At 39.7% G+C, this 144179-nt stretch overlaps 1 protein-coding gene and 2 long non-coding RNA genes across 3 annotated transcripts; 1 reads left to right on the forward strand and 2 right to left on the reverse strand.

The window, feature by feature from the left end:
* The first annotated feature begins 22611 nt into the window (after positions 1-22611).
* On the forward strand, positions 22612-40295 carry LOC110016883. Its single transcript, XR_002292181.2, has 3 exons — positions 22612-24057; positions 24143-24214; positions 39352-40295. It is a non-coding gene; the product is annotated as an uncharacterized LOC110016883 (long non-coding RNA).
* Positions 40296-46758: 6463 nt separating this feature from the next.
* LOC111949040 (E3 ubiquitin-protein ligase Rnf220-like) lies at positions 46759-67984 on the reverse strand. Its single transcript, XM_023964950.1, has 2 exons — positions 67558-67984; positions 46759-47828 (listed from the first exon to the last, which is right to left on the reverse strand). Exon 2 carries the CDS (start codon positions 47419-47421, stop codon positions 46759-46761), a length of 663 nt encoding a protein of 220 aa, XP_023820718.1. The 5' UTR covers positions 47422-47828; positions 67558-67984.
* Positions 67985-110924: 42940 nt separating this feature from the next.
* On the reverse strand, positions 110925-111356 carry LOC105356206. Its single transcript, XR_910426.2, has 2 exons — positions 111190-111356; positions 110925-111109 (listed from the first exon to the last, which is right to left on the reverse strand). It is a non-coding gene; the product is annotated as an uncharacterized LOC105356206 (long non-coding RNA).
* Positions 111357-144179: the final 32823 nt, after the last annotated feature.

Genomic DNA, 144179 nt, shown 5'->3' on the forward strand with positions numbered 1-144179 from the left:
CAAACTTTTAAGATTTAATTTTAATTTTATTTATTTTATCTCAAGCATTGTTATCCAAAAACAAGTATCAAGAAAAAACTGGCCAACTAACTCAACAACTTTAATTTGCTAGGATAAAAATACAAAACCGTTCTTTCTAAAATCGCCGATTCATGCCATGCTGGGTTGTTGCTAAGGGGAACTAGCAACCTTTCTAGTCATGTGACTAATGGAGCAGCTCATTAAGCTGTGGGCTGTGGGGGGTTCCGCTCAAAACCTTGAACCAAAAATATCTAGAAAGGACACATCCACTTTTATTTTCTCAGTTATTAATTTGTAATTGAAGCTTCAAAAGAGTAGTCGATATGAGAAATTGATATTTTGGTATATTTTAACATCTTGGTATCAATACTCCCATCACTACTCCAGAGCGACTTTAAAGTCCGAAAAACATGGTCATTTCTTGAACTTCAAAAATAGAAAATAAGAGAGCCCCAGCTTCAGTAAACGAGGACAAAAATGGAGACATGTTCTGACTGAGCTGACTTACAACTGTGGTGTGAGAAAAAAACTGTTTAACATGTGTGCTGGTTAAAGAGACGGTCCCACCACTTGCTAACTGCCCCTTGTAGACCAATAAAGAGCGATGGCTGGGTGGAGAGGTATATAAAGTCAAAAAGCAAGTAAAAACAAGAAAAGCCAACCACTCTTTAGGAACCTGACTCTATGGACCGTGATCCTGTGGTGAAAGCAGGAAGGAAGCTGTGATGCTCCTCAGCGGGTAACAGCAGGTGAGAGTGTGTTCTATCAAGTGTAATGTGTTGGTAATAATCTGGTGCTTTTTCTTTTTCTGCTTTAGGGACAAAGCCTTGTTGTGGTTTGAGCAGCAGAGGCCACCTCAAGCTAACAGCTCCTTGTAGAGCCATAAATTTCCCATCATAAACAGGACGCACTGGGGGAGACGGGTAGAGCAAGAAGGTAGAACAGGGTGAGGATAGAGGGGGAGGAGGTGAAAAGAGGTAAAGACAAAGGAAAATAAGGAAGAGGAATGTTTAGACATTAAATCAGAAATATGTAATACCAAGAGACATAAGTGGCTTAATACATATAATCACGGAAAGAATCTAACCATTTTTGTAGTCCTCTATCATCTGTACTCCGTCATCAATGCATGTTTGAATTCTTTCACTACTCACTATAGATTGTACTAAGTAGTGAGTAGTGAAAGAATTCAAACCCAATCTTAAGTGTCAAATTGGAGGTACTTTGAATCATTTGCATCTTTGTGTAGCGCATCAAGTATCCACTAGGGGCATATTGCAAAAGCATAATATATAGCAGTCACTGTTCAATTAGGGGTGAAGTAAATCAACTTTAAACAGAAAAAAAAATAGAAAAATCTGTGGCTGTGTTTCATGATCTTTTTATATTTAATTTTAAAATAGTACACTGGTGGGACAAGATGGCGTCTGAAATCATCAGCCGGAAACCGAAATGATACAATTTACCCTAATCCTAACCCAAAACTGTTCAGAATTGTAGAAAAAAACTTTAATTAAAGCTTAAAATGGGAAAAAAAACGTAACTATTTTAAAATCAATCACATAAAGACAAAAAGGTTTTATTATTGTTATTGTTATAATTAATATTAAAACAGCAGTTCCTCTAGCTGAAATGCTAATATTAATGCTTAAAAGAGCTTGTACTGATTTTTTTTTTATGTGTCTAAAATGAAACTAATATTGACACAAAAATTGCCCCCTTTTCCACCTATAGCTCTGCCCTGAGACAAAATAAAAAATGTGACCACATTTACCCCAATTTACAGTTTAAATGTCTTATATAAAACAGCATTTGTCATCTTTTGTTGTGGATCTTAAAGTTCAATTAAATTTGAATGAAATCTAACAAGCAGAAATTGTAAAGTTGATGATATCAAAGGTAGAGTTACTGCTTGACATTTTAGTCCAAGGTCTGGACCCACATTATAGTTTCCAAGTCTCCAAAAGATTGTATAAAAATGCATTACTAATAGATTTGCTTTTAGTACTAGATTACCGTGGGGTCTATCTAACCCCTGGTAAAAAAAAAAAAAAAAAATAACTTCTATCCTCTTTGTTTTAAATGCTGATATTGTCTTCTTTACTCTCTTGAATTGTTTTTTTCCCATGTTGTCCTTTTCTCTCTTTTCCTCCTCCTTTTTTAAAACACACTGATTAAACATGGTGGCGTATACTTATAGTTCTATTTTACCTTCCGTAAAGGCCAAAGCGCTTTAGTCACTGATGGTGGCAAGGCACTAGCCAGAACACCAGGACCCATCTAGAACTTTTGGATAAACAAAGTGGGAAAAACAAATGCGCTCTTCCTATCAGAGGTTGATCGCTTTACCTATTTGCTAAAAGTACACTGTGCTCATTTTGTTTTACCGTTGCCATTTACTCAATTTCATCTGTTTTTTTCTAATCCAAGACTGACAGATTATAAAAATTTTAAATGTCCAAAGTTGAAACCGTTTGGCTGGTTTGATCATCAACGGCGGCTCTTCGACTCATTTGAATGACATGCCTCAAAGGGGCAACCTTCTTGGCAGCTTGTCAGCCAATCACTTTCCCAGATGGCGACCGGTCATTCAGGAAGTAGGAAGTAGAGGTTTGACCAATGAAAAGGCAAGCCTGGCCCCTTTCGATGACCCGTGACACCCCTTCCTCCCACAAAAATAGACTGTCCATCTGTGGTATCTCTGTGTGCTGAATGACTTTGACTCAGACGAAGTGTCGTAAAAAATTCAGAGACAGCGCCAGACCCTTCCAAACTTAGCAAACGATGCCAATATGTATGTATGTATATCTATATATCTATATATCTATATATCTATATATCTATATATATATATATCTATATCTATATATATATATATCTATATCTATATATATATATATATATATATATATATCTATATATATATATATATCTATATCTATATATATATATATATATATATCTATATCTATATATACACTTGTGTACTTTTTGTTGACAATGACAGCAGGCAAATGTTTTTTGTAAGTCTTCACAAGGTTTTCATAAAGTCTTGCAGGTATTTTGGCCCATTCCTCCATGCAGATCTCCTCTACAGCAGTGGTGTTTTGGGGCTGTCGTTGGGCAATACGGACTTTCAACTCCCTCCAAAGATTTTCTGGGGTTGAGATCTGGAGACTAGCTAGGCCACTCCAGGACCTTGAAATGCTTCTTACAAAGTCACCTCTTTGTTACCTGGGCAGTGTTTTTAGGATTGTCGTCATGCTGAAAGACCCAGCCACAGTTCATCTTCAATGCCTGCCTATTCATTCTTTCCTTTACAGGGATCAGTCATCCGGCTCCTTTTGCTGAAAAACAGCGTTCTTTGGACGCAACACAGCGTCCAAAGAACACAATTAATCTTATAATTGCTCCCACAGTTGATTTCTTCACACCAACCTGCTTACCTATTGCAGATTCAGTCTTCCCAGCCTGGAGCAGCTCAACAATTTGGTCTCTAGTGTCCTTAGACAGCTCTTTGGTCTTGGCCAAAGTGGAGTTTGAGGTGTGGCTGTTTGAGGTTGTAGACAGGTGTCTTTTAAATAGACAACATGATCAAACAGGTGGCATCACTACAGATAACAAGGCGAGGACAGGACATACTGTATGTAAATAAAAACAAATTACATCCTGACACAAAGTTGCAATTGCTGGAATCCTTACATATAAGTTAGCCTCAACTTAAGTTAGTTCTTCACTATTAGTTTTCCTGGTGATTTTTTTCTGTCTTCCTCTTTGCCTTTTTTTTATTCTCACCCACACAACACATAGGAGAACAGCAGGGTGATAGACTTGTTTCAGAACTTCAACAGAAAAGTTCAGTTTTCTTCATACAAATGGAAGCAACTTTATCTTCATCCATTGCAATTTTTACTGTTATAACGTTGCATTTCTTATTATTCTTTCAGATTGTTTTCTAGTAAAATCTAATTTAATGTTAAAGTTTTAATTTTTTTTATTGTATAATCTTATTTACTTTAAAGAAAAGTTAATTTGCTAATGTTTTGAAATGTTAGAGGCCCATAGAATTGAACTAAAACTGCATTATTCAAGTCTGAGATGTAACATCCTCTTAAAGGGACTAAAACAGGCTTTTGAACCCACATATCCATCTGCGCTCTGAATGATTTGTCACCCCAGGGGAGTCTTTACTGCATCTCTTCCCTTCTCTTCTTGACTTTTTTTCTTCATGCGTCATTGCTCATTCTTTCTTTTACTCCTGTCCCTCATCTCTCCTCTGGACCCAGAATGCTTTGAGTTGCTTCCCTGCTGCCTTTGAACTCAGATCAGACGGAGCGTTTTGGCTCGCACACCGCGCGGCCGCCGGTTCAGGTGGAAGAGTTCGTCTGCTGTTTTGATTTCGAGCGCCTCCCGGCATTTCTCTGTCTCTCGCTGCTCTGCTTCTGCAAATGAGACCTGCAAAGGCGCACGCATTTTTTCGACTTCTGCTGACCCCCCGGTAAGATCCTCCCAGCATGGTGAAAAAAATGTGCAGGAAGAAGAAAGAAGAACTAAAATCAGATATTGACATATGTCAAAAGTGAAATGTTTTGACATTGATATATTCAATTTAATTTTGTTCTGGAAGTAAGGCAAAGGCACAGATTTCTCAAATTTTTGCATTTTTCCTTTTTTTCTTTTCTTTTTGCTAAAAAAGCCATAAATGATACTTAATTTCACTTTTTAATGTTTAAAGACCCACTCTGATCATCTTTTGAACCATTTTGAAAACGTTCCCAGTGGTCTTTCAATTACGATTATGCCATTTTTAGCCAATATCAAAAAACATGTAATTTTCTAGGACATAGTTTCTGCAGGGCGGCACAAACTGAAAACTCCACAGTCCATAGTACAAAATAACCCCAGTTTTTTTTTCTTTTCTTGAGGTTAAAAGGTTTTAGCTGGATTGTTGACTCAGGAAAAAAAACAATAGTAATAATAAATTGGGTTAAAATAAAACCACTATAACCCAGAAAATTTGTATTGCATCAAAAACAACCTAAACATATGCATTACCCAAGAATAAGGTTAAAAAAATAACCCTAGGGTTTTAAATGTGCATTCATTCATTAAAAATTCGCCTCAGCGTTGTAGGCGGGACTGTTACTGCGGAACAACCCCACCCCCCTTTCCCCTCTCCATTGCTAAGAGCTTAGAGCAGGGAGCTTGTGGCTCGCCTAGTGTACTTTCTATGTCACAAATACGAAATTTTTCAAACTTCATTTTTTCGTCTGCTCCTGATTTCACTAAATAAATGCTCAGAAATGCTATTTTAATCCTAACTTTCTTTATATATGCCCACTGTCATCAGAAAAATGCTACAAGAACATGTTAAAATACCAAAAAGACAGTTTTCTTCAGTGTGGGTCTTCGTAAAAGAAAGAAAAAATATCAGTTTGTTTTGGGTCATCTGAAAATAAAAGAATAAATAATAAAGAAAGCAGGAGGGAGGAAAACAGGCCTAACTGCTACCTTTTACACCTGTCAGGGGCCGAGTCAACTGTGTTTATGCACACACAAAGAGATCGACAGAGAAAAACAGGCAGCCCCAACAAACAAGCGCTTCAACATCCCAACTGCAATTTTGTGTAAATTTCTCCCAATAAAGAAGCACACACACACGCATGAATTGTAGGCTGTGTATATTGTGCAACTATCATATAGTTGCTGTCAAAGCCAGCTCCAATTATGACCATTAGGAGTCCCATCAAGTCACTAGCTGTCCCTACGCTGCCACCGCCTGCATCTCCCTCCACCTCTCACTCACAGAGCAGACCCTATAATCACACCTCACTTTGTTACTATCAAACACACACACACATGCGGGCACAAGCAAACAGATTGAAAAATGTGTGCACTTTTATCTTATCGTCTTTCTTCTCTCCTTGTGGACAAATGGGTCTTTGAGGGACAAGAAAAAGGAGCATTTTCTCTTTTGCACACAAATAACCGCCACCATGGTGGTAGAAAAAAATCTAAATGTCTCCTGAAAATACCAGCAAATCTACATTTTTACTTTTTTGACAAATTATCCCTCTACATTTCCTGATAGTCAAATCTGCTCAGGTACCTGAGTTTTAATTTTTTCTTGAAAATAAACAAAAACAAATGGTCTTTAGATTTGGGAAGGCAGAAAAACTCCAGAACGCTGAAAGCTGTCTTTCAGGAGGACCACTTCCTGTCAGACAGAGCATGTGTTTAGACAGAAGGATACTACACGTTTGCATGCAGGAAGCTGTAAGCCCAGTAGCCAGAGGCTAGACAGTTCTTCAGCCACCTGTTTCAGTTAAGTGGTAGCTTTTATTTTATGAGTCTGAAATAGCCCGTTACCTTCTAGAGAGACAGGGAGCACCACTAACTTTACTTCTAAGGACTTCCTTTGAGGGTGGGAGTGTTTGGGTTTTAAAGGTGACAGTTAAGAAATTAAATTTTTTACATTTTGGGGGTTAAAAGGTGGTGGGAATAGAGTTCTGGAAATGTTGTTGCTGCAGCTGCAAAACAAGGTGTTGACACATTTTGTTCCCTCAAGAAAAGTAAAAAATAATAATAATCCCACTGGGACCCTTCACGGAGCCCTCCAATTTTTTTCTTTCTTTTTTCCACTGGGCTGTTAGTGGGGGATCCAATTTAATTCACGATTCAAGATAAAATATTCTCAGGCTACGATTCTAAATATGTCTGAATGGTTGCTATACTGTATGTACAATATGTATTTTTACTGGATGTATGAAATTCTAAATAATATTCAGTTACCATCATTTATACCTTTTAGAACAAGAGATCAGGTTCAACAAATCATAGATAAAAACACAAAGATTAAAAAAAAAGAAATGTTATGTGTCACTTCAAACAATGTCACTTCAAAAAAACAAAAGTTTTTCTGTCAACTTCCTGGTTAACTCCAACAGTGAAAAGAATATAAACATCACTGTTGCTTTGTATCATTTCATAACAAATACTGAAAATGTTCTCTGCAGTTTTTCCATCCTCAAAGTTAAGCTGACTATAATTACAGGCGATGACAAGAAGATGGTAAATGAAGACACACCTAAAAAGAGATAAGATAAGATGAACTTTATTAATCCCCGAAGGGAAATTTATGAAATTAAAGAAATGACTAAAGGACTAAAAAAACACTCACATTAAATGAATGCAAACAGTGTTTCTTTTTTTCTATCTTCAAATACCGAAAACTCCAAAACAACCTGGCTGCAAACAACAAGATGACAACCAGACATCATTATTCGGAACAGAAAGTTCACGTTGTACCCAAAGACCCAATATCGGTTGAAAAAGACTTGGGGATGAAAGAGATGACTTTAACTGGCGACCCTAACAGTTACATTTTTTTCTCTTTTTTAAACAATAAACCTTTAACATCAGATATGTCTCCGTCCAAACCTACAATGTCCTTTAACTCACCATAACTTTTTTTTTAACTTTTATAATTAAACTGAACTTTAGTTTCACTTTTCTTCATCTACGAAAAACACTTGATGGCTTCGCTGACACTTTGATAATATATATGTATGTCTGGCGACATTAGCACTTTTGGTTTGTTTCATTAATGCACAAGTCCAACATTATTATGTGGTAATTGAATTGCCTGAATTGTATTTTTATTTTTCCTACACTCTACTTAAAGGCTGCAAATCAGCAATCCCGAATGTGGCAAATACATACTTGGTTACAGATCGCGGAGATCTGAGTGTTTGGATAGTCGCTACAGCCCTTTTTAGCACCCAGAAATTGTTGCTGTATGGAAAAAAAATTAAAAAAAAAGATAAAAGACAAGGGAAGTGAAAAACTAAACTCCAGGAAAGAAAAAGTACCATGCCGAAGCATCGCAGCAAGTGGTAATAGAGCCAACACAAATGCACATCCACTGACACATACAGGTGCAGCCCCCTGTAGAGTCCCTGTGTGTGTCATTAGGGCTATCAGGGCCACTCTAGAAGGATTAGAGGACTGTTAGAAGAACAAGGCTTCAAGCACACACAGTGACAGCTCACCACTGAGTTGTCTACACACTGCTGGACACCAAATCCCAGCTCATAGATGTGTGTCCGTGTTTTTGTGTGTGAAAGAGAAGCGAAGCACGTGCCAGCCTCTAGTATGTCATGCTGTGAGTACTGAGCAAAGATATCAGTGTACTGCTGAGCTGCTCACACAACTAAGCCATCTCACACACTCACACATGCGGAGTAAAAAAGGACCGTGAATTCCCGCTTTATCCATTTCTGTTTAACTCTTGGATTTCATAACGGATTTATAGTTTTAATGCAAATTTTGACGAAAAGTGAAATTTCGGGTAAAACAGAGGCTTGTTGTTGTCGAGGGAAAAAGAAAAAAGTCCAATAACAGCCATATAAGAAAGGATTTCCTCTTCTTTTGATGCAATCAAACTGTTCATGAAAAAAATAGCACGGATCTTTTCTTTTTTTTTAATTACAACAAAGTGGACTCAACCAATCAGCACCATGTATCAGCATCCAGCAGCTCTTTGTTTGACTCTTCTTTTACCCTTAAGCTGCTTAAAAGGGTAACCCAACCACTTTAACGCTACATTAACACCAGGGATGTGACCTGCGTTCAAGAATGGTGTTCTTGAACATACGCTGTTCACATCGGACTGTTGTTAGCAGTCCCCCACCTACAGCTGGAAGAGGCTTCATGAGAAAGTTCAAAAGTCTTTCTCCAGCCTTTTTCTTTCATAGCTCTATTCCGAAATATGAAAGAATTGGTGTCTTATGGCCAGGCACAACCCTAAATTATTTTTTCCTCCTCCATGATCAATTTTGAAACGTTTTGCACTTCTATGAATTAGAAGGGACGCCATTGATATGTCACTACAAGGGGCGTGTATTGGCAAGAGTCTGGCAATACAATATGTATCCTGATACATAGCTCATGATACGATACGTATCGCGATATTGAACCGGAACACAATTTCATTATTTTTAGGGAGTATGACTTAGAAAAAACCTCTTCCTGAATATTAATACGCCTTTCATTGTAATAAGAAAGAGATCTGCCAACTAGCAGTTGGGGGTTTAAGTGGAAAACAAGAGTCAGACACTGAAGGACGCTCATAAACAATTAAATAAATATTGTTTTGACAGCATTTTGAAATGATACAAATATTGCCAATTGAAATATCGCGATACATCACAGAAACAAATTTTCTCTACACTACCAATTCTGAGTCTGATTGGTCAAATTTTAAACTGGTTTAACTTTCAACGCACGTTCAATGTACACATAAACATGATAGTTTCTAACGCGGAAACCTGAATCACGCATTAATGCGCGTCTATATAACCTTTTTTCATTGAAAGTGGTCACTTGAACGTTTGTTGTCTAGGCCGCAATGAAGGTAGCCTAAGAGGTGTAAAAATAGGTAGTAGAGGAGTCAAAGGATCCTGAAATCAAGAATGAAGGGAAAGACAACACAATAAGGAGGAGTAGCGGGGGGGGGATGTGGAGGGGATGGAGCCAATAGCAGCAGCAGAGTCAATGGGTTGAAGTCTGGACAAAAGGAGTTGATGTGTGTAGCTCTTTTCAATAATACTGTTTGTGTGTGTGTGTGTGGGATGTACTACACCTCTTTGAGGGGTAGTTTAGGGTGGGGTGAAGGTTTCGGGTGCATTAAGCCCCCTTATACGAAGCTGAGGGCAGCCACATGAGCCAAGGGGATGGCCATTTCGCAGCTTTCACTGAGAGAGGGCAGTGGGAGGCGGGGTCGAGGATCTCTCACTGGTGACTATTTCCACCTCTCCTTTTTTTTTTTGGACCATTCTTTGGCTCCTTTAGTAGCCTTTCTTTAGAGTTAATACAGCCTGCAGCTGAGGGGTAGGATGCTTTAGCGTTGGTGGTGGGGAGCACTTTAATGCCAAACTAAAACCCCTTCATCCCCAAAGGATTTTAATACTTTCCAAAACTGCCGGAGCACTTCAACTTCAAAAACCCAACTGAGAGACACAGAAAAAAGGAGGATGATGTGTTTTGTCTGATAAATGAGTATTTAGTAAAGATGCAAACTGATGAGTTCATGTCAAACGCTTTCCAATTAAAAGTCAGTTTTCTAATGTTTTTTTTTTTTTTTTAACTTGTCCCGTCCAACAGCTAGGCAGACAGATGAGAGCTGAGGGCCTCTTGTGTTGGACATATTTTACTTTAACAAGAGGGGTTATTAATCTTCAGACAAACCAAAGGTATGTCTGAATAAACCCCTTTTGTAATTGAGGCCAAACTTTATTAATTTCAATCATGTTTGAAAATCTTTGGTGTTGGACCGGACGGAAAAGGAAAGAGGGGAAGAAGAGAGAGGGACGTTAGAGAGAGGGGGGGGTAGGAGGGTGATAATAGGAGGGGAAGGGGGGTAAGACCATGAAGCAGCATAAAGCAACAAGTTTACTGGTTGTTTATCATTATGGTAAGGTTCAAATGTAGCACAAAAAGGGCGGGGCCTATCCACACACACACTCAAATGTTATAAACACACCTGCTAGCTGCAAAAATGTCCACCTGTCGACATGTACACAAAACAGATAGTGTTCACACGCATACTTATGCCTTAAAACCAACTAGTGTGAAATATTTCAGTCATTCAATCATGCAAACTGTTAGTGCAAAGGTGAGCTAACACCCGTGCTCAGGTGAGTGTTTATGTTCTTCTAAAATGGATGGTGGAACGTGACAAGAAGGAGGGAGAGTGCCCAGCCATCCCCACCCCAAGACCCCCACCGCAGCAGCAGCGGCAGCCGAAATCCCCCCAACGCCACACGGGAACCGGCAGGGAACAACCGCCGCCCGGGCGACCAAGCCCGCCACCCAGGCCAGGGCCAGCAGGACCGCCGCAAGGCCCCCAGAGCCAGAGAGTAGGGAGGCACGGAGGGAAAGAGAGGGCCGCCCCAGCCCAACCAGGAGAGCAGCCCCCCCGCCGCGCCGGGAGCGCCCAACGCAGGGCCCCACCGGAGAAGGACGCCCACAGCCCCAGACGAGCACCCCACCACCACCCAGGAGTTCCGGGCATCCCCCCGCCCCCACCCCAGGTACGAGCCAGGACCCCCCCAAGGGAGACCCGCTCCGCACTCCAGGCAGCCATCCGCCCGGCCCACGGTTGGTCCAGGGAGGAGCAAGGCAGGGGCCCGCCGCCCCCGCCCAGGAGGGGGAACCCCGGGGAAAAAAGAGGGCCCACAAGGGGTGTTATAAATATGGCCCGACCAGGCTCGGCCATGTTGGAAGTTTGGCGGGGCCCAGCGCTCAGGGGCAAGGACCAGGACCCACCCCCCAGGGACACGAACACCCCCGGCTCAGGTGTAATATGAACCCCCCCACCGTGCGGAGAGAGCACCGCCGGGCCCAGGGAGCCAGCACCCAAGGGACACGGCTGCCTTCGCCAAGGGGCCCGCACCCCCCACCAGGGAAGGGGTAGGGGACAGATGGACCCAGGTCCCACCTTCCTTGCAAAATGTGTGTGCGTGTATGTGTGTTTGAAAGGGTGTGTGTGTGCATGTGTGTGTGTTTATGTTGGAATGTATATGTTGAAGGGGGAGGGGTGTGTGTACTAAGGGGGGTGCAGTTAAAATTGGCGAGTAGGGCACTAAGGGGACATCTCCTGATTACTCACAGTGATGTCCCCTCACCCTCCCCACCAAGGGGCCCTAAATGTTTAAGGTGCGGTTAAAATTGGCGGGTAGGGTGCCAGGAGGACATCTGCTGCTTGCTGGCAGTGATGTCCAAGCACCCCCCCTACCAAGGACCCTACATGTCCTTGTTTTTTTTGCTTAGTTTAGATGTGTGGAGGCAGGGGTGTCAAACCCCTTTTACCGAGGGCCACATCAGCAAAGAGGCTGTCCTCAAAGGGCCAGAAATAACTTATACATGTGACTAATTGTAATGAAAAATAAACGTAACTACTCTTTGTCTAGTTGCCCAATCCGACATTTCAAGTCCGATTCCCCCTAGATATGAATAAATACATACCAATTTTTGTTTTTTATTTTAAGAAATTAAAAACTTGTATGCTCTCGCGGGCCACATAAAATGACATGGAGGGCCACATTTATTATTTTTGTTCTTTCCTCCTCTAAGGTTAGATCAATTGGGGCAAAGCGTGACTGTTGCAGGGACACAAAAAAGGAAGGCAAGCCGGAGGATTCAAGTTCAGAACATGCACAGTAACTTAAAAGCACAAGGGACAGCAGGGAAGCAGGAAACAACACCAACAACTGGAAAAACAGACTAGAAACAACAAGGACAGACCAAGCTTGACAGTTCAACGCAAGCGTTTTGTGCCAACCGCACGACATCATTTATGGCATCTGATGTTTTGTAGCCTCACCTGACTAAAGAGGCCTTTGAAGCTGGAGAGTCAAAGGCAAAAAAAAACGGGATGAAGCCGGAGCAAAGAGCGGAAAAAAGGGGAACAGATGAGAAAAGAGCACACAGAGGCGAAGCAGCTTGTCTTAGCTGGTGAATGGCGATTTGTATCCCTCACATTGAGTCAACAGATTAGCAGCAGAGGAAGCTTAGTTATTCCTGGCCTCCCTCATTTGATGTTTCTGGAGGCCTAATTTGATTTTTCACCTCCCATTGTTTCAGCACTGTGTGCCCCTAATCCACTTTAAAGTGGGGACGGTTTTTCTCCTTTCTTGTCTTTCTCTCACTGTTTCATGTTTCATCTTTTCTTTTGGGACTCTCTTCCTGTCCAAGAATGCTCCTTTTGACCAGTCCCTGGAAAGTTGACTTCATTGGCAACATTTCACGTTTGTTCGACCTTATAAAGTCCACTACATCAAAGAATTGACTTACAATTCAAAATTTCTTTTGGAACTACGATGTTTTAAAAAAATAATCCACAAAAAGTATCAACGAGATATAGATCGTATCAATTGTTGAATTATTTAGTATGTTTTTGCTCACAAGAATGTTTATTCAATATGCAAAAACATGAACGAGTGTTCAGAAAAAAAGAACCTTAACTACCCACTGTCTCAAATTTTATACAGATATTTTTAGCGTGGTGTTAAGAGTATTATCAAAATGTTAATTATCAAACTGTTTTTGCATTGTCTCAAAACTTCAATTAGTCATTTAAAATACAGAATGATATAAGTTATTCTTACCATAAAGTTTAAAAAATTAGCTAATCTTTTCCCGCCAAAAGTGTCATGGAAGCACCCGTGTTAAAATAAGCAGGAAAAGCCCTTCTACTGCCCCTAGTGGGATGATGATGAACTACAGGGCAATTTTGATCGTGCTAATGGGATGGGGGTCTCAGAAAAACATGTATCAGGGATAAAGCAGATACTAAGTGGTCCACATGATGTTTTTCTGTTACACTGATGGGTCACCATGGGTTCTTATGGGTTAATACCAAGAATTCGGCTTGCTTTACTAGATATATTTTCATTAGTCAAAAATTTGTTTTCACCTAAAACAGCACATTTTCTAATAAATATAAGCTTGCTATTAGTTAGATTATACATTTAAAAAAGTTTAAATGTGAAAAACCCTTTGAATCAAAGTCTAACATCTGTGACACTGAAGTTTCCTTAAAAAAATGACTTTCTCCCTGTCTTCCCTCCTCCACCCCTCCCAGAGTTCCCAGTAAAGAAGAGGAAGAATGCCCCAGCAGCGATGCATGTTCCATTGTTCACGCTCTGCCTCCAATTTGCTCTCCACATTCTGCGGCCTCTGCCGAGACGTTACGCCGGCTTAAGGAACAAATCGCACACACAAAAAAAAGAGGATGGGGGGGGGGGGGGGGGGCGTGAAAGAGGGGTGGGGGTAGCCGGGAAAGGATAGCGAGAGCGGAGAAGAGGGATAGGAGGGAGGAGGAGAGTGGCTCTTCATGGCAATGCAATTACATTCTGTGTTGGGAGCCGTCGGGGTTTTGTGGCCGCCTCGCCGGCTTTTTCTCTGTCCGTCACCCTCTGTACTTTAGCGGTGGGGCTAATAGCCATAGCCACGGCGATTTCTACGGTACATGACATTAACATGGTAGCGTGTCGCCGACAAAAGGATTCAAAGGGACTTAGAAAAAGAGCAGCGGTTTCGCCTGGTTAAGTAGGCCTCAACCTGCCAAGACTGCAAGACAGACAGACAGCTAGTGTGTTTATTACCCAAACCACCTAGGGAGACAGCAAGAGAAGACAGCAGAGGAGGTCCGTCAGACAGCGGCAAGTTACGAGTAACTTTACACATGCACAGCTGAAAGCTGAGAGAATGAAACCTCTTCCTTCCCATCTCCCAAAAACAATATAGACACCTGCATTGACGCCATGAAATGACACAACACTAGCTGGCCAAATGGGTTGGGTTTCATTTGACATACAAGTAAATATTTCCACACACGATCAAGGACACCAACTGGGACAGCTGTCTGCTCCCAGTGTTGCTCTTCAGAGGGCCAGAAAGTATTAGATATGGCTGTGCAGCGATGAGAAACAGGTGACTGCTTTAATAAAACTGCACAGTAGCCGTGAGACAGTTTATACAGCAGGAGATAGAAAGAAAAAAAAACTGCTGTGTTACTTTATTGTGTTTTTTTTAACTGAGCTCTAGATATAACATCAAAAAAAAAATTTAGAAACTGTTCCATAAAATTAAATATTTGTGGCCAACGGTGTTCACCAAAATTTGCATTTTGTGCACAAAAATTAGTATTTTAGTACCATCAACTCCTACAACTAATAATGTGGCCGAATAACAATTGTATTTTGTCGGCACATATTTGCATTTTGTGCCCACAACATACTAATTTGTCCTCAAAAAATGCTAATATATGTACATAAAATGCTCATTTCTGCCCAAAAATACTAGGCAAATTTGTGCACGTAAAATACTAATTTGTTACTACAAAATGCTCATTTGGGTGCATAAAATACCAATTTGTACCCACAAAAGGCTTATTTGTTACTGCAAATCCTACAAATCCTAATTAGTGGGAACAAAACCCTAAATTGTGAGCACAAAATGCTAATTTGTGCCAATAAAATACAATCATGTGTGTACAAACTACAAAATTGTGGCCACCAATTACTAATCTGATGGACATATTTGTTTTGTATTTGTTCTTTGAATGTCATGTCCAGGGCTCCGTAGTTTTCCTACATTAAGAAAGGTAAACTCAGGCTAAATGGGTATTTCTTGTTTGTTCTGAGCAGTAACTGAGACCAATGCCTAATCGTCTTACATTTTTTAATGAAAATGACAAAAACAAAAGGTTTCATCCGTCTTTCTAAAAGATCCTACTATAATAAAACTATATCACAGCTTTTCCTGTACTTTGAGGAGAATATGTCCAAAAGAATAATAACAAGATTAGTATGCTCCTGCTTGGATATAGATAGGAGTGATGCTTTTTGTCACGGGAGCGTACAACCTCGTTGACGGATGTGCAAGGTGAAAGCGGGGGCAGAGGAGCAGAAGGCAGAGTTAGTCAGTGACTGTGGGTTTGATACAAAAGACTTTTCCAAGGGAGAGACTTTTGAGGCACAAAGAGGGAAAGAAATGGCACCCCAAAACGGCCGCCTGAACACAGAGGAGGAGGAGGTGGAGGAGGTGGAAGAGGGGGCCAAAGGCGAGGGTAAACTCCCACATTCACACACACACAAACACCAAGGGATCCCCTGGTCCATTGAAAAAGCCATCTGTGGCTTGGAATGGGTGTCCGTGTGTACAAAAAGATTTCAGTTTTAATTCTTGCACCTCCCAAGTGGGCGGAGCAAAGAGGATAGCGAGAGGAGAGGGGCTCAGAGTGAATGGTTCTACTTCTGGGTCCTATTGGTTTCTTTAAAAAAAAAAGAGAGACTAATGGAAGGGGTTAGGGACCGTAAACAAATAGATGAGATATACGAAGGGTGTGTAGGGCCCCTGGATTGCTACACAGACCAAATTACACGGGCCGAAGAGGAACGGACACACCTATTTGGATGACAAAAAACTCTCTGAAATCTGGCTTTAGGACCAGCTTAGGAAATCCACCATGTCCCACTTGTAAGACAAATACAAGACCAATGACTTTAATGCCCCAATTGCAGCTTTACAATGTGCTTTTATTTTGAAAGTCATTTTTGATTTCTCTAAAATCATTAAAACGTTTGTTTTTTAGACTTCAATGATAGTATCTTCAAATTTTGCCCTCTTCACCCCCTCCCCTTCTGCTGCCCCCCCCCCCCCCCATCTCTTTTTTTTTGTCCCCCTCTCTCCAGATTGAGTGCTTCCATTTCATTTGCTCCCCCCTCCGTGTCAATTAATTAAGTGCAGGCCTTTCTTTGGCTGTGCATGCCAATTAGCATGAGATAAATATGCATTAGTCAAATTATCTCTTCTTGTCTTCCAATCCCCCCCCCTCCCCAACGCTCTGACCCCTATCACCTCTGTACCCATGTTAACATTCATTTGCATCATGAGCATCTTTAAATGCGTGTTAATTAGACTCAGGTATTAAGGTTTACCTTGATACACGACCCGAACGACGTGCTCAAGTGCTTTTTCCTTCCACGGGTGGAAGCCTGGCATTCTTTAATTGCATTAAGGCTTGAAAAAAGAAGAAAAGTTTGCCAAAGTGCACAGGGAAACATTCTGATAGACGTGAGGCAAGCTCGACTTGAAATTCTTTTTTTCTTTTTAATATCAAATAGAAAAGCATAAGTGCTGTTAAACTGGGACTGAAAAAAAAGTGATCCTTTCCAATAACATCATGGCAGTGGCCTTCTCCAAACTTCCTGCAAGATAATCAAATAATGGGCCCAGAAGTCGATTTTCTCTAATAGGCGTGGGGGCAATTCAAACGATAGACTTCATAGCATTACATCACTCACAGAGCACTCTGACAAGCCATTTACTGACAATGAATTACCTCACTGCCCATAAAAACGAAACTAATGTGAAATATCACATATTTTAATCAACTTGGAGGAGGGGAAAAAAGTATTGCTCTTCTCAAATATTTGGACCCAGGCCGAACATTTTTGGAAACAAACCTTAATTAAATTAACATGGGGCTATATTTGATTTGTGCCTATTAAAAACTCTGAGCTTTATGGTGTAATTCCTAAAAAGCCTTGCAGGGGGGTTAATGACTCACAAGAGAGGACGGCGTGGGTTCTTTAATTACATTTGGACGCTGTTTTATTGTCGAAAACTAAATTCAGGAAAGTGACTCTTCAACAGGTTGCAGGTGGCCTTAAATCAAAAGAGGATCCTGGGTAAAAAAAAGGACACGCACGCTTTCATTTACTGGTTCTGTAAAGCTAAATGAGGAGAGGAGCAGGATGGATAGTGGGGCTGCGCCTAATGCGTTCCCCTCCAGCGCATATATCTTATGGTGTGGAGAGTTATTCCAATGTGGACTTACTCTTAAAGAAATCAGTTATTTCAAAAAGAAGCTGATGTCATTTTACAGCTGAAATTAACGCTCAGACTAAAGCTACGCTCACATCACCCTCAGCAACGCACGTTCAAGCGGCCACTTTCAATGAAATGTCAATGTAGACGTTAAGAAATGCAGGTATTGGGCTTCCGTGTTCAAAACTCTTGCGTACACGAGTAGCAACACCAGTTTTTATGACTATTTTCGGATTCACATTTGAAATGCAAGATCTAATCAAGATTTTAATTTGCCTTCCGAGTAAACTATTTAGGAAAGACCCCTCCTGAACTCTAGTTGGGGGGGGTCCAATGGCTAAAATAAAAGGGGGAGGCCCTGATGGAGAATGAATGCCACCACCCAGTAGGCCGTGAAATCAGAAACCTTTGCCAACAAGACAGCCACCCGCGCACCAGCGGGTGCGTTTGTAAGAGTTTGTGTGTGTGGTAGGGCTCCTCCAGGGAAAGCGCAGTCATGCAAAGTATCACCCTGCTCCTCCTCCTGCTGCCTCCTGTCACTCCCTGTCCTCCCTTGCTCTCAGACTTCATCCTCCATGAGCGTCTGACTGCTTCTCAGTAGAGGAATCACACACAGACCGGTTGTTTATATGTCTAATAAGTTGCATAGCAGCAACCCAAAAAAAAAAGAAAAAAGCTTAGATGGGTGAAAAGTAATTTATTGCAGCAATTTTTTTCATTTTCCCAAAGTAACACTCTTTTTGAAAGTTTTAGAATAGACATTGTTTTGCTGTATAAAAGTTCTAAACTAAAAGCAGCTTTTTGGACCTATAGTAAGACGAACTTAAGACTTTGCAAAGTTTTTGCTTATTAAGTGAAGAAATATATAGTTTCAGAATAGACATTGTTTTGCTGTATAAAAGTTCTAAACTAAAAGCAGCTTTTTGGACCTATAGTAAGACGAACTTAAGACTTTGCAAAGTTTTTGCTTATTAAGTGAAGAAATATATAGTTTCACTTGAAAAAATGTTTCAAAAGAATTTAAAAAATACAGAATACAGGATGTTTTTCTTGTGTAATAAGTAAAAATCTGCCAATAGAACAAATAGAATTTGTCTTGGTAAGATTTCCTAAAATAAATTGGGAATTCCTGACCTTTTTAAGCAAAATAAATCTTGAAATCAGAAATAAACACTCAGATTTATATATATTTCTCTGATAATTGGAAATGTTAACCCCATGGTGCCTGAAGTATTTCTAGCTATGGAAATAAAAAAATAAAAAAATAAAAAACTGATTTTACTTTGAAGTTGATGCAAAATTAAGGTAATTTTGGAGCCGATGCATATCTGTGTCAATAGGCATCTAAGCGTTAAGTCTTTAAATAAGCGTATGTTGTAAAAATAACGTTTTTTTTTTCAAAGTAGGTACATTTAAACACATATATACATATATGCTTATACTTACTTTTCTTTGAATGGAAAACACTTTCCTGCACTGCAAAAACTGAATCCTAAGAAAGTGAAAGTAAACAAATCATCTTATTTTGTGTTTTGCAAGAAAAATAAACTTATCAGGTAAATTTTTCAAAAGCAAAAATAGTTTGATTAACATGTTTTATGGTGTAGATTTTTCTTCTTAAAATAAAACTACTTGGTATTTATTTTTAACTCATAGGGAGATATTTTATTCTTGCTTATTAACAAATATTTGCAAATGGGGGGTAAAAAATTGTACTTTCTCCTAAGGAACCTGTTTTTGCTGTGAACGCCAGCTCCTCCATCTTTCCCAAACTCTTTTCTTCCCAAACTTCTTTTTCCTTTCTCGGCTCATTCTCTTTCTCACTCTCACTCTCACTCTCAAAGGGGTACTTAATAAAACTCTGAGTCTGGTCTCAGAGCATTTGGTGTGTTTGGATCTGTGTGGGACACAGAAAAAGCCTTTTTTTTTCTTGTTTTGTTTCTCGCTTTTTCTAAAGGGTACTTAATAAAATCTTAAGCACTGCAACACAGAGTCACAATAGAAGCGCACAATCGGGCCTTCAGTTCATTTGACAGGAAAGGAACTGGAAGTTTTTACCAGTTTAGCATTCAACAGGTTGGATAAATAAGTAATTAAGTATTGTTTTTCCTTCGAATTTCTTGAACGGATTATAAAAAAGTTGGTCCCAGATAGAAGTTGAGTTACAAAAGCTTGCACTTTAATTTTAGAGATCTAAAAATTAAATACATTAGAAAAATGTCCTTCTCTAAACAGGTTAAAAATTTAGCAAAACATTGGTTTTTCCTAGTTATAAGTGAAAAAAAAAAACATTTAAATAAATTGGGGTGTTTGACATTAGCTAAGAAGACTCATATTTAGTTATATTATTCTAGTAATTGTAAATATTGTATTGTAAAATAAGCAAAAGGAGGCATTAACCAAACAAGAATATTCTGCATGGGGTGCTGGGAGAGGGGTAGAAGTCTTAGGAGAGTGACAAATGGAGAGTGGACGACCATTATAAAAGAAGGGATCAAAAATATGTATTAGTGTTATTATTAATAATAAAACCATTTTTTTTAGCTGTTGTGCTATTACTAATGCTTAAAAGAGCTTATATTCTTGATTTAAAAAGAAATCTTAATTATTTTAATAATTTATTTTTTTGACATATTTATCCTAAAGTGGTTGAGTCACATAAAACTTTCCAGTTTCTATTCAGTCAAGTCTTTTTCTTGAAATAAGTACATGTCCTAATATAACAGGATGTTTTGGTCACTTTATTCAAGATTTATTATCTTAAAACAAGTCCTCTCAATGTAAAGTTATTAAAGTTCGTTTTGTTTTATATTGAGTAAAATTAGATCTTTACACCTGTAACTAGACACAAAAAAAGACTGAGACTAAGTTTTTGCAATATACAATCTGGGGACCTTTTCAAAATAAAAGTCTATTTTGTACAATAATATAAGCTCATGATTGAATTAGCAGCATGCCCGTTTTGTATGTGGGCAAAAATGTTATTTTACTTCTCTCCCACTTCTTTATCTTTTTTAAAATCTTGTGAAAATCTTTTTTATTAATAAAGAAAAAGATAAAAAAACATGTTTTTGTTGACATTTAATACATTTTGTGGAATTTTTAAAGACAAGAGAAAACTAAACCTTTTAATATGCCCATCTGAGTAAGTAGATTCAAACAAGTAAAATTAGAAGTAAAATTAAAATGAGTTAGGGTTTCATCCTTTGAGAAGGATTTGGTGACTGAGCAAACAGAAAATAAAATGTTTATTCTGAATCTCCTAATCATTCTTGGGGGTTCAGGGGTTCATCTGTCAAAGCCAAATCTGGGCTTCCTTCCTGTAAGAAGATGAATGACTTTGCTATTAATGAAACTCCTCCCCAGGATGAGAAATTAATCAAAGATAAAGTGGGAGGAAGAGGATATTAAAAGTTTAAGTAGGGCGAAGTAATTAATTATCCACATATCTCAGAAAGCAATTGACAAAGATAAACTCACTGAAATTAAGATTTGTTTCTCCTGTCCTGGTGTGTGTGTGTCTGTGGGGGGTGGGGGGGGTGGGTCTGCCGGGGTTGTGGGTCCACTATCGGAGATTTGGCAGGTTGGGGTGTCCACCGAGGCAATCGGTGGTTGCCCTAATTGGGCGGCTGCCTCAGTCCCCTCAGTGCCTGACCAGAGCTCTCCCAGGGGCGACACTTGGGGGCGGGGCCTGGGCTTGTTCCTGGGGGGTGTGGGGCCTGGGGGGTCGGCTCTTTGAGCGATGGGATCCCTGGGTTGGGGGAACCTGTGTGCTTGGACATCACTGCCAGCAAGAAGAAAATGTCCTCTCACTGCCCCACCAATCAGTTTTCACTGCACCTTAGACATTTAGGGCCCCTTAGTGGAGAGGGTGCTTCGTTATCACTGTGAGCAGTCAGAAGATGTCCTCTCAGTGTGCCACCCGCCAATTTTAACTGCACACTTTAGTACACACACACTTTGCCCCACAATATACACTCCATACAAGGAGTGTATTAGCATAAAAGGAAGGCGGGACCTCTGATCTCCTGTACCCTACCCCATCCCTGGCAGGGAGAACCGGTCGCTCTGCAATGGCGGCCATGTCCATTGGGTGCTGGCTTTCTAGGCCCTGCGACCCTCTCTTCACACAGGGAGAGGGATCCCTCAGTCCTCTGGCAAGACCATGAGCCGGGGATCACATGGCATCTGAGCCTGGGGGTGTCCGTATCCCTGTGGTGTGGGTAATAGTCCTTGCCCTTGAGCACCGGCAGTCCCCAAAACTCCTGGGTGGTGGTGGTGGACTGCTCATCTGGGGGTAGGGCTGCTCTCCCAGGGCGGGGCCCCGCGTTGGGTCCCCCGGGCGCGGCGTTGGGGCTATTTTTCTTTTCGGGCTGAAGCGCGCACTTTCTGTTCCCCTGTGCCTCCCTGCTCTCTGTCATTGGGGGCCCCTGTGGCGGTCCTGCTGCCCCTGGCCTGGGTGGCGGACGTGATTGTCCGGTGGGCGGTTTTCCTCTATCTACTTTTAGATTCCGTCATGCTCCCCAGAAGAACATAAACACTCACTCGTGCACAGGTAGCTAGCTCACCTTTGCACAAATAGATTGCGTGACTAAATGAAATGTTTGACATGTATTAGTCTGAATGTATAAGTATGCATGAGTAAACCGTTGTTGAATTATGTCCATGTTTACCTGTTTGTATATGAACATTATTAGAGCCAACAGGTATGTTTGTTACATTTGAGTGTGTGTGTGGACAGCCCCCGCCCCTTTGGGATTTATTATACATCTAAGCCTGACAGTAATGATTATAAACTTCCAGTAACTACTTGCTTTATGATTCTTTAAGATTTTACCCCCTCCAACATCCCTCTCTCTTCTACCCTGCTCTTCTTTTCTGTGCGGTCCAACAAAAAACGGTTACAAATATAATTAACATAAATTAAGTTTAGTCTAAATTAGAAAAGGGGTTTATTCAAATATACACCTTGTGTGTCAATTTTATAACCCCATATTGTAACACTAAAATATGTCCAACACAAATATGCGTTTCTCCATATGCACTGTCGAAAAAAAAAAAAAAAGGGAAAAACACCAGGACTATGTGAAGGAAGACCACAAATAGAAAAAGAATAGAAAAATGAAGGAAATAAAAAGGGAAATTAAGAAAATTGAAGGTAAAAGGGACGTTCATTTCCTAATTTTTTTAAAAGATGCTAAATTAGATTTCAAATAAAAGAATAATTGCGAAAAGGTATGGAATTAGAAAATTAGAAAATTAAAATATATATACATACATACATACAATCTTCTCCAGCTTCTCTGACTGCTTGCTTTCCCCTCACTGTTGTATTATTCAGGACCCCTTCTGCAGCACGCTTGATTAAGTTTTTATTTCTGCAAATTACCATTCTCGGAAATGCACCACGCTACTGAATCACAAGCTACAAGGCGGAATACCTGCTATCGAATGCAAAGAAACAAAATGTGCAGGAGTCGGCACAAATGATGATGTTACGGCCTAATCATCTCTTTGTATTGTTGCCGTCATTATGCATTGGAAAACTCTTTGTCAACACTGTTAGCTCCTCAACATCCATGTCAGTAAAACATTGTGCAATTGAAATGCAAATTAGAAACTAATGTCAACACAGTCACAAACACGGGAAGAGATGAAGGGATAGACTGTGAGGAGGAGTAAAGATTGTTTTTTGTGTTTTATTTCTTTGTCTCTAATAGTTATTGGCCATCGATACCATTTAAGAGGACAATGGGCAAAAGACCAAATAATTTGCACCCTTTCAAAGTGCAATTAACATAAAAGCACTCAAGTCACTTTGAAGGCATTGGGAGTCTCGACTGTAACCAAATTTTGCAGTAAAAAAAAAAAAGAAAAAAATTTCTGAAAGAAAATGAAAAAAATAAAAAATTTGAAACAGGAAATAAAGATTGGGCAACCTTAAAAGGCACGGTGTAATACATATGTCCGGATTATGTTTTTAAAGAAAAGGAAACGAGGACAAATACATTTGTGTGGTTTTGTAAGAATGTTTGAGTTAGAGCATCACTTAAAGAACATCTGTATTAATCGTTTCTAAAGAGAAAATTATAAAACGGCTTTTACATAACTGAAAAATAACTGGATTTAGCTGTATTGTAATTAATTTTGCTTAAAGCAGTTTCCTTCTTTTACCCCACTGCATTTACTTTCATTACTAGTTTCCAAAAAATGTTTTGGGTTAATTGTGTTGACCTGGCTCCAGTTACTTTGTTCTCAAAGCTGTCCTAAAGTGAGTTAAATGAAAAAAATGTTTTTCTATTCCAAGACTGTTGTATCTTTTTTTATATATATTAAAACCTTTCAGTGTTTTGTGTAATTGCTGAATAAATCTTTCTGAATAAAGAAAACATAACTTCAGATTTTTTTTCCTTTTTCCCCATTAAAAAATAAAAATAAATCTTGACTGAGAAAGATGCCTATAAACCTCCACTTGATGACCCTATTGGAACATTTCTTTTAAGTTTGTGGAACAGGTGGTCAAACATGAGGATTCTGGAGTGCTTAGTGGGACATCCTGCCTGCAGCCCATCATGACAGTGATCAGCGTCCAGGCGTGTTTCTCCTGAGGCGACGCAGGCAGCAGTTAGGGAAATAATGGTGGTTAAAATGAAAGAACATGTACGTTTTGACCTGGAAGAGGTAGTCAGAGGTGTACACACTGCTTTTGTCTTTGTGTCTGCAGATGGACTGGACAGTGGGAACCTCAGATCTGACGGCATGCTATCATTATGGAAAGGCAATGTCTTCTCCGGGGGTGAGAACTGCAGCTGTGCATAATTTGTATGTTTGTTGTGCGAAAAGTCTAAAGCATTCACACAAGTACAGAGGTTTTTTAGACTAATGTGGCATTTAGCATATATTTTAGCAATATGCTATCTGATTTTACTAGATTAGGCTATGTCCGAATTCCTTCACTACTCACTATATAGTGCACTATATGTTGCGTTTGCCATTTTTTTTAGTGCTGTTCGAATCTACAATTCCAAAATCAAGTGCCCTAGTTTATAGAAATTTCTATAGTTTTTTAAATAAATTTAGCATTAAAACATTAGGTTTGCCTGACGCTAGCTCCTTTTGCTAATTTTGCTCTCCTAAGGTTTTTTTAAGCTAATTTGAAGTTTAGCTAATATTTTAGCAATGTGCTAGGTGTTTTGGCTATATTATATACTTTTGATAGTTTTTTTTAAGGAAGTTTTGATACTTACATTGTGTACGAATTCCTTCCCTACACACTATACAGTGCATTATATAGTGCATTCGCCATTTTTTTTTGCTGTCGAAATCTACAATTCCAAAATGGAGTTCCCTAGAAATTTTCCAGAAGTCTCTGCTAAAAACTAGTGTGCATCGATGCTCACTGGATTGGCGAATATACACCACAATGCATTGCGTCGAAACAATTTTTGCCACAAAAAGTGCATTTAAATGTATTTTTTAAAGCTAATATCAACACTTTTTTTTTCAGAAGACAGTAGATTCATAAATGACTGACGCAAAACGCTCATATCAATTCGATTTTAACTTCGTAAAATCAATGGCGTTATATTCGCCGTTTAAAAAAATAAAAGTCATAAGCACGCATTGCTTTTAAAATCCAGTTTAGTTTTTTAGTGGTTCGGGCTTTATCTGGGAATTCTGACACAGCCTGTAACTTATTTTAAGCAAGTTCCTTTAGCATTTTAAGCAAACATTTTCATTTCTTTACTAAAGATTTTTGCTTTTGCAAACTTCAACTTCTACAACTACTTTAGCATTAATAACCCACAGTGAACCTCTAGAAATGACAATGTGTGTTCGAACCCAGCACACACTTCCTTTTTTTAAGCCACATTTCTGCTTAAATTAGTTGACGTAGAGATTGGGCAGATTTATGGTTGGCCATGAATGCAGACAGCTAATCAGCAACAGACCACAAAGAACCCTATGTGGTTACAAGATAAAGATAACCATCAGATCATATACACGCATGAACACACCTGTTGCTGGCAGATAAGCGTTGGCCTTTTCATGACGGCGGCAACAGGTTCTGATTTACTGCTTTTCTGCAAAATACCTACTGATTATGCTCCCATCAGCGTGTAAGAAAGATGGGCACCCAGTTGATTTGTGTCGCCTCTCTGATGAAAGCCATTCCTCACCATGCTGGTGTCAGCGCTATCGTGTACCACAACCGTCAGCATCTGTATTGTATTGTGGGTAAAGGTTGACTCGCAGATTTACAGCCGTCTCCCTGGGTAAAACATCCAGCCCCGTCCCTCCTGTACCCACTCACAATAGACTAGGGAATAATGGTCAACCTTCAGTCTTCCTCCTGCCTCTTCTCCACTCCTCATCCTCCCACTCCCCCCCACTGTTGGGTCGTTTCCCTCTCCTTGTAAAACTCCGGCCACTAATTAGAGGTGGTGGAGTGGAGTGATGTACTGTCTGCTATCTCTGTCGCGGATGCTGAAGAATAGGACACATTTGCTTTATTGGTTCTTTTGTTTTTTGTTTTTTGAGCGTGGCAAATGGACAGAGTGGGATTCCTTATCTGCTCTTTTGGGTCTTTTCTCTTTCGTTTAGTTTAATGGCTCCATTTTTTTTTCATTCTGCTGTCGAGTCAAAAGACGCAGGTCCAAATATCACTGTGTGACAAAAAAAAGCTTTATGTTTATTTTCATTAAATCAAGGCTACTGCCAAAATGTCAATGGAAGATAAATCCAGTTTTTAACTAATTAACAAAAACATCTACAAGATTTGGTTTAAACGCAGAGACTTGAGAACTTGACGTTCATTTTTACCCTTATTTTTGGCATAGAGCATGCCTTTTACATGCTTCTTATTGCACCTTTACTTTTTCTGTTTTAAAGGGATAGTTTTACAATGAAAGTAACCAGGGTCAGATCGGTTGACTGGGAAGCCACTTGCTGTGGCTTGCTTGCGGTCGGCTGTGGTGCAGAAATAGAGTGGTCGACCTATGATTGGAAGATCGTAGCTTTGGTTCTCGCCTTGCCTGCCCATGTATTAAAGTGTCCTTGGGCAAGACCCCACATTGCTTCTGGCGGTCAGAGGTTGGCACTACTATTAGGCTACATCCCCTTGGGTCATGTACTCAAGCGACCACTTTCAAGAAAAAGTCTGTGTATGTGTACATACATATACTTAAACTCTCACGTTTACACATCACTACGTGGATCTCTACAACCGTTTTCAGGCTCTACGTACAAATCCACATTCACTAAACGCGTGTTGCAAGTTAAACCAGGTCAAACTTTGACCAATTAGACACTCGAATTTGGTAGCGATATATGAATGGCATCCCTTTTCATTCACGGAGGTACTAACCATTTGAAAATTGATCTTGGAGGAGAAATTAATAATTGCAATTTGTGCCTGACCAGAATTCTATGACACCAAGTCTTTCATATATTGGAATAGAGCTGGGAAAGAAAAAGCCTGGAGCAAGATTTGCAAGATTTACACTGCTATGTCATTTCACACCAAGCCTCTTCCAACTTTAGTTACATGCACTAGTATCAACAGTCAAGTGCATTCAACAACGCACTTTTAGCATGTGCGGTGTGAACGCAACTATAGCCAGTGTGTGAATGTGTGTGTGACTGTAAAGCACTATGGGCCTTCACGGAAGGTAGGAAAGTGCTATAAATATGTTTATATATATACATTTTACCATATAATGTGTTTTTCCCCTTCTGTGGTTAGATTTCAAACCCAACATTAAGAGGAATTTTTTAGGAATCATTTTTTTCTTACAAAGAAAGCTAAAATTATACAGATTGGGGTTTGATTGTTAATTGTCAAAATGCTCCCTTTATAAGGCACATACCAACAACTGAAAGCACAATAAAGCATATTTGTCAATTTCCTCATTTTGGAAAAATAGTTCAGGATTTGGTGACAAATTTTTGCTTCTATCTAAAAAGTTGCAGCTTAAGCTTGCAAAGGAGTAACCTGTTAGCATCTCTGGGTACAAGCATACTCATTTGGATAGACATCCTTATCAATTTAGTTATGATTTAGTTTATGTCGTGATTTGAATAATTGGGAAAAGGCTAAAGTCTACAAATTGTTTGATTTATTCTTTAATACGAATAATAATAATAATAAATAATTCAGTTGGAAAAAACTCACCATAAGCGGGTGAGCACCCCTAAAGTCAACCATGTCCAAAGTCCGGCTTGTGGGCCAAATGCTGCCTGTGTTCAAACTTCTACCAGCCCGCAGGTTCCTGTCAGAAAATCAATAATCTGCAGTCCTCAGAATTTTCTAACAACTACGATTTCTTGATTGTGGTTGGCTAAATTACATTAAAAGTCTTTCGCAGGCGCAAAAAATGTGGAAACCCCCTTCTTTAAGTGATCAACCAGAAAATGATAAAAGCTTGTATATATATAAGAGGTAGACTTTAAGAGAGACTTTGACGGTGTCATGACATCCGTTAGTAGCCCACCTTACTTGTGACCACACCCACTTGGCGATACGGAGAAGACTTGGTGGATAATGTCATCTAACAATCACACAAGATTTATGCCATTTGAAAAATGTCTTTTTTGAAATGAAATGTTTTCTCCTTTGTTTTTTTGTTCTTTATTCCCCTGGTGTTCTTGCCTTGCATCTCTCCCCGTTCTCCTCTGATCTCTCTTTCTCCTCTCCCTTTCTGCCTCCCTCTAAGCACCGAGGCCATAGATCTCTCTAACAGGCACTATCTGCAGCCCTAAGCCCTAATGAGGCATCATAAGGCGAACAGTTTGCAGCAGCACCGTGCTCCTCTTTTATTTGCCAAACCATATCTCTTCCTCACCCCCCCCTTTTCTCCACTGCCCTCTCCTCGTCTTTCAATTGCTCTATCAGTCTACCCTGCTCCCCATATCTCTCCCTCTCTGTCTCCTCCCGCTGCTCCTTCTCTCCATCTCCATTTTGCTCTTCCCGCCGTCTTGTTTTATCTCTCCTCTCGTTCACCCGTTAAGCTCCCTTCTCGCCCCCCGTTGTAGCCGTTTGAATCATATCTGTCCGTCTACATATGCTAAAGCCTGTGTAATTACAGCAGCTCTTAAATAAAGACACGCTCCTAAAGCTGTCGGCTGAAATCACAGCCAAACAAGGCAGGAGGGACCTCCCAGCAGCAACAAAGCTGTCATAGACAGCTATAGATTTATCACTGGCAAGCATAAGGGGGGGGTGAGAGGAAGCAAAACAATATATATATATATATATGTAACATTTGGTTTCTGTCTCAGTGGAGAGTAAACTCTTTTTATCGCATTTTCAGAAGGTGATAACGTAGGGAAAAGAAATCATAGCTGAAGAAATAAAATGTAAATCCCAGATAAGAACTTTCTATGATCATTTCTTAAATAAACTTTATGCATTTTTTATAAGGAAACAAAATGGAAAGCCAACTCTGAGCTACTCAGAAGACAAATTCAAGTGGAAAGTTTGTGTTTTGTTTGATAAATCGTGACAACCTGAGATTGAATAGAAAAAGCGATAGCGAGTATCACGACTTTAATGCTTGACCAGATGCCGAAGACGCTGAGTGAGGTTCACTGTTTGAAACGCGTAAAAGTTAAGAAAAAATCTCTTTGACCGACAATTTTTTTAATTCATTTTGAAATAAGAAAAATATACAACAAAAAAGGCTAATTTTCAAGGTTTTTTCAAAATCATACGATGCAATCTGTTAAACGACGCGGACAGGAAGACCCTCCAACCCTGTCCATACACAAAGCACCACAGAAGACCCAACCTACAGAGGAACAGATGCACTAAATCAAAACCGACCCCCTGATCATGTGACATAGTACCAATGGTAGTTACAAGGAGAAACGATGTACACAGAGGCTATTTTACTAGGATGGCAGGCCAAAGCTTTACATGTAAGGGAAGCACTGGAAAGACCCACTAGTGCGGTTTTGGTGTTTTTTTTTACATCTTCTTGTGACTCTTTCTTGAAGTAGAGGACATATATAAAGAAAATTAAGCTTAAAATTGCATTTCTGAGGGTTTCTTTATTCAAATTGTGACATCGAACCAACTACAGCAATTCGAAAGTTCCTGGCTTTGCTCCATTCCGATGCATGCACATTTAGACGACTAGATCCATGTACGCTTTCGAGCTGGCATCTGGCTCCAAACTGTACGGCTGACTCACATTGTAAAACGCAGCAAAGAATCCAATCAAACCAATGATGATTTTTTTGTGTTTGTTTTACTTCTAAAAGCTGCAGAAGTATGTGTCAATGCAAATTGTCGTCCTTTCCCTGAACAAAAGCTCAGGCTGTCATGTTGTAACAAATAATAAGCAGTTCTAGCGTTTCAAGACTTTCTTGTAATGAAATACGAATAAATTAATAGACGACAAATTCATATAAAACTTTATTTTTGATGTTTTCTTTCCTAATTTTCATCCAGACTCTTTAGAAATCTTCTATTTGCCTTTTAGGTCCCTCTTATTTTTTTTTTTACCAAACACCCCTGTCCTTCAGCATTTACACCACAAATTCTGTTAGCTTCTCTTTTAACTTCCTTGCATCCTCCTCCTCTTCCTCCTTTCTTTCTTAAGTTCAGTAATTCATCAGAGCAAGTGGCAGAGCAGATTGATCAGCCTCCAAAGGCAGAGCTGCGTGCGCTGCTGATGTTGCAGTAACCCACGCAGAATAGCGAGCAGCATGTGTGTGTGTGTGTGTGTGTCTGTTTGACCGGCACAGGGGAAAAGTGGAGGGGACATTTTTTAAAATGTATTAATCGTCGCGGTAACAGCGCATGAGAGTGCTTGCGACAAGCCCATCTTTAGAGAGGAGAGACTGTATGTGACATCCACACACAAATACACACACACCTACACACACACACACAGCTGCATTCTATCTATATCCCGGGGGTTCAGCCCAAGTCCTTAACACTGTTGCATCAGCAACACACAAACAGCAAAGCTGTAAGCTTTACTGCGCACAAACGCAGACACACAACCTATGGGGAAATACAGGGCAATTTATCACTAATCACTAGACTCCCAAACTTTGTATTCTCCTGGATTTCCTATGATTAATTGCTTTCAGCAGTACACTTTATCTCCCTGAAAAGTGCCTTTTAGTGTGTGTTTGGCTTGTTTGTGCGCCACAGTTTAAAGCAGGATGGAATGTTTGGAGAATTAAAAGTTCAATTTGTTGAAAGATGACAGCTACATTCCTCTCATTTTCACTTGTTTTTTTAAATTCAGGGTTTTTTATTTTCTTTCTATTTATTTTGCCCTCTTCCCATCAGGCCCCGATTTAGCCAGACCAAGTTTAGGGTGTCATGTCCCTTCAAGCCCCTAAAATATAAAAAAAAACAACAACACATCATCATATCAGTTCATCCGTCCTTAAATCTATCTTCTCCTTTGATGTATTTGATATTCCTTATTGGTTTTATGTTGAATGCTCTTCCTCATACTGCTTTGCATTTACCGGGCTTTGGTCGGTCACAAGCAGGACACTGATTTGTCCGCTGTTAAGGCTGTCTTTTTTTACTATTCTGCCTTCATTTATTTATGTCTTGGGTTCGTCTTTGTGTTTTTCTGCATACTTTTTTCATGTCTTTAGTTTATTGTTGCGGGCCACTACGTTTTGAGGGGGAGGGAGCAGTCACAGCGTCTGGTGGGGGCATCGCCCCCTTCTTGCCCATTTATGATTTAAAGAAGAAACAAGTTAGGGAGGATGTAACCAGAAAACCAATATCTTTTTTTGCATTTTGTTTAGTCTTTTCTATCCTAACATTGGCAGTGACAGAACATTTTATGAAGTTTAAATAAATATAACCTAATTTTAGGGGGTAAAATAATAAAAAATTGCAGTTTAAATCAATTAATTAATCACTTAAATTTGAACAATTGGGGTTCTATAATATGCTAACACAATTAAAAAAAAAATCCTGTCTATTTTTTAATTTACACTTTTAAATCTAGATTGTGTGTGGTCCAAATATGTCCAAAGCTAAAGGAGAGAAGGAGGGGGACCGTTGATGAAATAAAAGCAAAGCAGGAGGCGACAACGACGAAGGGAAGAAGCCAACTGAGGAAAGGAAGCTGAGAAACTGGCAAGTGGAGGAGAAGGTGACAAGGCTTTGGGGACAGACAGAGGCATGAATAATTTATCAACACTTCTGATGGACAGATTAGAGGAAAAAATGAAGAGAGATGAAGCAAGAGAGGGAAAGAGAGACGGGGCAGGAAGGAGAGGAAGACTGATTTAAAAGAAGAGGAAGGGGAGGAATGAAATGACAAACAGAAAAAAGAAAGGCGAGTGTGTGTGTATGTGTGTGTGTGTGGTGGGGGGCACATACTGGAGCTCTTTGATCCTAACAAACCCCTCTCACCCTGACACTACCATGCCATCTGTGGCCCGCCCTGTAGCTGGTGTGTGTGTGTCAGACAGAGACAAGATTGTGACAAAGGAACAAAGACACAAATACACACTGTGTATTCTTGTGTCTGCATCATCAAAGTCAAGTTTGGTCATAAATTCAAATCAATTCTTAAAAATACAACAAAATCCATCTACAAATTATCAAAACAATTCCCAAACATTTCCCAGGAAGGAAAAGCAAATACCATCATTTTAACTAGTGCCGTTCACAATTGATTATTTATAATTTATCTCTAATCTAACCAAAAAAATTCTGTGAAAAGCCTTATTTTGAGGTATTTTCATTTAAATTTGTGACAGTAACAGAACAAAATACAACTAAAAAGTGGCTTGATGAAGTTCTTCATCATAACATAATTATAACTTTTACTTTTACACCACCAAGGGTTATATATATATATATATATATATATATATATATATATATATATATATATATATATATATATATATATATATATATATATTGATGTCTACATATATATATATATATATTTTTTTTTTTGAACAATAACAATAAAAATATAAAGGTCACCTATTTAGTGCTCCTATTTACCCCATCAAAAAACAGCTGGAACAACTGCAGGTCAGTACAGGTCAGATTGGTGTCACCATGACATCGTGTCGCACCATGTACCAAATACTCCACTTTTTGTGCAAAGCAATTTAACCTTAAAAAGTTACAACAATAAAGTACTTATACTTTTAATATTTTTTTTCTTTCACGTAACCATGGTATAAGAAGGATAATGCCCAATGAGGAGTTTGTTAACAAAAATGAAGGGACTTCTCGTAGCCGTTACCATGACAGCATGTCACACCCTGTTTCAAATAATCCGCTTTTTGTGAAAAATAATTTCACAAAAATAATATCCTTGCATTTTTATCGGATAAAAAATATGATTAATGAGAAATTTTTAAAAAGTGCTAATTTTCCTGTTATTAACAGCAATAAACGCGATTATTTGACACCCCTAATTTTACCAATGAAAAGAATGAATTAAACCAATGAATTAAAAGCACATTATGGATCTCCTATTGATTATTAATAAATTTACATTATTTTAAATATTTTAAGTGCTGGTTAATTTGCCATCTTACCGGTGGAATGTCACAATTAGCATTCTGACCTCTTATTGATGAGTGTGTACATATGTGTGTCCTTTCACTTTACATGCACGTCACCCCCCCCCCCACCCCCCCGATGCTGCATGAATTATGAATGCGAGGACGGATAGCCAAAGCCATATCTTCCAGTGTTATGCTGCAAAAACATAAAAGTCTTTTATTAGTTCCACTCTAAATAGACAAAGCACCTGTTTTTCACATCAGATCGTCTTCACCTGCTTTGACTTTCACATGTTCTTTTTTGTCCACCATCACTTTTTACCTTCCTCTTCTTCATTTTGCCCCCTGGTGCACCTGCTTTTCGTTTTTTTTTGCAGCCATCACTTTTCAGCTTATACCATAAACTGTGCATTTATATGTAGGCTTGTGCATGTGTGCACACATGGAGTGGGGCAGCCTTAGAACTGATCTCCCACATGCTTCAGACAACACGTCGAGATCTTTACCTTCCAGCACTCCCCACCCCCCAACCCGCCCATGAACTGCCCCAGCCCTCAATCAGCAGTTATTACTCCAAACCTTCGACTCTCCTGCCCCGTGGGGGTCACAGGGCCTGATAGTGAGCTCCAACGTGGGCAACAACATCTAAAAGTCTCATGTAAAGCCCCAGGAAGGGCACATTTTCAAACGTTTCTACATTTAAAAGGCCAAATTCCCGGGTTTTTAACTTAGCCTTTACACGATGCTGCACACTCATGAAAAAAAGTCAGCCCTTTGGACCTCCGCAAGTCAGCAAAGCACTGATTAGTGATGTCCCATAGGTAATTAGGCTCCTTCATGGGAAGCAAGGCAGAGCTAACAAGAGCGGAGCAAGCTTTCTGTTCCTTTTTTCTTTTCTTTTTAAAGAAAAAAAAAACATGAACACGGGAAATAGAGCAAAGCCGGCAAAATCCCAAAGACAAGCAAACTAGGTCGCACTGCGATTCATAAGCTGCAGTTTTGGATATAATCTCCAACTTCCACAATCTATCCAAAGTCGCAAATGAACTAATAAAAAACCCACGTATTTGATTATTTTACAGCACTGCAGGGGGGGAAAAAAGGCGCTTTGCTTATGAAGAATGAGGAGGGAGACCGTTTTAAGCACAAGTTTACAGTCTCTGTCGCACACACACACACGCACACACACAAACCCTCCCCTGTTGGGTGTAGAGGAGAATCAATATGTCTTTGAATGAGGGTCAGAAGGGTTGTCTGCCCAGGGAGAGCTGACAGATTTGCTCTCTTTTGCTCTGCTAAGCTCCTGCCTGCTTCTAACACCCTCTGACACACACACACACACACACACACACACACACACACACCCACACACACACACACAGATGGAGGCAGAAACGCAAATAGACAAACGCAAAGAAACACACAGACATGCTCTCTCAAAAATGTGACACCTTTCCAAAAGGGCAGAATTCGGCGCATTTTTGCCACAGAGATGCAATATTAGGCGTTCTGTGTCAACGCAAAGCCGCCTGTAACGTATATGCAGGTTTTCGCGTTAGAGACGGAGAGTGGTCGGTTGGTTGGGATGAAATATAACCTGCGACACTCCTGGCAAGTGTCGTAATTCAGCGCAGAATAAACACTCGCACGGTAAGCAAAGAGGAGTGCTCACGAGGACGTTAAACGGAGAGGTGCAAACACCCCCAGGAATCCAGCAGGGAACATTTCCCCGCAAGTTCGTGGATATTCGGAGTCCAATACTAATTTCAATTCAAAACAACCATATCCCATATTAACTGAAGATTAGTTTTTGTCCATGTCAAAAGTCAAACGCACAACAGAGAGAAAGAGGCTAAACAAGTGGAAGAGACAAACAAAGGAAAAAAAAAATCCTCTTCATCATGCAGTATTTGTGTGATCTCATATCCAGAGTATAATACCCTCCAGGCCGCTCTGTAATAGCCTGTCAGTCATTTGACTTTATTCCCAAAATATCCCTCTGGGCTGGGTGAGTTGACGCTTCTTAAATATTAATAATATTCTCATCTTTTATTGCTTGACATGCTTTTTTATTCCTCTCTAATGGATGACATTCAGCAAAGTTTAACCTCATGTCGTGTTTTTTTATTTTTTTTGGTTAATGTCTTATGCTAGAGTTTCTTGGCCTTTATTGAGAAGTCTTAAGAGGATAAACACAAGAGAACATTTAAGTAGTTTTATAAGTTCAAATCACAAAAGCAAATCTCTCAATGCAAAAACATATTAAACTTCTCCACAATTAAAAAAGCAAAACAAATAATAAAACATCAAATTTTAGAAATCAAAACAATCTTTAAATAAAGAAAAAGAAATGAAATAAAAATTAAACGTTTCAGAAATTAAAAAAATTTCAAAAATCAAAACATAATGATGAACCAGAATAAAGTAGATACAATGGGACATCACTAATTGGATGATGAAGCGATAATGATTATCATCATCCAATCAGCTGTGTCCCATAGTACCTGCTTTTCTGATTTCTAGTTTTATTTCATTTCTTAACATTTTGATTCGTGGAAACCAGTTTTGTTTTCCGAAACGTTTTATTTTCATTTTATTTATTTGTTTCTTGTTTTTTTTTTGATGCTTTTGTTTGTTTTCTGGAATTGTCTACATTCTAATATGTTTTTTTTTTATTATTATTTGTTTTACTTTTTTAATTGTTAAATTTTTTTAGATGTTTTTGTGTCGTGTGATTTAGTGATATGATTTGCACATATAGGGCCACCGTAGTTTTTGGGGAAAAATAATGTAAGTCCAAAATGATGCAAAAATCATAAAAGTTACTATTCAGCAAAAAAAACAACACAAAGATTTACAGTAAAGTAATTATAAATATGAAAGGAGAAGCAGGGAACGAATGTATCTTCCATAACCGTGCTTCTGTTTTAGATCTCATCTCCACACGATCAAATCGGCCTTGCAGATCAAAGCCGGAAAGGGGATGTGCCACTGCGTCTGTGCGGTTAACACACTAAAGCAGCAATTAGTAATCACTCATGGAGCTAATGACATCAATCAATGAGCTTTTAAAACCAGCCATTTAATAATTACAACCATCAATAGTCACCCATGAATTCATTACTGCACATCTGGAGTATCGCAGCACCTCTCTGTATCTATCCGTCTGTCATTTGGCCTCTTTTATCATCTCGTTGTTTTATGAAGTGCTCTATTTATTGTGTGAAACTGTTTATGCCTCAACCAGCAAGTTAGGTCTCCTTAGTTCAGATAAGAGCAGAAATACTCTGAAAATGTTAAATTAAAAAAAAGTAATTTTACAACATTTTCATTTTTTTTCCATTTTTTTTTATGAAAAAAATGGTCAAAAAGGTTCGTTCTTTATTAATACATACGTGATATACATAAGTGTTTCTTGCGTTCGTCATTCGTCGATGTGTGCAGATGTCCTTTAAGGTTTCGGCAGACATGTCTTTATGTGAATTCAGTTTTGAGCTGTTCAAAATCGTTGGTCGGTTAAGAATATTGCAGTTTACGCCCATTTTACTCTGTTTATTCAGAATTATTATGAATATCTTACGCAATAGGGATTTTTGCAAGATGTATTCGCAAATTTGTGTTTTTCCATGACATTTCCACGAATGTCTAACGCACTTTTGACGCAGGTACCACCAATGTATAGCTATTATTTCGCATATACGGCGCACATAACGCGTTAAAAATCGCATAATTGATTCATGAATCACTAATGAACCGGATATAGACAATAACAATCATGCACGTGTTCTTTGCGTGGTTTATTTATACTTCTTCGTTGGTTTTAACATGAAATTTGACATAAAGACAACTTCCACATATATTCACATATGTCCAAATTCTATTCATGCATTAGGTGCAAAATGTAGGAAGTGGCTGTGGGACACTGCCTTGAATTTGTGCAGAGGACACTGTTTGATTTAAAGCAAATTGAAAAAACATATCCATGTCCTTACACCTCAGACTTAAGAAGAAAATTAAATGATTCACAAAATTTTAAACAAAAAAATTATTTGCTCTTAATTTCTGCACGCTAGAAGCATTGCAAGTGTTTATTAATACCTTTTGAGTAAACAAATGTCTAAAAATAACTCAACGGAAAATGACACTCTAAAGCTGTTGTGTAGACCACCGGCTGTTTTCATAACCTTGACCCTGAATTCCGATTCACTCAGAGAAAATGAAGTGTCCGGCCGGCGGGCTGACAACTCCAGGATCTGAATATGAGCTAACCTGCACATCATATAGGTGCACATGAGGGTGCGTGCTCCCAGCAGTGTGTGTGGCTTTGTGTATGCACATGGGTGTGTGAGCATGTGGCGCGGATGCACAATTACCAGGCAGGCGCGAATCAATAGGTGCCTGCTGACAGATGGATTAGCACGGTAAACAGATGATACACACACCGCTAAATTATTCATCTGCTGAACAGTGGGCTGGGATTCCACACACACACACACACACACACACACCCACACACACACACAGACAGTCATGTGGGAGAAGAAGGGGAAGGGGAGCTTGTGCTTGTTTTAAACACAAGTCGAGTAAAAATGTTCCTCTCGTACCTCCAACATTCACCGGAAGCGCATGACCTCTGACACGCCGGGCCCAGTAAATGTGCCAGAGCTCTGCTCAGCGACTCAAAGAAGTGAATCCAGCCACCATCTAATGCCTGTTAGATATGCAGAGGCAGCGCTGGGTCAATGTGAAGTGCCTCGGTTTGAGATACCAAACACACGTGGACAAACATCGACACACTCATCTTGCCTTTATGCGTGCTTTGCTGTGAAGTGCCGGCGAATCCGTGACCATCGACTGTTTATGCCTTCAACAATGTCTGCGGCTAAACCAGATTGTGCCAAAGGACAGATATGCAGTGTTAATGTCTGGGGCTTCATTTATAAGCTAAAAAGGCACAAATTTGTAACCAAATGGTTAAAAAATGCTGCTTATACTGGAACAAAGCTAGGATACACTCCTTATACTAAACAGTACTGGTTCATGTAGATGCAAATTACATGAGGATGCACTCACTCACACGTGGATCCGCACACTTTGGCATGCATATAAAACTCCCATTATTGATTTGTTTCACCTCTCCAAGGGACTCGGGAGGATGTTTTTATTTTTTTCCTAGCTGATCTTGTGATTTGCACTGCACGACTGCATATTTTACCTGCATGTTATTAAATTATCAACTTCTAGTTACAAAAGTTAAAACTACTATATTAACTGTTACTGAACATCGCTGAAAATCTCAAAAACATCCGAATCTCGTAAAATGACTTCAGCTACGTTCACATGCATTCAAGGGACCACCTCCGATGAAAAGTCTATGTAAATGCACCTTTCGACCAACCACCCTTCAAAACTCTCCTGTTAACGCACAATTTTACGACTGCTTTTGGTCCGATTGGTCTTTTCTGCGATTTTAGATACACGTTACCACTAAAGCTACATGCACACCGCCCCGGCAACGTGTATTCAAATGAGCAAAGAAAAGTCTATATTAATGCACTTATTTGCAAGTTTCGGGCTTCCGAATTTGTGTGTAGCTAAATGCACATTTATACTCTTTGAGACCCCCCAACCCTCCAAACCTCCAACCCAGCCCTTTTAACCATAAACACTCAAACTGTTCGCTCGCATCATGGCCGCCATCAGCAGGATCCAATCAGATTTGATGAATAATTCAATATTAAAGAGGCTGTGACCAAGAGAAAGGAGTGTGTGTGCGTGTGTGTGTGTGTGCGTGTGTGTGTGTGTGTGTGTGCCTTTTGGAGGTGGGTTTGCCGTTTGTGTGTGTGTGAAAGTGTGTGTGTGTGTGTGTGGGGGGGGGGGGGGGGGCTGTCACACTAGACTGCATCCGCAAACTGGCTGCAGATTAGATTACTTAGGAGAGGAGAGCAGGGGGTGAGGACGGGATAGATGGGAAGGGGTGTTTTGGTGGTGGGGGACGTAAAAGAAAGAGGTGAGGAAATACAAAAACAGAAACTTTCACTTCCCTATTAGGAGGTGTCTAAATGCTGGTGTTCACATTTCCTAATCCGTAGAGTATACCGAACTGCACGTTCTGTTGTCTGGTTATACCACAGCCAACACACCTGTGTCCGTGCTGTTCCCTCAAAGCTTGAAAAAACATTTCACCCAAACACACTGCATCAAAAAAAGCATATTTTTGCTTTTTAATGCCCCAAATTTCAATGAGCGTCAAGCCGTCAAAGTGCTGCATCTCTGCAGAAAAGTTCAGCAGGGAAAAACGAAATGTGAAAGACAGATTACAGCAGAGGTAAGTTCAGGGCTGAGGCATGCCACGACCTTGTGAGACATGTGTGTGTGTACACATATTAAAAGCCAATCCATGTGTTGTGTTGCCAGGTGTGCTGCAGCTGAATGAGGCTCAGCGGAGTTTTAACGCAGGGTTTTTATTGGCCGAGGCTGACATCACCGGGGGAACAAAGTGGAATTCCGGAACAAGGGATTCTCTGAACCTTGGTGAGTGTGCAGCAAAACGTTCATTTCAAACCAATCTGGCTCCTTACAAAGTGTTTTCCACCTGAGTTATATGATTTTCTGGGAAGTGCGGCATTGAATTGAGCTCAGTGATGCAAATTTAAGAAGAAAACCTCAAGGAGTTGGCAAGAACTGTTAGGGAAAAAATAAAAAACCTTATTGCAACAGATGACATATTCCGGCGCAATAATACCTGAATGGTGCCTGCAGTGGGAATCCTCTCCTTTTCATGTTCTAGACACCATTTCCAGTAGCTCATTTCAGCACACACACACACAGACTCACAAACGCACGGTGATCCATGTCCAAATGGTGTGGTGAGGACTCACAAAAGGCTCAACAGGAAGCGACTAATCCTTGATCTGTGTGGCGTCGCAAGAATGGCCGCAAAACTCACACCAAGTGGCACACAAACTCAGAAATGCACACGATCACTGCTCACTTCCAGTTACCACCCAGAAAAAGAGAAAGAAAGAAAAAGGAAAACAATTTTTTGGGGGGTAAAATAATCAAACTACGATCATAATGGTGGGCAGCCTGGTTTAAAAGTGCATCCGTCGTCCTGGGGGACCTACCAGAAGGGCACACTTTGGGGGTAAACAAAGCCACCACAAATAGGACAGTCTCCAATCTGTGTGTGTGTGGCACAACGGTGGAGACTGACAGGGAGGCAACATGAGAGGGACAAGCCTTTTAACATCTGGCTAAGCACTGACAGGAAGAGACGCACACACACTGGAGAGCAGGCAGGCGAGTCCCAGTCCTAATTATTAGAACACTCTTACTTAACTTAACCCTGCCACTAGACCGTGACAGGCGAAGATGGAGAGGGGGGTGGGGGTGGGGGGGGGCAGGAGGCGGGGAGATTTTTGTTGGGACAAGGATGAGCTTTTCTGTCCCATTGACTGTTTTTTAACTCTGTGCATTCCAATGCCAGAAAAGAGTGGAAAAGGGAAATAGGACAAAAAAGAGCCAAAACTTCAAAGAAAAATTCCCTTCAAATCCCAGATAGAATAGGAGTGGTAGTAAAAAAATAAATAAATGAATAAATATGGACATCAAAAAAACATTCTCAACAAAATCTGTTTGTCATCCATCAACCTCACTATCACCACCATCCATCTTCTTTTTGTGAGAGCAATATTCTTTTTTTTCCCACAGTTCGTTTTCTCTGCTGTGACTTTTTTTGGCCACACAGTTTGTGCAGCCTGGCCTCAGGAAAAAACATAAAACAAAAAAAAAAACTCATGACATTTGCTCTGTGGTGCAGAAAAAAGACAGAAAAGAAAGATGAAAGGAAAACCTCTGTTTTAACAGCTGTGTGGGGTGCACTCGGTTAAACTGTTTTGTGTTGAAAGGGATGCAAAAATATGGCTAGATTCAAACTCCATGTGAGGTGAGTGAAACTATCGCAACCAAAACGGTCTGAATTGTTCTTTGACAATTCCCTATAAATTTTTTAAACCAACTGGATGGAATTCACCTCATTAAGTCTCCGCCCTGCTCCCTTAAACTTGCTCAAAGGCCATAATTTGAAGAAAATTAAAGAAAAGACGTATTTTTTTTGTTTTTGGACAGTCCTGTTTTATTTGGGAATAAATAAAAAAAAACAAAGAATAAAACTTCCTGGATGTTACATCCTTTTTCATTAGAATTGTTTCAGATATTATAAGGTAATACACTGGAACACTAAAAAGGTAAATGTTTCCGAAACACTTTAACGGGGACTGCTTTGTTTCAATTCTACTATCTAAAGTTCAGTTTATAATGAGACCAGAATGTGGAACAGCAACTTTAGACAGTTTAAAAAAGGTCAGAAAAGTAGGTTCATGATGAGATGAGCATGTTAGCATTTCTGCTCGTCTTTGTGAGGACAAGGAACGCTTTGAGTCAGTGCAACCACAATAACTCCAGGGACAATTTCAAAAGACTATCTTGAATTACCCACGCAACATGTTTGCATTGAAAGAACAAGCACAAAGAGGAAACCAGTGAATGCAGAGGCAGAACGTGTAAACTCCACAGAAAAAGTCCCTAGATTACATTCACACCCTCATGATTCCTTATTATAAAAAAAATTAATCCACCGTGGATAGCTATATGTGGTATGCTTAGACACCCCTCAAAAGCTGATTTTCGTCAGATAGACACAAAAACTTGCAACTGGGCCAAGTGTGTTGTGTGATTCATGCTACGTTCTTCTACGTCCTTTTTATGTATTGGAATCTAGATGTGAAATAAAAAGCCTGGAGCAGGATTTGCACCACTTAAGGTAGGTATCTGCCCTAGTATTGGGTCGCAACAAAGTTGCTAAAGGTGCGTTCAAGAACTAGTGTTTAGCACGTTCTTGAACATGCGACACGTGCCTGCGTGACCGTTGCATAGGATGAATTTACAATGAAAAAAAAAACCTTTACAAATCCATTTGATGGCATCTAATAAGTATAACTAAGAAAAAACGTGAGCCTAAATCCTGTAGACCTATAAATGTAACCCAACTTGTCAGACGATAAAAAGCAGCTGTCACACGTTCAGGATACAAGAAGGGTTAAAACGTGAGAACACAGAAGGTTAAATTGAAGAAAAAGAGACAAACAAAATGACAGCAAGCAAGAAAAAAAACACAGATACAGGATAGAGGCTGGGGAAAACGGCAATGATGGAACATGCTAATGCGCAGGCAAAAACACACATACACAGACCTTCACTTTGGCACGTCAGCCAACACAGCCAAATCTCTCAGCAAACAAACATGCACATCTCAAGAGTGGATCATTTGTCATCACCCTCATTAATTCAAATCACACATCATCCCATAATTCCATCCTCTCCTTTCATTTTCCACTTGCAAAGACCCTCCTCGCCTTTGAATTCCTCCGTTCTGCCGCTAAAACCCAACAATGTGAATACAGTAAATGGTAATAGCTTTTACAATAATGTGCCACCCATCGTCCTCTTAAGGCATGGTGGGGCTTTAATGTGCAGGTTTAGCGGCTGACAGGTTAGCGGGTTTAGTTAACAGCCGACGTGCTTGCTGGTGCGGTGGAGGGATTTAGGAAGGCTTAGCATTGAGAAGGCCACTGTTGCCTGAAGTGGCAGCAAACTTAACAGAATTTCATGCTGAAAGGTGAGGATTGCACGGGTTTTGTGTTTGTTAATGCCATTTTTAGGTGTGAAGAAAATTAAGGATCAACCGTAGCATGCATCCCAAGTGTTGCAAAAAGTGACATGCAACTCGAACTGTGTACATGTTTGAAAAAGGAAACTCCAGAACAACAGTTGGACATTTGAACAAGCGGGTTTTCTATGACCTTTGAGCTCGTCGCAAAAGTGTGGAAAACTTTACAACCTAGTGGCTGCCATTAATCACTTTGAGGAAGGAGGTTAAGAGTTATTAATAGAAACTATAAATAACTTCAATAAATTGTAAATAATGTCAGCACAGATAAGATTATGAATGCTTTGCCTATATCTACAACTACATTACAATGTCATTGTGTTTAGTTAGTCATTATAGACCTTACTCACATCAAGGAATTTGTACTGTGCAGAAGTTTGTTTGACCCCAAAGTACAGCTTATATATATCTAGTTTGATTGCACTATTCAGTGTGTTCACGCAGTGTCAAACTAATTGTATCAAAGCCAACTTGTAGCCTTTGGCCACAGCACAGGTCAATGGACTCTACCGCAATATGGGTCAAATTGGCAAATGTACAATAGAACCATCTTGGCATGTGTAGAATCCAGACAGTAAAGCACAATATAAACCAAAATGATAATGTTTTTCTTCCTTCTGAGAAGACCCTAAGCCCTCTGCACCATGGTTGCAACCAAAATGGATGCATTGTTGCACCACACAAGACAAATCTAGACAAATATGAGAAATTGAGCTCACGACACGTTTTCCTTTGTCACTGCAAACTGTACTTCCCTCATCCCTTAAGGTAGAGTGTCCACCCTGAGACTGGAAGGTCGTGAGTTCAAATCCACGGTCGAGTCATATCACGAAGACCCAATGCTTCCCTGCTTGACACTCAGTACTAAGGGGTAGGATTAAGGGAGTTAAATCACCAAATGGCTCTTAATCATGGCTATGTGTGGGCGGCCGTGGTGCAGCGGTAGGGCAGTCAACCGATGATCATAAGATTGCAGGTTCGATTCCCACCTTGCACACCCAAGTGCAAGGGGAGGTTGGTGCCAGTGTTTGGCAGCAGAGCAGCCACCAGTGTGTGAATGTGTGTGTGCATGGGTGAATGGGACTGTGACTGTGAAGCGCTTTGGGTCTTCGAGGAAGGTAGAAAAGCGCTATTTTACCATTTACCATATGTCTGCAACAACTGCCTTCAACCACCCCCCCTATGCAATGAGAACAAATTTAGTGGTACTTTAACATAAACTTTTCACTTAAACTTGCACACATACTGCAAAACTGGACTTTTTATGAGCAGCATGAAGTCCAGGCCAGGAAGAAGTCAGACTAAGTGAACAATCATTTTCTGGAACTGTACGGATTCCCGATGCAGACAGGCCCTGATATATTCTGTCTAGGAACACAGATTAAAACATGTTAAAAATCCAACAAATATTCACTTTCACCATAAGCAATGACAGTGTATGATCTCAGGGATAATAAAGCTCTTTTCTGTGTAGGAGTCAGAAAACAATCCATGGTGTGAAGCAGCCCGACTACTCCTAGTTAGCTAATGTGTGTCCGTGTGTGTGTGAGCACCGTTCTCATGGGACGGGACCAAAGAGTTGTTTGTTCTTTACGCCTCCCAGAGATAGCTAAACCCAGTGAAGGAGAACCCATAATTCTTTGCTGCATGCAGTGTCTCTGCACATCCAATTGCATTAGAAGTCTTTGGTGGAGGTGGAGGCTACTCATGCCAAGATTTAACCTGATTAAATACAGATTCAACCGTTCCAAAAGACTGCACAGAACCCCTTTGCCCATCTTCTTTTCTGTTCTTGGCTTGGTACATTTGACTGTAAGGTAATTTTATAAAGTAGGGTGCTGTCTTGGGCAAAACTCTTTATTACCAAAGAAGCTAGATGTAAATATTTCTTCCCATTGTCTATCTATTGTCTCGTTTTACCTCGTTCACATTTGTGCCCTCTGATATCTTCTCCTCCTTCATAAATCCCTCTCCCTAACAACCGGGTGTCAGTTTCCCAATTTCCTCCTATACATTCTTTCCTTCATCCCTCTCTTTCCCACCCTCTCCGTCTCTCTTGCTACGTAGTTTTTTTTTTGTTTGTTTTTTATCGGATCAGTCTCAGGTCGTCGCCTCTGTCTCTCATGTGCTCCATCAAGGATGCATCACTCAAATGCTTGCACAAACTCAAAGATACAAGGGGACAAACAGGAAGATAACTGACATAGTTGCTCCCGAAAAGAAAAAGAAAACCATGAACTTCCCAGTGAATACAGACACAGGACAAGAAACACAGACTAAATTACTCAGTTCGAGAGAGTTTCTAGATCTGTCTGTCACCTAATTAGTCGCTGAAATCTGATGCAGCTTGTTGACATGTTCAGGAGATGTTTGTGGTCATGTTAAAAAGCTATTTGTGTGTCTGGTAAAGTGTTTGGGGGATTTTTGCAGTGCTTCTCCCATCCCTCCCTGTATTATACACACACACACAAAAAGCCTGCCAAGCATTTGGGTATGTGGGTAAATCTTTTGGCAACAGGGCTACCAGCATGGCGCTATGATGAATGCTGATGGCAAAGAGCATGGCCAGTGTCTGAACCAGTCACTCACACTCACACACACACACTAATAAGATTCCTAGTGCATGAGGGCCAAATGGCATCCTTCCACTGGTGAATGCTAATGTGACCAGTGGAGCTTGTGGGCTTGTGAAACAAGGATAGCAAGAGCCAGGAGAGATGATGACAGCAGAACATGGTATTGTTTAATGGTGTATGTGTGTGAACATTCTTTTACAAAGTGCAGAAACTTAGATTTTTCGAGGGCTTGAGCAAAGCTTTGTGTGCGTGTTTACAATATACTCTGTTGGCAGTGTTACCCTTTAAAAGTGCTGGTAGCTTGATTCTTGCTAGAGTAACCACAGGAAGTTTGATATTAAGATGAACAAACTTGACCAGACAAAAGAGGCCTGTGATCTTCTAGTGTTCAGCGAGACTCGTTCATATATTCTCAGGGAAAAAAAAGGGTTAACACTGTGCAAGATACTGTCATACTGTCATAAAATCAATAACATGCAGTATTTTCTAAAAACTGTACTGTTTTTTTATTGTGATGGGATACATTCTGTTATTAGTGGTTCTAAACCTGTGGCAACACTGACGCAGGACTCTTCTGTTTAGGTCACTTCTAAAACTGTAAATAATAAAAAGCAAAGTTGACAGCAGAGCATACATTTGGGTCCCAATGGGAGAAAGAATAGGGTTTGAATATTTGTCATTAGCCTGTAAAGAAAGCAGGGATGCAATCTGACACTGGTTAGTTGCTAAATTTTTTTAAAGTCATGGACGATTACATAAACCTGAGCAAAGAGCCTTTAGGGCCAAACGAAAGATTTTTTTTTCTGATCAAAACACAGTGGTTTGAACCTCTCAATAAGATGCTTATTTTTCTGTTCACATGGTTTGTCATTTCATGTGAACCCAGATTTAATGTTGACAAAAGTTTTTTAGACTTTTCCTTTATTGTAATTCTGGTCTTCAAATACGAAATGTCACTGTAATTTGGGCAAAAATGCATTTCTATATTACTGTTCTATGTAAATAAATGAAAACCATCCCATTAAATAGTTTATTTGCATTTAATGTTTTTAAAGTGTTCTAAGAATGCAAGCCAAATGGTCGGTTTTTGCAAAAAGTTTGGACACCACTGATTTTTGGTAGAACAAGAATCAGCTTATGTCTTACTACCATTTGGTACATGTTTTTTTGTGAATTTGTCACTTATTTTTTGAAAGAATGTCAATAGCGGTGCTATAGCGCCGGTGTTAATGGGTTTACATGGTTGGCTTGGAGGTCCATTTAAACAAAGGTGTTAGGGCATGGATGGCAACCCGAGATCTTTAAGGGCCAAAGTCCCTTCCTGTTTTCCACACATCCTTGCCTTACTTACTGATGATTAGCCAGATCTGGTGTGGACACACCTGGATTCAGGTGTCCAGGCAAGACAAAAAGGTGGAAGACAAAAAGGAATGTGGCCGTCATCGCTTTTACGGATCGCTGTGGCTGCTATAGTTTAACATGAAAGCTCATAATCAAGTACATGACAGAAATGAATCTTTACTCACAGCGTTCGATGCGGTCCTCAGGGCTGGAGGACGTCTCACGATCAGACAAGAGACCCGACACGGCGAAGATCTTTTTCCCGCTGTCCTCAACTGCTTTCAAGGCGCTGCTCGGTGACCCCCCAGGAGGGATCTGAGTGCCCCCAAAGTCATATTCTTTACCCTCCGCATCAGAGTACCTAAGGTGTGGGGAGGCCTCGGCATCCAAGCAGCCTTTGAGGCGTTTGGCTGGAGTAAAAGCAGACTGATAGCCGCCAGGTGCTCCATCTCTATCATCTGGAGGTGATGCAAAAGGCCGGAAGGCGCCAACGCCGCTGTGATTCAGCATGCTGATGGGCGAGCAGTCCAGGTTAGGTGGAGCAAACTGATGATGAAGGTGTAGGAGTGATGGGGGAAAGTCCCGGTTAGGGAATCCAGGTGGGACGGCACCTTGGCGGTGGTACATTGATGCAAAAGTATAAGAACCATTGTTGAACGGCAAATGGACGTCTTTTTCGACAGAGACCGGGACACCGAATGGACGTGGCTGCTGGCAGGGAATTGAAGCATCGCGAGACGCTTCAGCAGTGGAGGCCAACACCATGAGGGCTGGGGAGGCCAAGGGATTTGGCAGATAGGAGGAGCTCTCCATCTTGAAGGCTGCCCTGTGAAGGTCCATGGCTGGACTGACAAAGGAGGCTATAAGGGTTTTATGAGGAGGAGGAGGAGATGATTCCTCCTCAGTGAGACTGGAGACTATACACAAGGCCTTTTAAACAGGACTGAAGAGGTGTAGGAATGTGGGTTGGGAATTGGCACAATGAAGGCAGGAGCTAAGATAATGACCCCTTTGCAAAGACGAAGAGTTTGAAGAAACTTTCAAATAAAGGGAATTGTGGACAACTTAAATTTAGTTCATTCTTAGTGACACCTCAAATCTTTTATTATGAGTTTAGTTGTCAGTGGTCTAGATGGAGAATGCAGTCTTAGGTAATAATAGAAGCTTTCCTTGGTTATGGTTGGTGGTCCAGGTCGGACGTCCGTAGGTCTTTGAAGCTGTCACCTCATCTTCATTTGGTCCATGAACTGAGGAAATACAAACAAGGACTGCATAAGATCTCACAAAGTTAACACAAAGTGCATAAAGTTCATGTAAAGACCACAACTTTTCTCACTTTTTTAACTTATTTTGACATATGTCACCATTTCTTATTTTCATCCATACAATAAGCACAAAATGTACATAATGGCTGTGAGACACAGGCTTCATATTGTGTCTATTTTAGTCATAAAGTAATGGGTTCTAAGGAGGTTGAATTTGTCCTTCATGATTAGAAAAATAAAATACAAGTTTCGTTGGATTGGGTCTTTAACCCTTGTGCTATCCTTGGCACTTTAACATTGGGAGTTGGGTCATCTAGACCCACTAGACCAGTGCTTCTCAAATAGTGGGGCGCGCCCCCAGGGGGGGGCACGAAGCGATGCCAGGGGGGGCGCGCGGTGGTGGCGGTTTTAGGCACAGGTTTGTCCGGTGCGCAAATTTAACGTGGGGGCAGCGGTGACAGCGGCTCAGTGCTTGGAAAATAATCTGGTCCACTATTCGGTTCCTATTGTCTGTTCTGTCTGTCCGCGGCTGCGCGAGTGAGAACGAAAGGGGAGGGGTGGTGTGGGCCCTGTCTGCCAGGTGAATCGGGGCACGCGGACCACTGCTACCGCTGCCTGTTGCCCAAGATCACCGCTGCCCTTAGATTCCTAAGCTCATGCTAACAATGTCATTCTTTATGAACTATTGTAGACATTTTGATGACGTGTCTTTATTTTCCATCCATGTTTTCTTTGTCTGCCTGTGGTTTAGTTGGTTTCAGACAGACAGAAAGACAGCAGGTAATGCAGGAAAACAGCTGCACTTTTATGAGATCAGAAATAAACAATCCGTCATTTAGAAAAAAAAAAAATCAGCACGTTTTTACCTATTTCTTCAGACTAAAAACGTTAAATATATTGGTGCTGCTGTGTTAATGTTTCAGATCAATTTAGATTTAATATTATTTATTGATTGAATTATTTTTTTCAGCATCAAATGGTTCAGTTGGTCAAAATGTTTCTAGTTTAAATAAGGAATGACAGATTTTTTTTATTTCAGGTACTTTCAGCTTCTTTTCTGTTTTAGACTAGAACAGGGTTTCTGTGGCTAAATAAAGTTAATATTTGTTGAAAGTGGATTTATTTTGCTTTTTTCTTTTGTTAGTGTTAAAAGATACAATTTTAGGTATACAAATTTTATAGATACTGACCTGATGTATTGTCACCGCGCGAGTGTGTCTGTGTGTGTGTGTGTGTGGGGGGGGGGGTTATGGGGGGGGGGGGGGTCAGGGGGGGCGCGAAACATTTTCTTTTCCTAGGGGGGGCCTGGCAAAAAATAATTGAGAAGCACTGCACTAGACAGTGCGCTGAACCTTTTTTCTTCAATGATTTGTGATCTTCGCTGGTGTCCATGGATTACATGAAATCTTTCCACCTTTATCCACCTTTGTCATGGTAGGGAGAACACGTCAATGCAAGGGTGGGGTCATCTAAGATAGCACAAGGGTTAAACAGAAAAAGTTACATTTGGCTGCAAACTTATATAATAAATGTCCTTTTTATGTTAACTTGTGGCTAGAAAAGGCGTCTGACCATTGGCGGGAAGCAGATCAAATCAACCAAATGTTGATTAAATCTGTAAATAGTGAAATGGGGTCTGAGAGAAATGTTTTTTTTTATACAAAAGTTGCTGTGGAAGCCAAGCCTTGATGTGTAAGACATTGTTGGTGGCAAAGCTATGACGTCCAAATCTTTGTGAGGGAAAAAAACGTCCTCAAGTTGACAATGTTTTTATAAATCCTAAAAATCCAGGCTTTTTTACAAATGCTATAAAATATTTTAAACCTAAACTTTTCTCAATTCTCAGTCCTTTCAGCAAAAAAGACAAAAAAAAATCTTCAAACTGGATGCACATCACTCCATTCTGATCTGAACAGACCACTTTTTCTCATTCCAAATGTCCCCTCTTTGCCCTCTGTCTCCTTATCAGTCAATCTTCTCCTTCTTCTTTCCATCCCCATCAGCTCCTCTCATCTCCCTAGCGCTATCTGTTCCCTCTCATTCCGTCATCTCAGATCTTGGGCTAAGCCGCTTATTCCTACCATCTCCCTGGATATTATTGGACCAGAACCACTTGTCTTCAGATAAGGACACACATCCACACATCTGATAAGAGCCCGCCCGGCTCAATGTTCAGCTCAACAGCCGACTCGGTGGGGCGAACACACTCCCTTTGCAGGCTGTATCTCCCCATCTAACCACTTTTAATTCCCCATTTTTTGAAACTATCTGTGCCCTCCTTTTTTAATATCATTCCAGTTGGGTTTTTTTCTCCTCTCATTCCTCCATCTCTCTGTCTCCTCCCCACCCCCGCCTCCCCTTTCTCCCCTGGGTGATTCAAATGGGTGATATCATATCAGGCCTCTCCATCTGCCATCCACGAGTCAGAGGAAATCTGCCTGAGTGAATAAATTAGCCATACTTGACCTCACGACCCCCCAACCCCTCCCAGCATAAGAGGCAAGAGGCTAGAATCTTTCCTCTTGAGGATTAAACTGTAGCAGGGTTTGATCGGTTAGAGGAGCGCATGGGGGAAGCCGATGAAATGCAAAATAATATTTTTATCCCCAAAGAGCAATTTAAAGGTGACTGGCTTGTTAAGGTTCTAATGTCCCCAAGATTTAAGGGAGCACAGATCAGCTCGTCAAAAAACAAGATTATAGGATTTTGTGACAGAAAGAAAATTGATAGGTATAATTGGGTTTTCATGAGTGACTTTACCAGATTTTAATAAATTAGATAAAACGATTTGGGGCTAAATGAAGTATAAAGTCATGTTATCTTTTACGAAGATATGCAAGAAATGTCAAAACACCGTAGCAATACCAGCTCAGTAGTGTGCAGTACTGAGTGATTGTGGGTTTCAATCAAGCAGCCACCTTCTGTTCCCAAATCTGACACAAACCAGGAAGTACCAAATGTTGCAGTTCCTCCAAAGTCTATTGGAGGCTGACTTCAGAAGTGAGCAATTCTCTATTGATTTACAGGTTTATAAGTCCAACTAAAAAAAAAAATATGTGGCCATTTTGGTTTCTGAGTTTGGGCTTTTTCTTATTTGTGTCAACTGTAAGGATATATTTTTGTTCACAATTAGGTGTGCTTTTTTATTTATGTTATTTTTTAAAGGTGTGGCTGGGTTGACCAATGAGTGAACAGAACTGCTTCTCAGACGTTACTTTGTCCAGCCTAATTTGCCTTTTTTAAAAGTTACTGAGGCAAACTTTGGATAGAGGTCAGAATGTCTACCCCACCTTCACCTGGCGGTAGCTGGGTAGGCTCCAGCAACTTTATGAGCCCTACACATTTGGAAAAAAATGGTATGGATGTTCTCTAGGGGTCTAACGATTCATTTAAACACCGATTCGATTCATGTCATCATTTGTGGTTGACAATACGACTCATAGTTGTTCCGATTCACTGACCTTCCATTCACATTTTACTATTACTGCTTACATGTCTTTGTAATATTCAAAGTGTTTCTTCACATTGGACTGTAACGATAGCCGCTGTGATGACACTCTGTCATTTTTACATTATAGTAAAATAAACGTAACATTTCTGAATATAAATAGTATTTTCCGATATTGATTATAATCTATTTATGTCATTTTGAAAAGATTTTATAATAGTATAGGACAGTTCTATTAACAACTTGCGTCAGACAGATTGATCTGATTGAATCGTAGGAATATAAATCAATTTATCGATTAATCGTTACATCCCCAAAGTTCTCAGTAGATCAGATTTAAACTTCAAAAACTACTTAAAAGTCTTAAAGTCTCTTTTTTTTACCCTAAATAATAGTGGGTCATTATTGTTGGTTGGTTTTGGACAAGACACACCGAGTAAACTTTGGACAATGTTTGGTTTCATTTTTGGTGCAAACAATTCAGACCATTCTCTGTAAACATTAGAGATGGTTGCGGGTTAAAATCCCAGTAGATCTAAAATCCTCAGACGAGCCCGTCTGGCACCAACAACCATGCCACATTTAAAGTCCCTTAACCCTTGTATTGTGTTCGGGTCAAAATTGACCTGTAAACGGTTCAATTCCCTTTGTTCTCCATTCTGATGCTCGGTTTGAAATTGACCATGTCTACATGCCTGAATGCGTTGAGTTGCTGTCATGTGATTGGCCGATTAGAAACTTAATGAGCAGTTGGACAGGTGTGCCTAATAAAGTGGCCGGGGAGTGTATATGTCTATGGTTTGATTCCAGTTGAGTTTTGGAAAACAAACTCATATGTGACTCCATATTGACCCTTATCACTGAAAGTTGCAACAAATTGCAGGTCACCACTCCCACAGCTGGGTGGGTCAAACATGGAGAGCAAAATATCACATAAGCCGTTGTGAAAAATGTAACATTTTTTAAATCAAATATCCAAAACAAAGTGAAGATGCGTTCAAACACTTCACCTCACAACAAAGTATCAAGGCGAGCTTCAAAGGTGTGCCGACTATCAGCCAACATCAAAGCAGAAACTCCCTGGGAAATGAGAGCAGAAAATCTTTGGTAACGCTTTCTTTTACAGTACAGTACTTACAATGTACTTAAGTGGTATTTACATGGTACTTATAGTGTAACTACTGGGTACTTTCAGGGTACTTTTTATGGAATTTACTGGGTACTTACAGTGTGTTTACATGGTACTTTCTATGGGACTTTACTGGGTACCTACATGGTACTTTTTGTGTCTACTCTGTACTTACATGGTACTTACTGTGTATTTATATGGTACTATTTGGTTCATACCTATGTGGTACATACTGGGTATTTATAATATTCTTACTGTGTATTTACATGTTGTGCAAAGGTGTCTTTTATGGTACTTACCACATGTAAGAACAAGGTAAGTACAAATAAAGTACCTTGACCTTTAGGTCTGCACTCGCTGCATGTTTCATGGTATTTACCATGAATTTACCACAGAAACTACCCCTTAAGTACACTGAAACTGTAACTGTAAAAGAAAGTCAGCCCTATTTCCACTCAACTACATGGTATTTTCATTACTAAATACTGGGTATGTTCACTTGAATATTACTTGGTACTTACCCCTTAAGTACAATGAAACTGTACTGTAAAAGAAAGTCAGCCCTATTTCCACTCTATTACATGGTACTTTCAGTAGTAAATGCTGGGTATGTACACGTATTACCTTCCTGTGCAGTGTACATACACACTTGGTCTTCTGACCTCACCAAATGAGACAATGCTAACTTGTTGGTAAGGGTAAAGTAACTACATTGTAAAAAAAAATATACTGGCCTGATTACTTCTTGTAACATGAGGCAAGTTTAAAGAGAAACAAGACAGCAGTGAAAACAACAATCTTTAATATGATACGTGTCTGCAGCATACAATATGTCATCACAATGAAATAGGTTTTAAGTACAAAACAGTACAAAGGAGAATTCTAAAAAACACATTATTGGCCTGAGGGTCGTGCTTTTTGTCCATCAAAATTCCTTCAGCAGAGTTTGGTAACGGTGCAGGACTTCTTCAGGGTTTGTAACTGCAAGAAAATTCACAATATGAGCTCAAGTGAACATAAAAAGCATAACGACTTTGATCGAATACAAAATAAATTTTACTTATTTAATCATTTCTGTAATTAGTTTGATAAATCTCTATGAATTTTTTTATCGCTTTGACTTTAATGCTTGAAATTAATCAAGTATCCTCATTTAAAAACATGATAATAAATTATTCAAAACTTAACTTTTTTTAAATATTGTTCTAAAAATGAACTTGTTTTAATATATATTATATAATGTCAGGGAAAATATGTAAAACAACAAGGCTAAATATTTACTTTTAATACTAAAACCCCCCGAGTGTTTGTTTTTGTTAAGTAGCTCGGGGCAAGTAAAGTTGCAAATTCCCAGCGCACATGAATGCAGCACAACTACCCCCAAAGTGAACGTGCAGATTAATCCGGAGAACCTCGAGGCGCGCGCAACAGTTTGAATTTCTCTTCATCTGGCAGGTAAGCCAGTGTTTTTTTTTTTTTTAAATATTGGATAAATTACATGTAAATATTTAAACTGATCAAACTTTATAAAGAAGCTAACTTCGTGATTTCAAGCCCCTATCTCTGTGTTTGAAACGTGACGTAAGAGCATGTCTACCTTACTGCAATAATTTCAGTTATTTCATGTATACATTTTCAAAGTTTGTAATGAAAATCTACAAACATTGTTGTTACTTACCAGGAGAGGGGCACCTGTAAAACAAGCATGTAGCCTTAATGATAACTTCTGTTGTTCTGTGCTCGTTTGACTGAGCGCACGTCTTTCTGGGAAAATAAAAAAGGCGATTATTTAAAATAATGATGACGTACTTCCGTCTTTTTACCGCTTTAGATCAGCTGTGGTGAAGAAGACATCCCAGACGAATCCGTGAAGCCAAAGGAGAGTAAGCTAAAGTAAGCTAAATCCACCAAGTGGACATATTATTTACATTAATGAAGAGTTTAACTGCCTTTTCCCCATTTTCTTTTCTTTCGCCGTTTTTATTTTATTTTTATTTATTTATTTTCAAATATGATAGAGACAACAATACCACCCAACAGTGAATGTAACTGTTTGAAAATGAAAACATATTTTTGTGAATAACTGTGTTGAATTTGAAATTGCCTATTTATTTCTTTTTTCCTTTTTTTTTTACTCTGCAATGTTTTTCATGCTAATGCAAATTGTAGGTGCGAATAATATTTATAAGGAAGAAATACACACAGCAATTGCCAATTAAAACATTACTTTTGTCATTCTTTGTCTAAACAAATTAGATTTTTTTATGGCAATTTTGATTTTTTTTTCTTTAATTTCTTTTTTGTTGTTCTTGTTTATGTAACTAAAATATAAAGTTGTGAATAATTTATTATCATGTTCATAAATGAGGATAATTGATTAATTTCAAGCATTACAGTCAAAGCGATAAAGAATTCACAGAAATTTATCAAACTCATTACAGAAATGATTAAATAAGTAAAATTTATTTTGTATTCGATCAAAGTCGTTATGCTTTTTATGTTCACTTGAGCTCATATTGTGAATTTTCTTGCAGTTACAAACCCTGAAGAAGTCCTGCACCGTTACCAAACTCTGCTGAAGGAATTTTGATGGACAAAAAGCACGACCCTCAGGCCAATAATGTGTTTTTTAGAATTCTCCTTTGTACTGTTTTGTACTTAAAACCTATTTCATTGTGATGACACTTTGTATGCTGCAGACACGTATCATATTAAAGATTGTTGTTTTCACTGCTGTCTTTTTTCTCTTTAAACTTGCCTCATGTTACAAGAAGTAATCAGGCCAGTATATTTTTTTTACAATGTAGTTACTTTACCCTTACCAACAAGTTAGCATTGTCTCATTTGGTGAGGTCAGAAGACCAAGTGTGTATGTACACTGCACAGGAAGGTAATACGTGTACATACCCAGCATTTACTACTGAAAGTACCATGTAATAGAGTGGAAATAGGGCTGACTTTCTTTTACAGTACAGTTTCATTGTACTTAAGGGGTAAGTACCAAGTAATATTCAAGTGAACATACCCAGTATTTAGTAATGAAAATACCATGTAGTTGAGTGGAAATAGGGCTGACTTTCTTTTACAGTTACAGTTTCAGTGTACTTAAGGGGTAGTTTCTGTGGTAAATTCATGGTAAATACCATGAAACATGCAGCGAGTGCAGACCTAAAGGTCAAGGTACTTTATTTGTACTTACCTTGTTCTTACATGTGGTAAGTACCATAAAAGACACCTTTGCACAACATGTAAATACACAGTAAGAATATTATAAATACCCAGTATGTACCACATAGGTATGAACCAAATAGTACCATATAAATACACAGTAAGTACCATGTAAGTACAGAGTAGACACAAAAAGTACCATGTAAGTACCCAGTAAAGTCCCATAGAAAGTACCATGTAAACACACTGTAAGTACCCAGTAAATTCCATTAAAAGTACCATGTAAGTACCCTGAAAGTACCCAGTAGTTACACTATAAGTACCATGTAAATACCACTTAAGTACACTGTAAGTACTGTACTGTAAAAGAAAGCGTTACCAAATCTTTTACAGCTATCAGCTGTCCACAACACTCGTTCAAATCAATTTCATAACCTGATCTTGGCTTTGCCACGCTCCTCAAGCTTCCACACACACAAAACAACAACTGCCCGGAGGAAGGAGAGGGTTTAGAGAAAGAGCGAGAAACCGGGAGATGTTTTACATCACCGCAAATGTACAGTGGACTGGTGTGGAGTGTTGAATACGGCTTACGATGTCACAATTCAGGTCTGGACAGATGCCACAGAGTCACATTACCCATCTGACTACTACCGCGCATCTCTCCACACTCTCCTCCTTTTTTCTTGAACACCATGATGGAAATGGCCAATTAAACACAATGCTAAAATAAAGCTTTCTCAAATCTCACTTTCTCACACCTCGTGCACAATTTTTCTCTAAAAGTACTTCTGTTATAGACCCCACTCTGATACAAATCGTTTTTTGGGGTTCTTTTGGTATTTTTTTTTTTTCCTATTTGGCGGATGTCTATAAAGAATATTGATCTTAAAATTGCATTCGTTAGTATTTCCTTATTTAAAAATAATGAAAAAAAAAAAAATGCTATTGGAAAAAAAGACAAAGAGTGACGGGATGATGGGAAGAGAGGTGGGGCACTCCGTGCCAACAGTCCCACCAACGACTCAGGCGAACTTCTAATGAACTCCTGCCGCCATGCAGAAACGATGTCAAAAAATGACAGTTTTTCAAAATTCAATTAATTTTAAAAACACTGGAAACACTTTTTAAATCAATCCAAACATGATCAGAGTGGGACTTTAATGCCAAAATGTTCTAACCTTTAAAAAAGTGGGACATCTGAGGTGTTAATAGCGTGGTCATAAACCAATAAATATTTCTATACATAATAATTTCATGGTTATTTCCCTACAAGGTAAATAGAGGAAACAGAAGGTTTGCCATCAGGAAGCTACCAGTGCAAAAAAAAGGGGCAGTAAATGTTTCCTTATGGGTCGAAACTCAAGAGGAGAGAGGAAAGGATAAAGGAACACAAAAGCCGAGGGGAGCCAGATAAGAGCGGGAGCAACAAGAGAAAGCAGATCAGAAGGACAGAAGCAAGAGGAGGAAACATGAGGGAGAGCAAAGATTATTCAGGAAACAAAGCAGGAGACAAGGACACAAAGAGAGATTTGAGGCAATGGGAAGCAAGAAAAGTGAGAGGACACAACAGAGGGGTGAGAGCGGGCTGTAATATCAGAGCAAAGGGTAAAAATCTCGTCTCCCAGGGTGACTGACACAAGCTGGCTGCCTTTTGGCCTGCTGGAGCGCACATGCTCACTTTTCAGTGGCAATCTCTTCCAGGCTGACCCTTCTCTTTGGTTGGTGTGGACGGAGAGTTGTGTTCTAATTCACACATATTTGATAGTTTTTAGTCATTCAAAATGTTTTTACTTCTTGCTTTACACATTTTCTCAAAATCAGCACAAAAGAGAATGTTTTGTCTCACTAAAAGCTAGGATAAGAAAATGATTAAAATGAGTCGAAATGTTTTTGCTCCACACTCTTGACAATAAAAAAACTTGTCGTAAGACTCACAAAAACTCAAAAGTTTCTGTAATTTTTGGTTCAATTTTATGGACATTATTTTAAAGTTCAATCAATGTTGACAAGTTAGACTGGACTTAATTGTTATTTTGAAAAAATTTAGATTTGTTCTAAGAATAAGTGCAAGTTTGACATTTTATGAGGATTTATTAAAATGGGCTCATATGCACTAAGTTGATGTGCTGTAAAAAGAAATCTTTTGAAAACAAGTTAAAAAAATACAGAGCAAAAGATGTTTCTTTCAACTTCTAAGTAAAAAAATCTCCCACTTGAACTAGTTAATTTTGTCTTGGTAAAATGTTTTAATAGAAGTTGTGATGTTCTGCCCTTTAAAAAAATAAAATATATTTACAGAAAAACACAAACACTTAAATGTATATAAAATAAACTGGCAATATGAAATATGTCTGATAATAAGCGTGATTTGCTTCAAAATAGTAGGCCTATTTATACATTTATGTCCTATTTTGAGTCCAGCTATCCTTATTTCTTGTAATTTAGCACTACAAAACTACAATTAGGTACATAATTATGGAGTGATTTTTGTGCCATGATTCCAAGCACAACACTCACTGTTTTGAGTGTCAAATGTTAAAATTCTGTGAGCTCAAAAAATGATTTTACACTTGAAACAGAAAAATGTGTGCAAATAAAAACAATTTTACTCTTAAAACTTAGAAATATGTGCAAACAAAACAATTTTTCGCTCTTGTAGCTTACAAATGCATGCAATCAAAAAAGAAAAAATATAACAGCAACCAATTTCTGTGATTGGCTAGCTTTTTAGTGCATATGTAACTCGGTGCCCTGCACTTTTTTAAATGCAGAAGAGAGAATTTCTCTCCAGTGAAAATTGTTTTTATTGCACATATTTTTCAGTTTCAAGAGCAAAATTGTTTTTATTGCACATATTTTTCAGTTTCAAGAGCAAAACTGTATTCTTCTGGATTGTTTATAATTTTTTGAGCACACACATTTTTAAAGTTTGATGCTCAAAACAGTGAGTATTGCGCTTGCAATAATGGCACAAAAATCCCTCCATATCCACGTAGCTGAACAAGAAGTCATATATTAAGACGTCAAAATCTAGAAACAAGGAGTTCCACAAGCATTAAAAAAGGGAAAAACAAGCTTAAAAACTAACTGCTGGATAGAATTATTTAAAATTGATGTCCAATAAGTATTTGTTTGCTAGTTCTAAGCATTTGTTTTCTATATTTTATGAGTGTTGTGCTCTGAATAATGGCACAAAACTCACTCCGTACATGGTCAGATCATGTGACTACTTTCGAGTAATTTTCTTCCTAAGATTTGTGTTCTTTTCTTATTTTTAGGCTACATTTTTTTCAAAAAACCAACTAAAACAATGGTGTTTTCTGCCTTCTCTCCGACGCAACTCTCATAACTCAAGGCGACGCACACCTATGTATGTCATCAGTGTACATGTGCAATTACTCCTAATGCAAACATGCATAATGTCAGTCGATGCCACTTACAATCCCATTTCATCCTGAGTGATACCTTCCACGCATTGTCTGACACCCGCCGCGCACGTTTTATAATAGAAAATGTCACGAGGGAACATTTACCACGCTGTCATAATTTGATTACAGTGTACAAGAACGATACAGCTGTCAGCGCGATATTAAATACAAACAGGCAAGGAGGGCTTTTCACTTCGAATCAGCACTTTAAATAACAATGTTGTCCCACTCGGCGAGATTGCGGTGTCAACAACAATGTGCTTTAGCATCATTCTGAGGCGGAATTTCACTCAGAAGAGACGCGAGTTAGAAGGGAGGGCATGTACAATATTTATTTATGGAAAGGTAAAATAAAATTCTCTGAATTAGGTTATTATGTACACAAAACATTCCCTTTGGATCTAAAAAAAAATGCTATTCCTTCTCTGGATGTCAGGTTTTGAAGCAACTTCTGTTGACCATAAATTGCAAAAATTTCTTTTTCCTTCTCCGTTTGGTTCCTGAGGCTTATAGCTGCCTCAATAAAGAGCCGAGTTTTGAAGAGGAATCCAATTTTTGCAATAAAAATGTCTTGTCGGCCGTGACCGTGTGCTTCTGTGCGCTGAAACTGACGTCCAACAAACAACTTGCTTTATTTATTTAACTTCTTTTGGCACAGAGCGGAAATTGAATATATTTGAACAGGTAACAACTTGGAAATGTATGTTTAGAGACTGTTGACAAGCATGAAAGTGCAATTCTTTCATTTCATTGCAAAGCAGGCAGAGGTGTGTCTGCCGCATCACTTTCTCAGAAAGCACGCAAGGATTGCAAAACCAGTTTGGGATGACAAAAATCTGGCCATTTCCGAAGAACCGGATTTACCTGAAACTTCAGAACCTGCTTTTGGTTCAATCCATATCCATGAAACTTGTTAACCTTAAAAGTTATGGTTAATAAATTTGAGCATCATGCTAATTAAAATGTATGTTTTTAATCTGGGCCGCATGGTGGTGTAGTGGTTAGCATTTTTGCCATTTTTGTTACATTTTGCTTTTTCAGCCACTTTACTCTGCAAATTTGACCTACTCTATGTTATTTTGAGCCGTGGTGCAATGTGCATTTCGGTCTTCCACGTTCGAAACTCGCGTTTATGCTTTTTTGACGTGGACCCATTGAACGCGGGTTCAAGGTCAGACCAGGTTAAACTTTGACCAATCAGGGACTTGGATTTGGCAGCGACATAAGGATGCCGTCCCTTTTTTTTTCACGAAAGTGCCAACTGTTTGTAAATTGATCATGAAGGAGAAATTATTTTTTTTTATTTGTGCCAGGCTGGAATTATACAACATGAAGTCTTTCAGTTATCGGAATAGAGCTGTGAAAGAAAAAGCCTGGAGCAAAGTTTTCACCACTTTGACAATTCGCACCAAGCCTTTTTCAACTGTAGGTGGCAGACATGAGCTAGAAAAAAAAGAAGCCCCTCCCTGCTTGTCCATTGTGAACACCATAGGCTTCTTAAACTCATGTCAAATACCGGGTGTGTGTACATGGCTTTAGCATCTGATGTTGTCTCTGCATGGTGTAGCGATGGAATGCTAAACTGTCCGCCAACCTCATCAACGTACTCTGCATTAAGTGAGTATTGGAAAAAAAGGATGAATGTTCTCGATCAATCAAGTTCAAATTTGAATTAATAAATTAATAATCCACTTCAAAACGTAAAGTCTCCATTTTGCTCAGCAGATTTAAGGCTGTGTTAGACATTTTGCTCATATTGAAAAAAAATTGGTCATACGTGAATATACATGCAAAAAGTGAGAAAGGTTGTGGTCTTTTGGAGAAATTTTCACAGATGTATCACGAATGAACCACGTTAAAACCACAGAAGAAGTACGAATAAACCACGCAAAGAACACATCAATGTTTATATGCAGTTCATTTGTGATTTGTATGTCAATTACATAATTTGAATGTGATGTGTGTTCTCTATATGCTATCTGAAAAGTTATACATGTGTGGTACACGTGTTAAAAGTTCGTTAAACATACGTGGAACGGTCATGGAAAGACACAAATTTGTGTATGCATCGCAAAAATCCCGCACAATTGTGTAAGATTTATGTAATAAATGTATGTAAAATATGTGTAAACTTCGCAAGTCTCAACTGACCAAAACTTTGAACACTTCATAACCGAATTCATGTAAAGAACACTGACACCCTCGATGTACATATGCACCAATTGTGTACATCACGAACAGAAATGTCATTTGTGGAAACTGAGCAAAGTAGTGGCTGTGTGACACGGTATGGGTTGTTGGTCGGTTTTTTGCAGTCACATTTGCAAATAAAAGACATGAATGTCCAATAAAACAATCATTTACCTTTTTTTTTTAAAACAAAAAAGGAAATGAAAACATATTAGAAATCCTCCAGAATCCTTTTTTCAAATTGAAGTTGGTTCTGAAAAAGGGCAAGTAAAGCACAGAGGGGCAAAAAAAATGCTCGTCTCTGGACTAAAGACTGGATTCAGATTCCAAAATAAAATTTAAAAAAAAAATTCTTAATTTTAGGCCTTACTGCCAGATAGTGATTACTGGGACACGTACTTGGACAAAAAAAACAAAAGTGAACTTGCGGTCCGTTTGCGTGCCTGTACATGCATAGGCGGCCTGCAGACAGGTCCACTCTGTATTCCAGACAGGCGGCTGCGCTTGTGCATGAGTAGGTGTGGGTTTGTGTGCTTGCCGATGTCCGAAGCAACAGTCGATACTATTGAAATCTACTCATTCATGTCTGGCCGGGAGGCAAAGCTCAAATGTCCTTGTGAATAAGAATCACACCCATTTATCTCTTCCCCTCTCTTATTATCCGTCCTTGTCTTCCTTTTCAGCCGCAAAACCCTAATTTTGTTTCAAAATGTCTTTCGAATATCCAATCTCGTGTTTCTTTTTTTTTTCCCCTCATCTTTCATCCTCTAGGATATGAAATCCTTAACCAGGTTATTTGGTTCAGTCGACAGCTGCTGCATTTAAGAGGAGATATGCATCAGCAGTGAGAAGTATTACTGTAAGATTTAATAACAGGCAGACACACACATCACCCTGAGGTAGATAATGACACTTGGGCAATATTCAGCACCAAAATCAATAAGGATTGGATCAGGCTGAATGCAGCTGTTGACGGACAACAAACAGATCTTGTCGGCTGTTTTTTTTTTAACCAAGATGGATGTTTTCGGAATACCAGCTCCTGTTTTGGTTGTTTTTTTGTATTGTTTTTTAAATATGGACTTCTAAAATCAGCCGTTTTTGATTAAGAAGCTGGCCTTTTTAACCAAGAGAGCCAAAAATTCCATCTGGAAGACAGCCCTGACCTGTGGTAAGGCCCGGTGCGGCAGGGCCTGGCTAATTCCTGGTACCAAAAGTTAAATGAGTCCCTCCGACCGCTTGCAGATCACCGCCGTAAAATGCATATTTTTTGGGGCCAGAAATCTTCTTCTTCCTCACTGTTCTAACCACAAATTGAAAAAAATTAGAGCTCAAGGGATTTAACATCAATCCGAAATCATTTTCACTAATCTAACGGTGACCAAAAATCACACACCCATTATCACTTCCGGTAAACCAACTCATCTTTGTGCCGTTTGAAATGAAAGCTGCATCTTGCCGCATGAGTTTGCTCCTACTAGACCTCTCTGCAGACTTTGAAATTCAAATTTTAGACATGTGCATACCTGAGAGGTCCCGCTAATATTGCCGTAGAGCTCGACAGGTTACTTATTCCTCGCCGGAGTGTGTGTGTGTGGCACCAGCTGCCCTCCTATAAGTCTTTATTGCTGTGCTGGGTTGTACAACAGCAGCCACTAATCTAGATGGCTGGCAGGCGTACAGGCGGCAGGCTGGCCGCTCTGTACTACTGGCAGCATGCGAGCCCATTAGCTGCAGTTTAACAAGGAGAAACCTTTGCCAGGTACGCTGTTTTCAATCACAGATTCTGCTGTAATAATCCTCTCTTGCAGACTTAATAATGGTAATTTGAACAAAGGGAAAAGTTCTTTAATGCCTGCAGGGATACAATCTGTTCTGCACAGTGTAAGGGGTTAAAGGTCAGATCCTGAAAGAAGCAGCAGCAGCAGCAGCCTGGATGGGGTTTTTGGGATGTGTGGCACGGTGTATTCCCACAGGTGTGCGTGGATTCAGACACCGCCTCAGCAGCCTCGTTTTCTGCCTGCAGCTCCGAGAAAAATCAGAAGCAGGCGACATAAATAGCATTCGTCTGCAATCGATGGGAGCCAATGCACCATCACTGTCTTCTGGGGAGGGGGAATAGTAATATTAGCTAATCCTCCGAGCAGATTCGTGATTCCTGCTCAGTGTTGCTGACGAATGGCGGGTGGCGAGGAGGGGGGGGTGCGGTTGGAGGAACTTGAGAGAGATGTGATGTTGAGGGGTGGAAGTGGAGATGAGAGGGGGGGAAACGGTGATAGACTGATAGACTGGAGAGAGAGGAGACACGGAGCAATATGGAGAATAGAAAGTATCTGACATCCGACACAACTCTCCCCATTAGGCTAATTCTTTGACTTTCTCTTGTTGCCAATAGCATCTCGGAGTGAAATTTCCCCTCTGTAACGGCATTACCAGAGGCTGCCTTCTCCAATGCAATCAAACCATTAAACACAGATCTGCACCCCCCCCCCCCCCTTCTCATAGCCATTTCCTTCCAATAGAAAAGACTAGACTCAAACTACTCTCCTTTCCTCTCATCAATAAAATGAATCATTGGGGCATTTGTGCAAAAAGATAAACTTTAAGCTGATGAAAAAAAGCACACAAAAATCACTCAGAAAAGAGAAAAAGCATTTCAGCTCATTATTCTGCTCAAAATATGACCCTAATACTGTTTGTTGTGGATAATAAATCACTGATTTAACGCACATTAATTAAAACGTTTAATAATATAATGAGCATCTCAAAGGGAAAAAATCAAATAAGAGTTGACAAAAACATTTATAAAAAGTTTAAATAATATAAATATTTCAGAAATGTAAACGTTTTAAATGATTGGGGGGGGGGGGCACAAAGGCTCTATTAAAATGCGCACATATATAGAAAAAAAAATAGAAAACAAATCTTGGTTTCATTTAGTTTTTTTTGCATTTCTGAGAAAGCTGATGTGACAAAGCAAAGCAATGAGGAAGAGCGCGGACGAGGTCATAGGAGAAGTGGAGAGAGGGGGGCGCAACGATAGTTACATTTCTGTTTTTTGTAGGTAATTAGGTTTAAAGTAACATAAATTATAAACTCAAGGGTTTGGGGTTAATGGGGGGCATGGGGGGGGGGGGTCGTGCTTTCATAGGGGAATGCTGTGCATAAAAACGGTGCGTTCACGCGCGCGTCACCGCCTTTCTTGTTTCCAAACTTAAGAAATATATGCTACTTATGCGGGTACAGATTTAATCAAAGCGGAAATCATTTCTGCAGAGGTTGTTGGATGCGTTTCGGAAGAGGTGAAAAGCAGAGAAATATAAAAAGAAGCAAAAGATTTTAAAAAGTGTCATTTTGCGCTTTAAATAGTAAATAATCTCTGGCAGAAACTCTCGGCCTGCTGACTGGGAGCTCTTTTTGGTAATCGGTGAAAGTAAACCTACAGAAAGGAAAATAGGCGGACAGACTTTTTTCTCTTCTTTTTTGGAACAACTTTCTCTGAGCCCATCGATCCATGGAAGAGGTGTGAAACGGACATTCATTTTATTTCTCACTGCGCACAGAAGAGGGGGGGATCAATGGTAAGCAATAACAGCTGATTGAAGAAGGATGGAAAGGAGGTGAAGGAAGGGAGGGAGGGGGGGGGGGCTGAAAGTGCTGGCGGTAAATTTGGACTTTTTTTCTGGACTCTTTCCTCCGCGCTTTTTTGCTTTTCCTATATGGATGGAAAACGATGCGCGTAAAAATGTCAGGCCGGAACGAAAGGAAATGGGCCCTGAAATTTAAATCGACCTAAAATATAAATATAAAATGAGTTTTATTAAATTAACATAAATAAATAAATAAATAAATAAGCAATCCTTTTAGTTGAGATTTATTTAAAAATAACTAATGAAAAAGGTATTAATTTCTACAAAATAATACGTTCCTAAAAATGCAAAAGAATAAAAAGGATTTGGAGCTGAAGGATGTGAAACAAGTGGGTTGACAGCGACTGACGCACGAAGTATAAGAATGGACATAAATCACTGAGCTGGGAAAAGCGAGGCGCAAAATAAGTAAATGACTGAACATGAATCACTGACTGTCAGTTCGTTTTACAGTCAAACAGGGCACCGTTTGGGTCGCTTCTGGAAAAAAAAGAAAAGAAAAAGAAGAAAATAAAATATGCTCGAATTCAGTTAAAAAAACGAACTTATTTACAAATATTTGAATAGGGATGATGGGGAGAGCGCAGCCTGGGTAACTATTCAGTGTATTTATTAACAGTAAATGTGAACATGGTTATGAATTTAAACAAAAAAACGATTTATCATATTTTTTTCTTAAGTAAAATAATAAAAAAAACATGTTTCGATTGATTGCAAAAACAATAAATACATCTTAGGCTTTTTATCAAAGGCCAAGAATTACAGGAAAGTATTTAACAGTTTTTTTCTTTTTAATTAGAAATTTAAAGACATGTTTAATTTTAATCAAAAATGCTAAAGAGATTCCCGAAAATGACTTCCATCTGGAGCACCTTGTCCGCGTCATCGTTTATAGACTTCTCGTAGAAATAATAAATGCTTGTGTGATCTCCCTTCACGAGATAATTACTGCTTGCTAATGTGTTTGGTTGGAAAATGAAGAGGCTCGGTCGCTCATTATAAGTTCGAGTCGGTTCTGACAATCAATAAAATCAATGGACGGGGATTCGTGGGGCTGGCATCGTTAGATGACCACTTATTCCTTGTTTTCTTTTGTTTTATTTTCCTTCCAGAACATTTATGATGAGCCGCCGGGAGCGCACCGGCGATCAAAATGAGCGTTTTCTATACATTCGGACGGTAGTTTCAATAAATGTGCATTTGGCTTGAATTCACTCTGAATTTTTTTGTGCGTTTTAGTGCTTTTACGCGCACTCCAAACTTTACTATCCCACTTTCTGGCGTTGCGGCTTTGACTTCTGCTTTCTTGATCGTTGCGCGGCTGCTCACTTTCTGCCACCAGTCCACAGTGAACGCGCTGGCGCTCCGGCACACTCCAGGGGAATTAAAAGGAAATAAATAAATAAAAGAGCGTGCGTAAAAGTTTGTTCGACAGGCCGATGAATTGGGCGTCAAAGCCAAGACATCAGATGATTTTTTTAAACCGTATGGAAACAAACAAACAAACGAAAAAAAAAAAAAGTCTGAATGTATATGTAAAGTGCAGCGAAGACTATATTGAAACGATTGTTTTAATGGAACCGAGGCAAAATTCGAATGTGCGAATTGCTCGCGGTGACGCAGCAGCAGCAGCGGGTGCTGACGCCTCAACTAATCCGTATTTTGGCTCCCTGTTCTCGGCCATGGAACTGGAGGGGCCCCCGGGACGTCCAGCGGCACAGCTTGTTGAGGGGGGTGGGGGGTGGGGTGAGTTAAATTATTGTGGCTCCCTAGTTAACAGGTGTTTCCCAACTGTTTCCGTCTTATTATGTGCGCGCGCGCATGAGCAAAGCCGTGTGTTTCCCCTGGGATCATTAATTCTAGTATTTAGCTAAAATATTCCTAAAATTAAATGTTTTAGTATTCTAAAACATTTTAATAGCTGTAATCAAACCTGATTCAATACAGAAGAATTTGTCAATAAATATATTTGGAACTGGAGTCCATGAATATTGATGTTATGAGAGATAAAAGTTATGAAAGTCGGGCAAACGAGGCTACTGCTCAATAAAAAGTGTGGTTTTAAACTACAACGTTGTTTAAAATGGATCTCATGACAGAAACCTGTGAGAAAATCCTAAAAATGTAACCGGAAAAGAATAAAATAATAACTTATTGCTACATTCATTACATTTGAACGCCGTTTGTTCCACTCGCTCCAAAGAAAAGATGCAGGAGAAAGTTTGGCTCTCTTGATAAATCTGGATAATGTCGGCTTTTGTGCGTAATGACGCTTATAACTTCTAAAAAAAAAAAAAATCAAACCAAAAATTTGACTTTAGTTATTCTAAAAAATATTCAGCTGCAGATGGTTGATCACACAACAGTGTAAACGCCTCCAAGAAGCCACTCATGTTTGGAGAGCCGGCACGGACACGCGCAAATATATAATTAAAAAAGTCAGAAATATATGTGGATGTACATGCTGCCACGTGCACACGCTTCGGACGCAGTGTCCAAGATCGTGCTGCGACATTTTCCCCATTTTTTTATTTTCCTTTTTTTTTCTTTCCCTGCCACGCCATTAAAGTGCACAGAAAGTTTAGGACAAGTCAAAATGCGCAACAGAAACAGAAGCAGAGCGCAAAGGCGTGAAAGCGTAAACTGGATAAGCTTCAAACCCGATAACAACAGAGCAAAACAGTCAGTTACTCACCTCGCCGTGGCACAATCCGCTTCTATCGCAGACGGCTGCCCACTTTCCGGCTTCTTCTACTTTTCTTTTCTTTCTTTTATCCACACAACAAACCAAAACTTTTTTTTTGTTTGTTTGCGCTCTGAGAATATCAGCAGCACCGGCCCTTCTGGTTCTTGCGTAGTGTAACAGTGATAACGTGAAGCGCTTTGGTAAAGGAGGAAAAAAAAAGTAGTTAACACCTCCCCGTTAGTTTAACGACGCGCAACCAGAGAGGCAGGACAGGGAGAAAGAGGGGGGACACAGAGACATGCCGACTGTTTTCTGCGAGCGCGCTGTAAAGTGGGTATCAATGGCACGATAGCGCGTGCGAGCCCCTCCGCTGAAACGATCAGTGAAAGGAAAGAGCGGCGAAGCCAGCGAGGGAGCGCAGGGGACGGTGGCAGTCAGTGGTGCGAGGGGAGGAGGGGGTGCTCAGGGCGATGTGTGTGAGGCTGTGGGTGGGAGGGAGGGAGGGGGGGTCCAGGGATCACGGCGCAGTGCTGCCGCGCAGCGCTCAGCTCGATCATCGCCTGCAGACGCGCGTCCTGGAGACACGAATGCGCTCAAAGAACGCCTTTAAAGTTAGGGAATATGTATCCATTTTCTACTGCAACATAAAATCATTTTCTTTTCTTTTCACTTTCCATCTTAAACTGGGAGCAGAGCACTTCGGTGGCTCCAAAATCCTTTGGATCAAGTCACAGCTTTGTGCGGTTTTTTTCTGGGAAGCCAAAATAAGTAATTATCTGTTAAACCAAAACGTTTTTACTTTATTCTTTTTTTTTTTTGCAAAGTTGAGTTAAAATGAATAAAAGATTAAATCTGCGCATTCCTTGTTGTGTGTTGCTTTCTCAACATCGCACCATCCGGCCACCCCCTTCCCTCCGCCTCTCCCATGTGTCTGGCGTTTCGTTCCCCTGGGTGATTTCCACTGCGCTTTGTGCGCAAAGTGAATGAATTACCCCCCCCCCCCTTCTTCTCTCTTTTTCTCTCCCTCTACCCCCATCCTCATCCTCCCCACCACCACCTCTTTCACTCGTTGGAGAGACTGCTACTTGCCATAAAGCCAATGAAGTCCAACCCTAACAAAAAAAAAAGAAAAAAGAAGTGGACCACCAGACACTCTTAGGAAGTGCGCTCATGGAGACTTAAGTTATAGTGAGACAGTGGAGAAGTTCACCAGAGCAGTGCCAGGGAGTGAAGTGTCACAAATAGGGCAGTAGAAGGCGAAAATGTCCAAAGCTGAATTGCTTTGAAATCAGATTACTTCATTGTTTAAGCAAAAGTACACAAACCAGGCTTTAAATAATTCATAAGTATAATGTGTTCATCATTTTTGTTTATTCTATTTCGTGTCTAACTTGACACAGAAGTTGCTTCAATCACTGAGCATGAGGATTTTCTTGCTTAAAATCCAAAGGCTGTGACCTTTTTAACTTGACTAAATGATGTTTGCTTGTGAAGGAAACAGTAGGACGCAGAGCGGAGGCTGTCCTGTGCTCGTCTCCTTCTGCACTACAACCCCCTGCTGGCCACATGAGGTACTGAATCTTTGTCTGGATGTACGATTTGGGTCTCATCCAACCAAAACGTTGTATAAGTTGCATAGGAAAAAAGTTTTCATCACTTCATCAGTGTTTTTGTAGCTGAAAGTGAATTATTGGGAGATTTTGATTTAATTTTGAGTACATTATAGTTTTACCGTGGATTCTACATTAATGATACACTTTGGTAACATTTGGTAAAATTGTTTTAGACAAGCAGCATCACTGAAGCTTTTCCTTTCTCATTTTTTGCAACAGTAGTTTTAAAGCTGTTTTTGTGTAACACTGTTTCCAAATTCCTTCACTATCGTCCACTATATAGACCAGTCGCCCATCTTGGGGCTGTCCGAATCGACAATGCCTTAGAAATTTGTGGATTCATAGATGTGTCTTCATAAAATGTTCATGTTTAATGAGTTTTTACTCTGGGAAATTGGTGACGTCATATTTGCTATGAACAAAAAAATTAAAAATAAAAAAAATAGTGGTCATAGTGTCTGAATTGCTTTTTGCAAATGAAAACATCCCTTTTACTTGAACTATTTCTTGCTCATATTGTGCCCCATGGCATCGTTTTTATTAAGGAAAAATGGGGCATATTTAAGAAATGACACTTAAAACTAAAACTAGAAAAAAACCATACGCCACTAAAAGTGTGTCTGGGTTTATTCAAAAACTTTTGAGGCTACTTGTTTTGGTCATCTGGAATAATCCTAACAATATTCCCCTCTTAATAATATTCACAAATGTGCACCTATCCACTGACACCACCCAGCTCTCCCCCACCCACAGTTCTCCTCACTGCAACCACCAACTATCATATAGTCAGAGCAAGTTGCTTCGTTTTCTAATAGAATTAACACTTTGATCTGGTTTCACGCTATAATATACCAGCGCTTTAGGTAATAATAGCGTGGGAAAGTGAAAGGCGATGTGTGTGTGTTTTATGTGGGTGTGTGTGCTGGGTGGTCTCCGTGCACACAAGGGGCAGCAGCACTGCCATTAGTGGTGTGTTGTCTTGCTAATAGGCTCAGTTTGCAGTCAATGGGCTGACTGAGGAAGAAGACCATCCATGTATTAGATCCCTCTCCATTCAAAGTCTAATGCCACCCTTTAGTTCAACCCCCTGATGTGTTTAAATGCTGCCTCTGTGTGTTCTGACATGGAAGCACTTTGATGGCACCTGTTTCACCACTCCAGCATCTGTACTTCAACTTTCTCCTCCCATAAAGTAGAAACACGAAAATATCTTTAGACATTTTTAGCCTTCTTAACTCAGACTGAGTTCTATTAGAAGTTATATAATGAAAGAGGTGCAAAAAAAAAACAGATATTTCTCCATGAAAACAGTAAGAATTTGAAATGGGCCTAAAAAGAGCTGGCCTTTTTTTGTTTTAAACCCTTCAAGTCTTACTCCGATAAGCATTTTAGTGATCTTTTGATTTTGATGATGACATTTTCAGCCAAAAACCAATCAAACCTTTTTTGTTTTCAAACAGTTTCTAGTAGTTCATTGAAATTCACCTCTTAGTTGTGGGCGAAACCATTAGCACGGAGTAAGCCTGCCCCTACTCTCCGACATTCATCTCTTCAGAGGCTCGCCTGCTAGCTTACCGCTCGCCACAACCCCAATCGAACATTAGAGGTGCAATCAAAAAATACAAGTTTTATGCCAGATGCCAGTTCAAGCAAGGAAAACAAAGCAGTACATGGATCTAGACATCTACAAGTGGATGCAGAGAATGGAGCAGAGCAGGAAGCTTGTGGCTGGCCGTAGTCGTTTCTATGTCACACCTACAGGCTTTTTCCAACAGTATTTTTGCGTTGTCCCCTAATTCACAATGATTTCAATTAAAAAATACTAAGAAATGAAATTTTAATCTTGAATTTCTTTATGTTTGTCCTCCACCATGAGAAAAATGTCACATGAACATGTTAAAAACATTAAAAACACAATTTTTGATCTTTAAGAGATTCTGTTAAGATCAAGAAAAACGGTGGAAAGGGTGTGTTCCTTGAAAGGGGCCTGAAATCCAGCACTCAGATCAATAGTTGTGCAGTTGTTTAAGGACAACAACTCAATATACTATTCATGAAAACATTTTTGATCCACCGTTTCATTCAAATCAATCCAAATCCTGTAGGGAGTCCTACCAAGGTCAATGACAAAGTTCAGTTAACGTTTACCAGTAATTTGCACGGCTTAACCTCAATTTGCAAAAACTATTAATGCTGTTCTGTTAAGCTACGGACACACCTGGCATGTGAGTCTTAAATACATATTTAGCCTATGATGTTCACACTGGACAAGCAAGGAGGGGCTTCTTCTTTTTCTACTTTTTACAAGCGTATGTCCACCACCTATAGTTGGAGCAGGCTTGGTGAGAAATGTCGAAGTGGCGCAAATCTCACAAATCTCCCTACATGCTTTTTCTTTCACAGCTCTAGTCATATATATTAAATACTTGGTGTTATATACTTTGGACCGGGCACAAACCACAATTATTAATTTCTCCTCCATGATCAATTTATAAACGGTTGGCACTCCCATGAATTAAAAGGGGCGCCATCCAAACGTCACTACCAAATCTAAGTCCCTGATTGGTCAAAGTTCCGCTTGGTTTAACTTGCAACGCCCATTCAGTGGCCTTGTGTTTGGTACGTGGAGCCTGAAAACAGTCTTGAAAATGTTTAATTAAGTGATGAAATCAAATTAAGTACATCTTTTTTGGGAAGTTAAAATAAACTTAAAATGTAAATGTATAAAAGATTCCAAAACACAGATGTAAAAGGGTTTGATCCACGGTACTTGTATCCATTTGTATAGAGTTCCTTTTTATTTGATTTCATCTATTTACTTTGTCAAACTGATCAGCTTGGATATTAAAGAATATTGAAGGATAGACATCTAATAAGCTTCAATTGCTTCTCCCTGTTCTTTTTTATTGGTTGTTTATACAGTATTTTATGTCAAGAATATAAATGAAAAACTATATAATAATAAAAATTATTATTATTATAATAGGCAACACTTGTTTCTTTCATTTTTCTTTTTAGTTTTCAAATTGGGCCCCACTTTCAAGAGGTGTCCGTATAAAAAAACGGAAGATCTAACTTCCAGAAGACACAAGGGCATGTGCGTTACCAGGCAAGGTCAGCATGGGGCTCGAGTCTACCATCTAAACCGAGTCATATCTCTGTGTTATGATACTCCTGACACGCAGGAATAAAAAACAGGGAGCTAATGAAAAATCACCATGTTTGCACCTCTGCTTGACCAGGTTTTCCCTTAAAAATTCAATTTCACTGTTCTTTCCCCACTTGTTAAATAACAGAAAAAGAGGATTCCAACACTTGTAATAGGTTGCCAGTTAGAAGCAGCAAACATCAATCTTGTTGACTCGGGCAATAACTTGGAAAGTTTGCATGCTGGTTGCCTTAAACAAACCTTTTTTTTTTAGTTTGATTTACAGCTAATCTGGACAGGCGAGGGTCATTTCTACCCTTCATTTAATAATTTATGATTGACAGAATTGATAGTGCTGCTTCCTGGCTCCGCATGCCACCAAATTCAGATGTCTTTAATATAATGAGATTTTAGCCAAGCAAGATTATAAATCTCTTGGTGCGATTTTCCCCCCCTTCTTGCTGTTTTGTCAGGGCATATCTATAGTGCATGTGTGTCTTTAGCTTGGGGACATGGCTGGCATTTGGCTGCTCTAATTGCTGACGTATACACAGATAGATGGGACCTGATGGTTGGTGTCGCCACTGGAGAAAGGAGGGAAAACGAGGATGAGAATGAAGAGATGAAGAAAGGAAAGAAGGCTGATTGGAAGCATGAGGACTGGGGCATGCTTGGTTGGATGGATAGACGCATGGAGGGATGAGTGAGGAGGTGGAGAGGGGGGTGTTGTCCTAAACGGAAGACCCAGCAGCTTCACCGCCAAAGTGGTTAACCACACGGAGAGGAAGCAAAGCGACAGAGAAAGCAGAGGCAGAGGCAGAGGCAAGGCCACCGCCGCCGCATTCATCTCGCGCTCCGATCTGTTGCTCCAGGGAGCTGTTGCAAAATGAAGAATTACATGGCCCTGATCAGATTACATTACAGAACAAGTGATTACATGCATTTGACTCTTGCACAAAGGAGCAAAAATGAAGGAAGGAAAACATACATGATCTGATTAATTATGTAATTATGTGGTATTTGCTCTGGCTATGATACATGGCCAACATTTTGAGGGAAGGTAGATGGGTAATTTCATCAATGTTTCACTGCTTGCCATCTAAACTTCCTCCAATATAAATGTTGATTTTGCTCCAGTTGCCACTTAGATGCTCCCAGCCTCCCAGGGCTACACAATGGTAGGTTGAACAAAGCCTTATCTTTAATAAAAAATAAAATAAAGAAATAATTATATATTTGATCAGTCATCTTGTCTGACACATTCAACAGGATAGCTCGGAACCACAAATCAGCAGTGTTTGTTTTTATTTTTTAACATTTTCTTAAGTCTAAATACATGAAAATTATTTTATTTTGGTCCCTCTCAGTAAGGAATGTGTTATTAGCCCTCAGTTGAGCATGATTGATTAAAACAATCACTGTGACATAGTTTCTATGTCGTAAAAAAAAAAAAAAAAGATTAAGCTCTCCCTGTCTTCCAATTGAAGCCTGTCAGCTGTAGACCAACAGTGACAGACAGATACTGGAACAGCTTCAACAACTAGCTAAAGGAAAAAAAAACAAACATTTGTTTAATTTATTCACGATTTGTGTGGCACAAAAGCAAGCTGGTATTGGTGATTTTTCGTCAATTCCAGTTGTGAAAATAATTGTTTGAAAACTGTCCTGTCATATATTTGAACATGTTTCCAAATGAAGAAACTCTGGAAATGATTAAAGTTCCACTTTTCATCTTTTGATCTATTTTAAAAGTGTTTCCAATGGTCTCTTAATTATGATAATGCTGTTTTTAGCCACAAAATAAAATAAAATAAAAACGGTAGTTTTCTGGGACATAGTTTCTGCAGAGCGGCAGGAGTTCATTAGAAATTCACCTCTGAGTTGTGGGAGTAAGCCCACCCCCACTTCCTGTCATCTATTTACATGCTTTCCTACCAACTTACAGCCCCTCACAGCCATCTGCTCCTGAAATGCAAATTTGAGTAAAGAAATACTCAAAAATGCTGTTTTACGCTTAGTTTTGTTTGTATGTCATGCATACCAGAAAAATGTGACAAGATGTTAAAAATGCAGTTTTTATCAGAGTGGGTCTTTAACTGTAGAATTTGAAACAAACGACCAAGCTTTATTTTTGCATTTTGCATTTTTTGCATCCATCCATCAATGCTAATCAGGCTCCATCCAACCACTGGAGTTAGATTTTAGTCTCTTTGTTGCAGAGGGGCACTTTTCCATCCGCACACAGATCTTTGGTTCCTGAGAATAGATGATCACAGGTCCTCTTCATCACTATCTGTGTAGACTGGCGGGGGTTTCTGCTTGCCTGAAGCGTTCCCAGGGCTCACCACACACGCCGCTTTAGTCCTCCGGGGGTTTAAGCTTCAGAAAAATGTTATATCACTGCATTCATGTCTTCAGTCTTTCCTCATTGAAATACGTGCACAGGCTTCCAACTTCCTCTGTTGGTATTAGCTTGTGAAAATGACTGTTACATCTGTAACTGCATGCACATGTGGTTCCATAACAAGTAGACCACAGATTGATAAGCTCGGTCTTTCAGTCTTCAACAATGAAGGAAATATTGCCCTCCAGCAGCTGCTGTGCTGCATTTTGTCCCAGTAAAATTAATCTAGTTCCTTGTTTTTGCTTTATTACACTTACACTTCACTTACAATTCAAATAAGGTGTTTTTACTGTTACTGTTCATTTGCTCTTGATCTACAAGGATTTAAATACAATTTTTACGTCTTTAAATACATTGCTAAAAACATAAACAACACAATTTTCATTAGACTGGGTCTTCAAGACTAAATGTATTTCCATGACAAAGACAGACCACCACAGCTGTCAGATATAGCTGCATGTATATATAGAGAGAGAGAAAGAGAGAGAGAGAGAGAGAGAGACATAGAGAGAGAGAGAGAGAGAATACAGTGGAAAAAATATGTAGTCAGTCACCAACTGTGCAAGTTTAAATTTTTCATCTTCAATGACTTTACTGATGGAAGTAGGTTTTCACCCAAAATTAGAAAACACATGTCCCCATTCATTCTTTCGTATACAGAGATCAGTTGTCCTGGTCCCTTGGCTGAAAAACACCCCCAAACCATGATGTTTCCACCCTCATGCTTTACAGTAGGTGTGGTGATCTTTGGATGCAACTCAGCATTCTTTCTCCTCCAAACACGATTGAGTAGGGTTCTTATCAAAAAGTTCTATTTTGGTTTCATCTGACCATATGACATTCTCTAAGTCCTCTTCTGGATCGTGAAAATGCTCTCTAGCAAACTTTAGATAGGCCAGCACATTTACTCGCTTTAGCAGGGGGACACGTCTGGCACTGCAGGATTTGAGTACCTGGCAGCGTAATGTGTTACTGATGGTAGCCTTTGTTACTCTGGTCCCTATTGCAGATTCAGTCTTCCCAGCTGGGTGCAGCTCAACAGTTTTGTTTCTGCTGTCCTTGGACATCTTAGACTTTTTTTTGGCCATAGTGGAGTTTGAAGTGTAACTATTTGAGGTTGTGGATGGATGTATTTTATATAAATAACCAGTTGAAACAGGTGTCATCAATACAGGTAACAAGCGGAGGACAGAGAATCCTCTTACAGGAGTCGTAACAGGTCTGTGAGAGCCAGAAATCTTGCTTGTTTGTTGGTGACCAAATAATTATTTTCCCCCATAACTAACAGCATAAATAAATTATTTTAAAAAATCAGACAATGTGATTTTCGGCAGTTTTCTTTCTCATCTTGTCTCTCACAGTTGAGGTATACAGTACCTATGGGGAAAACACAGGCCTCTCTTGCCTTTTTAAGTGGGAGAACTTGTACAAATACGCTTTTGCCCCACTGTGTGTGTGTAAGTATATATATACACACACTCACACACATATATACATATGTATTAAAGCGAAATGATCCTAACGCAAAAGTTAGATTTGAAAATTTGTGTTTGCCTTAAGACTTGGAACGATCAGTGTGTATTTTCTCCCTCGCCGCTCTGATGCTCTGTCATCTTCAAACATCCATGGGGAGTGACTCGTTATTTGCTCTGAGCTGTCTGCATGGTCTGGCTTTTTGATTAGCAAGCGGCGGAACGACAGAAAAATGGAGACAGAAGGAAAGAGCAGAGATAGTGAAAAGAAAGAGAGGGCCTTAAGGCACATGTCAACCATAATCACACATTGTCTTAAAATAGCTTTGAAAACGGCAGTGTTAAGGATGGGAACTGGGGAGGGCAAAGTTAAGGCATCGGAGATATGTGAAAGATGTATTAGAGCATGTGTGCTGTAATTAGAGACCAGACAAAGTTCATTTTTCAAAACACCCTGAGGCTACTTTTATCAAGGGCAACACATGTAAAAATGCTTTATCTTTTGCATAATCGGGATGTTAGAAAGATTACATGGGTCTCTTAAAAAAAAAAAAAAAGATGAAAGACTCTTTTTCTAAGTCAGGGGAAAATTGTGATGGAGCTTCCACTTAGGGCTAGGTACCCACTAAAACATTTTTTTGGACTCTTCAACAACCCTTTTCAGAGTTTTCACCTAAGATGTTATTGCTTTCCTTGTCCTGCAGACGTACTGGTTGTTCCCATAATACTAAACCCACAAAATCCCAAGAGTATTTTGAATTTTTGTAAAAACATGATGGGGCCAGGCACTTGTACTGAAAATAAATGGTTTAAATTGGAAACCTGCATGTATCCTTATTGGGGATATTGATCATGCTTCAAATTTTATGTGTTTCACCCTAGTAAAAAGAACTCAGTTTAAAGGGCAGATAGTGCCAAAAAAGTGAATATCTGTATTGAGTGGAGTTTTCTATGCATCTACACTTAAATGAACCAAAATGCTGTGACTTCAGTTGTTTAGGACGGTTTTGTCCTAAATAAGTAACAAAAAACATTAATAACATAGAAGAACATGTAAAAAGACAGAATAAAAAAAAATTGTTCCTGCCACTGTACTTCAACTTGACCAAAAATCCTACACTAATAATATATTTAAGCCATAAAGCTGATAAAATGTTGCCATTTTAAAGTCAATTTCATATAAGTAATTATTGGAATACAGTAACATATTATTTCTCATTTTAACTAAAGGGCCTTTAACATGCTTTGCTTAAGCCTTTAAGGGTAAACTATATCTATGTATTACCTTTGGCACACATTTTTTATTCAATATGTTTAACTGACTTTTCATGCATGTACTATTGATGTATAACTTTTATATCGAGCATACATATATCTTATTAAAATTACCTAGCTGATGCACAAATCACTAATGAATTGCATATAAACAGCGCAATGATCACGCACTATTCATGTTCTATGTAGGTTCTTTGCGTGGTTTAAACGTGGTTCATATGTGAAAACTTCACGTAAAGACCAAAACTTTTCTTGGTTTTTCAACGTATATTCACATATGACCAATTTTCATCCATGCAATATGAACAAAATGTACGTAGTAGCGTTGTGACTTGTCCTTAAAAATCAGAGTTGTATTTTCAAATTTAGCATTATAACTCAGAAATCTTTTTAATTTTTTTTATTTTTACTTTTCTGTATACCAAGTTAGAAGCACAACTTACTGAACCAAAAGGGAGACAACATTTGAGATCTTATGTTTTGTGTTTGTTTCCAGCATAGGATCATATGCTGTCACTCCTAAATGAGAGATCAGTATGCATGGTCATGCATATTTCTGAGAGGTGGAATCATCTTATGTAGGTTCTTTAGGAGAAAAAAACAACAAACACTAATTTCCAACAAAAAGCCATTTTTATCCCCCTAAACACCACTTTTACCTTTTTCTGTTGGAAGGATTTGTTCATCGGTTCTTGGCTGGCAGAATCTAGTTGAGCTAAAAATAATGTTTATTCCTGCAGACATTTAATGGTCCGTCAAATGGGATAACAAGGACAGCTGATTTGTGGGCCTCTCTTTGCAATTACCCAGCTTCCCCACTTCCTCCCTCTTTAAATTAAACAAGCCATTGATTTTATGCTGAATATTATTGTGCCATATCCCCCAAGAGCGCTTTTGATAGAGATATGGAGTGACTGGACTCAGACACATACTGAAAAAGGACTCAGGCACGGCTAAAGGGCACAAAGATGATGTGAACTGTTGGATCTTTTTAGTTTTAGTTTTGAATCATTAGAAAAAGCATTAAATGAAAAAGTTCGTAAAAAAACTTTGTATAATGTTGTGATATCTAGCTGTACATTTGTTAACTTAGATTTAAGAAAAAGAAAAAAAAAACGTTTTCATTTAAAGCTAAAGGCTCAGCTAGAAACGCTTTGGACCTGATTAACCTTTTTTCCTACCAGAGAGTGCAAAATTGCTAATGCAACACCAGTATTCTGTGTGCTGCAAGCTTGGATCAGCTAGTGATCAAGTAAAAGTGATAACACAAGGGATAACAGGCGGTCCTAGAAATTTAACATGTATGGATTGGACCAAAATCAATGGACGGACTGAAGAGTGAAGAGTTAGTACAAGGAATGGAGTATTTCTGTAAATAATCAGTCTGTGGCCCCTGAAGATGGCTTGACATTTATTATGGCCAATGTGGACACTGTTTTCTGAGAAACAAGCTATGGTGGAATGCTCAGGCTATTGAAGAGCAGACCTTTGGGCTATTTAGCCTGGACCTGCACCAATGATGGTCAATAATGCCTTATCATGTGGGATGGGAGATGGGGTACAGGGAAGAGTGAGGGCTCTCAATGCCATCTGCCTCAGAGTTCAGGAGAGACGGAGGGAAGGATTTGACAGAGAACCAAAGAATGGTCAAAATGGGACATTGGCAAAAAGGGGACCATAGAAAGACATAGTTATGTCCTCATGCCGTTAAGGAATCAGGCTCATGGATGTGCACAGGGTGGAGTTTTATAGATGTAGGCAAAATCTTATTGCCCCATTCCCCTCAGAAGATTTATGTTTTTTTTTGGTCAAGTCTCTTTTTTATTTTCACAGCAACAATCCAGAATTACAGGCACCTTTGAACTACTTGTAGACTCACTGATTGTGACGCTACCTTCACACGGGGCGAGTGATACGCATTCAAGAACATCCTAAACTGCCAGTAATTAACGCATTTTAAGCAGACAGTATTCACACTAGACCAGGGGTCTCAAACTCGCGGCCCGTGGGCTATTTGTGGCCCCCAAGATGATATTTTGCGGCCCCCGCCTTCATACAAAAGTTTAGTGTTAATGCGTCCATTGTTGTCTGGGAGCTGACGAACCAACCAATCACAGCGGAGTAAATGACTCTTGGGGGCGTGACATTGACCGGGCTTGAAAGCAGGGAAACATTTATGGAAACCTGACAGGTCCCTCCCCAGACCATATTAAGGAGTTCCTTACTTTCCTTTTTTGAAAGTGACTATTCGCTCGTAATTTTCTAAATACATGCAGTCCATTCTGAGCTTTTTCCTGGGCCGCGCGGACCCGGAGGAAGGTTGAGGTTGCAGTTACGGCGTATTAACCCCAACCAAACGGTTTTCGTGCGCGGCTGTGACTACAGCACACCGCTCTCTCGCTGGAGATGGGCCGCTGCGAAGAATAAATGTCCCACACCTAGAGATGAAGGCGAAGCTCCAGCGAGACTGAACGAGAACAGGAAGTTGTCCTTAACATTCAATTTAGTTTTAATGTACCTCTCCCCTTAGTATGATCTGTGCTATTATATCTTTTATATTTATTTTAATGTTTTGTAATGTATGTAGCCTTTTTTTAGCAATAGGTATTTTAAATTTTTTTAATTGATCACTTACCTACAAAAACCGTCAGGACACGTTTCCCATAATGCATTGTTTTGTAGTCATTAGGGCAGCTTTCAGTCAGTGCAGCTCCGTTCGCTTAGGTTGGCGCCCTGCTCCCGCCCCTTTCTGGTGATATTTTTGTGATGATTGACAGGTGATGTTGGAGGAAAAACAAAAACATACGTCACACACCAGGTGATCTACGCAACGTTGCATCCACCAGGGTGATCTCAAACATGCTTATAGTGCATCTTGGCTGTACTTTTTTGGTGTCGCCAACACAAATTTCCATCCGTTTTGGAGCCTTTCTTTGATCTCAGGTATCAGTAACTATTGTTCTGATCTCCAGTGAACAACTGTTCTTTTACGAACCAGAGTTTGCATTCAACTATGAAAATATAGGAGTGACTGACCGGCTGCTCTACAATCACTTGTGACCGGGGTTTAAATGCACAAAAAGTCAATTAGAAAAAATATCCAAAAATGGTTACTGAATTTTGTTTCTCCTTTCCTGATTTGTGTTTTAAAGAGTAAACTTAAAAAAAAAAACATTCAACACAGACTCAAAATTAGGAGCGCATACTCTCTTATGATCCTTAAATATCAATAAGTCCAAGTACAGTCCAGATTTACTGACAATCATCTTCAACCACACTGAGGGTCTCAGCTGTATGAGAGGAAGTGCTGCCAAGCGTCTAGCAGTAAGAAGTAGACAAGAGAAGCCGTGTTCAGAATAACCCATTGATAGAGGTTATAATGGGTAACCTCTATCAAATTTAAGTTTGAGTCTTCCTTTGTGTTTAATAGTTATAATTCAACAGTGTTAACTGAACTGTGTTAATAAGGAGGTTACTGATTTATTTTCTTATAGATTTTCTTTTATTTGGGTATTTTATTTTATTTGAATGAGAGTTTTATAAGTACATTTTGTACAGAAAATAGTTAATAATAGTAAAGTCAATAGTATAGTATATGTTCCATACAAATTTACTTTTATATTTGACCCGCACAAGTTGCGTGTATATGTGCGATAAAGTTGGGGCCCAGCCAAAGCTAGACCCTGCATTCAGTGGCCCCCAGGCAAATTGAGTTTGAGACCCCTGCACTAGACTGTCGCTACCTGATACTAGTGCATGTACTCACAGTTGAAAGACCCTTGGTGTGAAATGTCGAAGCGGTGCAAATCTCGTAGATCGGAGTTCCTGATTTGTCATGGTTCAACTGGTTTAACTTTTGACAAGTGTTCTATGGCCTCGCGCTTTGTACATAGAGCCCGAAAAACTGACTTAAAAACTTGCGTAGATATGGGTGAATGCGAGAGTTTTGAATGTGGAAGCCTGAAACACATGTTTGTATAGACTTTTCCTTAGAAGTGATTACCTGAAGGCGCGTTTCCAAGCCTGGTGTAAACGTAGACAAAGATGAGCAAAAAGTTTGGGACTGGAGCGTGGGGCGCTGATATTAGGAACAGACCACCACCAAGGTGAGAGAAAAAGAATGATAACCAAGAACGGGAGAGATCCCTACACATCACTCAGTGCTTGGGAATGTTGGTGAGGAGAGCTATGAAAGACCAGTTGGATAATCCTATTTTCATGTAGGAAAAAAGGGCATGTTGTGGACAAACATTACTGGCCACAACTTGAATAGACCAGCTGGAACAAGAACTTGCTAGCTCCTTTTAGTTTTAAGAACAGATTTTGTGGACTTGATTCAGCTGCACGCCAAGTCACTGTTTCCTTTTTTGGTACATACATGTAGTAGGATAACCATCCAGAGAGTACTTTGCTATCACCCAGCAGTGGCTACTATAGGCTCTATTCTCGAGAACCCCAAAAAGATGAGGCAAAATGGATGGATGGAAAGTGTGTATGCATTCACACTGCATTGAAAAGGGTTGCGTACAAAACCCACATTGCAGGACAACTGCTATTTAGTTTTCAATGTCTTTTAAAGACCTACTCCGATGAAAATTTTGTTTTTAGTGTTTTTTTTTTACATGTAACACAACATTTTTCTCATAATGGAAGATATATTTAAAGAAAATTTAAGCTCAAATTGCACTTCTGAGTATTTCTGTATTAAAAATCATTTTAAATCAGGAGCCAATTTGTTGTTCCTGATCTAGAATTTTCATTAGCTGGTACTACATCCGACCTCTGCTACTTGTATTTTCTGATCCTGCTCCTCTACAATTACAATTTCTTTGTTGTACTTGATGGGGAAAAAATTGATAACCTATAGCGAGCTCATCTTGCGAGCCTTCTGGATAAATTTTGTCTGAGTGGCCGACCTGACAGCCAGCGACTCTATTAGCAATGTGTTTTCATCCAAAACACAGAGCTGTGTTTTCTAAGCACATGCACCCCAGTGGAGACTAACCACTAAGGTGTTAAGATTGCACAGAGAAGTCAAGTGACAAATTCAAGTGGCCAGAAGAAATATCAATTTATTTGGGACCAGTGAGCAGTAAGCCAGCTGTCAAAAAGAGTGGGAGAGAGAGATCAAAAGGGCTTACCCCTCATATGACAAATGCATTAGAGTCAAGAGCAAGACAGTTAATTTTGTGTGTCAGAGTGAGTGAGTGTGTGCACATTCAGGAGCATACACGTTTGTGGACACAAAGAAGTCAACAGCTCAGATGGTAAAATGTATTCATTGTGCTTGAGGGAAAAAAATGCTTTGATGGACAGATCAGCATGCACCTTAACAAAACACACTCATAAAAAACATATTTCAAAGACCTTTAACAATAGATTATATGTAGATAAATTCACATTTTATTTTTTTGTTTGTTTTTGATCCAAAAACGTGCTTTAGGGATTAGTTGTTACAAATAAACTAATTATAACCTTATTGCAGTGTTTCACGGTTTCTTTAACAATTATGAGTGAGACTCAACCTGTGTTCACATTAAAATAAATTCTTGCAATAAAAATTGATTTTGCATAAAAGATGTTGTAGATCTACATATTTGAGGTAAGAACAGGTATCAACTTGACAATTTTTCCAGGACAATTTTTCCAACCCCTAATGTTCAGACAGAAGACATGAGTCCATTATTGAAATATGAATGAATCCACAAGATCAGAATACCAAGCTGCACATGCCAATGCTTCTCAAACGGCTTTGGGGTCAAGACTGATGATGATGTACTTTGTTTGTGTGGTATATTTAACCAACACCTTAGCTTTATACTTGAGGTAGGCATGAAAACTAAATTAAGGCAGGCCAGTTTGCATTCAGGTAATTGTTAGCTGTTGCACAAACAATTAACAAGTGATCCATTTTTGTAGGTTACTTTGTTTTGTGTGATTAAACTGTGCATCTTTTCTTGTTCAGGTAAAGTTATCTTCTTCTATGCTGATTTCAGCAGGTTTCAGTTGTCAATCAACTCAACTGCTTGGTGTTAGTTAATTACCCTCAACCCTTTTTAAGATTTTGGTTGTCTCCATTTTGCATCAAGATTGGTTTTTCATTTTGAGCCTCATTCATTAATTTTTGTCATGTTTTAGTTTGTTGTGTAAATTTACTTCCAAATGCTGTTGTCTCCAGCATTTGTATTTACCTGTATTTGAGAAAGATATTTGCCACAAATAGCAAACGGAAGTCAAAACTGGGCTTTCAATGAGTTCAATGAAAGCCTGTACGTCACTTGACCACAAGCTTTATGTGTTTATAAATGCTCTTTACCTTTTAATAAACTATGTGAAAAGTCTAGATTGCACTTTATTGCCATGTGACCAGGATTTTTGGGCATTTAAATAAATTTTAATCTGTGCAGATGACACTGTATTCTTTTGTAAATGAGTCATCTTCATTAACTGGCAATTTAAAAAAAAGCTAATTGATGGGGATCATATGTACTTTCTTAAATTATGTTCACACTGGACATATGAGGCGTGCTCCTAAATGCGCATTTAGCCCACTGGACTGTTGTTACCCGATACTAGCTCATGTTCACCAACTACAGTTGCAAAAAGCTTGGTGTGAAATGTGGAAGAGTTGCAAACTTCACGAATCTTGCTTTCACAACTCCATTCCGATATATGAAAAACTTGGTTTCGTAAAATTCCAGGTGGGCACAATAATCAAAGTGGTTGTCTCCTCTGTGAATGAAAGGGGATGTCATCCAAACATCACTACCAAATCCAAGTCCCTGACTGGTTAAGTTTTCATCTGGTTCAACTTTCAACATGAGTACATTTTGTACGAAAACGGTCCTGAAAATGTGTGCAGCTACACCTGAATGTGAGAGTTTTTAACCCAGAGGCCTGTTTACTTACACTTTTTATTGGAAGTCGTCGTTTGAACATGTGTTGCCGAGGGCGGTGTGAACGTAGCTTTAGACATTTCCTACAAACCTATAGCAGATGGAAATAGATTAAACTTTTCAGTGATCTGTACCGTGTTTCTACGATATTTGGTAAAATCGCCTTTCAAAATGTGTTCTATAAATCCTTATAGCTATGTTGGCATTCATTATGGCCAAGCGAATCAGTGGTTCATTGATTGTTACGAATGTTTATAGCATGGCTCTTTTGTATTGGAGCAATAGTAAAATCACAACAAAGCAATGATGGGAATCCTTATGGCTAAATCAATATTCATGTAGATGTGAGTTTGTGTATTAGTGAAGCAGAAGGACTTAGAACATTTTGATTAGGCCTCTTCAAGGTGATTCCAGGACATTTTTATGTGTCACTTCTTTCCTCCACTCCCCATCTCTCCTGTTTCTTTGATTAAAAAAAAAAAGAAAGTGTATGTTGAAGTAAGCTGACATGCCCTTGTGAGGGGATTTCAAGCATGATGCTAATAACAATAATTAGCTCTTAAGTGTTTGTGGAGGGGGTGGAAAAGACATGAATATTCTCCTATTGTGCTAACACATGAATGTGTTGGTGTGTGTGTCTTTTCAGACAAATGGTCGTCCTGTGTCTTCTTAAAAGGACAAATTAGCTATAATTGCTTGTTTCAGGGTCTTGGAATGCAGTTGGCTTTTTGTTTCTTCATTATGCTCGTTTAACTCTCCATGAACAAGCGCACACTGTGTGCCGACTGCCAAATATTGTGACTGTTTGTAAGAAAAACTAATAAAGCGAGCAAGGGACCATTTGTGAAGTACAAATCATACACAGGAAACTCTCAATAAATTTATTTTAAAACTGTTTAAAGCAATGAAATGACGCTTAAACGAGGTTTCAATAAGGGATGTTACATTGATTTCTTTGTGAATACATTAGAAATACATCTAAAGACCACTTGGAACAATCAAAGAAAGGAAATATTCTGAAGTGCAAAGACAGGCCTTTCCCATCAGCTTTGATTAAGGCTACAGTATGTCTTTCCCGGCTGTTAGATATTTGAGAAATTATTATTAATAACAAAATAATTTCCACAGATTAACCTCATTCTGGCTTTATTTCTGATCCCATGGCCTTTTGCAAATTGATCCGGGAAAGATTGATGGCTCTCTTGCTGTTTTAAAACATTTGTCCTTGCGGGTCTGTTTCTGTTCTTTTTCATCTTCTATTGCAAGTTTCACACTCAGACACCAGTGTAATGATGCAGCTGGATCTCTGAATGTCACATTGAAAGTAAGTATACTTTAGACTTTAAATGCACTCTATGGACATTTTTAACATCAGTCGATCAAAAGAACTGTCTTTCACACTCACACCCAAAATAAACTGACCAAACATTTGGGCCAACATTTGAAGGCCACGTTTTTATGCCTAATTTCTCTCTACAGTTACTTAAAGTGTTAACACTTCTGCCTCAGTTTTGTTACTTCTTTTGCATGCATCTAAAGTCCCTCTCCGATCATCTTTTAATCTTTTTCTAAAAAAAGTCACTGTCTTAATCCTGCTAGACCTGAGTGCTGCCTTTGATGCTGTTGATCATGGGATCCTTTTGCACAGACTCCAAGACTGGGTTGGCATCTCTGGATCTGCCCTAAGTTGGCTCAAGTCTTATCTAGAAGACAGGAAATATTTTGTTGAAATTGGGAGTTGTGTCTCAGACTACATGGCCTTGACTTGTGGTGTGCCCCAGGGATCGATCCTGGGACCCCTTCTGTTCAACCTCTACATGCTGCCACTAGGGCAGTTAATACGCAGTAATAACATATCTTATCACAACTATGCAGATGATACTCAGATCTATGTGTCACTGACAACAGGTGAATATGGGCCGGTGGATTCACTCAGCCACTGCCTCCAACAGATCAGTGCGTGGATGCAGAACAACTTTCTCCAGCTAAACTCAAACAAGACCGAAGTTATTATTTTTGGCCCACAGAAACAAAGAGAAAGTGTCAGCAGCTACCTTCATTCTCTGTCTCTTAAACCCTCAAATCAAGTCAGAAATCTAGGGGTAATCATGGACTCTGACCTGAACTTTAACAGCCATATCAAGTCAGTAACATCAGCGGCATTTTACCATCTGAAAAACATTGCCAAAATCAAAAACATAGTGTCAAAGCCAGACCTGGAGATACTTATTCATGCATTTGTCTCCAGCAGGTTCATGGCTCACCGGCCTGTCCAAACGAGCTGTAAAACAGCTTCAGTACATCCAGAATGCTGCTGCTCGAGTCCTGACCAGAACCAGGAAGTATGATCACATTAGTCCTGTGCTCAGGTCTCTGCACTGGCTCCCTGTACCTCAAAGAATAGACTTCAAAGCAGCTCTGCTTGTGTACAAGTCTCTCCATGGCCGAGCACCAAAGTACATCTCTGACATGTTAGTGCCATATGAACCATCTCGTACTCTGAGGACCTCAGGGGCCGGCCTCCTGTTGATTCCCAGAGTCAGAACTAAACAAGGGGAATCAGCGTTTCAATATTCTGCAGCTAAAATCTGGAACAGCCTCCCTGAATTCGTAAGACAGGCCTCTTCTGTGTTCATGTTCAAATCTAGACTTAAAACATTTCTGTTTAGCCGTGTATATGACTGAAAGGTCCTATCTGCACCTTTCTTTCCTTCCTTTCTTTTTAAATCTTTTTTTTTTTTTTTTCCTTTTCTTTTAAAGTAAATTTTATGTTGATTATTTCTATGATGTATTGTGATTTTAATGCATTCTTCTGTTTTGTGAAGCACCTTGAATTACTTTGTGTATGAATTGTGCTATACAAATAAACTTGCCTTGCCTTGCCTTGCCTATTTTCGAAAAGGTTTCCAGTAGTCTTTTAATCGTGACTATGCTACTAGTTTACAGCCCATACAACCCCAACCTAACATTACCAGTGAACAAAAATGGCGAGCAATATTAGAGCCATCTATAGGCGTACAGTTTTGAGCCAGATACCAGCTTGGATGAGGAAAACAAAGAAGTACATGGATCTAGTTGTCTGCATGTGGATGCTTTAGAATGCAGTTGAGCAGGGAGCTTGTGGCTTGCCGTAGTAACTTGTACGTCACTTCTACAAGCTTTTTCTAAAAGTTTGAATAAAGAAAAGCTCATTTGCCAATTCAATCTTATTTTTCTTTATGTCTATCATAAGAAAATTGCCACAAGAACATGTTAAAAACACCAAAAAAACAATTTTCATTATAGTGGGTCTTTAACAGTTATTATAAACAGAACAGCTTCCACGTGGTTTCATGTTGAAACAGGTGAAGGCTCAATGGTAAACTGAATGTACTTGTGATATTACCATCTGAGTCGCCTGGAAAAGCCAATTATATCCTTCTTTATGAACTGGAAAAGGTTTCCTAAGGAGAAACCCAACATCTAGGCATGTTGCAAAATAGTTCCACATCCTTATTGGCTGTTGACATCAATAGATTTCCTTTGCGCCGCGTTTCAACTCGTCAAATCTACATCTTTAAAAGCAAACACGTCATTGCTTTTATTTCATAATACTGGACTTATTTTCTATGAAGGTTTACGAGTTTAAGGAGAGAAAAGTGTGAAAATGTTACTGTCTGATAAATGTGTCTGAAGTGTAGTGAGGGGGTGACACCCTTAAAAACATCTGCAATCATATTTGTCGGGTGTCATCTATCTTGGGTCATTTTTAGAATGTAACCCCTGTGATAAAAGAGGAAACACTATAATACTATTTTTATCCTGCAGTTTTTTTCTAAACGTAAATTTGTAGTTCACACTTCGGTATATCCTTGGGGTCTATTTTTTCCACATTCTGTATTGTGAGGGGATTTGTTTGCTTTTGACACACTGTGGAAAACTAAACTATACTAAACTAAACTAAACTAAACTAAAACTTTCAGGAGTCGGCCCAGTGAATTGGCTTTCACCGATTTACACAGCTGTCTTTACGCTGAATGCTCTTCCTGACACAGCCCTGTGTTTTATCCAGGCAGGGGACCGGCACAGGGGGGCACAGACTTGGGCCAACTTGTGGCTTCTTTTTCTAAACTTAAATATAAGCAAGTAAAATATAACTTGATATAAATGGGGAAAAATGTACACTATTTCATACTCAAGCATCCTTGATTTTCTCTATCTTTAGTGTGATTTAGGTCAATCCGACTCTTTCAAATATATCCATCCCAGAGTACCATAATACACAGAGCAACCTTTTAAGTCAAAGAATTGTAAATGTTGACTGAGACGGTATCAGTTAGTCACCTCGGTGACTGCAAGGTCAAAATGGTGGATTTCCATTTCCTTTAAGAAGCTGAATGAGCTCTACACAAACATGAGAATGGAGAGATGGATGAATTGAGAAAGAGAGAGTAAGTTGTTCATGCATTTTTAACTGGCAGAGCATTGGGGTCAAACGAGTAAACAGGACTTAACCCGAGGGTGAGTAGACAGGAAGATGGATCGCAGGAGAGAGGGGTATATTGTTGATGTCAGTGTGGATGGACAAGATAAAACTGTCTTTTTGTATTTTAAATAACTTGAATAAATGTGTTGAAACAGATGTTATCTCCTTGTTTAGATACTGCTAACGCATTTACTGTCCCAGTTTTGACTCTTCTGGGTGTTTTTCCTTTACAAGAAATTTGCTTCATTACAGATTGAAGTGTGAAACATAAGTATCAAGAGGAAGACTAGGGTCATGCAGCCCTGCAGGTGTCTTGACCTCTGACCCTTGACCTTTACACACAAACACTCATCCATAAAAATGCACACTTATTCACATACACACACACAGAGCCCCTAAGCACGAGACTGACTGATGTTGTTGAGATTAGCTGTATGTCTCCACAGGGAGTAGACCACAGCTGTGTGTTGGTGTGTGAATGACAAGGGGAAAAAAATCAGGGTGTGTGTTTGTATGTGTGTATGGAGGGGGTCTGCACTGATTTGACAAACAACAAGGCTAAAGACAGAACGGCTACAGTGACCTCTAAATTTGTAAATTCTTGTTTCGGGTTGAAAAATTTAGAACTTTGAGCCATATTCTTGGGAGAACAAGTGTCTCTCGTCCAAGAACATCTCCCTCTCTGTGATGCAAACTTCCCTTTGACCAATCCGGGGACTTGGATTTGGGATTGACGTTTGGACAACGCCCCTTTTCCTTTACAGAAGTGCCAACTGTTTGAAAATTGATCATGGAGGAGAAATTAATAATTGTGGTTTGTGCCCAAGTCTTTGATATATCAGATTAGAGAAGATTCACAAGATTTGCTCTGCTTTGACATCTCAAAGTATAAAAAACAACCCTGGCCAAACTAGTTAAAAAATCTGACTTGTACTTGGATAAATATGGTTGTGCATTTTTCCTCAAAACTTACCCTCAGCAAAGTTAAATTTGAAGACTGTTTCTGTTGGTGAGTTTTGGCACCCAGTTTTTTCCTCAACAGGAATCCATGTTTTGAAATTACAACGCCTATTTGCTTCTACACAATTGTCCGTAATGTAAGAATTTTTTTTTTATTACTTTGAAGAACAGTTACTCCAGTTAAACAACGATACATACCTATGATTAATAGAATCATGTGACAATCATGAATGCCCACCTAAGGTTCCTTAGCCAATCACAGCAGCTTATCAGTTGTTTCCCCGTCCCCTTCCACTCCTTTCCCTGACTGGGTAAATACAGTTCACCAAAGGAAAAAAAAACAGGAACAGTTGCGATTGTGTATCTCGGAAGGACCCAAGAGAATCATGCTCACCTGCAACGATCCTTCTAATTGAAAGTTCCTAAATGACTAAAAGGCTAGGGCTTAGTCTTTTCCTATAAACCACTTCCAGCTTTGCTTTGTTTCTTGGTGTTAGTATCCTACTACAGTATATTTCCTCACCTTTTCCCATCATGACCTCCAAGAATATTGCTCAGCCCTTTCATTGTGCATTTGTAAGAATAAAAAAACAACAACCACTGTCTTGATTTAGAATTGCAAAAGACAAAGATTACTGTTACCTGCTGCAGGTCTGTGTGACCACCTCACCCTCATCCACGCTCTCACATCCCTGAAGTGTGATTAGAGCTCTGGCTAACCAAAATGGCTGACTATATCGACTTCCTGTCTGGTTCATGCAAACAGGATGTGACAGATTTAATTTGTTTGTCAGCTCACCTTAATTTAAACAGAAAGCTGGAAGTAGCAGAGAAGGAAAGACTGAGAGAGGCAACTGGTGCTTTACTTTCTGAACAGCTGGCTTGCAGGTGAATGGAAAACGGCGTGCATAAGCGTGTTCATCAACCTTGAGGGTTAATCATCAATACTTTCTATGTCTATAATGGGTTTTTCTTCAAAGATTTGTTAGAACAATTCTAACAACCTAACATAAAAGCTTTTATTTTTGCAAATAAACACTCAAAAAATATGGTTGACCAAAAAGAGATCAGGCCAAAAAGGGATCACCCCTAATAGGAATTAAATATTAAATTATGAGACCCTATGGTTAACTGCAAAGCACCTTTTACTTGGTCTGAAAGTCAGAAAAACAGTTGAGGAGAGACACTGAGAGTGGAATGAAAGGAGGAGGTACAGATTGAGGAGAAAAAGGACTCATCCTTAGACAACTTCAGCACGTCACATGAACCAGATTGTGTGTTTGCCAGACTATCCTAACTGCAGCTGAGAGTAAGAGTGTGATGGTGAATACAGAGGGCAGCATTATTGTCTAAATCATTGATCGCTTCCATTTCATTGCTTGTCTGAGTGTTTCCTTCAGAGGTTTCTGTGACGGAAACCGCTCCTCCGTTCTCTTTTCAACACCTTCCATCCTCGACCATTTCACACTTTCAATTTTCTTTGCTTGCCTTGATTCAGAGCTTCTGACAGAATAAATAATCTTCTGTTTATTTTCAACATTCAATTGCACATGCATTCTACTGTCGAGATTCAAAAGCTGATGCTTTTCTTAATAATTTCTCAGTAAAAATGAAGCCTTTGCTTTAACTACCATCTTTTTCTGAATATAGGTCGCTCCGGAGTACAAGTCAGGGACGCAAAAAATGCATAACAAAAGAGAAAAAACTGGAATTAGTCGCACTTTTGGGACAGATTGTGGTTAACAAAATAAGGGGCCAAGAACAATATTGATAACAAAGAGGAGGAATTGAATAGGGGTTTAGTATACTAGCCCAACGTGTGAGCAATTATTCTGCTAACCATAGCTTAAAGACCATGTTAGCAAGTCAATTAAACTCTTTGGCTGTGTCCGAATTCCCACCCTGACCCCACATAGTGCACTATAAAGTGTGTTCGCTGTTTTGTTGTGCTGTCCGGATCTACAGTTCCAAAATGGAGTGCCCTAGAAATTTCCCAGAAGTCTCTGCGAAAAACCAAAGTGCATCGATGCTCACTAGATGCTCTCCACATTGCATTGCGTTGGAACGATTTCTGGCAAAAAAATGTATTTAAATGCATTTTTTAAATAAATCAGTAACATTTTTATTTTCCGAAGACAGTGGACATAAATAATCGTCCCGAAACGCTCAGATAAATTAGATTTTAACTTAGTGAAATCGATGACGTCATATCCACCATTCAAAAAAAAAGAAAAGAAAAAGTTGTGAGCGTGGTGTCAGAAATGCTTTTAAAATTCAGGGCACCACACAGTAGTATATCGTTTTTTTTTAAGTTAGGGGTTAAGGTGGGAATTCGGACACAACCTTTATCACTTTAAATCACTAAATCCCTTGAATTTCTTATTTTCTGTCACTTTTGAACAACTCCAAGGCTGGTGTTTCTTCAGTGGTAGCAAATGCTGATTCACACACCTACAGCGCCCTCCTGCGCCGAACACATGATCTATTTTTTTTCCAAATCACATGTTAGTCGTAAGCACTGCCAAACTATACAATATACAGTATACAATACAGTATAATTTTTTGAATTGGAATTTTTATGGTTTATTAAACAGAAGTATGATTGGCATATACTGAACCTCAATGGTAAGGAAACTGCAAAATGTGTCATTTTTGAATAAAACGTTTTCCTAGGTGCAACCTCAAATTCATGGCTCTACTTAAGAGTCCCCTTCATTGTCTGAATTACTTTTTTTAAATAGGGCTTCCCAAACTCCTCCTGAAACCCCTCTCATGCAGATCTCAGCACATCTGCTGCCAGTTGTACAACATCTTGCCAAAACATAATTTCAGTATCCAGCTATAGAGTCACCTTCCACAAACGCCAACACGCTGCCACAAGGTTCTAGTTTGTTACCACGGAGACAAGCATGCAGAGCGACGGTCGTTGTGTGGCGGCGATGCTTGTCTTGGCAGGGAAACGGCCAGCTCTGAGGTCGAGTGACAGCCAGACACACACAAACACTTCGCCTTTCGCTTCTCCAGGCTCAGGCAGGCAGGGTGGGCGGGATCTGTGTGTGTGTGTGTGTGTGTGTGTGTGTGTGTGTGTGTGTGTGTGTGTGTGTGTGTGTGTGTGTGTGTGCGAGACAGTGTAAAGCAGGCGAAGATGACAGTGACGTGACACTGGTGAAATAATTATGAGTCCAAAACAGGGCTGACGGGGAGCAGCCCATGCCCTTCAACTATCTGTCAACTGTCATTAACGTGGAGCCCTGATACACAGCCGGAGGAAAGAGAAAGTGAAAATGGAGGAAAAGAGGAGAGGAAACAGAAACCACAGACAGTGAATAAGACCAAATCTGAAGATCTTCTTGGTTGTATCACTCATTGAGGCAAAAGGAAACAACCGTCTTGGGTGAGAGGCGAAAATTCTTTAAAAAACAAAACAGTACGGACCTATAGAAATTGATGAGAGGCTAATGAGAATGTAGAAGTTTTGGTAAGAGTCTAAAACATAATTCAATTTAGATTCAATTCAATTTTATTTGTAAAGCCCAAACAGTCGTCTCAATGGGCTTCGTGCCGGTAATTGTAAGGTAAACATACAATCAAAAGGATCATAAATGCATAGAATTCATCAGGAGAATACTAAACTTAAACTAAATAGACTAAACTAAACTGGCATCCCTGCCCAGTTTAGTTTAGTTAAGTGCCCGGGCCCTCTTTCTTATTAAGGAAAAACTCCTAAAAGACGGAATCCGGAAACAACAAAGAAACCTCAAAATAAGAAAATGAAAAGGAATTTTTTTTTCTTTCCATGTTTTTTTTATTGTTTTACTGTGTTTTCCACACTATAAGGTGCACATAAAAGCCTTAATGTTTTGAAAGAATTATAAGCTGGGGCACCATATTGATTAATTAGGATTTTGCTTACTACTAAGAAGATTTTGAAGTATTACACTGCACTCTTGTCAAAATTTTTGGTAGGTTGTTATCGTAAATACGCAGCTAATGTGTAGCGGTATTGTACTGATTTGTTTATATTTTTTAATTTTCTGATATGTTACCAACAAGGTTGGGACTTTGCTCAGTCACACTAACTTTTGTTTGAAATAACCTCTCTTTGTTGTTTTTTTAGGTGTTGCAAACAAAGTTGAATGTCACAGGTATTGTGAATATGCTAATGCAGCTAACATGCAGCGCTGCCAAACGGTGTTTTTTTTCTTTTTTTTTAAATTATTAACAAGGTTGTGAGTTATCATAGTCACAGTGACATTTGTTGGTAGCAAAGATATGTTTTGCAGTAGAAACATACATCAAGGAAAGACTATAGCATTGAACATACTGGCTAGGGCAAATAACCCTTCGTGTCATGTATATCAATCTATTTCGGCTATGCTCCACATAAAATTGAGGTTTTTTGGTGACACGTGAACATGTAAAAGTGTCACTTAAGGTCTGATTCTCACGTTGGGTGTGCGATGCTCCACGTTCATATCTTGGCCGAGCCCCCAATTTATGTTACTTTATGTTACATACCTGCCTGGGGAATTGTAAAAGGATGAAAAATAAAGGAAATAAATCAGAATCAGAATACTTTTATTGCCATTGTACATGGTGATACAATGAAATTGTAGCAGCCTTGGAATGATGAAGACAAAATAAAATAAACACAAATTAAATGCCCTAACGACTCAAAAATTCTAACAAAGACCCCAAGAATGAAGTAACCTTGGATTTATTTACAGAAAAAAGCAACTAATGACACAAAAATAACCAAATCACAAGGACCAAACCCTGCATTAACACAGAAGAAAGTTGAGCTCTGTTACTGCCAGCTTGGGCGGGAGATGCTTTAAATGCTGCCCTGGAAATCCGCGCCCAAGCTGGTACTCTGGACAATTGAGCACAAATTTTCAAACAAAGAGGGCAGAAGAAAAGAGACAGAAATCTTCCTCTTCAACATAAGACATAAAAGAAAAGAGACAGAAATGCAATCCAGAAGTGCAAAAAGCAGAATTAAGGCCTTAGCCACAACAGTCGGCTCCTCCCTCACTGTTGACACAACTGCACTAAAGTGATGATCAAATGTCAGCTTAAGCTTGGGAGCATAAACCTGTGGAGCTTTTGTTGTCTGCCTCACATCCTGTGCATACACGCATTGTTTTGTGTGACTCCTGAACTCCCTTGTGTGTGTGTGTGTGTGTTTGTGTGACTTTTTACTGTGACGTCAGACAGCCAGCTGAGTTTATTTCCTCAGCAGTTTACACAGCAGCTTTCATACTGGCACATTGGTCTGTCTCCTCAGATAGTCAATAAAAGCTCATTTAAACTCTGGTGCAAGGCGAACAAGCCCACCCTGCTCCGTTTCAGGCCTAGAGTCCCAGTTCGCTTACAAATGAACTCTAATGTGTTTCACTTCAGTGTGAATGGGAACCAAACTTAGGCAGTGAATCTAAAGAGGGACACAACATGACAACATTGTCTTGTCAGTGAAGTGTGTTGTGAAGGTTCAGGCGTTTTTATTCAAATTGGTCAAAGAAGTAACAGCACTCGTCAGCTTTCCTCTTCCGGCTTGTTTTTTCTTTCTTAGCCAGAACTTGGTTTAAGAAAATTTGCCCCCAAATGAGCACCTGTTGGAAATAGATGATTTTCCAAGCGTTTACGTTTATTTCAAGTTTGTTTTCCACCTACTGCACTTTCCCCAAAGGCCAATATTATTTGCACGTATTTACTTGCAACCAAGCACTAAATGAGATGGAAATTCATGTTGGCCACATGTAATCCATGCGCCCAAAATGCACATTGCTGCAGTGTCCGCATGTATTTTAACCCAAACCATATCCCTAACCCCACCTTAAGTATGTTTGAATAGTCTCTTTTTTTCCCCAAATCTAATTAAGTATGTGAGACTATTCTAAATTTGGTCTTTACCAATAGCTTCTAACTTCCCATAACCCTTATCTTTATGTATTTTTTTCAAATAAATGACAGTGTGCCTTATAATCCAGAGCGCCTTATATGTGGATCAATTCTGGTTGTGTCCTCTGATGTTGAAACAATTTTGAGAGGTACGTGGCGCTCTGTCCCAATGTTGGTCTGTTATTGTAAATATGCTAAGACGGCTAACGCTTCTAACGAGTGACATGCTACGAACAAGTTCTAGAATTACTTTGAATTCAGTTGATAAAGTCTGACTGACGGATTTATCTGTGACTCTGTCTCGCTTAATGCGCTTTATAGTTCGGTGGGCCTTATATTTAACATAATTTTAAAAACAGACTTTATAAACCAGCATGCCCTATAGTTGTGAAAGTACGGTATTAGTTTACCGATTGCTTTGTTTTTTTGGGGTTGTTAAAAAATAAAAACTTTCAGATAATAAGGTAACACATCTTCTGTGATCTGGAGTTTCTCTTCTGTAAACAAGTGCGAAAGTGTTTCCAAGCTCTGGATTGATAGGTGGATTTGGTGTGGACCCAGCTGAAATATGTCGGTGAAACCCTTGCCTCCAAGAGTAGACGTATGAAAAGCTTCAGTGTACATAACTCATCTTAACGGGGAGCAAATCCCTCCTCAAAACAAGAAGACGGGGAGTACATTTTGCAATTGTATTTTTGGAAATAAATCTGACATGATGCTCCATGAAACACTCAGGGAGACGCAGAGAAGTAGAGTTAAGAAGGAAGAAGATGAAAGTGGGATTTATAAGCAGAGAGTAGGAACATCCCAGTGTCTATGAGGAGCCAAATGACCAACAATGGACTGATACACTGAAAACACGCTTAGCCATTGTTTTATGATGTGATAGATGGGCTCCTTGGCAGAGGTTTGGTTGGGTTTTATTTGGTCATAGCTTTGGCTCGATCCACTACATATTTCTGTTTTATGAAGAGACTCAACAGCTAAGACAGAGACGTGCAAACCTTTTTGCATTATTAGCGGAGGCGGAAAAAACTGTTGCAGAACAAAAAACGTGGTTAAAAAGCGAATGTGTGCAGGAAAAAAAAAAAGATATATATATTTAAAAAAAATGTTGATACATGAAAACATAGTGTCCAGGAAATATATAGTTAACTTTCATCAAACCATGAAAAGTCTAGATGAAAACAAGGATTCATTGCAAATAGATAGTTAAGGTCTTTAAGGAGTAGATGTGTCACCAGTTTGCAAAGCATAAAAAAAACATGCCTGCGGGAGGTAGATCCATGCCGGTCCTTACCACCATGTTTTTGATAATGCGGCGGCCTGAAATCGCTCAGACAGGGAAATGAGTTGCAGCGCTTTAAAACAAATTCTCGTGACTGCTAAAATAGTCATCACTATAAAATTAATTGCATCCCATTGCCCCGGATCTTTGACAGCGAACATGTGACGGCTGCTTTGAGAGTCGAACCCCTCTAAAAGCGCAGACGACTCAATCCCATCCCTAGCCTTTTATGCCATATCTCTTTCAATCTCTGGCACACATTCTAATTGTTCCTTCTCATTTGCATCCTAATGATTTCAATCTTCCTTTCAAATCTGCTGCTTGTGCTCCCACACGTTTTTCTTTTTTTTAGTCTGTGGTAGGGTTTTTATTTTGAGGCATAGGGTCTGATTTGGATGGGTTATGTTTGATCTCTTGCAGGACATCCTTATGCAGTACTCAGAAAATCATGTGGGATTGAATAAAAGCTGGAAAAAAACTAGAAATAATGATGCTGCTGTATCATGATAATGACCAGCTCAGAGTAAAATAAGTAAAGAATCCCCTGCTACTTTGATATTGACAGTGTACATTGTTGTTTAGTGAATTGTAGACTAAATTATCGCTCATCTGCTTCCCAAAGCTTTCTTTAAATAATACGCATTTTGGTGTCACACCAAAAATTAAACATTATTTCTCTTAACAATTTTAAATACAACACGATGTGCTGATGAGAAATTAAAATTACAACATAACGGTGGTGCAGTGGTTAGCGCTCTTGCCTCACAGTAAGAAGGCCCCCGGGTTAAGTCCCAGCTGGGGGACCTGAAACTGAACATTTATGTGTGGAGTTTGCATGTTCTCCCCGTGCATGCGTGGGTTTTCTCCGGCTTCCTCCCACCTTCCAAAAACATGCTTCATAGGTTAATTGGTTACACTAAATTGGTCATTGGTGTGAATGTGAGTGCATGTGTGTGTGATTGTGGCCCTGGGACAGACTGGCGACCTGTCCAGGGTGTGGCCGGGATAGGCTCCAGCAGCCCTGTGACTTGGAAAGGGAACAAACGGTTTAGAAGATGAATGAATTAATTTAACGATGTCACTTTGAGTTTAGAGTTTTTCCAGAAGGTTTGTCAAATCACAAAAAAAAAAAAAACATTGCAGAATAAGACAAGATACAACACAACACAATTTTTTGTCAATAAATGCTTAATACAGGTACTTATCTACCCTCTTTCAGTTAATTCTGATTTTCTTTTTTGTACATGACAATGGTGCTTTTAGGCAAAATCATAAACCCTCTGTCTTTTTCTAGGACAAAGATTCTGCAGAGCGGCGGAATTCTTTAAAAAAATCGTCTCTGAGTTGTAGGCGAGACTGTCAGATCGACCCCAGTTCCCAATCACCTATCTGTTTACACTCCCCCCGCCAGCTTTATAGCCCCTCACAACTCCAACCCAACATTAGCAGAGCAACAACAATGACGAGCAATGCTGGAGTTGTGCAGCCAAACAGTTTGGAGCCAATTGCCAGCATGGATGGTGAAAACAAAGACGTACATGGATCTAGTCGTCTGCAAGTGAATGCATCAGAATGGAGTGAAGCAGGGGCTTTTACCTCACAGTAAGACTACGTTCACACTGCAGGATGGAACAACCCAATTCCGATCTTTTTGCCCCTATGCGACTTGTATCTCATCTTTTCAAATGTGACCCAGGCCATTTGGGTATGTGGTCCTGAATCCGATCAACGATACGCTACACACGTCATCATTCTGCGTTGAAGTAGGCGGGGACGAAAACTTAAACATCAACCATGGCGGACGATGCTGCTGAGACCAGTCAGTGGAAGGGAGGCGAGGTCACCGATTTGATTAATAATTGGGGTGACAGCTCTATTCAGGCTAAACTCCAGGGCTCTTTTTGCAACCGGGCGGTTTTTATAAAAATATCCAGCGAAATGGCTGAACCTTTCCCGCGATGACTTTTTTTCCTTTTCAACAGTGGTCAGAAGCGCAGGGGAGACCTTCTCCAGGGCCGAAGACGGATCCTCCTTCGGGATTCACTTCCCCGTTTGGACCCTCAGATTTTCCAGAGCGGGTTAATAAAGAGTCAATAGCATTTATTCTGGGGGAAACCGTCTTTTATTACCCTTCTCCTTCCTCCGTAACACACAACATGAATGCGCGCCCCCAACACACTTCCGCTGGCCCCTCTCACTCCCTCCTGCACTGCACGCACTCTCTCCTCTCTCTTACACACACTCGCAAGGCCCCAGCACATACACATCCCCATGCCACATCAGTGAGTACAGACGATCCCGGCTCCAATACCTTCTTAAAATGAGAAGATTGTTATTGTGCTGGCTCCTTTGTGAAAATAAATCTATTAATGCAAAAATAGCTCCGTTTAGACAACACTGTTGTTGACATCCATTGTTAACGTTAGCTACTTCTGCAAACAACGAGTGATGTTGTTCACCGTTGAGTACTCTTCTGTTCACTTCTAAGTCATTTCACGGTCACACAGGAGATCACAAAAGTTAGCCTTTAATTGGAAATGTGAATGGCCTTGAAAAAATGTCGCATTTTTCAAAAAATTGGAATTGAGCATTAAGCCCTGCAGTGTGAACGTAGCCTTACAAGCTTTTTCCAAGGGCATTTTTTCATCCGCTCCTGATTCGCAACGATTTGAATAAAGTAATTCTCAGAAATGCAATTTTGAGCTTAATCTTATCCATGTATGTCCTCCATCATCAGAATATAAACACCAAAAACACCAGTTTAAGGCATGTGTTTCAGTCACTTGCTAGCTTTTGCTTTAAGATTCTCTAACATTACCAAAGCAAAGTGCGGTTTCATATGAGCGTATGCCACTGTGTAGTTTGGTTTCTGAAATTCCTTTAATCACACGTAAATTTACTTTGGTGTTTTCTCTTTTGCTGCAGAGCTAATAAGGAGCAGATACACAATAGCAATAAGTTAATGGTGTATATAATTAACCAGTGCACTGGCTTCAGACGCATGACAGAGCACAGCATGCTATTAAGACACACACTTTTGTTTGGTGAGTGCATGTTGTTCAGCGTGGAAAATAAGTATTCAGAACAGGGTTGTTTCAATCTAAATGCTTTATGTGTAGAGAGCCACAAAAATCCATATTTGTTGTGCGTCAAAACTAAACCCTCGCCTTCTGTTTCTGAATTTGATACAAACCAGGAAGTACCGACTGTTGCCGTTCTTTTAGAACACTTGAGTCTGCTGTCAGAGGGAAGCAATCTCCTAATGATTGACCTGGTAAAGTGTGTTGATTTTGGGCCAAAAGTTAATGTAGGTTTAGTCTGGTTATGAAGATATTTTCAAAGTTATAGTTATATTTTCTATTCATGATATTTTTGAGTATTGTTTTTATTTGATCTGTTGTTTAGAGGTTATCAGAACTCCAACTTGTGCATTATTGGCGGTGTTTTTTTCTTTTTTGATTGACAGGTGGACGGACTCAAAACTTTGCCTTTTTTTCGTTCCAGTCTAATCTTCCTTTTTACTCTCACTAGAGGGAAATTCTTTCTCTTCTGCACTCAAAACAGAGCGGGACACTGTGTTACAAATGTGCCACAAAAGCCAGCCAATCACTTACATGGACAGGAAGGTTGATGCTGATTGGTCAGAAATTCTTTCAATCAGCTCGTTCACTCGGTCAGGTTTGTGCGCGAGAGGAGGCGGGGAATTCATCTACCGGTTTAGAGGAAAAACCATTACCTGATGAGTGGCGTCCAGAGTGAGTGACGCAAAAAACCAGGATACCTGCAAGTGAGGTAGATCTTCGTTATGGAAATTTAACCAAAGCTTCACTATGATCCCATCATCTTTTATTGACATTTGATCTTGGTTTATATTCATCAAAGCTGCTCTTTTCCCACTGGTCATCTGATGGGATGTTAAACTCCTCGCTGCCGTTGCCAATTGTTTTGTTTTGTTCTTGAGATTTGTCATATTTTAGTCGATTTCTTTAGGGTTCATTCATCTACTTAAGTAGTTCATCATGTTTGAAGTCTTTTTCAGGTTTTTCCCAGTTTAAAGCCAACAGAAGATGAAACAATTTAATAAAGGCACCAGGAAAAGCAAAATTTGTTTTATTAAAAGCTAAACAATTTGTTTTTCCAGGAGAATTTAACATGCTTTTCTTTCCCATCAGTTAAAAAAGACATTTACGATCTCCTGGCAAAGTTTTATTCATTAAAACTCGGCAATCAAATGTTAAAATGTTACAACTGCAGAAATTCATTGCGGTAAACATTTTTGGAATAAAAAAAATTAATTTAAATCATTATTTCTGTCTAACCATCTTGTTAATCTGCTATATTTGCAACCCAGTATAACATTCCTTGTGTTTCCATGGAGAACCAAAGCACTTCTAAAGGAAGCTAAACTTTTGAAGGGGTAATGTGCGCACAATTCTGTTATTATACTAATTTCTTTGCAACTTTCTTTAACACCATGTTAGTACAAAACCAATAAGACCAGAAATACTAATACTGAAAATAATAACTGGTTGTCTTTAGAAACAAATGCAACTTTCATCAGACAGATTCAAGTCAGTCATTTATCAGTCAGTTCTGTCTGTCATTGTAGTAATTGTTCATTCATCTGGATGAGTGAGTTTAGTTGTGTCCATTTCTGACTTAACTACACTCTAAAACTATGTTTTTTATATCTCTCTCCCTTTTGTCACTATGATTAAGCTCAAATATAACAACAGAAAATCTATCTTGAGTTTTATTCCCAATATTAAGAAAAATGGTCCCGAACAGTTTTGTTGGTTTAAGTGACTTTTAAATAACAATTTTAGCTGAATTATGTTCAGTTTGAATAGGAATTTTTTAAAACCCAGAGCCATCACAAAGCATTTATCGCCTGCAGTGAATAATTTGGAATAAATTGGAATTACCACAAAATTGGTAAATTTGTTGGCTGAAAACATCTTTTTTAATTACTAGAAAAAACTGTTGTTGCTGCAGTAATGATTGAAAACGTCTGAGTCAGTTTAGACTAACAATATAAGGAAATGTTGTATTCTGTGTAACAACATGTCGAAATGGAGACAGAAAGAATGAAGAAGAACAAAGCAGGGAAAATGCAATGGTGCATTAAGAAAATATAATTATGAAGTATCAGTTTGACTGATGACTTCATGATCAGAAGGATACTAATAGGTTATTCTGATGCTGTTTGTTGCTGAAATTCCCTTTGAATTTTGTCACCCTTTGAATGGTGAAAAAATGGGCTAGATAGACAGATCCAAAATTGTGGTCCCAATGACAAAAGTTAAAGAAGCTGAGGGCCCACACCAGGTGTTAAAAACATCCATTCACCCATATAGTAAACCTGCTTAATTCCTTAGGGTCACATGGTCGTTGTAGCCTACCACAGCTGCTGTTGGGCGAGGGCGGGGTTCACCTCAGACAGGTCGCCAGTCTATCGCAGGGCCACACAACCACACATTCATATCTAGGGCCAGTTTAGAGTGTTTTTGGACCCTGGGAGGAAGCTGAGGTGACCAGAGAAAACCCATGCATGAACAGGTATGTGCAAACTCCACACATGATTCCTGCTAATGACTCAGAGGTGAAATTCTATTACTGCCGCAAACAAAACTTTTTTTTTCTTGGCTAAAAATGGTAAAATTATAACTAAAAGTCCACTGGGAGTGCTTTTAAAATAGATGAAAAGAGGATCAAAGTGGGTCTTGAGGTAAATGAGATAACTAAAACCAAGCTCTAGTGGCATTACACATCCAAGTCAAGACAAACCCTGTGTGTTACAGCAGCCTGGTTGTATATCTGAAGAGTATTGGACAGGTTTCAAGAGATCACCTCTCACACCAGCTCCCTGAGATGGATTCACTGCCGACTCAAAGTGTCCGGCAGCGACTGAAAAGGTCACTCGTGTCTCTGGTGCCCCCCTCCCCCCTTCAATACCCCCCACATTTTAGCCTCTAATCTCAATAGTGTGTGTGTGTGTCCTGCGTGTAATCTGAATAGTAATAAGGCAGGTTGATAGATTGATGTATAACAGCAAGACGTATGCAGAACAAGCAGGTGACTTTAGTGTCGACTCCACTCATTCTTTTGCATTCCTGGCTGTGTTTCACATGCAGCTGTTGAGATTTTTACTTTGAAGAAATCCCACATTTTCAGACTTGAATAGGATAATGTTACATATTCTACTTAGTAGAATGGATGTTTAGGATTATGGAAGTTATAGTTTTACCTTCTCTGTAATCTAAGGGGCAAAAAGTGTACAGAGGATCACATTTGACCTTTTCAAAAATATGAAACAAAAATAATCCAGCAAGGTAGAAATAATAATAATCAAATAATAAATTGATATGTAAGATTTAACCCTATAAAAGCATTTGTATCATATTTGATCCAGGCATTTCTGTGACCGACATTTTATTAGCATGATCCAAACTTTCCTTAAAAAACCCTTGTATATAATGTGGTCTGTTTTCTGCCCTGTAGTACATCATAATTCCACTAGGGGCAGTAGAAGAGCTTTTACTGATCATTTTAAAATGACTGATTCCATGACACTGATGGCAGGGAAAGTTTAGCTAATTTTCAAATTTAAGGAGAGAATGATGTATCTTTTGTTTCTTTTTTAAATAACTAATTGCTGTAATAAAAGGATGCAAAAGTTGTTGATAAATAATTCTTTATGATACAGTTAAACAATGTTTGTGTGGATCAAATCTGAGACATTGGGTGGATTAAGGTACTTTTTTCCTGAAAATTCATGTCAGTATTTTTGCATCAAACATTGTTGCGACCATAAACTTTCCAAATTACCTAATTTATCATAATCGATACTAAGTATAAAATAAAAACAAAACTGGAAATTTTTTTTTAAATATATTTTACCAAAAAACATCTTAAATCTAAAAACTGTAAAATATTTTTGTCAATTATTTGATGTAGCTCTGCAGGTTTAACTGCTTTATCCAGAGTTTGACAATCACCAGTTTAAAAGAGCAAAAAAGTAAAAAGATATATGATTAGTGGGGATACAATATGTTTTATTTAATTTAAAAACTTTAAAGCAAACTTAGTGCACAATGACTGTTTTTCTATAGCTTGGTCATCTTAATATTGAGGCGGACAGTTTAGCCCATTTTCTTCCCTCCCTGTCTTTGCGTTCAGCCTTTGGCACAATGACCAAGCCTGAGAGTGAAAGCAGCGTAGACTCCGCCGTCCTGTAACAATTACCAGCCTCTGTGAATATTAAAATATTATTAAAATGTCTCTCTCCATCTGCGGTTCGGTCCTGATTGCTATCTTAACCTCTGACTGGGAGCGGAGGGTGGGGGTCCAGCAGGGTGGCCCCGCTCAAGAACGAAAGGAGCAGCACTTTCATTCTCCTCCTTGTGATTTATGGATGATAAGAAGGATGGATAATGTATGCATGGCAGATATTACTGTCTGGGTTGTAATGTGTAGCCACACGAGCTTTAGTGCATGCAACAGCGCAGACACACACATAGCGGTACAGTAACAGAAGGCAGCAAGACAGAACTGCTATATCTGAATCAACTTGATCCCCAACCCCCTTTCACATATAACAGACACACAATCCCCACAGGTAGAAATACGCATGTGTCAAAGCCACGCGGAACAAATGTAAATCAAGCTCAGAAAAAAGAAAGAAAGCCTAATTTATGATTGAGAAAACAGTAAAAGGCAACAAAGGAAGTCAAGTGAGTTTGCTAACTTACTCCAGACACAAATAATTAGCATCCTTGCCTCTGCTGGTCTAACAGAATGTTTTGTCCTTGCACAATTTCTACATTCAAACTGATATTTGAAGTAACAGTCCAACGGGCACAGATACACTCAGTCACTCATGGCAACCCAACTTCTCGCAGCAGGAGTCGTCACAGTCAAGACATGGCAACATGCTGTCCTTAAGCAGATTCTGGAACTTTTACAGGAGGGTCATCCTTTCTTGAACAAAATCAAAACAGACTCCAAACTATTAATTAAACAATAAAAAAAAAGCATATCATAAAAGACTCATTTGTGGGGGTGCTAATAAATCACACAGATATTACAAAAGCAGAGACTGAGAGAAGAGGTGAGACACTTTTTTAATTATGACTTAAAGATCAAACTGTGAGCAGGTCTCAGGGGAACCTGCATAACGACTTCCTATCACTCTTTGTCTGCTGCGGCTGAGAGGTGTTTATTCTTTTATTGTTATCATTTTTTGTGCTATTAAGAAACTTAAGGCAGCAACAAAAGCGTGTTTCTCCCTTTAGGGTACATATGATCTAAAGTAAAAGAAATGTTTTAATGTTGAAGAATCATAACAGTGTTTTTATGAGGGAAGATTTTCTCTTTCTGGCGTTTTAAAGGCAAACTTGTCATGGACAGTTTGTATTTTCACATGCTTGAAGCCACGTTCACAACGCCCTCGTCAATGTGTGTTGAAACGGCCACTTCCGATGAAAAGTCCATGTGTGCATGTTTTGGGGCCATTTTTGAGCTCTGCGTATAAAATGTGTGGTGAAAGTTAAACCCATTCTAACTTTGATCGATCTGGGACTCGGATTTGGTCGTGATATATGGACAGCGTTGCTTTTATTTATGAAGGTGCCAGATGTTTGAAAACTGATCATGAGTTTAACTTTTAACGTGCGCTCAGTCGCGGTGCGTTTTGTATGTAGAGCCCAAAAGTAGGCTTAAAAACTTTGGCAGAGACACGTGAAACCAAGAGTTTTGCATGTGGAAGCCAGAAATGTACATATGTGTGTTTATGTTGACAAAGTGGTCCCTCGAACATGTATTTCGGAGCCCAGTGTGAACATAGTTTTAGGGGTTTTGTTTTGTGGTATCATGGTTATAAGAGAATCACAATCAAGAGAAAACAACTGCCTGAAAAAAAAGGAACTAAAAGATTTTTCTGTGGATGATAATTTTTCCTTTAAAGTTAACATGGTTGTCGGTCATGACCTCAAATTCTGCAGTATCTGAATGTCCCAAGCTGCTGGTGGTGTGTATAAGTGTTGGTTCATTGGAAGTGGTTGTGTCATGGTCCCGTGGGGATTCGAAAGGACCCAGGCGCTGGAACCCGGAAGAAACTCGGAAACGAGGTGTAAGTATAAGAAAGATTTAATTTCTCTGAAGGAGAGTCTGTGACCAAGTCTTTGTTGCTGCGTGGCGGCTGACTGGAGGGTGGAGGCAGACGGAGCTCGAGACTGAGGCTTGCTGGATCCGAAGGGAAGACGTAGAGGGGAACTGGAGAACTGTAGCCCGAGGAGCACACTCGTGAGGATGATTCCTGAGAGCAGAACGGAGAAGCAAAATCAGCGTGATCAAGCCAAGGTAAGGCACAAGACATGCGAGAGCCAGACTATGCACCGTGGTAAGAACAACGGACTGGCGTTGACGTCAGGTCCTGGATCTCCTGAAGTAGGCGGTTTAACGAGGTGATGATTGGAACCAGCTGGTCGCGTCCAGAGCCGAGCAGGAGAGGGAGGGGGGAAGGTGACTGACAGAGGCGCCATGACAGTACCCCCCCCTCAACGACCGCCTCCAGGCGGTCCAGGACGACGGTCCGGATGGGCGTGGAAAAAGTCGTCGATGAGGGAACGGTCCAGGATGAGGGAGCGGGAGATCCAGGAGCGCTCCTCTGGACCGTAACCCTCCCAGTCCACGAGAAACTGAAAACCCCGACCCCGGCGCCGGACGTCCAACACCCGGCTGGCGGTGAAGGCCGGCGCGCCGTCAATGATACGGGCGGGCGGAGGGGAAGCGGACGGCGGGCACAACGGGCTTTCGTGGACAGGCTTGATTTGAGAAATATGGAATGCGGGATGTACCTTCAAAGCAGCAGGTAGGCGCAGCCGGACGCAGGAGGGGTTGATGATGTGGTCGATCTCGTAAGGGCCGATGTATCTGGGTGCCAGCTTACGAGAGGACGCCTGAACAGGAATATTGCGGGATGACAGCCATACCCTCTGCCCCGGTAGATAGACGGGTCCCACCACCCTGCGACGATTAGCGATCTGGCAGTTGCTCTCCTTGGTGCGGAGGAGAGCCGCCCTGGCCTGCCGCCAAATGTCCTGACACCGTTGAAGATGGAGCTGGACCGAGGGCACTGCCAGATCGAGTTCCTGAGAGGGAAACAGAGGGGGTGAGAACCCTAAGGAGGCTTCAAAGGGGGACATGCCAGTAGCGGTAGAGGAGTGAGTGTTGTGAGCATACTCCACCCAGATGAGGTATTTGGACCAGTCTGCTTCATTTTGCGCCACCAAGCATCGAAGAGCTGCTTCCAACTCTTGGTTTGCCCTCTCAGCTTGCCCGTTGGACTGCGGATGGTAACCAGAACTAAGACTGACCGTGGCCCCGAGGGCGGAGCAGAACGACCTCCAAACTTGAGACGTGAATTGGGGTCCGCGGTCGGACACGATATCACTAGGAATTCCATGGTAACGAAACACATGATGGACCAGGATATCCGCAGTTTCGGAGGCAGAGGGGAGTTGTGCTAGTGGAATGAAATGGACAGCCTTGGAAAAGCGATCAATGACCGTTAGAATTACAGTGTGCCCTTGGGACGGAGGCAGACCGGTAACAAAATCTAGTGCAATGTGTGACCAAGGGCGACTAGGTGTGGGCAGAGGCAACAGATGTCCGGAGGGGGGTGAATTAGAGTTCTTAGAGCGAGCACAAACTGAGCAAGCTGCCACGTACTCACGGACGTCTTTCTCCAAGGAAGGCCAGAAAAACCGTCGACGTAGCAGGTTGGTGGTTCTACGAACCCCCCCATGACAGGCAATCTTAGAGGCGTGCCCCCACGTCAACACCTCAGATCTCAGAGAGTCGGGTACATACAAAGTTCCAGGAGGACAGGTAGCATGATCAGGTATCTCACCTTGGGCTTGTTGGACTTTGTTCTCGATCTCCCAGGTGAGATTACCTATAAAACAGGAGGTGGGGATGATAGTGGATTCAGAGGTAGGTTCCGTAACTGAGTATTTTCTGGATAAGGCGTCTGGCTTGATGTTACGACTGCCGGGTCGATAAGTGATGTTGAAATTGAATCGATCGAAGAACAGACACCAGCGGGCTTGACGGGAGTTTAGGCGTTTTGCACTGCGTAAGTATGCGAGGTTCTTATGATCAGTCCAAACAATAAAGGGTTGTTCTGCCCCCTCCAGCCAGTGACGCCACTCTTCCAGAGCCAGTTTAATTGCCAGAAGCTCTCGGTTGCCCACGTCATAATTCCGCTCGGCTGGGCTCAGTTTACGAGAAAAATAAGCGCATGGTTTTAATTTGTTGGAGGTTCCTTCGCGCTGAGATAGCACGGCTCCCACACCGGAATCGGAGGCGTCTACTTCAACAATGAATTGTTTCTTGCCATCAGGTTGTATCAGAATGGGTGCCGTGACAAAAAGTCCTTTGAGTCTTTTAAAAGCCATGTCGGCAGCAGGGGTCCAAACAAAGGGCTTATTAACAGAAGTGAGCTGAGTGAGTGGAGCCGCGATGCTGCTGTAATTTCGGATGAACCTTCTGTAGAAATTTGCGAAGCCCAGAAATTGCTGTAACTTTTTGCGGGTTTGTGGGACCTCCCATTGAGTGACGGCGTCTATCTTTGCCGGATCGGGCCGAATGTTACCGGCTTCAATAATATACCCCAAAAAGGGGATAGAAGAAGTATGGAATTCGCATTTTTCCGCTTTTACAAATAGTTGGTTCTCCAGTAGTCTTTCCAGAACCAAGCGAACGTGATGCTCATGCTGGGTTTGACTGGACGAATAAATTAAGATATCGTCCAGATAAACGAAAACAAACCTATTTAGGAAATCACGAAGTACGTCATTCACGAGCCGTTGGAAAACAGCAGGGGCGTTCGTGAGGCCGAATGGCATGACCTGGTATTCATAGTGACCCCAAGGGGTGTTGAAAGCGGTTTTCCATTCATCACCCTCACGGACGCGGACCAGATGGTAGGCATTACGGAGATCAAGTTTGGAAAATATTTTAGCCTCCTGGACAGAATCAAAAACAGAATTAATGAGTGGAAGTGAATACTTGTCCTTAACAGTAATCTGATTTAACTCACGGTAGTCGATGCAGGGTCTCAGGGTTTTGTCCTTTTTCTGCACGAAGAAAAATCCTGCACCGACTGGAGATGTAGAGGGACGGATGTGGTGGAGGGAAAGGGCTTCCTGAATGTAGTTTTCCATGGCCTCCTTTTCAGGACCGGAAAGATTGAACAGTCTTCCCTTAGGGAGTGGGGCGCCGTTGAGCAGTTCTATGGCACAGTCATATGGTCTATGGGGTGGTAGTGTACTGGCTTTGGATTTACAAAAAACAGTTCTGAGGTCGTGATAGCAGGAAGGAACGTTGGACAGGTCGATATTCATTTCGGACTCCGAGGTGATGGAAACAGAGGAGGGAATGGCGGAATGAAGACAGTTTGCCATGCAATAAGTACTCCAGTTGGTGATGCGAGGAACGGCCCAATCGATGCGTGGATTATGAGTTTGGAGCCAGGAGAAACCCAGGATGATGGGGGTCTGAGGGCATTGTGTGATAAAAAACTGGTGGTATTCTCGATGGTTGCCGGAGGTGAGAATGAGGACCGGTTTGGTACGAGACGTGATGCGAAAAAGTTGTTTACCACCTAATCCGGCAGCGTTAATAGGGGACTCGAGAGGTTCGAAAGGCAACGAGAGGTGGTTAACGAGCTGTGAGTCGATAAGACTATGTTCAGCGCCAGAATCGATGAGAGCACTAAATTCACTGACTTGACCCTGATGAGTAATTTTGACAGGTACATACAAAAACCTGATTTCTTTGACGTGAACGTTTTCGACCCCCCGTGGCCTGTCATCTAACGAGGGGCTCTGGAGTTTAAACGTTTTCCACATTGGGAAATTACATGACCGGGACGCCCGCAATAGAAGCACAAACCTTCGTCGCGACGTTTCTGACGTTCCTCTGCCGTTAGTTTTGAATGGCCTATCTGCATGGGCTCCTCCAAAACATGTGTGGGGGACTCGTGTGCGGGAAAAGAAAAAACCTGACCCGGAGCTCCGGGGTTCCGAGGGAAACTGGTTGGTTTGTGGCTCCGTTCGGCTTGACGTTCACGCAGCCGCACATCAGATCGGAGGGCTGCTGAGACTAGCTCCTCAAAAGAGTCGGGTTCGGGTTGTGAACATAAATGATCCTTAATTTTCTCATTAAGGGACTGGTAGAAAATACCCTTGAGTGCGGGGTCAGGCCAGCCGGCCTCCACCGCTGAAATGCGAAAATCGATCAAATGTTCACTCACCGAGCGATTGCCTTGTTTTAAGCTAAGCAACCGTCGGGTGGCTTCCTCTTGTTTGCGAGGCTGATCAAACACGAGGCGAAATTCTCCGATGAAACGATCGAATGGCAGATGAGAAATGGGATTAGAAGCCAAAAAAGCCTGGGCCCACTGGAGTGCTTTGTTACGGAGGGCGTTTACAATTAATGATATTCTGCTGTGGTCTGACTGGTAGAATCTGGGGGCCTGCTGAAAGATAAGCTGACACTGTAGGAGGAATCCTCCGCAGGCTGCAACATCGCCGCTGAATGGTTCCGGCTGCAGGCGGAAGTTTTCGGGGGTCATGGCGTCAGCGGAAGTCGGGTTGTTGCCGGAAGCAGCAGTTTGAGCTGAGACTGTGGGATTCGAGGGTTGCCTTGTTAATTCTGCGAGAGTATGAGTAATACTGTCGAGTCTGCGGAAAAGGTCCTGTTGAACTGCGGACAGTTGAGTAAGGGCGTCTGCTTGACGACTAAGGAGAGTACCTTGAACAGATATGGCGTGGCGGAGTCCTTCCGGGTCAGCTGGGTCCGGAGTATGGCCAGTCCGTTCTGTCATGGTCCCGTGGGGATTCGAAAGGACCCAGGCGCTGGAACCCGGAAGAAACTCGGAAACGAGGTGTAAGTATAAGAAAGATTTAATTTCTCTGAAGGAGAGTCTGTGACCAAGTCTTTGTTGCTGCGTGGCGGCTGACTGGAGGGTGGAGGCAGACGGAGCTCGAGACTGAGGCTTGCTGGATCCGAAGGGAAGACGTAGAGGGGAACTGGAGAACTGTAGCCCGAGGAGCACACTCGTGAGGATGATTCCTGAGAGCAGAACGGAGAAGCAAAATCAGCGTGATCAAGCCAAGGTAAGGCACAAGACATGCGAGAGCCAGACTATGCACCGTGGTAAGAACAACGGACTGGCGTTGACGTCAGGTCCTGGATCTCCTGAAGTAGGCGGTTTAACGAGGTGATGATTGGAACCAGCTGGTCGCGTCCAGAGCCGAGCAGGAGAGGGAGGGGGGAAGGTGACTGACAGAGGCGCCATGACAGGTTGCTTGCTTCCAATTTCTTCTTTGTTTTTGTGATGCTATGTCTACAATGGCCTCAGCAACACGCACTTAAGCAGCCACTTCTAATTAAAAGTCCATGTAAAAAAGCGTATTTGCACATTTCAGGCTTCTGCATTCAAAGCTCTAGCGTTTTTTTTTGTCAGTTTTCAGGTTTTTTTTACAAAGAAAGTGTGGCTATTGAATGTGCGTTGAAAGTTAATCCAGTTGAACTTTGACCAATCATGGACTCAGATGTGGTAGTGATGTTTGGATGGCATCGCTTTTATTTTACAGAGACACCAACTTTTCGAAAATTAATCATGGAGAAGACCTTAATAATTGCAGTCTGTGACTATCCAGACCTATACAACACCAAGTCTTTTAAATATCAGAATAGAATTGAGAAGCAAAGAGCCTGAAGCAAGAAACAACAATATTTCGGCTCAGAAGTCTTTCAACTTTGGGTGGCGGACATGCGCTAGCAAACAGAAAAAGAAGAAAGCCCTTCCTTCTTGTCCATTGTAAACACCATGGGCTGAACATGCATTCAAAAACTTGGGTTTAGAGCATGTCCTTTAATGTGCATCACGTCCCCCGAATGAATGTAAGAGTCATGTTGAGTTCAGACTACAAAACAAAAGATAATATATCGTGTGACAAAACGTATAAAAGCTGACATTGAACAACGTATAGATTTTTTATCCCAAAAAATATACAGGCTTTTGAAGTAAGCAGCTGCATTTACTTATATCAAACACAAAATCAGTCAAGATGATGGTTAACTCCAGCAGATTAATTGTCCAGTTAATGGGAAAAGTTTTCATGTTTTGTGGTTTTCGACTTTTTCCCTCCTCTAATTTTTCCCTCTTCTCTCTTACGCTCTCTCTCCCTTCTCTCCCACCATTCCTTTTGTTCTACCCTCTCCTATTTATCATGGTGTGAAGGTTGAAAGAGATATTATTATGGGGTGCCGGGCTGGAGAGAGGAGACAGAGGTAGCCACATGGATCGCGCAGGGAAAATGCGAGGCTAATGACAGGAGGACAGGCTTGGTCAGTGGCCTGTGGTATCCGCTGGATGTGATAGATGGAAAGCAGAGAGAAACAGGAGGGGAAGAGAGGGAAGAGGGTGACGAGGAGGAGGGCAGAGAGTCCTTTTCTCTGCCTGGTTACGTTTTAAATCCTACTGTTTCTGACTTGATTACATTTGTCCGTTTAATACGGTTGAAAGAGACTTGAAACAGACACATGGGTGCAGAGTTTCCTTCTGTTATAGGAGGAAGGCTATCACGAGATAAGAAATTCGTCAGCGTCACATCACCTTCACGAGTTTGAACCAAGATCAAAGTCTTTACAGATCAACTGATCCGCATAAAAAAAGAAGCTTTTCTTTTTTGCACTGATTCCTAGAGTTTGCAAGACATGTTTCTTTTGTCACTCAATTGTGGTAATGTTATATTTCTTTGACTGTTCAGACTGCTGAATATGGCAAAATCATCAAACAAAAGAAAAGCCATGTTTCAAATATGCAGGAGTGCAAATTAGCAGACTGTAAAATTAATGATGTCTAGTGGTTTTATGAATACGCAGGTTTTCATAGAAGAGATCTACAATTTTTTGGTCACAGGATGGAAAGGCCTTCTTTGGGGCTCAGTTCTTGTTAAGGGGGGGTCTAAGTCTAGCTGTTTGTGTGCTCCTGTATTGGTCCAGGAGGATGCTTTGCTGTTTTTGAAGCATCCTTCAAAGGCAGTTCCCTTGTGGTTTGTGTGGCCATCTCAAGTTACGCGCACTTACGATGTACGAGTGATTCTATTGTGCAGTGCCCTTTAGCACTGGCTCTTTACCGTTTGCACGCAAATGCTGCACACACAGGATGTGCACGTGATATACAAGTGCCCATGTGATGCCCACACAAACTACACTCAGCGTAATTTTCTTATTTCTAAGAGTAGACTGCGCGCAAGTCACTTAAACAGCACTAACGGGCTCCCTGCACAGGGTAAGGATTGGGGTTAAAAAATGAAAAATCTGTATGAAGGGCCTGCATCTCACCTCCTCCTTCCCCCCTTAAGTGTTCACTACAACCAATCTCCTAATGCGTGCCCATATAAAAAATGAGTCTGAACATTCTTCCCGTGTTGTCCTGCCTGCCTTTTACAGATTTCCCCTTATTTCACCTCCATTAGACACCTAATAGGAGTTTAAACTTCCAACATAGGCTTTGTTTCCTGAACAGTTTAGCAAAAACAAAAGAAAACAGTATGGTGTAAATGTAATGCCTTGAATTAAATGGATTCAAATCAGCGTTGTATGATGTTAAGTGAGTTTCAATGTGGCAATTTCACCTGTCTGATTGAAACTTCACACAGGAACTGAAACGCACACACATCATATGCTCAGGGACCAAGCTAATGCTGGTTGGGTGGGGTGCACTCTTTCAACTATTAAAAGATCAGAGCGATTACCCTGATAATGATGACACACACACTCTATTGTCAACTACTTTCTTGTTTTTGGTGGTTTGTTTGGGTGTATAATGTTTATGTATTATGTTATGTTTTGATGACTTGTGTCTGCTTTCCTTTTCAGTTTCACTTCCTGGGTCAAAGGACCCAAACTCTGGGTCTGGTAGGCGTTTGTGCGGCCTGACCAAAATTCATTCATTTAGCTAAAGTGGAACAACCTGGACCAGGGGAGGGGCCATGTCTTATAAAAGATCATTTTCATTTTGGTTCAAGAGAGGGTCTGGGTTTTAGAGCTGCTTCTGAAGTCGCTGCTGATAAAAACCACAAGCATTCTCATCCACACAAACCTCTGGAGTGTTTTTTGTTTGTTTTTGCCTTGGACCTGTTGGTCACACTCAGGACCGGAGGGGGACATATAACCAAGAGTTTCTAAAAGGCTTGACAAACTCAAACTTATAGAAAACTCTGAACTTTTTTTTGTTTGACCACTTAGTTTTCTGCACCAGATACTTTATCGTGCGCAACAGATCTATTTCCTTGTGCACAGGGGTACTATATTTTTCTATATCTATGTTCGCTTGAGCACTGTACATTTGCAATTACAGAAAAACATTAATATATAAATACTTGATTGAAAGCATAACCTAAAATGCAAACATTACGATCAAACTTTATTGCTCCCAGGACACTTCAGATAAACCTTTTATATCAATCATAATAATTTACCACAATGTTTACCAATCTATTTTTGCTTTTGATATAATAACACTAAAGTAATGATATCATTTTTTCCCCATCAGCTTTAAATGAGCTTGTTTCCAACAATTATGTGCTTTCTTGCTTTTTACATAATGAGCCTAATCACATTATTTGACTACTTTTTGTTTGTACTCTGACTTTTATTATTGACACCAAAAAAAACAACAAAAAAACAAGATAATAATGAATTGCAATAATTACCCACGATGAGTTTTAATCATAAATGTTTAATAAACGTATTATCTTCATCTTACTATAAGCAATAACTGTGGTTTATTTATTTATTCTGGAAAAAAACTGCATTTGTATTTATTTATGATGTTGAATGCATTAACTTTGCCACCTATTTAATCTCACCTTCTGTACTTTGTAAAAAAAATAAAAGCACATTACCTCTCTGTGTTCACACAGTAGTGTAGTCTTGACTTGAAACAATATAACAAAGACGTGAGATGAATAAAAAGGCTGGATATCAGACTATTCATCAATGGATGATTACGGGCTGACAGCAGTAATTGAAAAACACTTATTGGAGTGGTTGGGGAGGAGGCTGTTCACTTCTATCACACAAAATAACCCTTCCAGGGTAAGAGCAGTCCAAAGACAATGATGAATGGACATATTTCAAAATCAAAGCTGTTTATGTTATTCAATATTTTTTCTTTTCTTGAAAATTTTGAACAATACTTTATTATATTTTATTGGTTAACTGCAATGCTTCAATTTTTTTATTTTGGATATTCAGTTAAAAAAAATATTTTCTAGAAAAATTATACAGTATATTAAGAAATTACATTAACATTAAGGAATGCTTCTTTTTTCCCCACTGATCGCAGTCTAGCCTGTTTGATCAAATTCCACACATTTGTAGTTGCCAAAATGAAAAATAGTAATAATAAAAATTACATCAAAGGCATTAGACTTTTTAACTAAATGTCTACAGCAGGGGTGTCAATTACACAGGCGGCCAAAATCCGAACTACGCTTTAGGTCGTGAAACTAACAGGGTAAACATTTCTTACAAAAACTAAAAAATTTTGAACTTTCAGAATTTAAATAAAAACAGACAGTAATATTATTCCAGAATAAATCAGTTTTTTTTCTCTGACAATTTTATTGATAACTAAATTCCCAAAGTGCAACATATTGCCAGGCAAATAATAATGTCAAAAGATTTCACAGGCTGAATATAATTACATATGTGATTTTAAAAAAAAATATTTATCTTTATATTTTATATCAATGTACCTAAAAGCTGTGCTAAAATGAAGGTGTGATATTTGAATGAGAGGTATCCATCCATCCATCAATCCATCCATCCATCCATCCATCCATCCATCCATCCATCCATCCATCCATCCATCCATCTTCCTCCGCTTATCCGGGACAAAGATGCCCACACATCCCGCGCCCCAGCAACTTCCTCCAGCTCCTCTAGGGGGACCCCGAGGCGTTCCCAGGCCAGCCGAGAGACATCCTCTCTCCAGCGTGTCCTGGGTCTTCCCAGGGCCTCTGTCCAGTGGGACATGCCCAGAACACCTCTCCAGGGAGGCGTCCAGGAGCGATCCGGACTAGATGCCCGAGCCACCTCAACTGGCTCATTTCGATGAGGAGGAGAAACGGTTCTACTCCAAGCTCTCCGCGGGTGACCGAGCTTCTCACCCTATCTCTAAGGGAGCTCCCAGCCACCTTACGGAGGAAGCTCATTTCAGCCGCTTGTATTCAGGACCTCGTTCTTTCGGTCATGACCCATAGCTCATGACCATAGGTGAGTATTGGAACGAAGAACGACTGGTAAATTGAGAGCTTTGCTTTTTGTCTCAGCTCTCTCTTCACCTCAACGGACCAATACAGCGACCGCATAACTACGGACGCCGCTCCGATCCGCCTGTCAATCTCACGCTCCGATCTTCCCTCACTCGTGAACAAGACCCCATGGTATTTAAACTCCTCCACCTAGGGTTATGGCACTCCACCCACCGAGAGATGGCAAACTACCTTTCGCCGGTCGAGAACCATGGCCTCAGATTTAGCGGTGCTGACCCTCATCCCAGCAGCTTCACACTCGGCCGCAAACCGCCCCAATGCACGCTGGAGGTCCTGGCTCAATGAAGCCAAAAGGACTACATCATCTGCAAAAAGCAGAAAGGAAATCCTGTTTTCCCCAAACCAGAACCCCTCCAGCCCCTGGCTGCGCCTAGAAATTCTGTCCATAAAAACTATGAACAGAACCGGTGATAAAGGGCAGCCCTGCCGGAGTCCAACGTGGATCGGGAACAGGTCTGACTTACTGCCGGCTATGCAAACCAAGCTCCTACTCCGGTCATACAGAGATCGGACAGCCCTCAGTAAGGCTCCCCGGACCCCATACTCCCAGAGCACCCTCCACAGGATACCACGGGGGACGTGGTCGAATGCCTTCTCCAAATCCACAAAAAGCATATGGACTGGATGAGCGAACTCCCACAATCCCCCCAGCAGCCTAGATAGAAACATTACATTTTTGAAAAAACTGGCAATTATCGGAAAAAAACGTTTTTGCGCTTGGAGGAGGTGGTTTTTGAGGTGTATCGAAATTATTGTATTTCCCAAAACTGCAAAGGAAACACTATTTTCAAATTAAATGAGTCAGATGATGATGTTGATGCGCTTCTTGGTAGGAACTGGCTGCCTTGGGTACTGCATATTGGGCGCCACAATAGGTCCCCCAGTATCACACATCTCATCAAAAGTTGAGCGTGTCATCCAGAATTGTTGGATCCACAGCTCCTCTGTAAAATCTCCAACCACAATTTCCCAAAATCGGTTCATCCGTAGCCCCCCCTACGTGAACGGAGCTCGCCGCATCATGGCCTGGACAACACGCCAACTTTTCCTTTGATAGATGATGATGAGCGCCAGTGCCATGGCAGAAATTGACTGAATCTGCCATAAATCAAAGCTTTGGTTACATCCGCCGCCATGTTTTTGAATGACTTCTCTCATAAGTTGGTTTGTGCTTGTCAGCATAATTGTGATTTAATGGCAACAGTGTTATTGCAAAATGTAGTTTTTTTTGACATTTCTAGAATTTCAATAAAATTTTGCGCATATATCTTACGGAGAGCAGCTACTGATGGCGGATGTGCTGCTGAACACTGGCACCAACCTATAACCATCAGGATCAGGACCAGGATGGTGTTCAGCGTCTTGCCCAAGGACACTTCGACACATGGGTTTGCAAGGCGGGAATCAAACCTGCACTGTTTCGATCGGTCGACTGCTCCACTTTTGCCATAACAATCTTTCTCACATTATCATTAAGTCATGGTGGTGACCGTCAGCTTACACATCTCCTATAGTTTTCCTAATAAGGATTGGCACCCTGCAATCTTTGACAGTTGACTGTTTCAGCCACTGGACCATAAATCTTTCATTTAAGCTATTTTTCATTCATTTTGTCCTCACTGCTGTTATTAGCAGCTTAGACTATGAGTGAAATGGGTTTGTGATGTCTGCTGAGGTTTGCTTTTTATGTGAAATAAATTCTGCCGAAAATATTGCTTTGTATTCAGAATGAATATCAGTCTATGATTTATTGGTCCTCCTCTCAGTCTAATTTTCCTTTCTACGTCTTTTCCTTCCTTCTATACTATGTCATATACTCTTACAGTATGTGTCATTCTCAACTCAGATGTATCAGGATGCTGTTACTTAAGAAGTCATTCATCTTTTCCAGCCAGCTCTGTCCGATATTCCACCCCGGTCAAAGCTTAACACTGCTTTTTAACCAACTAAGACATCATCATTACTTTGAGGGATTGTGTCTCTCTAAGTGAAGTTGTCCTTCTATTTCATCCCACATACTTGTCTTTTTTGTCCTGTCCTTAACTCTCTGTTCTGCACATCACTTTGTCATTTTGATCTCTTTAATCTCAAAGGACGGTTCGATCAGTTAATGTCCTGAACCACACAGGGTCTTGTTCTGTTTGATGGGTGTCTTGTAAGATGATGTTCTTCAATGTCCCGCTCTGAATATTTCTGTCGTCTGGAATATAATGCGTGTTCTTCATCATGAGGCCCCTCTTGTCTTGTCATTTCACATCGATCAACTTTATTTCTCTTATTAGAAAAACAATTAAGTTGTAATGTTATCAAAAAGGCCTCCTATTGGCTTTTTCTGTTTGTAATCATGCCCCTCCTATGTGTTGGTTTAATCACCCTCCAACGTTTTGTCCTTTCTTGTACCCTTTCCTACCATGCCACTTGTCCTCTCTTCCATCTAGTCCAGAAAGTAATGCACATAAATATAATTAAAAAATAAAGATTAGCCCACTGGACTGAGTGACCCTTCTCCCCAAATCCCATAGAGAAACAAACAGCTATTACTCAGTCATTATATTTGTCAGATAATACCTTATTTTTAATGTGTTATTGTTAATCAAATTTTATGTTTTTTTTTCTTTTATTACAGGTCATTCAAGTTATGAACTGACCAATCAGAAGCCCAAAAAAAGCATGCTTTTGACAGATTCTCCCGAGCCTGCTTTCAAGTGATATGGGTTTGGCCTTCCAACAAGTTCACTCCCGATTGGCAAGAGTCGTTGCCATAGAAACTATGATTCTGCCTGATTCAGACCAATCACTGGTTACTGATGTCCAACATGGTGGCGTCCGTATTGCAAAAAAAATGTCAACTGAACTGACTTCATTTCGTTGCTAAGCCATCTTCTATGGGCGATGTCACACTCACTCATTCCAGTTCTGACATACAGTCAATAGTTCAGCTTCAAACACAAATGTTTTTTCTTGTTTTTTACAAATATACAAGACGTGTCCGCAGCTTTATAACTCTCTATTGTCACAGTACCATATTTTCAACACATCAGATAGAAAGTGACACATCAGCTTTAATATGTTTGCTCACCTAAAGAAAAATAATTAAGACAGTTTTTATTACATTAATAAATATGATGCACGCTACAATTTTATCATTAAAATTGTGTTCCAATTTCAAATCAGATTTTTTGAGTTTAATACTTTAAGAATTATCTCAGAAAGTCAGTTATGGATAAACTTGCTTTCCAAGAGCGGCTGTGGTGCAGAAGTGTAGCGATTGACCTCTGATCAGATGGTCCCAGGTTTGATTTGCAACTTGACCGCCCATATGTCAAAGTGTCTTTGTGAAAGAAAATAAATAAATAAATAACTGTTGAAAAGAGGAATAAAAGTACTCGGCATTTACCATAAATTTGCTTGAAATAGCAAGGGATCAAATGTGGTCTCACTGTTGATAAGAACATCTACCAATGAACCGATACTTTGACTTTTCATTTTAGATTTTAGAACCCAGATCCATTTTTCCTAAAATATAAAAATTATGTGAGATATACCAAAGTGGAACACAGAAAACATTTCTGACATTTTTTGGTTAAACTGATGTTACCATGGGTTCTTATGGGTAAAAAGAAATGTGGACTAAAAACTGCATGAGTAATCTTTGCCCCTTTGTTAAAATGTTTACCCTTGATGCTTATAGACTTACGAGTTTTTTGTTGTTGTTGAAGAAACTCAAATCCGTTTATTACGCCTCCATTATTTTAACTTCACTTATTTACTTTAATGTTTGATAAAATGTAGAATTTCTTTTATAAAACGAGAAGCTGCAGTGGATGGCCTTCCTCCAGTCAATCAGCACTTTCATTAAGACCAAAGTGGCTTCAAAATGGTCCATAGTGATCAAATCAGAAAATATTAGTGATTCTCACAATAGTTTTCACTTGGATTTCTGTTTGTTAAAGACTTTTTCTTTTCCCTTCTCAATTTTGTTTGAATTATCATTTGTCCTTTCCACACAACGCTTTGTCACAGCCTGTTAATGCTAGACTCTCTCATTGTCTTTCTGCGTCTCTCTGTCTCCTACATGCATGCCGTTTCACCTCCCATTTGTCTCTGGGAAGCTGACAGACCCCAGATGGTTGTCTTTGAACTGCCATAACGAGCATCTCCATGTCAAATTACACAGGAACTGACAGGAAAAAGAAAGAAAAAACAAAAGATAAAATAAAAGATGGCTACGGAACGTGCGTTGCCTGTGATCACGGCCAATGAGATCCTCGCCGTTTGATCACTTCATCAGCGAGAACATCACTGCTGCCTGTGTCGATGAATGAGAAACAAGAAGAAATTTTGAAAAGCAAAACCATTGATGAAATGCCAAGCAATCCATTTCCATGGAGGTGTTGTAATTATATGTCAAGATTTTGGAAATGAAGGAGCCAAAAGAGACAAAACAGAAGCGTCAGTCAAGCAAGTAATGTGAACAACAGCAAACAAACTTGAAACACTTAAGGTACACAATAATTCTTATACAAAGTAAAAATTCTTTAAAAAATCAATCAAAACTATAAGGTACGTCTTCTCAAGTTGACTATAACATGATTGCAAAAGTAAACTACAGAGGGTTCATGGGAATTGTGTTCAGTACATTTTCTTTGAGCGTCTTTTCAAAGTTAAAGTCCCACTCCGATCATTTTTTTATCTATTGTAAAAGCGTTGCCAGTGGTCTATTAATAATGATTATACAGTTGTTTTCTGGGATATAAAAGAGGACACAGGGTAGTGTGGAGCAAGCCCATCCCCACTTCCCATCTATTTACATGCTCTCCCGCTTGCTTACCTTATGGCCTGCCGCGTATTTTCTACATAACAAAAACGCTCTTTTTCAAGCCATATTTTTTTTAAGCATTTCTAGAAATACTGCCATTAAAATTTTCTGTAACAATTTCTTCCATCATGAGAAAAATGCCATTTTATGCCAGAATATAGTAAAAACACCCACTCCGTTATCAGAGGACCAACTTAAAATGTTCCTTTTGACATGTTTTTTTTTTTTGTAGAACATCTGATTATTGATCTGATGTCAAATAAGTTTCTAAAGTTTCCTAGCCCATTGTGACAGTGTTAAAAAGCAGCGGTTTGAAGGCATGGTTCCCCTCTCCTCCCCGATCTCTCTCTGTCAGAATGTTGGCAGCTCGTGGGAGGTGCTAATGGAAAAGCTCCTGCTCCTGTTCCCCTTGTTCACCACACTAATGTGAAAGGCACCATCCATGTTACAGCTGTGTGCTGCCGTGACCACCCCGCCCTGTCATAGTCCGCTGGTCACCCAGCTAATGGGCCGACCACAGAGGAGAGTGGCTGGCAATAACAGATGGATGTGAGGGAGAGAGTGCGATCAAGTGTTTTCGGTTGCAAAAGCAAGAAAGGCCTCAGACCTTATGAGGCAATTCTGACAATTATTAAGGGGAGCCCTTTCCTTGCTTTAGTTACCATTTTACTGAATTTTGTACAGTATACTTATATGGGTTTCAATTTTTTTCTTTAAAAAATGTCTTTTTAATTATTTTTCATTTTTATTTCGCTTTTTGAATCTTTACTTTTTGGTAAAAATGTCAATTAATGTAATCAAATCAATTGTTATGAAAAACACAAAAAGGTCAAATCTTAGTTTTCTTTGGCAGCAACAACAATGTTTTTTTTTAAAGTCTAAGAAATCAAAAACGTTTTTTTTTTAAAGTTCTGCTTTTGCTCAGCGTAAGAAGGCTTTTATAACACAAATTAATGATGAAAATAGGACAGATATATTTTTTCATTAGAAAAGTGAACCACAACAGGAACTTTTGAATCAAATTTATAGCTATTCAGCATTTGGCGGCATTACCCAGCGGTACTGTTTTTCAGATGAGTGAAACATGGTGTTAATGAGAAAATGTGCTTTTCGCTTGATGAGAGGATGGAGGGAAGATTGGAAGAATTCATTAGCAGACAAACAGAAAAAAAATTGAACCAAAACCACAATGTGAAAAACTGACTTAAAAATGTACGTGGTGACTTGTAAACACAGGAGTTTTGACCGTGGAAGCCTGAAGCACGCATGCACGTCCGTTTACATAGAAATTTTAAATTTTTTATTGCTTAAACACGCGTTGCCAAGGCCGGTGGGAACAAGACAACAGGGAGAAAATACCTTGGTCTCTTAAAATCAAAAGTCCTGATATTTTCTACCAACTGTTTCACACAGCACCAGCAGCTTAGGACATTCAGTGATTCTGGAGAATTTCACATCATGACCACGTTAACTTTAACCCTTGTGTTACCAGTCACCAGATCTCACCCCAATAGAACACCTTTGTGATTCCCTTCTAACCATTACCCCCCAAAATCTAACTTCTAATACTATGTTCACACTGGACCCCAAAATGCGCAAAAAAATGTCACATTCACACGTACATACGGAAGTGTTTTGATCGGTGATTGGGTGTATGTCAAAAGTTCATAGAGTTGAACTTTGACCAATCAGGGACTCAGATTTGGTTGTGAAGTTTGGGTAGTGTCCTTTTTAAAACACAGACGTGTCAACCGGGTGAAAATTACTTATTATGGAGGACAAATTTGTAACCAAGGTTTGTGGCCGGCTGGAATTCTTTGAAACCAAGTCTTTCATATACCGGAGTAGAACTAGATTTCCACTGCTTCGACATTACACATCAAGTCTCTTCCAAATGCAGGTACATGCTATAGAATCGGGTAGCAACAGACCTGTGTGAACACAATAAGCTCAAAGCGCGTACAAAAACCCATGTTCAGCACGTTCGTGAATGCACATGCAGGGTGCGAACGTATCAATCTAAAAGCCAGCTGCTTGTCTTCCTCAATTATGACAAACACGTGTACACTGGCTTCCTGCGGCTGCTCATGTCAGAGTCAAAAAACCATCTCAACATCAACTTTTTGACTCATTCAGCTCTTTTCTTACTCACTGTTGGCTCGGCCAACAAATCAGTAACTGGTGATGTGCACCTCATCTGTAGGTCACTTTGGATAAAATCTTTTTTTTACAATAAATACATTTAAATATAAAAACAGAACCACTACAGCTCAATGATCCTGCAGGAAGTAGTTCAGAATATGTATATTTTTTTATTCTATTCAAATATTTTGAGCATTGTATTTGTTTCTACTTGCATTTTATTGTACAGCACATGGAAACCTAAAAGAGACATCATTTGACCTACAAAAATATTTGAGATGCTGCCAAAACCTGACAGCGTTCCTTGTTTTTTTCTGCAGATTTTATGATAACCAAGAGAAACAACACTCCACTATCTCAAACACTAGTACAGTTTTTCTAAAATATATACAAACCACATTCAACAACCAGAAAAATCTGTCCGGTTTTTCCTCCTCATTGTCCCTATCAGGCCACAGTCTCAGACAACAAAGCATCTCACCTCTCTGTAGGCTTGTGTATAGATATGCATTATCATATGTCTGATTGTAGCATTCACAACACCTCCTTATAACAAGAGTCTTCCGCACACCTTCACTGTAACATCAGCCTGTCAAAATTCAACCAGCTGCGGCTTTCCGTAGAGGGAAAGAAACAATTTTGCATCTATTCAACAACTGGGAAGTTCAAGTAAAAGACCAAAATGCACCAGCAGTACTTGTCACACGAGCCTGTGTAACAGTCATGAAAAATTGTGGCACTAAAATATGTGTTGCCATTTATGAAGTTGCACAGTCAAATATTAACATTCATATTTTTGGTTACTTAGCCTGTTTTAGGAAAGAAAAAAAAAGGTTCATTTTTCAAATGCAAAATTTCACCTTTTAATTCATGTATATAGTTATATTTACTGACTAAATATTTAGTTAGCGAGTTAAATAATTCTTAACTTTTTTTATAACTATATATAGATATATATTTAGTTTGCAAATTAAATTTTTAAATCTGATCTACATATTTATTTAGCTCCGAACTAAACATTTATTTTACAAACAAAATTTTTTGTCCAAATTAAATATTGAGAATAGATATAAATATTTACCTTTTATGCTCCAAACTAAATAGTTAGCTAAGATATAAATGAACTTGCCGATGAGCGGAAGTGGACTACCAAAATAAAAGTAGGATTTTAAATTAAATATTAAGCTTGCTAGCTAAATACTTAGTCAGTAATTGTAACATTTATAAATACATGAATTAAAAAGTGAAATTTTGCATTTGTAAAAAAAAAAAAGTTTTTTTTTCTCATAAAAAAGGCTAAATAACCAAAAATATGGCTGTTAATATTTGACTCTGTCTCTTTACAAACGTCAACCCAAATTAAAACTAGCTTGAAAAGTACTTTGAGGAGAAATCTTACAGATATGAAGGTTTTGGTAGAAAAAAAAATACTATAGCATAGTGAAAACATGGTACCAAGTTGTTATTTTTTAACCCGATATGACCATTTGTGTTTTATTCGCTACACACGTTTTTAAAGACCTGAATCTCATTAGCATAATCCAAACGGTCCTTAAAAACCCATTGTAAAAAAAAAACTGGTCCATTTTTGCTGTTGAAGGGCTTTTCCTGCTCATTTCAAGATGGCTGCTTGCATTAAAATTCAAAACCACTTCTGGTGGGCGAAAGTTTTGCTAATTTTCAAAACTTTATGGTCATCTCTTGTTATTTATGTTTTTTTGTGACTTCTGGCTATATTGAAAGAGTGTAAAATGTGTTGATAACTAATTATTTATAATACAATTTGAAATGGGTAAAAAGGTGCTGTTTTCCTGAATGTCAGTACAAATCACTCATCATCAAAGGGTTTAAAAAAAAGTTTTATTTGCAAAAACATGTTAATTTTCTTTCAATTCCAATCCGCCCCCTTCCTTGTGGCTTCCAGAAGAGTAGATGTCCTGCCACCCCCGTGTCTCGTAGTTCGCCCTGCTCTCTTCAACCAAAATGTTAGCAAAAAGGCCCCATGGGATCTTTTTCCTCACGAAAATGGACGCCGGTTCTATCTGCTGTGTTAACGTGCGTTATCAGGTGGGCATGGCACCTTAAATATTAAATAGAATTTGATCAAGTTTTATTTTGAAAGTACAGATGAAGTTTTCATTCAAAACCCCCAGACCTATTTCATGTTTCTGTGGCGTTTAAAGCTGCCAAAACATTCCACGGACTGGAAACAGAACTCCTACGTAACACTTGCACTGTGGAGGGACGGATGTCAGTCGCAGACATGGTTGAAGCGATCTAAACATTTCGATTGATTAATAAACGTTTTTTTTTTTTGTGTCAACATAGTGCCACCAAGACGCAACGCAGACAGACCAGTGTCAACCGGCCTTTACAATTACTGTGCTTTACCTCAAGCACATTGGCTGCATTCTTGTAAAATTATTAGATTGTGGCTTAACCCTCTTGGCTGTAAAGGTTGTAAACTTCAGTGGCAAGCAATCAGATTTAAGCCTGTAGGATTTTTAGTGTTGAGTGGTTTTAAAAGGTTTGCATTAGCCCGCCGTAACACAAACCGCAGGGAGACGTAGTATCAGGAGTAAAAGCTCTGTCTGTCTATCATACACACTTCATTGTTGCCAGGTTCGCTTTCTCCTCCTCTTTTCCATGCCCACTCTTCTCTAACAGGCTCAACCTCTCATTCTCTGTCACACACTCTCTGTCTCTCTGACAATTGCGTTATTTGGCCTTATCGAGGAATATGAAACAGCGCGGCGTGACATCTCCTCTCCGAGCCCAACAGATATGCCAATTCATTTCGCAGCCAGCGATTTGACAAGCTAGACTGCTCCCCTTGAAAGACACCATTCAAGCGCACCGCAGACATCGAGCCACACTACCTTCCCCTTCACTTTCCCGTCTCCTCTCCCTCCTTTATCCCGCTTTCTCCATCCCAGCTCCCTCTTTCCTTGGTGCAATCTGAGGAGCTTCGTCTCATGAGATTGAAAAGGCCTCTTTTGAGAAGCTTGAAAAGAACAAGGGAGCAAAGGAAAGAAAAAAATTACCTTTTCTTTATGTTCCCCCACTCATTCATGAAAAAATAGTATTGAAAATGTAAAATGAAAAGCTGGTGGGAGAAGCAGGTGATAGCAAAGGGGATATTAGGGGTGGAATCATAGATGAGCGGGGAAAGATAGAAGGGTGGAGGAGAGGCGGAAGATAAATAAGAAGAAGAAAGAGTGGAGAGGAGATTGGGGCTGTGGGCTCGGGTTGTTTGAGGGGATGACACAGCCACTAATACAAGCGTTTAAATATTTGATGCAGGGAGGGATAAAGCGGGATCGTCTCGCCACGGAATTGAGTGTCAAGACGGGAATCTATTACGGGGAGTCTTTGCGCGTGTGCGTGTGAATGTAAGGCAGATTTGACAGTGTGGCGGAACAGAGAAAAGTCTGCTTCCCACCATTTCAACACCCCAGCCAAACAGAGGCATGCCCCCCTCCCCAACCCCCCCCCGTCTCCCCCACTGCCACCTTCTCCTCACTGTTTTCCCGCTGTGCTTCAGTGAACACTGATCATCACGTCTTTTGGAATGGAGGCTTTTGGACAAACGGCGAGATGCCATGTAGGTGAAAGGGGGACAAAAGAATGCAACGCGGAAAAATGTCTGTTTATTGTTAAAAAAGGAAAAATGTGTTCTCAGTTGTTTAAAGTGAAATTTTAACACATTGTGTGAATGCAAACATGCACAAACACATCCCTCAACATGGACATTTTATTTTAATTTGCTTTTGCATGAATATATCAAAAGTTAATGTGTTGACTTAAACCAAGATCCTCTTAAAAAGCGAAAGTTTCCCTGAGGCCAAAATGCACAATTCTAAACAAACAGCCTTTTATTTTCGGACTATAAGTCCCCGCAGCCAAAATGGATAATAAAGGAGAAAAAAGATTATATATAAGTTGCACTTTTGGACAGAAAATACGGGACCTAAAACGAACACTAAATCCGTTGAATTCTTCATTATCTGTGTCTCTAACACATGTGAAACACACAAATGTACACACAGACAACAAAAACACACATTTTATACCCAAAAAAACATCAGCTGACACCAAATCAGGGTTAACCCACAGTATTGACTCCAATTTAAATCATGTCGTCAGGTTTTCAATGTGAGCTATTTTGCTTTATGTCTTGACAACCAAAACTAAACCACAAATTTTAATTATGTGACCAGAAGGAGAAAATCTTCATCCATCAAGAGTCAGTAAAATATAAAAAATATATTTTGTTTTCTTATTTGGTTTTACTCTTTTAGGTTGCGCAATTTAAATTGAGTATAGTTAGTTAAAAGCTTTAATTTTTCCCAAGTGTAAATTCAACTTCAAGTTCTAGAATGTTAGAAATCCATGTTATTTTAGATTATTGACATTTTGTTTTGTTTTCTTCTAAGTTGGTTTTATTCATCAAATATAAATTTTAAAGTTCTTCTTGTTCTTTTGCTCTTGAATTAATTTCTTAATTGGACTGAAGTACAGTTTTTTTTATCTAATAATGATGGAGCTCCAAAAACTGTAAATTTCAAAATAAAGTTTAAATCAAACGTGAAAACTAAAGGTTTAGTTTATTACAAAAAAAATTGTACAAAACTGCAGGTGTTGATCTGCAGCAGTTTTTACTATAGGAAAATGTCCCATAGCCAATTTTGTTTGTTCCCTCTTCCATAAATCTCCTGCAAAATCGAAAAATCTTACAATAGTATCATTTCTGCTGTTTTTCTTCAATGTCCTTGCTTTGTGTTTAGTCTTGTAGCCTCTATACAATTTGACAGTTTTTCACCTTTTCACGATTACTTCACTACCATTTCCATTGGAGTCCCTTTGCACATTTTGCTTGGTCTATTAAGGGCTGTGAGGCTGTTTTTGAATTCTTTACCACCTCAATTTGTTATGAATTTCATACTAATATTGTGAAATATGCATTATTCTGTTCTGCCCCATATGCATACTTTGTTTCACATACTGTATATGTAGCTGAATATTGGTATATATTTAAAATGCAGATCAACAATTATTTATTTAGTAACTCTTATAGTAAGAATTGACTCCAATACCAAATTAAAGCTGTTGTATGTCAATGGTTGTTGAAGCCACACAAACACACACACACTTACACAGACACACTCCACCCAACTCAATAATGCAGCTTGTGAGTGTTGCACGCAGCGTGTGGGTAGCATCCAGATCAGACACCTGGTGACATCCTCCCAGCCCCCTTCAAACACACACTTACATATGCACAAGGAGTGCAAGGACCCCCACTTCTGTCTCCTACCCACACACCCCCCAGTCCACTCACAAGACAGTGATTCTATGTTCCATGTCGCCACCCTGTCTTGTCACATTTCCTTCTTGTCTGCCACACTGTCGCCCTCTCTTCCTCTTTTGTGCTCCTCCTCTCCTTTCTTCCTCCACTCCCCCATCCCTCCATCCAATCAATACCTGCTGGCACTTCCTTCCACAGCTCAGGAAAAAACAATTAAAAGTCATCGATCGCAGGTCCGTGCACGGACGTGCACGAACACACACACGGACAGGCGCACACCTTCAAGCAAGAGACACACACTTGCAAACACACGTTTGGCCATGAATATGCAAGTGGGTCTTCTTGACCTTCAAAGACTGGGGGGGAAGCCAGGTGACTTCATTCTTCATGGGACTGTCACTGGATACGACTGTCGCCTTTTCTAACACTTACATACTTTCCCTTTGAAAACACACACTCACACACTTATTGATAGTTACAGACACTCAGACTTAACTGTGTCTGCATCTTTGCATATCTTTAAATACGTAACAAAGCACATGGGGTGCAGTTTTCCATATTATTGTGGTTTAAAAAAAAAAAAGAGCTCACTTGTTTTTATTTTACTTAAAATACTACGATTATTTTATGATCTGTTTTAAAAGCGTTCCCACTCATTTTTTAATTATGTATGTGCTGTTTTTAGGCAAAATCAAAAATTCTACGTCCTTTTCTAAACAGTTTGTGCTGAGCTGAATGAGTCAGGCTTTTTGATAAGGACATTCATGATGAACGTTTGTATTTAGGGAAAAATCACCTTTTCATTTCTTTAGAGTCATACATGTGGAGAACCTCATTCATCCACCACAGTTCCATAGCTAAAAAAGTTTATCATCTGGACTTTTTAGTCAAGATTACCTTTAGCCTATTCTCAAAGAGGCTTCCTTTAGAATATTTTGCATTTATCTAGGAGGTAAAGCAAAAAAAAATAAAATAAATAAAGTTACTCAAACACATTTGGGACATCAGTTTAACCCTTGTGCTATCTTAGGTGACCCCACCCTTACATTAACGTGTTCTCCCTACCATGACAAAGGTGGATAAAGGTGGAAATATTTAATGTAATCCATGGACACCAGTGAAGATCATAAATCATTAAAGAAAAAAGGTTCAGTACACTGTCTAGTGGGTCTAGATGACCCAACTCCCAATGTTAAAGTGCCTAGGATAGCACAAGGGTTAAAGCTGCGCCACTTGGGTGTCAAAATTTTTAAACTTGTGTTTTTAAACAGTGTTGCCTTCAATCCAGACCTCCCCTACAGACGTGAAATACTGTCTGCTTATTTTGTATTATCTCCTGTTACAAGTACATTTATCAACATTTAGTATAAATCAAATCCAACACTAATCAGAAAACATTAAAGTTGGTCAATTTCAGTCAATGAAGCCCCAATGTATAGTGAGAATTTTGGATTGTGTTATATTAACAGTCTGTTTACTCAACTTGTCCTACGGGTCAATAAAATACCCAGACCCACCCAAGTCCCAAAAAAAGCAACTTTATCGGATTTAAATTTTAAAATCTATTGTGTGCCATAAAAAATTCAGTTACTTACAAATTCAACCCAGTGGAATTCATTTTTTATTTTTTTTTTGACAATCACCGGTGAACATGATTACACTTTTATTCTTTAACACAAACCAAATGTCGGAACAGTTGTTTTTCACACATTGATGGTTTATTATAAAAAAAATGAAATAGAGAAAAAATTTAAAAAAATGTCCTATGTGTATGTGTGCAGGTTAGTGTGTGTGTGCTGGTATGAAGGTGTACAAGTGTAAGTAAGTGTAAGTAGTTGTGTGTGTGGGTTCTTTTTGTAGATGTGTGTGCTTATTGCTCTGTAGGTGTGTGTAGGTATGGTTTGCAAGCGTAGGTATGTGTGTAGGTTCATTTGTAGGTCTGTGCAGGTTTAGGTGTGAGTAGCTGTGTGTGTAGGTTTATTTGTAGGTGTGTGTGCAGGCATCTAAGTGTGGGTGTGTAGGTGTGTGAATCAGAGAGAGTTTGTTTGTGGCCTTTGAACTATTCCTGGTGTTCAGATACTTTTATAATTTGCGGTTTACAAATGACCCATAGGACAACCTTTGTAACCTAGTGGTCTAAAGGTCACATGTTAACATAAACAAAAACAAAGAATCACTTTTTCTAATGATGGAGTCATGTTAGTTTTTTTTTCTACAACTAAACGTTGTAGTGTGTCGTTTTGACCTGCAAGACAACACAAGGCTTTAACAGCATTTTAATGGATTTCTGCTTAATAAGAAAAGGCTGCCCTAACAACCCTGCCCTAAAGATACTGAAAGCCTCATTTTTCATTTCAGTATTTTTTTTAAAATTATAATATGAAAGGCGCATAAATGACGTGTTCCGAATATCATGTGACAGGCGGACAGAAAGAAAGAGATTTAAGTTAAAATACGGAGAGACAGAGAGGAACAGCAGTCACACTCTGGCTGTTGCTCAATGAGGGAGTGGCCTGTAACGCCACCTCTAATCTGTGTCCAGTCAGCCCTGACACATACACACACTTGCCGCATCTGCAGAGCTGCCACGCTTTCCTCTGCATGAAAAATAGTCATCTGTCTTTGCGGCTTATTGACACAGGGGTTAGAAATGAATTTCTTTTGCTGCCCAGATGCTTTTTCATTGTGTCCGTGCACACACGTGTGTCAGATGGTGGCTGTCACCTCAGGCCAGGTGTTCCTCAGGGTCCACTGGTTCTCTTTTGATTTGAGAAGTTTGATGAATGAAGAGGCAAAAGAGAAACAGGGAGTCTGAGAGAGTTTGAAAAATGTCAGGAAAGTGATGGAATGACTGAAATCCTCCAATGTTTGCTGGTGTTGTGTTGTTCCTTCCTTGCAAATGCTGCATTCATGTGTTTGCAGTTGAGTTTCCATTGACTATAAAAATAGCAGAAATTGGATTTGCAATAATAAATTTGCTCAACCCTTGTGCTATCCTAGGCACTTTAACGTTGGGTGTTGGGTCATCTAGACCCACTAGACAGTGCTCTGAACCTTTTTTCTTCAATGATTTGTGATCTTCACTGGTGTCCATGGATTACATGAAATCTTTCCACCTTTATCCACCTTTGTCATGGTAGGGAAAACACATCAATGTAAGGGTGGGGTCACCTAAGTTAGCACAAGGGTTAATGGAAACAAGACAATTTCGAAAAAACTCACATTTATCAAAAAAAAGTGTTTGCACTTGGAGGAGATGAGGTGTATCGAAATGAACGTATTTAGTAAAGCTGCAATGAAAACACTTTTTTTGATGTGTCATGTGACCAACAACCGGATGGGCGCTTCTTGGTAGGAACTAGCTGCCTTGGGAATAGCACAACGGGCGCCACAAGAGGTCCCAGAGGATCACACAGCTCATCAAAGGTTGAGCGTGTCATGTGGAGTTGTTTGATCCACAGCTTCTCTGTAAAATCACCAACCTCCATTTCCCCAAATCGCTTCATCTGTAGCCGCTGCCACGTGTAAAGAGCTTGCTGCTCCATGACGCCAACGTCTCCTTTAATAGATGAAGATTAGCGCTAGAGCTGTAGCAGAAACTCAAATGTATCTGCTGTAAATCGTTGTTCACATCCGTCACCATGTTTTCGAATAACTTATCTCTTGGGTGAGTTTGTGTTTATTTGCATAATTATGATTTACTGGAAAAAGTTTGATAGCAAAAATTGTGTTTTTTCGACATTTCTAGAATTTCAATAAAGTTTTTCGCATATGTGTAATGGAGAAGCAACTAGTTTGTCTAAAAGGGTTGAAATCAAATTATATTCAAGAATATGTAAATACAAAGAAGGAAAAAGTAATCTTGACTGTCAAAGAACTGGTCGTCATCATTGAAGGTATAGTGTTGAGGGTCTGTTGGTCTGCATAAACAGAAGTGTTTTCAATAAGCAAACTGAAAAGACTTGATAGTGTGGATACGATTTTGCGTAATTTCCTTTTCTGTATCTATTGACCATATTTAAAACAACCATCCCAGTCGGATCTCAGATACCATACCTCCACAACCAGAAGATCAATCGGTCTCTGATCCAACAGCTCAATCTCAGCTCCTGATTTTCCCACTTTTCTGACAGTCATGCACACCCACCACTCATTTCCCAGCCATCTGAAAATAATCCTTCAACCAATTAAGCAATTAGGAAATTAACCAATCTCCTAACATCCTGCTCTGGAAGCATTAGTGTTCAGTGTTTTATTGGAGGCCAACACAGAGAAACAGGCCTGTGTGCGTCTGTGTGTTGATGTTATCGTGCTCGACTTGAGATATTAGTAACAGGTGACTAACTGGATCCCTGGGGCTTTGTGCACTCCACATGGAAATCTGTGTTAATTGAGAGATTCCTAATTAGAGTGCACGAATGTGTGTGTTTTAAGGAGTACCAAGTGACTGTTTATCTTTGTGATATTGTTATGCTGGTTAATGTAGCAACTTGTTGCGCAGCTGACCTCTTCTGTGCATGTTTGCAGTAGTTTACCATTTCTGTCTGTTTATATACGTGTGAGGCAGCTGTATTAGTGCAGCAGCGTTGCCCTGACAGCTATAAACTGGCAGACAAGCATGTCTCTTTCAGCAGAGTCAATTTTACAGCTCCGAGTCGCAGCTTTGAACTGACAAATCAATAAAATCAGAGGGAGTTAAATAATTTAGAGCCAGCTCTAATTAGTCTTCCAGTCCTGCAGTATGGATTCCTCTACAATATTGATGACAAAGTGCTGCTTCATGGAAGAGATCGGAGAAGTGAGCTCTGCTTCCCTGGCTTCTTTTTCTTTTTTAAATGACAGAATTGAAATGAGCATCGCTAAGAATCAACATGATTTTTAATTTAAATTGTTAAGATGTATGCTCTGAAAAACAGACTGTGCATGACATTAAAGTGAAAGTCTAACGCTTCGTTCACATTGGGCCTGGCAACGCGGTTCGAGGAGACCACTTTCTATGCAAAGTCCATGTAAATGTACGTATATGTGTGTTTCAGTTTTCTGCGTTCAAAACTCTTGCGTTCCTGTCTCCCTACGCAAGTTTTTTAATTAAAAGTTAAACCAGTTCAAACTTTGACCAATCAGAGACTCATATTTGATTGTGACGTATGGGTGGTGTCTTTTTTAACTAATGAAAATGCCAACTGCTTGAAAATTGTTCATGGAGGAGAAATTAAAAATTGCGGTTTGTACCTGGCACCAGGCCATTTCCAACTGTGAGTATATGCGGTAGTATCAGGTAGTGACAGTTGGGTGTCACTTAGACAATTTAACACCCTATGCTTAAAGCACGTTCAACAACGCACGTTTAGCGCATTCTTGAATGTGCATTAAAAGTATTTTGCTTTTCAATGTTTTGATCTTTGTATTGATTTTTCAAACTGTGTGAACCAAGATGTTTAGAACATTTTAACAACATCTCATTTTGAATGTTGAGAGAAAAGTCACCTCGTCCTCATTGCAGACAAAATATTTTTGTTGGGATTTCAAAATAACAACCTCATTTTTCTCACTTTCTAATGGGAATATTTAGTAAATGCAGTTTTCTTAGATTAAATTAAGACATTTTTATAACCTTCCTAACTTTGTGTTCTGAAAGTTAACTTTAGCACAGCTGTAAATGATTTAAAAGAGTAAATGCGACTTTGACAGCCCATAAACCAACATACCAGTTATATTCAAAAGACATACTTTAAAATGATTCAATGAGGTTCATTGTGTCTATGAATTATACTATGTACTTAAATTATTTTTTAATAAAAAATAATTTAAGTATGTATTCTTTAAAATGTCATGTAAATTTTGCTTGTATTCCTACTGGTGATATATTTAGAATATTTCAATATTTTGTTTCAAACACCTCACTGATGATGTCAAGAAGCAACAGAATGGGAAGATTTACCTAACAGTTTTTAAACTGTTTATCTGACAGACAGTCTATATTTTTTAGCTCTGAAACAAAATGATACTTTGGTGATAAACATGTTAAGCAGTATTAAATGCGGAAACAAATTAAGAGTATTCCTTTTCCTGTCTGAAATGAGAACAGTTGATGGAAAAACTAAAAAAAATTGTTTTATTTTCTGTCTGGCAAGAAAAATAATCTCATCAATAAAGTTTTCAATAGCAAAACAATCTTAGTTTGAGAAAACATGGATCATTCCCTGAAACTGTCATTTCTCAGAAAATTCTTGTTCACGGAAATTTAATTCATCCAGAACCTGCTCTTGTGCATAAAAAAGCCAAAGCACTGTCAGTCTGCTCAGAAAAAGGCAGGAGAGATGGATTAACAACACGTTTTACCATTTAAGAAGCTTCTGAAGAAAGTTGGGAGTTATTTGAGGTTTGATAAAACTGTCTAGGAGTCAAATAAAAGGTAATTTAATGCTCATAGTAATGGTTTTCTGTGTATTGGAAATTTGCAGTTGAAAATATTTGATGCACAAAAGTGTGGTGTCGTGTGGTGTAGCATTAAACTCTGGTTAATCCATTTATGAAGTCACAAACATTTGAATTTATTCTCTTACAGTCACAAGAAAAAAATATTTTGTAAAAAAATATTGACAACATCAATGATCTATAGATTTTTTTATTTGTCTTTTCTTTGTACTAGTTGTGTTTTTTTTGTCCAATTAAAATTCCGATTTTTTTTCTGTCCTGAATGTTAATTTAACCAAAATCATTTTTTTTCTGTTTTTAGTGGCTAAAGAATGCACTTTTTATGTATTGTTTATATACTATTTATTTATTCAGTAATAAGATTTACCATGACAAATTGTTGTCTTATTGTATAAGTGTTGGGCGCACTTTCTTGAGTTTTATGTAATAGTGACAATGACAATAAAGATCTGTCTTTTTCAATATTTTTTTATTTGAGCAATTGTTTTTGTGATTCTGCACTTCCCTTGAAAAATGTCCTCATAGCAGTCACCTGTGAGTTTTTCCTTTATTTTTGTCTGTGCAGGCAGGAAGGCGCTCAGGTGTGTGTGTGTGTTTGTGTGCGGTGGTTGTTATCAGTCCCGCGGGTGGATGGGTGGGGTGTGGGGCTATCGATCATCTCTTTTAATTACCCCGAGCATAGCGAGAGGCCTAAATTAACTCTCCTCTGGCTGCTGAAAAAGCCATGCATATTTCAAGAATAGAAGACCAATCGTATGTCACTCAGCTTTTCTCCTCTCTTCTGACAAGACGAGACTTATCACTGTTATTTATCTCCCCCCCCTCCATGCCTGTCCTCCCTTTCCCCTCTGCAGAAAGCATGTTGTCTGTGTGCAAAACAAAAGAGTGAATAATAAATGTCTGTTTCAATGCGAGATAAAAACAAAAAACAGGGATTTCAAATCGTTCGAAGCGTGGTTAGTTGGTGTTTTTGTGAATGCAGTGGTGTGTCAGAATATGTGCTGTAAAATCCTGCAGCAATGCATGAGAAGTATTTTACTGTGCTGCTGTCAGTGGGGCTTGTCTGCAGACTGTGACACAGTGCTGTGTTTTCCTTAAGGGGACTATTGTGTTTGGATCCACCACCCCCACCCCTCACCCCCACCACTTCATTCTATTGTGCGGTACATTTTACCTTTAAAATAAAGTTCTGTTATATTGTAATTTTTTTTTTGTTTTGTCCGCTACCAAAAATATTTTCTCATTTTTGTTGTAAAATAGTGAAATTTACCTACACCCAACAACTCTGAGAGTAACATGCATAACTAAATAACTCACACAATAAACTCTGTTCAATCAAGATGCAGCCGTTTACCCCTTTTCTATTTGTTGGAGAGCAATGGTTTAAACATTTTCTTGAAAACTACAAAAAAACAATGGACACTTTTTGAACTGAACGTGATGCCCTCAAAGATAATTAAAACCAAAGTTTTGGATTACTTTAAGTTTTGATGACTTGTGTGAAAGATGTAGTTTTCCTGGCCTTTCTTAGCCCATAATATAGTATTAATACTAGTGTCTGGTGTGTTGCAACACTAAAACCATTATCTCCAAGCCATGGCCAGAGATAATGTCCTGCGGAAGCCTCTTCTTACATGTGATCTATTGAGAGTTTCTTTAAATGGGATTGCTTTTTTTTCTTTGCATTTTCAAACATTTCAAACAAATAAAGTGATATTTTTGTATTTTTACAGCAAAAATCCATATGTCAAATTTTGTGAATATGCCATTAATTCTTGTGTCCTTATTTGTTTGTTTGTTTCCATTTACACTTAAATGTGTCACAGGAAATAAAATGAATCTGGAAAACTTCACCTGCACTGTTCAGTACCCAGGTATTTATCTCTGAGTCCCACTGGTTGAATTTTTTTGGATCGATTTTAAGTCAGTGAATCGGATCGTTAAAATTAACTAAAAATGAAGAATAAATATCATCGGCAACCACAAATTATGACATAAATAGTTGATTGAATTTTATGTGATTACACATATGGTCATGACGTAAAATGTCATTCATGACAATACTCAATTAACTAAATGTATTTAGTATTGCTAATTTTGAATGCTAATGCTAATGTCCAGGAAAACGAGACTCCCCTTAAAAATGGTTCTTGGACCAACAGACACAAAGTCTATGTAACCTTCACGTTCAGATGTTTAAACCAGATCTGATATTCAGTGCTCTATACATGTATAATATGCAGCCTGTATGTGGATTTTGAACAAAGAAACATTTGAAATAGGCTTTTTACAGCATAATCATCAGTTTGTTTCTGGTAGCATGAATTTTTCTTCATCTGCTTCACTTGAAGTCTTCTCTGTTTCCAATGTCAAAAACCTAAATGCCTGGTTTCTATTTTGCAATTGCTCTTGCTTGATATAAGTGCTGACAAAATTGGTCTAAACCAACAAAACTGAAAAAAACATCTAAAGCTGATTGTCATGGAACTTGAACCTGTTGGCTCATATACATTGGTTCCACTCAGCAAAGAGGTTTATCGCCGTTTTGGCATTTCTAACACGGATTGTGAACTTTTCTAAACAATCTGATAACGTGGTGTGGGTGAAAACCTTTGACAGGTAAATGCTGTTTGTAGATTTATCCGTTCTTTCCCACCATCATTGTCACTTCTCTTTTTTACTTCTGTTACTTTTTTCTTTTTTTATCAAGCTGAAGAAATTGATTTCCAGGCTCTTTTACGCCCCTTTTCAACTCTTACATTGTGGCCCTTCTCATCCGCCTTCGCATTATGCTTCCCTCCTGAGCCCGTATTCAGCGGTGTGCACATGCAAAAATAGGAAATGTTTGCATTATGTTTGTGTGCTGACATGCTAAGCAAGCCTTGCTTATCTGTCTGTCTGTTTTCCAACAATGAGTCAGAGTCCGTCAGTCAGCTATACACAATCAGTCAACCTGCAAGTCGGTGAATTACCCACAGCTACTAATGGTCCTTGCTCAATCTCTCCCCTGATTGTCTCCACACACACACTGGGAGCAGCCATCCTCTGTGTAATTTAAATGACTGTCAGGTCAGTGGCGACAGGAGCACCTTGCCACGTTAAAAATGCCAGGCGGCTGCCATCGTCACCGCCAACAAGCTGCCCAAACTGTCACACACTAACACACGTGTGGACATGCACACACATGCACAGGGCTGTCAGCCACCGGTCACAATGCATTTACTTAGTGACAGAATTCTAATTAGTGGTCTGGCTTGGTGTCACCTGACTTAGAGAAGGAGAGAAAGAAAGAAGGAGGTTTCAATGGTCGAAGAGAGGTGTTGTGGAAGATTGGAAAATTTGGACAAGGCGGATGGAAGAGCAATAAAGGAAAAGTAAGCAAATGTGAGAAACTTGGAGGGGAAAGAGACTAACAGAAGAGCAAAACTATGAAAAATCTTAAATAAATCATTATTCCTGTGGTTGTTTGAAAGCGACCAAAATTACCTCCCACGTGTGACTAAAGCAGTCCGAGAGCTCCTACAGGCCCACATTTCTAATTATCCCGATGCTGAGAGCACTCAAATTTACCCTCACACAGCCCCTGATTGGACTGCGATCTTCACTGTGACACGGCATCAGAGAGGAACAGAAGAGGGAGAGATGGACTCCAATGGAAGGAATCAGAAAAACAGCTGTGATGTGAAGTTTGGAATCTAAAGTAGTTACACAAAAATGAGTCTACCCCTATAAAGTTTAAAGACAATTTTAAAAAACAGGCTTTTTTACTTTCTTTTTTTAATAGTTTTTATTTGCAACACTGTAAAAGAAAAAGAACAGAATACAGTGGGCCGTAAGTGCAAATCACTTCGATAAATCACATCGATGCAAAAAATTCATATTAAAGATCACAACAACAATTAAAAAAAACACATCATATTTTTGAAGTTTAAACAAAGCTCCCAAAAAACGAAACAAATAAATATAAAACCTTTTGGAAAACAAAAGTAATTTCCAGAAATTAACCTGATATGTTAAAAAAAATGACAGACACGGGAAAAGGTAGTTATAGTACTATGAGGCATTGCTGATTGGATGATGATATTTAGGTTTTTCAAATCCATCTTCAAAAAACGCATACTAATAAAAGTTTGATGATTTGTACAGAGCATATCCAGTGCCGTTTAATGCCAAAAAACTTTCAGCTGAAAAGATAGACAAACGTCATCATCCAATCAGGGTTGTCCCATAGTACCTACTTTTTCTGGTTTCTGTAAAAACCAAAAATATCTTGGAAAACATAATTAATTTCCAGAAATCAAAATAAAATGTTAAAACATGAAACAAAAGAAGAAACCAGAAAGGGTAGGTACTATGGAAAAACACTGTTTGGATGATGACGGTTGTCCATCAATGCTCACTAAAAGGTATTTGGGATTAAGTGATACAAGATTTGTTCCGTCCTAATCAGAAAACTTTTATTGTTATGCAGACAATAAAGACGCATTTGAAATACTCAAACATCATCATCCAATCCTATCATATATCCCATATTACTTACCCTTTCTGGTTTCTCATGGCTAAGTTACACTGGTCTGTCTGTGGTGCCTCTCCATAAGTTGACATAAAAAAAAAAAATAGAACGTTCATTAATCAATCTGTTTACATCGCCTCCATCATGCGTCTGGCATTTGCATTCCATTTCCAGTCCATCTGTGCTTAAAATGCAGAACAGGAAACAAGTCTGGGTTTCAAAATAAAAACTTGGGTTGCACTTTTAAAATTAAAGGTAATACAATTTTATTTTATATTTTAGGAGAAGTGCCCACGCGATAATGCACATCAACACAGCAAATAGCACCATTGTCCAATTTGTCCATGGGTGATGGAAGTTTAATTTTGAAAGTACAAAAGCATTACATATTTTTTGACACAAAACATGATTTTGACAAGGTCTCTGTGAGGAAGGAGAGGGCACGGGACCTGAGTGCAAAAAGTTTGGATTTCAATGACACAGGGTGGCAGGGCAAATCATTCCTCCGGAAGCCAGGGGGAAGAATGGACTGAGCGGGAAGGCAACAGAAACTAAGTAAACTAACTGGCGGTCGTGAGACGGACTCGCCACGGCAAAGTAAGGTAGTTGCACTGTGTGGTCCAGTGTAAATCTAGCGTAAGAAAGCCTACAAAAACATGCAAGTGTATTAGAGTCGTTAATAATAAGTTTACCAAACATTCATTTTCTTATTCATGTCATCATTTCCTTTTGCTCCAGCAGTGGTCATGAGATCAGGGGTCACCAAAAAGGACACCTCATTGACACTTCTCCTCGAAATGATATCTGCAATGGAAATGCAGTCTAATGACATTTCTGTTGTGTTATTAGAGCCTTTTAGATGCACTCCAAATACCTGTAGAATCGCTCAAAGTGAGATGTCATAGTCTTTGTGTCTCTCTCCTCTTTCTTTCTCATCTATCTTTCTTTTTCCTTCCTCTCCAGTTGACTACATTATCTGCCCACTTAAAGGGCACCCTCATCTTACTTCAGTCCTCCTTTCCACCACATGAATTCCCAAGATGCTAACTCCTGTTTTGATAATCCTGAATCAAACTGGAAGTTTAAAAAAAAATAGGAAAAAATCTGAATAAAAAAAATTTGCTGATTTAAAAAAAAATTGGAATTGAGAAGGGGAGGCGGTTTTTAATCCCATTGAGAAGTTTATCCATGCCCCATTACTGATTCACCAGAGCGAGCTGTGGGGTTAGCTCTGACCCCAGTGGGCTCCAGGGGTTAAAATTTTTGGAGAGAGTGGGAACTCAGTTCGCCCTACACTCAGAGCTCTTCATGGGGTCAGACAGTAAAGAGGTTCCCCTCTTTCCTGCACAACACTCTAGTACTATTAACTACAAGTGTGAAGAGGCTCTTTATTTACCTGCTCTGCATTTGCAAACGTGGCAAACTGCCCGCACGGCAGTCTAGTCTAGTGTATCACAGTATGGATGCAAAGAGCGGTCCTTAGGACTCATCCCAACCAGGATGAAGGGCTCTTTAAGGGCCAAGCAGGCAGTGGAGTGCTCCCCTCAGTCTTAATCAACTTCCACCCATTGTGCACCTTCCAGAGGTTTTCAACAGCCTCAGTGTCAAGGACCTAACTACAGATCCACATTTGCCCACAGAGCCAGAATGTAAAAGTTAGAATTTCATTAAAACCTCACAAAAGCTTTTGCAAAGGCAAAACACAAGAAATAGTTGTTTTTTTTGTAAAAAGTTGTGGTGGTGTGTTCATTAGAAATGGATTTTGTACTTTGTTTGATCAACTAAACACAAGTTTCTACTTATCTGCATATCATCAGCGATACCCATGCACAAAGAAGCTTTTTTTAAATCTATTTCATTAACAATTCTATCAAGGCTGAGTAAAAAAAAAAGTGGAATTTTCTGCTTTCTCTCATAATTAGGTCAGACTGATTTACATCTGATGCATCAAGCGCATGTCCACAACGTTCTCTAAAGCCTTGTTTCCACTGAATGGTATGGTATGACACAGCCTGGTTTAGAATAGTCCGGGCAATTTAGGTGAGTGTTTCCACTCAAAGTTGGACTGCTACGGCTCATGTGGGGTGAAACTAACAACAATCACAATGGAGGTCATCCAGCAGCTCATTTTTTTCCACTTGGCCTTTGGAACTTCGTATTTACGGGTGGCAATGGCGCAGGCAGTTGGGCAGGTCGTCCGATGATTGAATGATCGGCAGTTTGATCCCGGATCCCCCCTGTCAACTGTCGTTGTGTCCTTGGGCAAGACAGGACTACAGATGCTTTCTTGGCACTTTCTTTTGTCGCAATGACCTTCAGCCGATCAACAGGTTTCAAAAGTGTCGCCCCGCTCTTCATTTGAAACTAAAATAAATAACACACACTCTCTGACCTACTGAGACTCTTCAACCTTTGGACTGCGAAATCAACGTGAAGCAGCTGATTCTGAAGTGGAGAAAAGTGGCTTAGCACTGGTATGCAACACATTACTGATGGAAAGCATTGCGTAACGGTGCAAAACAGCTTTTCGCTGTGACAGAATAAGCTGGAATTCCGTTAATTGTGGGAACGGTTTAAGAGTTATGACAAAAACAGTTGAAGTGAATTACCAAGAGCAAGTGACATTCAGTAAGCATGAGTGCTGATTTCTAAATTTATGAATATGCCATTTTTAGCCAAAATCAAAAGTCAGTTTCTAGGACATACTTAAGGTAGAGAAGCAGATTTTTGTCGCGCGACTGATGGCGTGGAGTAAGCCCATCCCCACTTCCAGTCATTCAAGTTTTTACACTTTCTTAGGCTTACAGCCCCTCACAACTCCAAACTAATCTTTCAGTTTCAAGCAATATCGGAGCTAACAAAACATGGATCTAGTCGTCTACAAGTGGATGCATCAGAATGGAGTGGAGCAGGGAGCATGTGGCCTCTCCATTGTAGATTCTAAGTCACACCTAGAATCCTTTTCCAACATTTTTGTGTCTGCTCCTGTCAACAATTTGAATAAAGAAATAGTCAGAAATGTAATTTTAAGTGCAAATTTCTTTATATATGTTCTCCATCATCAGAAAAAATGCTTCAAGAACATGTTAAAAACCCCAAAAACTTGATTTTCAACAGAGTGGGTCGTTAAAAGTGCTCATTTGAGAATTGTATCTGGCCTCCCTGTGATGTTTTTTTTATCCTTCAGTTGGGGGTCATTTCAAGTCATACCACCTTTAAATAAGCAGCTGTTGTATTTCTGTGACATTTCCAGGCAGTTTAGTCTGCAAGAATCTGCTCTCAAGTGTGCATTATGAAAGCAAACTGAAGCAAATAACTGAATTTCTCATTTTACCATACAATAAAAGAGGCTTGATTCTCCTTCTTCCTTCAGAGTCTTTGGGTTCAAACACAAGCAGAAGACAATTTTCTTTTCTTTGTACCAGCCAGACATGTGAAACATCAGTTTCCCCCTTTCCTTGTCCTTCTATCATCGACCACCTACATCCCTAATCTCCTCTCCAATCAGTTTTTCAGCTCTTTTGTCTTTGTCAATGCTGCAACATTTATTTATGTGTGTAGGAGGCAAAGGACAAGTGTTATAGCATTTTACTGAAACTCAAACATTTACCATATCTAAAACAAATTAAAAAAAAATAGCGAGATATACAAGGCTAAAATACATCTTTAAAGAACAAAAGGTTGGCAACTTTAGCTTGGCTTTTAATTGCCAGTTTAGTCTAAAAGCAGTGATGTAGATACAATCGTTTTAATTAACATATGCACATACTTTTTGTATAAAATGCTGTTTGCAAAAGTCTGATCTTTTCGGCCCCATTGTCCTCTAAGATCACCCCGTTACAGAAAAAATTGGAAGTCTCTCCAATGTCTCCGTTCTTTTTCTCCACGACAGCCTTATTAGCTCTGCAGCTTCTTATCCTCACTTGCTGAAAACCAAGTCATTTTGCTTGCTTGTGTGTATGTGTGTACAGTAGGAGCCACTTTGCCTCCCCATCAATTGAGCATCTCGCCCTAGTTTGTGTCTAATGAGCGATGAGCGCAGCGCAGCCACTAATGGCATCTCCGTGTGTGCATATGTGCGAATGTTACTGCATGCAGTGTGTGTCTGTGTGTGTTTTAAGAAACCTCAGCGCTAGTTAGCAGTGGGGGTGTGTCTCGTAGTAGGTTTGATTCGATGCGTCCCTGATACGAGGCACGAGAGGTCATCGGGTCAGGCCAATTACTTCCTTATTGAGAGATGTCTCCTCTTTGATACCGCGATTCCAAAGGTTGCTGCGGCTCTGAGGGTTCTGCTCAGGGTGCGGGCAGACCGCTGAGCACCGATTAAGGAGATGTTAATTGGAACATGTTGTTTGGACTAGTCAGAGATATGTGGGTGACTGCAGAGAATGATGACATCGAAGCTAATTCCGAATGCATTATTGTGTTTTTTTTTTCAAGTTCAAATCAACACAACCATCATTATTCTTGTGGAGTACAGCTCTCACAGACACTGAACATCAGTGTGTGCATGTCTCACTTGTGCTAGTTTGCTATATTCATGTAAGAAGTAAAGTCCAACGAAAAGAAGG

The sequence above is a fragment of the Oryzias latipes genome, chromosome 17 (assembly GCF_002234675.1).
Source record: "Oryzias latipes chromosome 17, ASM223467v1".
In the NCBI taxonomy this organism is placed as follows: domain Eukaryota; kingdom Metazoa; phylum Chordata; class Actinopteri; order Beloniformes; family Adrianichthyidae; genus Oryzias; species Oryzias latipes.

Excerpts from the sequence above, each read along its gene's own strand:
- LOC111949040 (XM_023964950.1), bottom strand. The coding sequence starts at position 47,421 with ATGGACCTTCACAGGGCAGCCTTCAAGATGGAGAGCTCCTCCTATCTG.